Source organism: Lepisma saccharinum, chromosome 1, assembly GCF_977018435.1.
Source record: "Lepisma saccharinum chromosome 1, izLepSacc3.1, whole genome shotgun sequence".
Taxonomy (NCBI): Eukaryota; Metazoa; Arthropoda; class Insecta; order Zygentoma; family Lepismatidae; genus Lepisma; species Lepisma saccharinum.
The window spans coordinates 7,496,426-7,624,138 of NC_139229.1; the positions used below are offsets into that span (position 1 = coordinate 7,496,426).

Sequence of the window (127,713 nt, forward strand, 5' to 3'; positions counted from 1 at the left end):
TTTAATGGCACCCACGGACCATAGATTCGTGTAGAGGACATCAAAACAAACAACTTTTCTCAGTAACATTCTTCACGTTGGTGCGTCAATTCGACGCTACAGCCTTTCAAAAAAGACCGTTTTGCCGCCTGGATGCTGGCAACCCAACACAACATTTGATCGTATCTGTGACGTCATTTCCTGCGGCGAAACAGCGCACGGTAGGGTTGCAAGGAACACACAAATTTTGTGAAAAATGACAAACTACCAACCACATTATTAGCTGTAAAACGAAGCGAGAAACGCATCCAGTAGACCGAACATCATAGCCTACCAGCCAGAAGATCAGCAGTCATCTCAGGGGAAGGGGGAAGTGAACCAACGGTATAAGAAATGGTAAAAACGTATTCAAAATGAAGAGTCAATATCGGATTTTGTCTCGGCCTACATGTCAAATATCAATAACAATAACTTTTATTGGACTTACAGCTTACATATGGCTGTTTACGCCCAGATACATGCCAATGATATTTGCAAATCTCGTTGCAAGGTTGATATCTACAGGTTTGTGTCCAGATGCCTTGTGGTACTTTGTGCTGATAACGGAAGTATCCGAGGTCCACGTTGTTACATTACATCTAAAACACGTACAACCACAGTAACAATGTAATGATGAATCAGTAGCGAATACACTGCCCTGTTCACAGTTCAAACTATTACATGTGTATCCGGTGCGTAGATAAACACAGTCGTCGGAGAGTTTGTTTTACTACTATTTATATCCCTGTATTTTCAACCATTTTTGTCACTTATAATGCTCTGAATATACATTACATTATGTGTTGCTTACCTTTGGAATTTTGAGTCCTGTCATTTCTATTTTGTCATCTGTTCAGTGTGTCACAGACAACTAGTATCAGAAGGACGAAGTGGATAGACTAAATTGTAGATGCCAACTTGGTAACTAGATTTGCAAATACTTGACATGCAAGCTGATACAAAATTCGATACTGTGCTTCCACTTCCACTTGAATTCAATTTTCTTTCTACCATTTCTCGTATCGTTTGTTTACTTCCTGTTAGGTTACAGAACGTGTTTTCTCGTTTTGTTTTACGGTACATAATGTGGCTGATTGTAGCTATGTCATTTTTCACAGAATATGTGTGTTCCTGGCAACCCTGTAACGCATCGCTTCACGACGGGATATGACGTCACAAATGCAATCAAATGTTGTGTTTGTTGTTTGGCAGCATTCAGGCGGCAAAACCAGCTTTTTTGAACGACTGTAGCGCCGAAACGACGCTCCAACGAGAAAAATGTTACTGAAAAAAGTTGTTTGTTTTGATGTGCTCTATACGCTTCCGTGGTCCGTGGGCGCCATTAAAATAACATCCTGTATAACACGTACCATGTACCAATAATTATGTATGGAACAACTTTGACAATGACAGAGAGAGACAAAAAAAAGATGCAGCCAGTGGAGATGAAATGCTTAAGGACTATATTGGGAAAGACTAGAAGGGATAGAATAAGGAATGAGGAGATCTCACAGAGAGTGGGTGTGGTGAAGCTTCAGGATGGGATAGATCAGGCACAGATGAGGTGGTTCGGACATATGAAGAGGATGGATGCAGAAAGACTACCAGTAAGAGCTTACCATGCACAAGGAGTGGGAGTAAGGCCAAGGGGGGAGACCAAGATGTCGGTGGAAAGAGCAGACAGTGTTAGGAGAAAAGGAAAAGATTGGAACACTGTGGAAAGAGAAGAGTGGTGGAAGACCAGGAAAAAATGGAAAGAAAAATATACACTATGTAAAAAAATAGAAAAATCACAAAGTTTCAGTTTTTTAAAAAAAGTTTTTATTCCATTCATTCTAAGCAACATTAAAAAAAATACTACTGCTATAAAATACAAAATATATATATGCAATCTACAGATCTTGTTCCTTCATTCATTACATTAACATTTTATTACACAAATGTGATTAAATAACGGTTGTGCTCCTTTCAAGTAAAAAGTTACTGGAACCAACACATTTATTTTGCTGCATTTGATTTTTGGCCATGGCTTATTATGCTGGATGTGAAGAGAATAAATTTGCAAAGGACGTGTTCAACGTAAAATGCCACTTCACATTTCAACCAAATAATTCGGATGAACAACAAGCAATGGGTCTGATTCATCAGTTCCATCCTTCCCATCCAAATCCATTCTCATCAAGGCTATCAAAACATGATCCTAGAAGCAAAAAAAAATATTTTAGAAAATTGTACATGCTGTAACAAAATGTACTACTCTTGAGTTTGAATATAAGTAATTTAAGAACATGTCGCATGCCAAAGGGTAAAATAGAACTTAAATGATTGACAACTATGTTGAAAAGTACAAAAGAAAACATGAAAGGGTGTTAATGTGGCATAACTAAGAACTGGCAACAATGATGGGAGTACGCGTAACATTTGGGAGGTTAGCAGTAAGAACAGTTTCATCACCTTAGATAACTCTACTTACCCCATTCTAATTTCCTCAGGAACAGAGATGCAATATTTAAATAGTAATGTCAGCTTTTCAAACCAATTTACTGTCACATTGACCTGGTATAGGGTGTGTTCCAAAACCATGACAAAATGCAATATTTGAAGGAAAATAACTGACACAGTGAACTTGAAGAAACCAATCACTTTACGTCTCTAGTAAAGCACTATGCAAGTGTCTGTTGCAGTGTTTTGTTTATGGGAAGTCTTCAAATGGTGGCCAGTAGGAAACAGGTTTTTGCATAAATAAATTCCATAGGAGCTTTAAAACCACAGGCAAATAACAGGCATTGCTAGTCACTTGGAAACGACCTCGACCTTCAGAAATAAAGGCAACTTTTTGTACCAGCATGGGCTTCAGAAAGGGGGGGCTGTGTAGAACTCAACCTCCCCCCTGGAAATGGCATTGTTTATTTCAAGTTACAAAACAAGCAGAAAGATTTTTATTGATAATAGCAGTTCATTTAGTATTTGAACAGAATAACCAAAGTAAAAGCTACATTACATAAAACAATTGAATAAAAAATACAGGAACCAGATTGTATTTCCATTTCTACCATATAATCCAAAAATAAACGGCTCGACAGTTTTCAAAATTAAAAAAAAAGACAAAATTTGAACTTGACAAGAACCCAAGAGAGTATGAAAATTGGGATTGAAGTTAAAGATGTATCTAGATAAAAGTAATTTTACTATTTATGATGCTGACAATATGTGGCATGAAAACCAATCTTCTTTCATAAAATTTGTTACAATTATGTGAAAAATTGTGGCCCTGAATCTTTGGCATACCATGCCATGAGAACTTTCTTTTCCCCCCAAATAATAAAATAATAATAAATAAAATCAACTTTAACCTTTCAATGGTGATGCACGGTCTGTGAGACTGTGTCAGTGCTAATTGGTAGTTTGCTTAAATACCACTAGAGGTCAGAGGCGGTTCTTCTGAGAATGTTACTATCTCCCCTCCCTGTGTACACGCAGAAACAATCGGCCAATGTCCGTTAGTCGGCTTGGAGCTATGAGCAGATTGGTTCCACACAACGGCATCACCGTTCCTGTTAGTGGTCTACGAGTCTGGCATCACTGTTTGCGTAACTTTGCTCCAGCAACTTTAAAGGTAAGATGAGTTTTTTTTCATTTAACTCTTTATTAAATTATAGCTGTTTGTTGTCTTGATTTAAATGCATCTAGTGATATGTTACAACTGTTAGACCCCATCATATTTGTCATACTACCTAGTCTGGTCATAAATATTGTTACAAACTTTCGGCTTGGACTGTACATTTGGTAGTCAGGCTCATGAACTATGCTTGTGCTTAGCATGGAGTGGGGCGAATATGAAAACAGAGTAGCCGTAATTGCTGTGCATATGGTTGGGAAGTCACTCGCTGAGATTTTCCAGCCCCTAAAAATCCCGAAGATCAGCAAAAGGTTTGTTATCAGACAATGCAGAGATTCAGTGAGACTGGTAGCATGAAAGATCGCCCAAGAGTTGGACGACTTTACACCGTATGAACAGCTGCGGCTGTTAAAGCAGTGATCTCTCGCATCCGTCAAAATCCCATCCGGAAGCAAGTGATAATGGCACAGGAGCTGCACATTTCACAACAGGGTACTTAATGAAGACCTTGGAATTGGAGCTTACCGGTGGAGTACTGGAAATTTCCTGACGACACAAGTGAAGAAGCAGAGGGAACTGCAGCAGTACGTTGCCAATGGGCATTGCAGGATTCTCTTCACTGATAAGAAATTGTTCACCACTGAATAAAGTTTTAACCACCAAAATGAATGGGTGTATGCTTCAAACTCTTGAGAAGTTTGTGAGCGAGTTCACAAAAATCAGACGTGCCACCAGCCCTCCTCAGTCATGGTTTGGTGGGGGGTGAGCTATGAGAGTTCCACCACGCCTCATTTTTGCGAAAAGGGCTTAAAAGCCTTGCAAAAGTGCATGTGGAAGGTGTTCTGGATCCTCTCGTGGCACTGTTGAACCAAACAATGTTTCATAATGAATCCTGGATGTTCAAAAAATATTCTGCCCCAGCTCATAAGGCAAGGATGACGCAACTGTAACTGGAGACCAGTGTACTCGATTTCATCTCCACTTTTGATTGGCCATCTGATAGCCGTGATCTCAGTACCTTGGACTACAAATTGTGCCCGGAGCTAGAGGGGACTGTCTAAAAGAAGAGGCATTCTATAACTGAAAGTTAAAAGTGCTCCTTAATACCAGCAGTGGCCGACTTTCCCATCAAGACCATCTGTGCTGCAATAGATGCCTGGCCAGGGAGACTTCGAGCCTGTGTGAAGGCGTAAAGTGTACATTTTGAAAACTGATTGGTGCTATTTGTGTGTAATACAGTAAACTCTCGATTCTACGACACCGGGTATAACGACCCTCTCGAAGTAACGGCCCTTTTCCCAGGAACCGTGAAAAATTTAGGCAAATATGGAAAAAAAGTTGAAAAATTGAAGGAAATTGGCCGAAATATGCGTTGTTTTTTTCCCCAAGCATTCCCTTTACGAGCACTATACTGCTCACAATTGGGTCTGAACTAAAAATAGACACCACCACAACATGCTTGAGTGATATCCAATAGCACTTGACCTCTGCCCTCCCGTTCCTCAAGCGCACCAATGTTACCTCGCACTAGGAATGGCCAAACGGATCCGGATCCGAAAAATCCAGATCCGTTCGGATCCGGATCCAAAAGCTACGGATCTGGATCCGGATCCGAAAATTCCGGATCTGGATCCGGGTCTGAAAGTTTCGGATCTGGATCCGGATAATTCAGATCCGGAAGTTTCGTATCTCAATCCCATTATAATATTACCACACCTCAAAAGGTATTATGATCTTCGATTACAGAGAAATTTTTCATTAGTTAGTCCTATAATAATTCTTTTCAAGTGTTGTTCCTAAAATACTTTGCTACGCATCGGCTAACACACTCGTGCACAAAAATAATCTTACTTATTTAACATAAAATGTCAGAGGTGATTTTGTAAATGCCATTGAAACGAATATGTATTCGAATGTATTCGAATTCGAATGTATTGGAATTGAAAACACACATAAATGTGAGACATTCCATTCCAGGATGAAACCTTTAACACACATAACAAGATGGAAATGTTATACAAAAATTATACAATTGTTCTACAGTTACAGTTTTACAAATTAAAATAAAACATTATAATATATGCAGTGTTATATAATTACAAAGTGTAACACTAACAAGGGAGGTTATCTAAGTGTCCCCCTCCGATTTCCATGAAACTTGGCAGGTGTATAGTGGGGCCCAAAGGAAGAAATACATGTTTTTTTGTTTCAGCTAAAAAACGGTTTTACAGGGCGAAACCAACTCAATTGTCAAGATGAGGACAAATTGAAGTGGGGATCTGACCTCTGTGCCCCCCTCCGATTTCCATGAAACTTGGCAGGTGTGTGTATAAACGGGCCCAAATGAAGAAATACGTGTTTTTTGTTTCGGCTAAAAATCTGTTCTAGGGGGCAACCTCCTCTCAAATGTCAAGATGAGGACAAATTGAAGTGGGGATCTGACCCCTGTGTTCCCCTCCGATTTCCATGAAACGTGGCAGGTGTATAGAGGGACCCAAAGGAAGAAATACGTGTTTTTTTGTTTCAGGTAAAAACTGTTTTAGGAAGCAAAATCCCCTCAAATGTCAAGATGAGGACAAATTGAAATTAGGATCTGACCCCTGTGTCCCCCACCGATTTTCATGAAACTTGGCAGGTGTATAGAGGGGCTCAAAGGAAGAAATACGTGTTTCTTTTTGTTTCGGCTAAAAAACTGTTTTAGGGGGCAAAATCCACCTCAAATGTCAAGAAGAGGACAAATTGACGTGGGGATCATCTGACCCCTGTGTCCCCCTCCGATTCCCATGAAATTTGACACGTGTATAGAGAGGCCCTATGCTCCCTGTTTCTTCCTATGCCATATTTACGTGGTTTCGGGGTCAGATCCCCACTTCAATTTCTCATCTTGACATTTGAGGGGGGGGGCTCTATACAAATGCCAAGTTTCATGGAAATCGGAGGGGGAGACTTAGACCTCCCTAGTAAGTGTATTAATTAATTACAATTCGCGCACACACACACTATATATATATATCTATATGTATATTTTTTGTCTCTCTCTCTCTCTCTCTCTCTCTCTCTCTCTCACTCACACACACACACACACACACACACACACACACACACACACACACACACACACACACGCACACGCACACGCACACACGCACGCGGTGTTAATTTTAACTTGACATATGAAAATAGCGGGAGTGATATGCATGTGAGGAAAATTTGGTCCAAACAAACCATGATCCTTGTCGGGGGGGAAAGTTAATGGCGTACAAATGAGCCCCTGCACAGGGCCCCCTGGGGGGCAGGGGGGGGGGGCACGTAGTGATTTTCAAATAGGAACCCCCGAAATTTGTTTCATTTTGGGATTCACGGAGTCAAAATAAATAATAATTATGCTTGACATGGGTGCAACAACATGCAAAATAAAAAAGATATGGCCATGTGTATGTTTGGAAACACATAAATGTCGTGCATGGAAAAACGGTAACAGACCCCCACGAAAATACGAAGAATGGCATGTGCAGAGGAAAATTTCATTGCTGTCGATGGTGTCATTGAAGAGTGGAAGAAGTACCAAAAGAAGAGTGTGGAGGGGATAGGGGGAGGGGGCAGCATGCAACAAACAAAGTGGGAATACATCTGCTGGATTAATGCAGATGCCAAGGATGTGAGGGAAACAAAATAACGAACTGTGCCTGTGCCAGAAAAGTGAAGGGGTAGGGGATGTAAATCGTGTTTCCAGAACTCACGCGAAGAGTATGTTATCGCCACCGACGTGGTCGGATCAGCTGTGTTATCAGACACCAGCCACACGTAAGGTACAAACTAGGCCATTTGACCTTGCACTGAAGTCAGCTCTCTGTGCCCGTGTTTGCTTGGGGAAATAGGTGGTTATTGGGCGTGAGTGCTTCAGAAGGTTAGTTGACGTGCCCGTGTTCGAAGTGAGTGCAGGGTAAACGTGCAGGTATACCTAGGACGATGGAGCGTATATCTGTGGAAGACAGAATTGAAATGATATTCATGTATGGTGAATGTCGATGGAATGTGGACAATGCTGTCACCGAATATGCCAGACGCTATCCGAACAGAGTGCGTTCGCGGTCGACTTTCGCCAGGGTTGTCAAGCAATTTGCAACAGTAGGAAGCGTGTGTCCGCAACGAAGACGGCGTCGAAGAACTGTCACTGGGGAAAGTAATGAAATTGCTGTATTAGCTGCAGTGACATATGATCCCCATTCCAACACGCGTAACATAGCTCGCCAGAGTGGGATGTCCCATGTCAGTGTTTGGAACATACTCAAGAGGCACAAGTTTCACCCGTACCATGTGTCTCTGCACCAGGAACTTCATGGTGATGATTTCCGTGCACGGATGGTGTTTTGTGAATGGGCACGTGGACAAATACATCGAAATCCGGCATTCTTTCGGGACGTTCTGTTCTCCGACAAAGCAACATTCACAAACCATGGCCAGGTTAACCGGCACAACATGCACTACTGGAGTGCCGACAACCCACACTGGTTGCGTGAAGTTGAACATCAACGCCCGTGGTCAGTGAACGTATGGTGTGGCATCATGGGTGACAAACTCATTGGTCCGTTTTTCATTGACGGTACATTGAATGGGCGAAAGTATCGCAATTTCTTGCAGGACGAACTACCGATATTGCTGGAGGATCTAAGCGACAGGACATGTGGTATCAGCATGATGGTTGTCCGGCGTATTATGCTGCCATAGCTCAGGAAGCAAGTTCCATCATCGCTGGATCGGACGACGTGGTCCTGTCAATTGGCCGGCTAGATCACCAGACCTTACTGCACCAGATTTCTTTTTGTGGGGTTTTCTTAAAGGAATGGTGTATCAAAGTGTACCCACAACGTACAACGACATGATGCAACGAATACGAAATGCTTGCACACAAATTGATGCCGCCACACTTTTGCGTTGTGAACAGTCATTTCATGCAAGAATAAATAAATGCATCGACGTACATGGTCACCATTTCGAGCATTTGCTTGGGTAAGGCATGTATGCCCACGCACCACCCCACCCTTACAGGTGAGAGGCAAGGGGACTCACATGAAGCAAGCACCCCACAGGTGAGAGGCAAGGAGACTCACGTGAAACAAGCACCCCACAGGTGAGAGGCAAGGAGACTCACATGAAACAAGCACCCCACAGGTGAGAGGCAAGGAGACTCACGTGAAACAAGCACCCCCACAGGTGAGAGGCAAGGAGACACGTGAAACAAGCACCCCACAGGTGAGAGGCAAGGGGACTCACTTGAAACAAGCACCCCACATGTGAGAGGCAAGGGGACTCACGTGAAACAAGCACCCCACAGGTGAGAGGCAAGGGGACTCACTTGAAACAAGCACCCTACACGTGAGAGGCAAGGGGACTCACGTGAAACAAGCACCCCACAGGTGAGAGGCAAGGAGACTCACGTGAAACAAGCACCCCACAGGTGAGAGGCAAGGGGATTCACTTGAAACAAGCACCCCACACGTGAGAGGCAAGGGGACTCACTTGAAACAAACACCCACAGGTGAGAGGCAAGGAAACTCCCTTGAAACAAGCACCCCACAGGTTCGAGGGTAATAGTATTTGCATTCCATCCTTCCCATCTCCTACACTTTTCTGGCATCCCTGAATACGTGTTTGTGTTTCCCTCATCTCCATGCCATCTGCATTAATCCAGCAGATGTATTTCTACTTTGTTCGTTGCATGCTGCCCCCTCCCCCTATCCCCTCCGCACTCTTCTTTTGGTACTTCTTCCACTCTTCAATGACACCATCGACAGCAATGAAACTTTCCTCTGCACACGCCATTCTTCGTATTTTCGTGGGGGCCTGTTACCGTTTTTCCATGCACGACATTTACGTGTTTCCAAACATACACATGGCCATATCTTTTTTATTTTGCATGTTGTTGCACCCATGTCAAGCATAATTATTATTTATTTTAACTCCGCGAATCCAAAAATGAAACAAATTTCGGGGGGTTCCTATTTGAAAAACACAAAGTGCCCCCTGCCCCCCAGAGGGGCCCTGTGCGGGGGCTCATTTGTACGCCATTAACTTTCCCCCCCGACAAGGATCATAGTTTGTTTGGACCAAATTTTCTTCACATGCATATCACTCCCGCTATTTTCATATGTCAAGTTAAAATTAACACCCTGTATATATATATATATATGTATATTAGCAGGTAACAATATTTTATAAGCACATTCTTACTTTCCAAAGAAGCGCACGTGGGATGGCAAAACGGATCCGAAAGTTCTGGATCCGGATATGAAAATTCCGGATCCGAAAAATTTTACGATCTGGATCCTTAGGATCCGGAACCAACCGGATCTGGATTTCGGATCCGGATCTGGCCATCCCTACCTCACACCCGACGGCCGCTACCCAACATGCCAGGTTTGCTCTTGGATACGCGAGAAGAGAAGATTGAATGTGCTTGGATGTTATTTTAAATCGACTTGACTTGTTTCCTTGTTCAAAGAGCTGCTGAAAACTCGCGGGGGAGCAGCCCGAAATGACTGCTGGACTTGCAGTCTTGCCAATGTGTATGGCAGGTCAAGCTCTTTCATAAATAAATACACCACCTTGAGAGATAAGATCGCAGGAATGTTCGAAAATACAGATGCGTGGTGCCTGGAAGTCTGGCCCATCTGTCCAGCTCTGACCTAGAGTTCAGCAGGTTCCCGTGAGTGAGCATCTCTCGACCTTGTAGCAGACAACTTCCGGTAACCGCTTTCATTCAAAACGTGTTCTTTGTTCCCTGCAACACTTCATAAAAAAGCGAAACTGTTAGAGATAATCAAAACCACATAGGCGAACTAAGATCATCAACCCACTTAATGCGTTGTCATCCAGGTTTCCACAAAAGTTTACTTCGATCTTAACGTGCATCATAACTCCCATTTCCCACTTCATATGTTTTCCTAATTGTGTCGATGTCGTAATACCTGCCAAAAAAAGTGTTCCGTTGGCTGACTGACTTCTCCCTCTTTTCCTGTGAGCAAATGGGAGAGGGGGGGGGGGCAATGCCGATTGTTTCAGCCACGATTTTCTTGCTCCTGTGTGCACAGGCGCTGATTACAGGCGAGGGTGGAAAAGGACCCACCCCTCTTCCTTTCCTTTGACATCTAAAATGGGGCAACCAGTTCTGGATATATTCTTGAAAACAAACAAAAACCATAGAACTAGTAAAAAAAAGTGGCCCTCCCCCCCCCCCTTTCCCCAGCTCAGTCTCTGCCACTGGTGTGTACAGCAATGTTGATAATTGCAGAATTCAGGTCCCCTTTTTTATATGCTGTTGTCTGCATAGAAATATTGCCCGTATTATTGTCTGTTGCATGGTAAAACGTAAAGCAAGGGTCATTTCTTTCTTCTTTACACTGCTGTTAAAAGTTCAGTCTTGGACAGTTGCGTTATCTTTAAAATGCTGGGATTTTTCTCTTCCAGCCAGTCTCCTTGTTTTTACGATGCAGCTGGCGCCAGTGTTTTGTCTAACGTCTGCAAAGCTCTTGCTTGCTGATAACAGCGATGACTCATCCAGCACAAGGAAAAAGTTATTGTTTGAATCTCGCAAAGTTGTTTTGATTTGACGATAAGGAAATTCGATCTCCAGAAAGGAAAACAAGAGTTAAAATAACGTCATGTTCTGGGCCTTCTGATAAGCAAATCTGTAAATTGAATTTGCTTTTCTTCAGAACCATTCATGTGAAGAAAGAAAAAAAAAAAAGTATTCAATGTAGGAATGGTCGCTGAGACGGATTAAAAAGACATTATTCAAGGGGAAAACAATTGGAGGGGTGGGTGTTTGACTGAGAATACTCCTAAATCCAACATTAAATCGTCGATTAACGTGAGAGTAAATAACGATCTACCATTTTGATATGCGAAAATGAACAGATTCATAAAGCTTGTTTTCAGTTCACACCCACCCCGCTCCCGTTAACATCTTCGTTCGCGTCCTTTTGGGAATCCCTTGCGCCGACATTGCACAACATTGCCGTGTGATTTTTTGACAAGAGCGTACCCAATTTTTTAGTGGACCGCCTAACACCGACAACTTCTCTCCACCCGTTTTGCCATTATTCACTTCGGAAAAACATTTTCAAATGGTTTTCAAACGTCAATAACTCGGCAACAAAGCAGTTTCCGGAATTTCGTTACATGAACTTTCCACCTTATTTTCACTCGTACAATCACCTCCCAAGCATTGTAAACGAACTTACGAAACACCCTGTATATATATATCAGGGTGGCTACAAACAAGCAGAAATGAAATTCCCTGACTTTTCCAGGTTTTCCAGGACAAAATTTACATTTTTCCCTGACAATTACAAACTAAACTAAATCGATGTTTTTGCAAATGGAAATAATAAACTCATACAGATCCACGTATGGTTTTGCTAAGTACCAATATTATCTTCTATGAAATTGACTTCATTTCTCTATTCTCTATGATTTGAATTCAAACTGCAAAATAGTGAATTTGGAAAATTATTACAATTCACAAGCTAAAGAAGGATTATGGAATTTTGTCATACGCAGTAAGTTTAAAATGAAATACTTGATTATTTTTAAAGTTACGACTAAATGAGATAAGGGTGAAGAGTGATTGATTAAGAAATACAATTTGTAATTTATCAGTCTCCTTATACATTCTCGGTATTATATGTTGATATTTCCACTGAGGTTTGGAACCCTCTGCTTGCAAGAACCATGAGTGCGGACTCATTTTTCAATGCATAAAGCTTCTCTGTAAAGCAAACAACTTAACTCTTGCATATAACTGAAACAATTGAATTGTAAAAAAGAAAGTGTCATATTTCCTTACATTATCAATGGGATTTCTGCTTCAGTACAGTATATCCAAGTGAAGTACTGTGAAACTGACAACATGCAGTTATACCATTATTGCTGACGAAAAGGGTATGTAGGTATTAGAAATTTAACGCAAGGAATTCATAGAATTGCATTGTATATGTACCTGATTTAGCTAACCACACATTAAAACAGGAACACATTGTTAATAACAGCTTCTGAAAGTTCATATACGAGGGGCATCCTGAAAAAAGCTCCAATGGCGCCTATGCGCAGCACTAGTGGTCGAAGAGCGACACACACACATGCAGGCAGGAAGAAGTGGCATGTAGCTGTAATCTGGTACAGTTGCAATGCAGCCGTTTTAGGACAGTTCTAGGTTAAAGATTGCAGCTCTCATACAGTCTCCCACCGACTGTGATGTAGCCTACATTACACGCTCAGAATTTGGCACAGAGCCACCAGCAATCGTGTGAGGTGTGCAGACCAGACATCGTGAGTGATAGTATGGTCAGACGATGGTGCAGACAATTCACGGAAGTGACTGGTAGTCGAATGTGCACAACCCCATACAGCTGAGTACACACGGGTCCTTTGCATCACTTCAGCTGAGAGATCTTGGACCAATCCCTGTTAGCCCTGGCCTTGAAAGAAGGCCTACAGACTTTCATCTCTTTGTTTAACTGAAGAGGTTTCTGGCAGGGCAAGGATTTGACAGCTACACTGCGGTAGAGATAGTTCCAGTCTTTGCTGTCAGACACATATACCATGGGCATACAAAATTTAGTGCCATGCTATGACAAATGCCAGAACAACGGTGGTGATTATGCCGAAAATTAGGATAGGACTCACTGTTACTAATGCAATAAATAACAACTGGCTATTCTTGTTTTATTTATGCCTAATCGGTAGGGACCTTGATATTTTGTTATTTTTTTTTAAATTGGTGTATTTTCTTATTTTTTACTATACGGTGTTATTTTTCCCAGAATTCACATTTTCATTTTAGTGCATTTACTGGCAAATATCTGCAATTATACCTTCATGGTGTTTTCAAACTACTGTTTCAAATTGTAAGTCACATGGCTTACGCCTCTTCGTGAGAGTTTGATATATTGAAGGTAATTTTGGGAAAGTTATTTTCCATACCCCTTTTTTAATTTTAAGGTAAGGATTTTAGATAATGGAATTTTCTCCGTATATACTGAAGGGTGCATAATGACCATAAGTGGCGACGCACCCAAAAAATGTAAGTCAATCAATCTCACGTGACAGATACCTATATATTATGGAACCAAAAATTGGCATTATCTTTTTTGACTTGTTAGTGTTACGTTTCCCAAAATTCGCGATTTTGTTTTAGAAAATTTATCTGCCAAATATACCAAAACGTAATACTCCATTCTGCTTTTAAACTATTATTTTAAATTGTAGGTCACATGGTCTACGTATTTTCGTGACAGTTTGATATGTTGGAACAGATTTTTGAGGAAGTAAAGTGTTCCCCTGCACTTTTCCATGAAGGTTTATAGTAGGGGTGTGGAGTTAGGACCCCACACTTTCTTGATCACGGCTAAAGGTAGGGGGTGATGTGATCAGCACCACGCTTCTGGCTCCTTTATACCTCAAAGTTTCCTCAAGGTACCAGGTTCATATGATGCTGGGTGGATGCCGGATCAGTTTGAGTAGGTGAAAAATATCCCGGTTCTCCCCACAGGGGATCGACACTGGGTCTCTCGCATAGTAGTCAGACGCCCTAACGACTGAGCTCCATTATTACTCGCTTGACAAATGTCGAATGTGCGCACTTAGCTTGGTAATTCAAAACATATCTCGTGCGACAAATACGAAGGTGCGGCTCCCGTGTGACGGTAGATAGCCACTCGATCTCCTGTTAGAACCCTGCCACTTTGCTCTGTGATGCAAATGGTTTTGATAGAAGTTGAAAAAATCGTGGGAAATACATGATTTAATGTGGCTGTCAGAATTATATCATGTACGATGTACGTATAACTCTATAGTTTACTCTTGAGTAAAATGTTGGAAGACTTGCATGTTCTATGTACACAAACATGGCCTAGAAAAGTCAAGATGTTGGATTTCATGGAATATTTCGTTGTTTTAGGACATTTTTTTAAAAAAAATCGCTAGAAACACCAACAATTTGCATTATTTCGATATTTAAAATGGGCGAAAAATGTGCCCAGACATCACTGCATATTCCTAAACATAACTTCGCAGCAATTAGCAATTTTCACGGTTTTCGCGATTGCGAAAAATCAATGTCCCTACTAATTGAAATTACTTTCTGGCCACCCCTCGTATAAATCAGTAGATGGGAAGTGAAAATTTAGTAGAGCTGGCAGAGAAAAGTCAATTCTTGAGAAAGCGATTTGCTTTTATGATTGAATGATTCGAGTACATATGATATTAAAATATTGACGTATTTATTATTAGTATTTTATTTCATAATATTGGACATTAACTTCACTCAGTGAGAGATTTAAGACCATCTCTCACGAGATTAAACAGACAGGACAGAGAGTGGCGTTAATTTCATTGCAATACTAGTGTTGCAGTAAATTTGAGATTGGGAGCATGCACTTGCCAATTTTTATAACGTTCACCAATGCAGTTTATGTTTCACTTTTTCGTGATAGTATTCAATATACTGTATATCCCATTTGGTTGGATTCTTCTTGATATCTAAGAATAGTGCAATGTCATTGTAAAGGTATGTTAACTTGTGCGAAACCAGTAATGCGTCAGAATGATGAAACAAAACCTTCGTAAGCACTGCTACATTAAATAAGGTGAAGTGAGCCAGAAGAGTAATGAAATTCCAGCAGCATATTTGCAGTATAAAGCTCTTCTTGTTTATGCATGTGATTTTTGTTGGATGTTGCAGTCCATGCAATTTCTGTCCCATGTTGTAGTGAGATACTTTGTCGGATAACGATATTCGACAAAAAAAATCGTATGTGTCAATGGAACTTATTTGTCTCCATGTTCCTTCAGTTTGCCCAACAATATGCCTTACTACGACGTCAGACAACTATCGGACGTCGCCACCCGCTCTTATCCCCTCCATCTGTTGACAAGTCCCCTTACTACTCCCATACGGACAAGAAAAAATGATAACTCAGTGCATTTTCCACGTAATATTTAGAGGCTTTACCTTTACTCCCCGATGATACCATATGGTATCATGGTGCTGATTACGAAATGAATGTGCTTTTTGGACCTTCATACTTTTATGTTTGGGTGGAAACTCTGACACACGTCTGGAGCAAACCTGGGAAATTCATATTGATGACTAACATCCCCCCCCCCCCCCTCTCTGCAACATATCCATGCCACATTTCCGAACAGAGTTTCACATTTTGGCGCATTTTTCAACTTGTATGGCACCCAGGAATATGAAACATGTTTCGATCTCTTTTGAAACGTCCATTCTTTGAAGAGAATACTAAGAATTGCGCTTTCTCCCCAAAATAGTGGGATAAGAGGGGGCAAACTACAGATTTTTGTTGTTGTTTTTTCATTGAAATTCGGTGGTCGCGCCCCCAACCCCCCCCCCTTCCTCGGTTCGGCGTTCTGAATTGTACACGGTTGCATGCTATGATGTTTTAGCTACAAAAGATAACTTATCCGAAGTAGAGTGCTCCCATAGTACCCGAGTTATAACAATTTTCCTCTAAAAATGCAAATTACCTACTTTTCGTAAAAACAAAAATCACATTCTGGCTTATTATTCAACTTGTATGGCACCCAAGAACATGAAACATGTTACGTTCTCTTGATAAATGTCCATTCTTTGAAAATAATACTAAAATTCGCGCCCTCTCACCAAAATAGTGGGAGAAGAGGGAGCAAACTACAGATGTTCATGTTTTTTCCCATTGAAATTCGGGGGTCGCGCCCCCCAAACCCCCCTTCCTCGGTTCGGCGTTCTGAATTATACACGGTTGCATGCTTTGATGTTCTAGCTGAAAAACAAAACTTATCAGAAATAGATTGCTCCTATAGTGCCCGAGTTATAACAATTTTCCTCCAAAAATGCAAATTACCTATTTCTCGTTAAAAAAAAATCACATATTGGTTAATTATTCAACTTGTATGGCACCCAAGAACATGAAACATGTTTCATTCTCTTCAGAAATATCCATTCTTTGAAAAGAATACTAAAGTTCGCGGCTTCTCCCCAAAATAGTGGGAGAAGAAGGGGCAAACTCCAGAGTTTTGTTTTTTCCCATTGAAATTCGGGGGTCGCGCCCCCAAACCCCCTTTCCTAGGTTCGGCGTTCTGAATTGTACATGGTTGCATGCGCTGATGGTTTAGCTGCAAAACAAAATTTATCCGAAGTAGATTGCTCACATAGTGCCAGAGTTATAACAATTTTCCTCCAAAGAGTGTTCGAATTTGAGGTGTCAAAATAAATAAAAATAAAGAAGTCAATGAAGAGGAAATTCCCTGACATTTCCCTGACTTTCTTTGACACCTCAAATTCCCTGACTTTTCCCGGTTTTCCAGGTTTTCCAGGTCTGTCGCCACCCTGTATATAGATGGTTCTTTTGCCTGGCTTGTCGAAAACTGAGTGGTGGTGGGGGGTTGCTTGGGGAAAGGTGGTGGTGAGGGTGAGGATAGGGGATGAGGGGAGGGGCATTACTGGGTGGCCTTGTTCAGGCCTGGGGGTGTGGTTGCATTCATGGTCGATATGTAGGCCCTCTCCCATCTACGTATTGAGGTGTTGGTGGATTGGGGCAAGGAGTGGACGATCACTACCTGGAAGCAGTCATAAAAAGGAATATTGTGGTGATTGGTGTGAATGGCAACAGCAAAGTCCAGGTTTTGGGTAGAGGAGCGGTGGTTGTTGATGCGGAGGTTCAGGGCTGTGGATGTTTCCCCCAGGTAGAAGCTCCCACAGATGTTGCACGTGAGGATATAAATTAGGTTAGAGCTGTTGCAGGTTCCTTTGGGGTAGAGGGCGAATTTGCCGGTGGCAGTGTGGATCTGGAGGGTGCGGGAAGTAACAAATATGGGGCAGGTTTTGCACCTTGGGCGGTTGCATTTGTGGGCAGGTACGAGTTGATTGTGAGTAGGTGGGTTGTGGTGAACCAGGATGTTTTGGAGATTGGGAGGGCGTTTGAAGACGACTCTGGGCTTGTCGGGGAAGATATTTCTGGTGTCAGGATCACTGTGCAGGATGGGAAGGAGGGAACGTAGTGTGTGTCTGATTTTGTTGAGGTGGGGGTGATATTGGGTGACAAGCGCAGGGGGATTGGTGGCAGGTTTCTTGGTGTGAGTGTATGAAGCAGCTCGGGATATTTGTTTAGTGACCAGGGTGGAAGGATATCCACGGTTGGTCAAGGCTTGGTGTAAGCGGAGGTTATAGTTCTGTCGGGAGGTGGGTGAGGTGTTGAGCTCTGAGGGCCAGGGAGAATGGGATGGCTCTCTTGGTGTGGAACGGATGGGAGCTGGAGAAGTGTAGGTATTGCATATGGTTGGTAGGTTTGATGTGGATGGAGGTTTCCAAATGTCCTTCCTTCATGTGCACATCCACATCCAGGAAGGTGATTTGGTTGGTGGAGTGAGTCCAGGTGAAATTGATGGAGCTGAAGTGGTTAAGTTTGTCTAGGAAGGTTCTCCATGCGTCCAAAGCATGAAGATGTCATCGATGAAACGTAGCCAGAGGAGAGGTTTGAGAGATTGGGTCTGCAGGAACTCTTTTTCAACTTTGCCCATGAACAGGTTGGCATAGGATGGGGCCATTCTGGTACCCGTGGCTGTGCCCCGGATTTGGAGATAGTGCTTGTCCTCGAAGGTGAAGTTGTTGCACGTAAGGACAAGGTGAGCTAGATGGGTCAGGAAATTAGTGCTGGGGTTGTGGGGTTTTGGTCTGTTGTTGAGGAAGGATTCTATGGAGCAGAGGCCATGGGAGTGAGGTATGTTGGTATAGAGAGAAGTAACATCGATGGTGGCAAGGATAGTGTTGGCAGGTAATGGTGGGAGAGTGTTAATTTTCTGAAGGAAGTGGCTGGTGTCCCGGAGGTAGGAGGGCAGAGCTTTAACAAGAGGCTGGAGGTGGGAGTCGACAAAGGCTGAGATTCTTTCAGAAGGTGAATTGTAACTGGACACGATGGGTCTGCCAGGGTTGCCAGGTTTATGGATCTTGGGCAGCAGGTAAAAAGTGGGGGTGCGGGGGTTGTCTGGGATGAGCATGGATATGGTGGAGGCTGTCAGGCCCTCCGGTGGACCTTGGGTGTGGATAAAGTCCTGGATTCTGTTGAGGTGTGTGGCTGAAAGGTCGACCGTGGTGGTTTTGTATGTGGAGGAGTCGGCCAGCTGGCGAGTGGCTTCTGCCAGGTAATCTTGAGAGTTCAAGACCACTGTGGTGGATCCCTTGTCATCTGGGAGGATTTTGATGTGGTGGTTCTGGCGGAGATCTTGCAGGGCTTTATCTTGAGAGGGATTCAAGTTGGGTTTGTTGTGGAGGTTGTCAAGAAATGAGCTGTCAGTGATAGTAGAGATTATGGCAGTGATGTATCTTTCCAGGGGGTGATTGGTGGGCAGGGGGGTGGGTCTTGGGAGGATGGTGGGCAAAATTGGAGGAGGCTTGAGTGGGTTTCATTGGTTGTGGTCTGGGGGAAAGGGTTTTTTGCCCAGAAGTGTTGCCATCTGAGGTGTCTGGCAAAGGTGTGGATATCGAAGAGGAGACTGAATTGGTTGTGGGGAGTTGTGGGGGAGAAGGTGAGGCCTTTGGATAGAATATCAATTTCGGTAGGGGTGAGATTGTGGTTGGACAAATTTAGTACACTTTGGTTGTGTTGGGGTAGGTTAGGGTCGTAGGTGACCATGGGTCTGGTGGTAGTGGGTTTGTGTCACTATTCGAAGGTTAATTCTGTATGCTAACCAGTTATATTTTTTGTTATTACAACACTATACATTTGAAACGAATGACTTGAAAACCTATTGCTTGTAGATGGTTTACTGAGCAAGACAGTACCAACTGCTAATGGTTTGGTTTACTGAGCAAGACAGTACCAACTGCTAATGGTTAAGTAATTGGTACCCATTGGAGCCGAGTCAAAATTACTTCAAATCAATGTCGATACTCTAACAGACACGAATATGGATGCTTGGAAATTGTAATAATTGAAAGTTGTTTGAAATACAGATTAATATTAGTTTGTAAGCATTCCACTTCAATTATATGCAATTTACAAAGTGTTTTGATCAAATACATACAAGAATTACATCAGAACATTTAATTACATGTTATGTAATCACAAAATCCAGTTTTTCACATGAAATGGCTGCAAAATAAAAATAGACTTCCAATTTTGCATAATTTCCAGGATAATTAGACTCCATAAAACTGCTATGTGCCATTCTTGTAGACCCCATGAAAGACCAAAATACTATAACAGTATTGGCTGGCATTGCTAAATAAATTCCAAGTGATACCTTCCAATACTGATACACTGGTGTACACTCAGCCCTAGTAACCATTCTCATGCTTTTTAACCAATCTCAATTGCCTTCCATCTATGTGCATTATAAAATATAATTGATTGATTTAAAATTCTTCGGTGTGTTGGCACATTTTGCACCCTTCAGTGTATGCGAGAATCGCCTTATCTAAAAGCCTTACTTCAAAATTAAAAAAGGGTGTAAAAAGCCCCTTGAGAAAGCTTAAAACTGTGTCTGCAGTAATCAAACTATGCACATTCGAGAAGAATTTGCCGAACACTTAAAAAAACGGCAGAGGGTCCAGTCTTTGCAGCAAAAGACGATGTGTGAGATGGCTGTGTCCAATTCGGAGCTGCGTTAAGATGACTTCTTCTCAGTGGAAGGGATGGGACGAGGAATGCCAAGCACCAGTGGTGGCCTTGGTAGCTCAAAGCCTGTTCCCCATATCTCACATATATCATCCTACTATGCCCGACACGTGTCATGATTAGGGATGGCCAGATCCGGATCCTAAAATTCTTCGGATCTGGCATTAATACACTTACAAGGGAGGTCTAAGTCTCCCCCTCCGATTTCCATGAAACTTGGCAGGTGTATAGAGCCCCCTCAAATGTCAAGATAAGGAGAAATTGAAGTGGGGATCTGACCCCAAAACCACGTAAATATGGCATAGGAAGAAACAGGGGGCATAGGGAGACTCTATACACCTGTCAAATTTCATGGAAATCAGAGGGGGGACACAGGGGTCAGATGATCCCCACGTCAATTTGTCCTCATCTTGACATTTGAGGCAGGTTTTGCCCCCTAAAACAGTCTTTTAGCCGAAACAAAAAAACACGTATTTCTTCCTTTGGGCCCCTCTATACACCTGCGAAGTTTCATGAAAATCGGAGGGGGACACATAGGTCAAATGCCCACTTAAATTTGTCCTCATATTGGCATTTGAGGGGGGTTGTCCCCCAAAACAGTTTTTTAGTCGAAACAAAAAAACACGTATTTCTTCCTTTGGGCCCGTTTATACACAAGACTTGCAAAATAAATCTTGAAGGACTAACTAATGAAAAATTTCTTTGTAATCGAAGATCATAATACCTTTTAAGGTGCGGTAATATTATAATGGGATTGAGATACGAAACTCTCGGACCCGGATCTGGGTCCGTTTGGCCATCCCTAGTCAAGATCGGTAAAGATCGGTAAAGTAAAAAGGTAAAGGTAAAGTGTTCCCCTGTGCTTAGCACCACGCCATGAAGGCGTATAGGGGGTGTGAGGGTAACGCCCCACACAACAAAAAAACATTCTGGAGGTCCCTAGCTGGCAAGGATCACCGTCTGCATCAGCACCGGCTGCTTCGTTCTCCTTGATGCCCACGTGACTAGGAATCCAACAGAAGTGAACTTCAGCTCTGGCAGACAAGGACACAAGCCATCAGAAGACATGCTGAACTGCAAGATGTCTGGAATTCGAGAATATAAGAATACATAAACAGTACTTACCACATATATCAATCTATCGATTACTTTCTCCACCATCGTTTTCCTGTCAATTGCCTCCTGCTCGGTCTCAATTTCATCCTGGATTTCTCGAAGGTACCAATCCACCAATTCACTCCTTCTAATTCCCTCCTGGGTGCTTCCTGAGAAACAAATAAAGAAGTACTTTCTTCATGGATGCGGTAAATGCAGCTTTAATATTGCTACAGGCAAGTATATTTCATTCTTGACGAAAACACAAAATTTGAAATAACAAGTTGTAATGTTAATTTTTCATGTTTCTGAACTGTGTGAGGTGCATTCTCCTACCCTGTTTTGTACGAAATGATGCGAAATGAACTGCAAAATGTGAAATAGACTCAAACACGAAATTTAGAGTTTATTTACAAACGTTACACTTTCTGAAGTTTGATTATCCTGCAAGTTATGCAATTCACAGAAAATTGATTAATTCTGCTGTAAATATTTGAGAAGCAAAAATGGACCCCCTTATACATAAAATGTGCAATTAGAAGCAATATGTTTATTTTGTGCAATAAGAGCAGTTTTTAAATCAAATTTAGGATTATATTCACAATTTTAAAAAAAATAAGTATGCTGACCAAGGCAGTAATTTATTTTATTAAAAACAAAAACAACTTTTGTACTTGATACAGAGTCTGATGAAGACCTTGCTAGAAGGTTGAAACGTTACGTTTAGTTTATGTTCTTAATAAAATAAATTACTACCTTGGTCAGCATACTTAGTTTTTCATAATCATGGAAACAAGGCTTAATGGTGTTACAATTTTAAAATTGAAATGTCATTTTATATTCCACTTCTGATCCAATTTTTTACCGCTACAGCACCAAAATTTTATTTAATTGACTCTGTTCTTGTACCAAAATTTTGCTTTTTATTTACCAAAAATATGTGCCTCTAAATATTGCAAATATAAAGTATCGGGTTTCCACGTTGCAGGTATGTGAACATCCAATCCACAATACGGAAGCATGAAACTTTACGTATGCAAGTACTTTATTAATGACTAAGAATTACTACAGTTGAGGTTACAATATTTTAAACAAATATAGGGTGACCACAAAGTCTCAAACCAGACCTTATACCTTGTGATTTTTTCATACGGGAATTTGTATATTTGTATATTTCTCCCGTACAATGGAGGATACAATTGAAATCCAGAAACATCAAAATGTAATTATGCAGGCCAAAACGTACAAATTAGCTAAGACCTGGATTAAAATAAAGTTCCACGTTTTCTCTAACTATTCACTCAAAAGTTTAAATTGATGAAATATATCAATATCAGTTTTATCAGGAATTAATAAATGGTACATTACTATGCATGGAAGCTCCATTTAAAAATATGTAAAAGTAAAAAATTAATACATACCTTCCTCCTCTACCTTTTGTTCGTCGTCTTTCATATATACGATAAGCATGTTTGCAAGTGCTTTGTATTCATCAAATGACAAAGTCATCTTTTTCTTTGGCACTCTCTGAGTGGAATCTTTGTCAGCTTCACTGTCCTCCCTTTCTTCACCTGAATAACAAAATGGGATTTTAAAATTATAGTAACTTCACTATTAAAAAAAAAAAAATCAGCTTTTCAGAGTGAAGCAACAAGGGAGACCTCACTTGGAAACAACATGGACTGCATGTATTGCTTGTGTGTCCATTGGACCAAGCCTTTCTTTTTTTCAATAGTGTGCATTGCATTGGCTAAATTTGTTTGTCATGCGTACACAGTGTCACTTATCACTTTGGTGTGGAACACCTATGTTGGATGTCACTTGTTGCTTCGGTCTGAAAGCTGCCTAATAGTACAGCTACATATTGTAACTAGAGCTGAGTCGATAGCACTTTGAACCGATGCCGATACTCATATGAATTCCCACAGATACTTGAAGACTGCAATAGTTAAAATTTGTTCAAAACATCGATCAATATTGGTGTGTAAATATTATTTTCCAATTATATGCATTAATTTACCAAGAAATTTGGTTTAGAATATTCAAGAATTACATCAGAATATGAAAATAGGTAGTATGTAATCACAAAATACAGTTTTTCGTGCAAAAATAAAAAGTTTGAATTTTGCTCAATTTCCTAGATAATTAGACGTAGAGGACATTTTTGCAGACCCTGTGAAAGAACAATTTGCCACAAAAGTATCGGCTGGTATTGGTAGATGAATTCAAACCGATACTTCCTGATATCGATACCACTGGTATCGGCCGATACATTGGCATCAGCTCAGCCCTAATGGTAACCAATACATCGCAGTATACATCTGATTCCCTCCATTCCGATGAGCAATTCAGGGCCATTGCATGTGATCTTCGACTAAGGGTTCTGACGAAGCATGTTTTCTAGTCTCATAAAGAGGCCTGGATTTGATTTTTGTTATTTAGCCTCACTTTTCTGTCACTTTTGGCAAATTGCGACTATGAGGATAGTGACGACATGATGAAAATGATGAAGCGAGATTCAGAAACACCCAAGCTTAGAACACGGTGTCCCTGGCACGGTAGCATGCTGTGATAACCACTCTACCATGCAGGTTGGCAAGAGGCTTGGAGTACATAGGTTTATGTAAACATGTTAAGAAATTCTAAAAAAAAAAATCAGTCTCATACTTGTGCATACTTCCAGAAATTGTTGACAACACCTAAAGACTTCCCATTACATGGAAAACAGTTTTGTGAAGAACAAGTCACATGCTGGTAGTCTATGGCTATCTTTTTTCTCTAATGCAATGATTTTTTTAGTTTTCTTTTTCACCTTCTGAGTAAAACAACTGGCATTGTCGAATATTTCCAGCACAAGCTCAATTAACTTAACTTTTGTTTCAAAAGAAACACTGAAGCAAATCAAACACAATGGTTAAACAATCTCGAACAGTAGAACCACAATTTTACATTTTCCCCCAATTGAACACCCAATCTTCAAGGTCCCAAAATAGCAAAATCTCAAATTTTCTCCATTTTAGCATTTTCCCATATTTTAAGTATCTTCAACTTTATCCCATCTAAAACATAAAATCAAATTTCCACTGTGAATATAAATTGAATCCCACAATTATAACAGTACATACCATGCGAATCACCATTGACGAGACCATTAACAGGTCTGTCAGGAACAATATCCTCCTCCACATCCATCATTTCTTCCTCATCTTCCAAATGGATGTCTGGCTGTTCCACTCGGATGATCGACTTGTTCAGTAGCCTGTAAGCTTCTCTCACATGTTGAGGTAGCACCTAGGGCACATAATAATAATGACAAGTACTGGCAAAATACTAATAGAGACATGCATACAGGGTGGTCACTTCTTTACTTATCAGAGTAAATTACCTATCTCTACGTAACTGCCAAACAGATATCTTTAGATACAATGCAAGCCATAGTTATATTTGAATGCCAGACATACCTCGTCAGAGCATTCCAACTTCGCAGTTGCTTCGGATAAACGGATCATGCTCTCCAACTGACGTACGGTGATCCTCCATGTTGCTTTGGTATTTCCACTTGAATCTCTCTGGCGAAGATCAGTGTATTTTCCCATGAGCAACTGAGCTGCTTCCTTGAAGACAAAATGTACAAGAAAATTAGTAATAGCGTTACCATATTCATTATTGATTTAACATAAAGATTTAAAACACAAGTACATTTATTAAGGATTGGTAAAATTTGTGAAGTACGAGGGCAAATCGAAAAGTCTTTGCGCCTAACTATTTATGCCAGATTACAAACCATAAAAGAAAAACAAGATATACACAAATTTCTACGTACTTTTTGCTATTTTTCCACATAATCACCACACCTGTTGAGGCACTTGTCCCACCGTACCACAAGTTTCACATTGCCTGTTGCATAGAAGGTGGACAGCTGATCACGGAACCAATGACGAACAACGTTCTGCACTTCAGATGAATAAGTCGATCAGCTTTCACCATTTCATCAGCACAGGTAATGTTGTCCGGTTTCAGCAAGGAACGAGGTCGGCTCGATCGCTGATTGTCCTCCACATTTTCCCATCCATTTTAAACACTTGTCCCCATTTCCCTGTGGATATCTGTGACTGTTTGTCCTTTGCACTATAAAAAACAAATAACACTTCGATGCTCACATGGCGTGGACTTCCTGAGCACTCCGGCCATCTTTGCCAACTGATAACAGCACCGTGCCATGGAAGAAATCTGAAGTTACAATAGGGCCGTTCCAAGAAAAGCCTACTACATCGCTCGTATATCTCGCTTTTGTAATAACACTTTTAACAAGCTACAAAAAAATTAGGTGCAAAGACTTTTTGATTTGCCCTCGTAATATGTAGTGACCTTGACAAATCCACTAATGCTATAGAGTATTAATTGTGGACATGAGGCATTACCAATGTATCAGTATCGATCGATACCAGCTGTATTGGTATAGGAAAGAATCAATTGCAATGTAATTGCCAATATTGGCCATGTGACACTTTTGGAACGTTTCAATGTTTAGAAAGCTATGTAAAATGCATAATTTTTTAAAAACATTGTAGGCAGAAGTGGATTTTTGTAATTAATTATCCCCTTGCAAGCAAAACTACAGTAGGTTGATATGATATAGTTCCAATGCAAATCTTTTACAGTAATAACAACCCGGGATTGTTGACCAGGCATAAAATGGCAAATAAGTTAATCACTCAATAACTTTTCTCTTGATATGGATATATTCAATGAGATATTATACATACTGAACCTTAGATATTTATCAATACATACCTCACTGAGGACAGGTTTAAACTGCCTTGCGAAAGTGATGTATCGTAAGACATCTTCTAGTGAATACACCCTTTCAACTGCTTCTTCAATGTTGCTATGCAGATCGACAATCTTTCTTGCAATGGCATAATCTACGACCTGCAGGGAGGTAAAAAAAATAATATTATAGATTTGCTCCGATTACACAGCAAATTTAAAGCACTACAATCTTCCACGTTGCACATATGTTCTATTTTGAGCCACAAAGCACCAATAAGATGCTAAAGCCTTAACATGCAGAGACCAATGGACTATTCAACACACGTGGCAGCTTTTGCAACGGCCAGTTTCCCAACGTGGCTGCTCTTTGCAGACACAGTACTGTTGTCACCTCAGTAGGCCAGAAAACTTTTGCCCTGTACATAAAATTTATAAAAATACACTCATGAACACCACACATGCCCAGGTTCGAATTCACAATGTGATGGCGATATTGAAAGATCGTGTGACTGATTATAATAATTAATATTTATTTTACCTAAAGTTTCAGGTACAGTACTGAATGACCATTTCATACTGAAACAGTAACAGCAGGGAAACAGATGGCAAAGAAAAAATTAAAAATTACCCACACATTGTTATTAATTGTCGGAAACTGTGCTCTAGCAAGAATATATCAACATTTGGAGGCAGATTATTATATGAGCAAGGAAGCCTGTAGAAAAGAGACTGCTGTAGAAAGGAGAGCCTTGTAGTAGGAATGTGGAAGAGCTTTACGTTGTGGGTTTGCCGTGTGGGGGACTCATAGATGAAGTTGGTTGATTAGGAATTCACTTTTAATTTTACCATTGATGCTTTTTGACAAAAAAAAGTATCATAAATCACATACTCACGTTTTCCGCGAAGCTATTTTTAATAATTTTCTATTAATTTCGGTAGCCACTGCCACCATCCTCGTTGGAATTCAACCTGCACTGTCAACACAGCCTCCTCCATCAACGCAACCAGATCCCAGTAGCAAAATTAAGTGATTTGCCTTCCCCTATCATCCTACCACATCCAACTGCCTTACCAAAGCCCTCCACCCCTACAACATTCAAATAGCACACAAACCAACCTCCAAAATAGCTGACCAACTAAACAAACATAAACGATCCTTCTTCTCCCCCCTCAACATCCCAGGTGTCTATGATGCTGAATGCGAGTGCAAGGCTCATTACATTGGCAGGCCCATCAGTGAGAGAATTCAGCAGCACCTATCAAATGCAAAAACTGGCCCAATCCACCAGCAGACTTGCAAAGCATATCAAATTCCACAACCATAAAATCGAAAAAGTACATGTCAAATACAAAGCACACACTCTCACAGACACAAAAATGAAAGAAACACACGTCATCATGCACTACAACCATGAACTCAACATAGATAGTGGTCAGGCATACCACGCCTGGCTTCCTTTACTACAGCAATTAACACCGGTGAACAGAAGACAACACATACGCAGACATACAGGCGACAACAGCACACCTAGCGGTGATTTACGAAGAAACAGCAGAAATGCGCCAAGCAACGATACAACGAATTCCAACGAGGATGGTGGCAGCAGCTACCGAAATGAATAGAAAATGACTTAAAATAGCTTCGCGGAAAACGTGAATTATCTATTACCGGGTGTCTCATTCCCATAGCATGAAAAAATTCATGTCTGCTAGTTCATGATGAGTGTGTGGTGGTTGGATATTCAAGACATTGATTGATTGATTGATCTGGTGTTTTAAGTTCACTTTATGCACAGTATGGCTAATCAGGACTGGACCTAAAGCTTAAAGTGGCATCTGAACCACTATGTGCCTCCACCGGGGATCGAACCCAGGACCCCTTGAACACAAGGCAACGAGGCTACCACTGCAACACCGGGGAGACCCGGATATTCAAGACAGACATAATATCTGTTCTATGGAGGTGCCTCAGAGAAGGTATTCTATGGCAAGCAATGGGGAGGAAAAAGTTGAGGATACAATCAATCTGGGAGAGAATAGTTCTTGAAGACATGGTCCTGATAGGGGAGCACTATTCCAACATATGAGTGATAAGGGATCTGAAAAATATGCTAATGAATATGATTTTCGATTTTAGTGAATCTGTACAGAAGACCAGTAGTGTTTGTAAAGTTTACTTTTTCATCGATGATAACATCACGATCCTTTTGAGAGTAAACTTTTTTTATATATTTTGTTAATAGATATCAATAGATACTTACCTCATTACACTCGTCTACTAATATGAAAAACAAGTCAAATCTTGACATGATGGGAGCGGTGAGCGAAACATTCTGCTGCAAGGATTTCGTTCGATCGTATCTGCCACCAATGGGATTGGCTGCTGCAAGAATTGAGGTACGTGCATTCAAAGTGGCCCGGATACCTGCCTAAAAAGTTAAAGAGATATCAATTACTTTACAGCACACACAGGACAAAAAAAAAAAAAAGGTTGTTCATTCATATAACATACAAGTGTGTTCAATCATTTATAATTTTTAGGGCAGTAAAATCTTTCAGAAAGACAAGGTATTTGATAAACTGAGAAGGAAGTGCAAGGATTAGTGAATGAAGAAAAAGTTATAACGAACTAAAAATATCAGCTGATAGTTGACATTAATTTGAGTGGTTGTTATGTTGCTATAATCAGAGATGATAGGATCATAAAGTCTTGAGATTGCAGTGAAAAACCTACCTACTTTCCAGAGAACAGTGAATAAATGAACATGATTATAATTAGGGATGTGACGAAGCTGAAAATTTACTGATGACGATGTACTCACCGATAATTTTTGGAACCGATGCCGATATTTACCCGATTCAGATACATAACATTATTAAACAGAAATGGGATGTTATTTTCTGCATGACAAAAATAAATTTGCTATGTACATTTCTATTGCATATCATATGTATATACATATATATTCTCAAGAGATGCGAATGTACATTTGCATCTACAAAAGGTTATGTGAACCTAGAGATTTAACATTAGTACACAAGCAGTTCTTTGAAACACTGAACACTCAATCACTGAATACTGATGCAGCAGGTATGCCCAAGTATTTTCTCAGCGCTTGCTTCAGGTTTGAATACTCATTTTTGAATTTCCAATACAACAGCAGATCCTGGTTCAGCAATGTACTGTTTTATTTCCGATTTATAGTTAGGTTGATCCTCTGAATGAGAGTTTGCAATAATTTTATTACAAAAACTTTACAATAATGACGAATCATAACCAAATTTTCAATAAATTTTATAAAACTAGAATATAAAACTTGTTAGAAGGTAAAACTCTAGTATAATCTGTACCGGTTTAAATATCAGATTTTTGCCGATACCGATATGTCAATTTCTGCCGATTTTCATACATCTGTAATTGGCTTCGGCACATTACTAATTATAATATATAATTTATGCCAATGTCTATTAGGTATCAATATAAAATTTATTGATATCAAATTGCATGTTCCTAGGGAGCATGAATGGTTTGTTAACTTACTTAATTAAACACAGCATATTTAGACAAAACCAGGGCAAATGAATTCTAGTTTAGAAAAGAGCAGAGCCAGTACTCTTCTGGCATTTTGATTGTTCATGAAGTCCATAAAAATGTCACACCACACTTTTGCAGAGTCTTAATACCCTGGACGTTATGTAAAATTAGAAGTTACCATCGATTTTTTTACAAGTATTGAGTGAAAAAACGGTATTTTGTGATTAAATTGTATTATGATATAATTTTTGAATATTTTAAAGCAAGCCACTAGTAAATTGATGTCTATAATTACAGACTAACAATCAACGTCTTAAACAACTTTTAATTGTTGCAATTTTCAAGCATTGGTATCAGTATTGGTAAGAAAGGGTATTGGTATCAGTATGGGTTATCGGCTCAGCCCCAATTTATAATCTTAAAAATACTAAAAACAGCAGTTTAGCACTGAATTACAAGGTATTTATATATATATATTCAACTAGTTGGCAATTTTACTGATAAACTGATATGTGTATATTGGCTGTTAGAAATAACGACAACAATTAATTTAAGACCTAAGTGCATCAGTAAAACTGACATTAATTTTATTATACAATACAGTAGAACCTCAAGTTTAGATAATCTCACATATACGTTCAATCTTTTTGGTCCAAATAAAACAAGATGATGTAAGTTCTTCACCTATTTCCATTGAATGAGGGATTTTTTGTTGTTTGTTCTAAGTCCTCTTTATGCACAGTAAAGCTAATCGAGACTGGACCTACAGTTTAAAAGTGAAATCCAAACCACCAAATGCCTCCGCAAGGTATCAAACCTGGAACCCATTGATTACAAGGTGACGAAGTTACCACTATGCCACTGAAGAACGTAAAAGTGAGGTTTTCCTGTATTTCAATAAAAAGGCTGAAACGTATTGCAAAATTCTGCTATTTTGTTATTTTTACGAATATTAAGACATAATTCACATATTCTTGTTTCACGAACTAAATATCTACAAAGTTTCTATTTGTATGTAAAAACATAAAGTAAAAAGTAAAGTGCTCCCCTGTGCATAGCACCATGCCACGCCATGAAGGCGTATAGGGGGTGTGGGGGTAACGCCCCACACTTTCTTGATCCGGTCGTGAGTGGGGGTGATGTTATCAGCATCACGCCCCTGACTGCCTTTACCCCCCAGGGTTTCCCCCAGGTACCCATGTTATTCAACGCTGGGTGGGCACCGGGGCCGCTTCCATCGTTAGAAAAGTTCCCGGATTTGAACCAGCCGGGGATCGAACCCGGGACCTTGAGCATGGTAGACAGACGCGTTACCGACTGAGCCACCGCGGCCACATGTATGTAAAAACATAAAACGTTTATTCTGTTTGTTCCTCACCTACCTTTGCAATAGATATTGTCTGCTGTTCCATTGCTTCGTGGATCGCAACCTGATCCCTTGGATCCATTTTATCAAATTCGTCAATGCAGCACACGCCGTTGTCTGCCAACATCAGAGCTCCAGCTTCAATAACAAAGTCTGCCGACTCTTCATCCTTCACCACAGCTGCTGTCAGACCAGCTGCACTAGACGCCTTTCCAGAAGTGTACACTGCTCGAGGACTGAAGTCAGCCACCTGCAATTGCAGAGTAAACTCATTTATATTAAGGAGAAATGCCTTTTTTGTTTGGTTGCAAGATTGACAGACAAGGAAAACGTTTGTACCCAAGAGTGGTTAAGTAAGGTACATACAAATTATCTTGACTGCCCTGTATTTATTATTTCAATATAATCTCCTTTCAACTAAAAACTTTGCACAAACGATGTTCTAATGCCACTACAGTATACTTTTCCTATAAAGAATAAAAGATCAAGATTTCGATACAAAAACAGGACCCATTTCAGGATCAAAATTGATATATAAAATTGCATTCAGTTTTAAAATGGTGAATATAACCTTAATTTGATTTAAATACTACATTCATTAACCAAATTAACATTTTCTTTCTAATAGTTAGAGGCATGGTAAATAAAAAAGCTAAAACAAAAACACTCAATTTCAGATTCAAAAGCAGTAAAAAAAAAAAAAAATCCTGTTATAGCGGTGCATAAAATGACATCTTGGTTTTAAAATTGTCAAAATAATCCTAAATATGATTTAAAAACTGCACTTACTACACAAAATAAACATATCCCTTCTAATAACACATTTATGTCGTTACCAGAATATTAAATTTATTCCTGTGTAAAGGAGTCCATTCTTGCTCCTCAAATATTTACAGCAGAATTAAAATCAAAATTTCGTGATTTGCATAACTTACAGGATAATTCAAGACTTCGAAAAGTGTTGCGGCAGTAAATCTCAAAATTGTGTGTTTAAGAGTTTATTTTGCATCATTTTGCTACAGAACATGGTAGAAAAATGCACCTAGCACCTTTCAGAAACATGAAAAATGAACATAAAGAATCTAATTATTTCACATTTCATGTTTCTGTGAGAAATTAAATATGCATGCCTCTAAAAATGATCTTTCGAGATATGCAAAATCACTGTCCACAGCATAAATCGCTTTACTTTTCCCAGAAAATTTTTGTCTTTCAAGATATTCTTGGCATTCGGATATAGATGGAAGTCAGACTTAACTAAAATCTAACCTTCGTGGCACAACAGCCCTTTAAGGCCCACAGACTACCAAGGGATTTTTCTTCATTGGGTGACACATGGTCAGCACATGGAGATCGATGATGTTTCCTGGTTTTCGAGACCAAAACCAAGCACATCTTTTAGGTAGCTTTGGACCGACATGAAAACTTTGGGGACTCCTACCAGGAATTGAACCCAACACTGTTAGCATCAAAGGTGAGAGCACTAACCATTTGGCTACGTGGAACCACAGATGAAAAGTCAGATGTGAGATAAATTTAGCAGGTTACATTTGAAATGTCCTCAATGTATCAAGAAGATACATCCATTCGAACATGATTCTGGTCCGTGAGTCAACGCAGCTCTCATTGAGTGCTAAGTTTCCTCATGTTCAGATATTAAAGATGTTGTATACATGTTCAGTTGTGATCTCACTCGATAAAAACTTCAGCCCACTAATGATAAACTGACGACCAACATGTAGCACTCCAGGAGCAACTAAGAGAGATAAAAACATTTTAAAACAAGGTTTTATTAATGAAATGCAAAAATCAACTTTAATGCTTCATAGTTCTCATGTTACTAAGGATCAAAGTTATGGGCAACTATAACATGTACACACTAGTAAGCAGGAAGTTTCATTGATTGATTTGGTTTATTTTACATCTCTCGTGCTACTATAGGCTAATTGCAAAGATGAGAACGAGTGACGATATGATGAAGAAACACTCACAAAGAACACCCATGCCCAGGCTAGGATTCAAACCTGGAACCCATGAGTAAGCTGAAAGTAAGTACAATGTTTACCTGTTTAAGAAACTGAGATTTAGCAGTACTCGGATCACCCACAATGCAACAGTTGAGATCGCCTCTGAGAGTTGTACATTCTTCAGTTACCTTTGCCACACCACCAAACAACATCAGGAGAATACCTGAAAAACAATCAAGTTGCCTTATGCAAAATCATGGGGTACAATTCTTCACAATACAGACTCTTTAACCTCTTAAGTATGTATACACCATTCACAATATGCTGTTGCATTATGGAAGGTAGACACGTAGACGTACGTACCCCCCCCCCCCCCCACACACACAAATGATGAAGGAGATAGTAAACACACGAAGAGAAATTATTCTATATTTCGTGATCTGAGTCGCATATGTTAAATATGGTGGAAATTCATTAATATGTCAAATTCATAAATTAATTTGTTTAATATGGAATAAAGAAGAAATCCCTCAACAGTGGAAAGAATCCATAATTGTTCCTGTGTTTAAAAAAGGTGATAAAATGAACTGCAGTAATTACCGTGGAATTTCTCTACTCTCAACAACATACAAAATATTGTCTAACATTCTTTTAACAAGACTAACCCCATATGATAATGAAATTATAGGTGATTATCAATGTGGATTTAAACGTAACAGATCAACTACAGATCAAATTTTTCACATCAGACAGACACTTGAAAAAAAGTGGGAATATAATCAAAATGTCCATCAGCTATTCATTGATTTCAAAAAAGCATATGATTCGGTCAAAAGAGATAAATTATATAATATATTAATAGAGTTTGGAATACCTAAGAAGCTTGTTAGTATGATAAAAATATGCAACAGTGAAACAGAAAGTAAAATTCGTGTGGGTAATAATATGTCTGACAAATTTACAATTCATGATGGGTTAAAACAAGGAGATGCATTATCTCCATTGCTCTTTAATTTTGCCTTAGAATATGCTGTAAGGAAGGTAAAAGAAACTAAAGGAGGACTAAAATTAAATGGTGTGACTCAGTTGTTAGCATATGCAGATGATGTAGACTTGCTGGGGGATGATGTGAATACAATTAAGAATAATGCTAAAATATTTTTCAAAACTGCTAAAGAGACAGGTTTGGAAGTTAGCAAAGATAAAAATTAATATTTTTAAACTAAATATATGCTTACAGGCCGAAACCAAGTGTTAGGTAATAATCAAAATCTAATTATTGATAACAACTCGTTTGAACCAGTTTCCAAATTCAAATACTTAGGAGTAATATTAACAAATGAAAATTATATTAAAGAGGAAATAAAAAGTAGGCTTAATTCAGGAAATGCATGTTACTTCTCTCTTCATAAACTTTTGTCTTCTCGTTTAATATCTAAGAAACTAAAAGTTAAAATATACAAAACAGTAATTTTGCCCGTAGTATTATATGGGTGTGAAACTTGGTCCCTTACATTGAAAGAGGAACATAAATTGAGAGTATTTGAAAATAAGATCCTTAGGAAAATATTTGGACCTAAAAGGGATGAGGAGACAGGTGAGTGGAGAAGGTTACATAATTTAGAACTACATAATTTGTACTCCTGTCCAGATATTATTAGAATAATTAAATCAAGAAGACTTAGGTGGGCAGGCCATGTGGCACGATTGGGATTGAAATAAAGGAAATCGGTAGGGATGGAAAAGAGTATATAGATCTTGCTCAAGATAGGGAAAGATGGAAGGCCTGTGTTGCTGCAGCCATGAACCTTCGGGTTTAAGAAGGCTAGAGAGTTAGTTAGTTAGTTAGAGTCGCATTTTCAAGTTAGAAGGAAAAAGATCGGCGTTACTTGGAAAAGAGGCACAGTGTTGCCAAAAACATTTGATAGATGACAAAAAGTACTTTAACCAGTGTTTACTGTAAGGTGGGTGGGTAGTTTCGGGGAGGAGAGGAAAGGGTAACTGGTTGGCTAGGTTGAGTCCGGGGGGTATAGTGGAATGCATGCCTGCTATATAGGCCCTTTCCCATCGCCTGCGGAAAGATGTCAGAGCAGGGGGGTAAAAGATGGATGATGGTAACACTGAAGCAGTTATTGAAGGTGGGGTTATGGCTGTTGGTGTGGATGGCAACTGTTAAATCGGAGTTTTGGGTGGAGGAACGGTGATTATTGATCCTTAGATTCAAGGGGGTGGAGGTTTCGCCTAGGTAGAAGTTGCCGCAGATTTGGCAGATGAGGGTGTAAATTAGGTTGGATGAGTGGCAGGTGCCCTTAGGGTGAAGGGTGAACTCGGCTGCTGCTGTGGGGATCAGGAGGGTGGGGGAGGTGATGAGTATGGGGCAGGTCTTGCATCTGGGTTTGTTGCACCTGTGAACTGGGGTAGTGGTGTGGAAGCGGTGGGAGTGTTTCGGACCAAGATGTTTTGGAGGTTGGGGGGGCGATGGAAGACGACCCTAGGTTTATCCCGAAAGATGTCCCTGGTATCAGGATCACTGTGCAGGATGGGGAGGAGGGAGTGGAGGGTATGTCTGATTTACATAATGTGGGGGTGGGCAAGGGAAAATGGGATGGCTTTTTTGGTGTGGTAGGGGTGTGAGCTGGAGTAGTGGAGATACTGGAGGTGGTTGGTCGGTTTGATGTGTATGGAAGTTTCCAAGTGGTCTCCCGCAATGCGGATGTCCACATCAGTAGCGAACGCAGGATTTCATCAAGGGGGGTGTTATTTCTAAAACATTTTTTCCAAATTCACATTACCATTGTTTTATTATACTTTAATTAAATAATAATAATCACAATTAATTAATAATACTTATAATTAATTAATTAGCTGAATTAATACTAATAATACTACTAATACCACTACTACTACTATTAAGTAGTAGAGATCTACATAAATATAGTATTTATGAAAACATTAGAACGAAATTACTTTCTAGTCATTCGATTTTTATCAAATTCTGGGAGCATTTTTTTGCCTCTTTGTTACGAAATAATTGTATGGTCAACGAGGTGAGACATTTCAAGGGTGAAGAAGATCCATAAATACAAGAAAATATATTAAAATAAATTGAAATAATCAAAGTATGGAACTCATCCAAGGAGCTGCTGTGGTCTGGTCGGTGGAGTGTCTGACAATCACGCGGAAGATCCGGCTTCGATTCCCGGAATTGGTTTGAATTTTTCCGGCTTCTTCCCCGCATAAATGTCCCTGATAATTCACATCTGGATTGTCTCGCTGTTTTTACCAACAAAACATTTTACAATAGTTAAGCTTATTGTCGTTTGAATAATTGTCTAGTCAACAAGGTGATACATTTTAAAGAGAGACATTCAAACGTCCTGCGGTAAACAATACAATGGGAAGGCGAACTGGTGACTGCATTCTTGTCCGCCTAGCCTTTGTCTATAAATTAGCCTCTTACAACGAACCAAGAACTTTATTTTGTTAATTCTCATTGTTCACACACACAAAAAAAAATACATATTCGTTGAACACTGGCATACGTAGAGGGGTGGCCGATGGTGTTCTAGTCCCTACCGAAATTTTGAGAAAATCAGCATTTTCAAATAAAAATCCGTTAAGAACTTTAAAAAATCAAAATGTGTAAATGCGAATCCTCTTTTAAAGTGAATCCCGATTACCATTTTTGTCTTTGAATACAATTTTAATAGACTGAAAAGCTCCAAAAATACGAAATATTTTATTATGCATCCTGCCCTCCAATACGAAGCCATGTGCTATCCACATTTACTATTCCAGCCCCTCCCGAAAAATAAATCCTGCATACGGAAGTGTATTCAACATTGTTGCAACTGAGATACAAAACAACTTTTTTCCCTTTTAAATCATAGTTAACCTAACCTCATAAACTCGTGTTTATTTTCAAGGCATCACTCTGAAAGACGGGTGTGTTTGGAATGCTGTGCTTTTCTCCATGCTGCATGGAAATAATAATTCAAATTATTATTATTATTATTATTATGTGGTAGTAGTAGTAGTAATAGTAATATTATTGTCCCAGATCATTGACTGTGAAAAATTGGCCATTTAATTTTTTTACACAGCATTTTTCATAATATTTTACAAGCTCAAGGGGGGGGGGGTTAAACCCCGTAACCCCCCCCTTGCGTACGCCACTGGTCCACATCAAGGAAGGTCACTTGGTCTTTGGAGTGGAACCAGGTGTTTTTGAGGGTTTGCGTCGTCTCCTTCCTGTTGTCAGGTGGTGTTGCGGGTTGGGGGGCTGGGCTGTGCTGCTCGGCAATGTGCTGTTCCTGTTTCCCGCGCAGCTGGAAGGGGGGGGGGGTCGAGTATGTGTACCACATATTTTCTTTTTCAGGTCGGGGATCTTTCTGAGGACAGGGTGCCAAGTTAGGTGTGCCTGTCCACTGTCCAGGTTCAGTGCTGGTTTCTGTTGGATGATGGCATGGGTTTCCTTGACAGTGTTTTCTATTACAGAGCCGGTTGGGTGAAGTATGGATGTGGAGGAGATGGTGTGGTTAGTAGAGTGGAGGTGTTGCAAGAGGCCTGATTTTGGTGTGTCATTTTTGGCATCTTTTATGTGTTCGTTGATCTGTTCTTGGACAGTGCGGATGGTTCTGCCAATGTAGGTGTTGTGGCATTGGCATGTGGTCTTGTAGACACCAGGGGATGCAAGTTTGGGTAGGTAGTATCTCTTGAAGTTGGGTAGTGCTCTTCCGAATTAGGATATGGGTTTGTGTACCACTCGGATGTTGAAAGGTGGCACACACACCCATTATTTGGAGCATTTCTGCAAAATCGTGAAGTTGAAAGGTGCCACTCTTCCTGAGATATATCCAATATGGCAGACTCTTTTCAAGATGGAGGCCATCAGCACGCAGATGGAGATTGGCTACTCGACTGAACATGTCTTAAGTGGTATAACAATTAATTCTACCAAGTCTCATGCTTTTATCGAAAAGTTAATGATTCCGGACTTAACCACACTTTTTTGGTGCTGTCCTTCATTTGGAGACACATTTTATGGCGCATCTTGCATTAAAATATATTAAAACTGATATTGTTTTAAAGCTTATAAATTAGGCTACAACTTTTATTCGAAACAATTTTTTGAATTATGGCAAAACCACCAACATTATCGAAAAATTAAACAATCTTTTTTGTAGCCCATCTAATGAGGATTAAGACTAAAAATAGATTACCTTACGACCATTGGTTATGGAGATATAGGTCAATAACTGAGTCTGCAAAATTGATGTTCGGGGAAGGGGGGTGCTGGGGGAAAGTGCCATGAGGAGGGGTGGGGACTTTTGGGGATTTTGCACTACTAGTAGTGTTTTAACAATTGACCAAAATTCAGCTTTTACAGAATTATTTCCGACATGAAACCATTATTGACTGGGGTAATAAGAAACTATAGAATCACGAAAATAATTGCAACAAAGATATAAAAATGCTACCTCTTTTAACTTCATCATTGCCATGTATTGTAGGGAAGAGACTTGAAATCAGATTCTGGTAAATGTTCCGGTCCTTGCTCATTTCGTACACCTTGTTCCACTCTGCTTCCGTCATTTGTTTCTTCATCGCCTCAGCAGACAGCTCACCCATCTGCAGTTCAGTGCCGCCAAACTGGAAAGAGGGAAATGATGCTGTTAAATATTACTGCAAGTATATTTATACAAGGCCAATAGGTACTGAGCCAACTTTCAAACTGTACGTGGGAAAAACTAAAAGTTTGAATTAGGGCCGAGCCGATACTTACTCCAATGCAATACTGTTACCAATTAACACCACTACCGAAACCAATACTTGAAAATTGTAATAAATTCAAACCAGTACAGAACATTTATAGATTTTAATATATACCGAAAAGGGTTAACCGGTACTCTATCAATATCGGGGTATGTAGACATATTGGTGTATCGGTTTGGCAGTAAAATTACCAATAATTTTACCGATCCAATATATTTGTAAGTATCTTATAATAGTCCAATATTCTGAAATTTTGTTATAATTTTTATGCATAACACATCATCTCCATTTCCCACTTCTTTTTAACCCTTTCCGGATGAGTCTGAAAATACGGACTTCCCCCAGGAGGGTATCTTTTTCTGTTTTTTAAAAAAAAAATCATAGAAAATATGTTGTTAAATGTGTTTCCTAGGATGTATCTGTTACATTTTGTGTAAATTTTCTCACTTTTATATTTTTTTTTTCTGTAACAATGTTTTGAAAGTAAAAAATTAAAACAGTGAATAAAAGTTACTGAAGACATAATAAGGAGTTATGGAATTAATTGATGAAAATAACAAAAACTATGCATTTGGATCAAAATCGTCACAAACTGCAAAATAAGAAGCAGAATCCTTGTAAAATATTTCCGCAATGTGCATATAAATTATTGAATGCTATTCTCAAGAGTATAAACAAATGCACAATTTAATATAAAACACGAGTACAAGTATAATTCAGCAATAATGGAAGTGCAACATCTAACAGTTGGAATTTTAAAGAGGTGGTTTCAACACACATGCAGAAGAGATGGGGTGCAATTATAGTCCGTCGTTCATTCACATTAGAATTTTATAGTGAACAAAATTCTATGATGGGGTATGCCTGTAGCTTGTCCCGAAAGAGTTATTAAATGTAAATGTTTAAAAATGTATTTTGCATTGCACTCTTCTTCTAACATATGTTTATTAAGATCAACAAACCATTCACCTTCCTCAACTATCATTTCGAAATTTGAATCAGATTGGTAGCGTTAAATTTCAAATTGGTATTTCATCAGTATCAGCCAAAATTTCATGCTGGTCCATCCCTTCTTAATATACTAGCAATATTTATTTTGTGGATAAGAAATGGTGGAACAAAAACGGAAGCTCTACCTACCCGAGGACTCGTTGGCGTACAGCTACAGGCCAAGAATGCAAGGCGATACTGAAGATCTCGCACACCCAGTGCTTTCAATCCCCTCACGCCTTCGTTATCACTCTGGCCCTTGTGACGCACACTGAGCTCTGCCTTGTTACCAGGCATCGAGAGGCTTCCGACATCAGGGATGACGATTAGGGTACCTGTGAAATCATAGCGGTCACCTGCCTGCAGGGACTCCACGGCTTCAGCCCTCAGAATTATCTCCACGCTGGAATTAAAGAAACAAAAGGATGCTTAAAATTCTCTGCAATTGGCCATTTTCTAGGGGTGGAAACTACTATTCTACTACAAGGTCAAAATTACTATTTTAACTTACCAAGATACAAAAACCAAGACCGGAAACTGACCAATTTAATAACACCTTAGCAATAAATTGACATTTTAAAAGAAAAAAAACTGGGATTTAACTTAAAACTACATCATCTGGACTGCAAATCTACAGGGTCAGACTTGATACATTATTTTCTTGCAACATAACTAATGTTTATGAAAATTAATTTTTTTTATTAATTGTACATCCCTGTTTGACATGTATAATTATATATTAATCTGCAATGGCAAATTACACTCCCAGATGACTCAGGGAAGAAGTCTAAACCTTAGGACCAATTTTAGTGCCCCTTTTTATCATGCTTTCTTATATTTTGAAATGTTCTGTAACCAAATAATGTTATTTTCATCTGTACACTTCACCATATGTTTTGTTTTCACTCAGGATCATATATCAACAAAAAACCAGTAATTAAAGCAAAATATACTGATTTTACTGATCATTTTTCAAAAATTTCTGCCAAATCAAAATGACCCAAGTTGAAAAATCAAGTCATTTTATGAATAACTCATATTTTTATTTATTTAAGTATTTAATTTTATTGCTGAAAAAAAGCTACATGCCTAATACAGAAGTTTATAATGATATATGACATACACAATATTACAATTAAAAAAAATAAAAAGTGTACTACATGATAAAATATAGTAAGAAGACCACTTTCGTTAAAAATATTAAAAAAATCAAATTTAAAAAGTACAATGTAATCATTTATACTAAAAAACACGTTAAGAGTAAAATTACACATGTTATTTTGATAATAAAAGGTTACTGGGTTCCAGTGGATTATGGTATTGGGATATACAAATATTAAAATACCTATTATATCTAAATTAAGATATACCAGAAATTGCAGAGTAGTTATTTCGGAATACATAATGTCAAGTATTTAGTGTAATTTTAGATAATAAATATGGTACATCAAGTTTTCCATAAATTAATTTGCAAACATAATTGTAATCGTTATTCAACCTTTGCACAGTGCGAATTACTCACATTTAGTAAACAATAACATTTTATATAAAATATAAAAAAACATTTACTTTAGATATGTGAGTATGCTTATTTGGTAAACGCAACATAGGAAGACCAAGGAGAGTGTAGTTTAACAGTTTTAAGTTTTACTTTTATACGTTTTCGGGGATTTTTAAGGAAGGATGAAAAGGGAATGGAATAATGCATCAAGGCAAGCGCAAGTTTTAACAAATTGTTTTTTACCAATTTAATCCTGTTACGCTATTCCTTGTTTGACGTAATTTGACGTGGCATGGTGGTTTGATACGTGCCTAGGAAGAAGCCGTAATCGTTAATATTTCATCTTTCCAAGATGTAATAAATGGGGTGCATATTGATTTAACCAACATAAAAACATTCGCTTTGGAAATGGATGGAACTAGAAACTATGATTAACCAATAACCTGAATTTACAAAGGTTGATATCGAACTGTCACACAGTGAAACATTTCTGGTGGCAATCATTCATATTGAGATTGTTTTTGAATAGGGCATTCTTTGCGAGTGTTCCTCTATGAATTGCATTATATCATCACTCATCCTCATCTTTACAATTAGCAAAAAGTGGCAGAAAAGCAAAGTAAAATCAGAATATTTTCAAAGTGGAAATATGGAAGTATTAGTTAGTGGTTTGAAAGTTTTAACAAAAATCACAAAGCAATGAAAATTATCTCCAATGATCATTATCTTTCTCAGAAAAGTAAACGATTTAACGCATAAATTTCAGTGGATGGATTTAATTATAAAGAACTATTCCAGTATCATGTAGCCTATGCGTAGAGAGGAACTTTGATTTTACATTTTTCAAACAACCAAGCTGAAAAAACTTAGAATGCTAGAAAATCGAGGAAAATTTTATGACATTTTGCGATGTTGGGAACAGGGTTCCACTTTATTTACAATGCTTCTTCTTACATCCGTGTCATTGGAGATAACTTCCACTGAACCAAATTCAAGCCCAGCTGAACATGTTCATCAGCCAAGAGATTGAAATACCAACCTTCGAGGTATGCACCCCCTGGGCAACTCTGACTGCACTTCCTGTATCCGGACTTTTTGAAAATCCACAAATCTGGATTTATCCATGTCCAACATATACCTGGATCTGTTGCTACACACTGGATTCCTACATATTGACGGATAAGTGAACTGAAAAGAAACAATAGAAAACTAAGAACAAATGCTCGGGGAAAAAAACAAACAATTCAAAAACTGTGAAATAAAATACAACGTCAGGTCTTCTGTTTTTTTTTCAGTACAATGTTGATTGTCACAAAACAATATTCAAAATCATTGTAGATGCTTCCTGCTGGTGGTTTCTGAAGGTTAGACACATCAGCTCTATATATTACATGCTGAATTCTATAGAACCACCCTATTTTTTTCTTCAGTTTTGGTTTTAAGTCCACTTTAGGCACAGGAAGGCTGATCGGGACTGGACCTACGGTTTAAAGTCTGATCTGAACCACTTGTGCCTCAACCAGGTATCAGACTCAGGACCCCTTGATTACAAGGCGACCGCATTGCCACTACATCATCGGGGAGGCAACTATATGCTTTATATTCTGACCATAACATTTTTCTTTCAATAATTTTGGCTTTGATTCGGGGTGTATTGATGCATACTTTTTCCTTATTATTACATTTTTAACATTATATTCTACACCTTCACATTTTTCCAGTTTATTATTTTGCAACCCCCTTATTCAAACATTCAATTTTTCTTTATTTACACTCTCTTCTAACTTGTATTTGCTTAACATTCACATAACACAAGACACAGATTTTTACGTAATAAAAATATGCAGAAAAATCACTGAAATGCATAAAGAAATAAAGTATATTATTATTTTTTTGCAAAATGTTTAACGATATGTAACATGAAATCCAAGTGTACCATTCCAAACATCATAATACACTTACACATGTCATTTTTGTTTTGCTACATACAAAGTGAAAAAATACATAACAATCCAGGACCTACATATAAATAAAACCTTCCTCTTCAATTGTTGCACTAGATATGATCCAATTTTAAGCCTTTTTCATTCGTTCAGGAATGTTTTAACATTTTGATCACTTTTCCTATTATCCTCCATTCTTTGTCAACAATGTTACCTTTTTCTGCATTTGTAACACCAACAGTGTTCTGAAACTTGAGGGGGGGGGACACCTGCTTTACAAATAATCATAAACTGAGTGATAGCTCGGTTGGTATAGTGGAATCACAAGCAAAGAAACCTGCGCAGACCCAGGACTCCTGTGCACCGTACTCCCGCAAGGAGGGGAAGGGGAGAGTGGACCATGCTTCCTTATGGAAAGAGCTGAATGGAAGAAGGGAAAACTGCGTGGGCACTTTTCGTCCAAGGTTTTCTTCCATGTGGTCGATCTATAGAGCAATGGCACGGTATGCCAGAGACCTGGGTTCAAGTCTTGGGCAAGCCTGCATTGTTGTTGGAATCTCTACATGATACATCTGTGTGTGTAGTTATTATTCTGGCTATTGACTGCAACCGCTGTCAACAAAAGTACACCATTCAAGTCTCAGTCCAACCATAACTGAGGGTAAGAAACAAATGAAGCTCCTGCAACAGGTCTTACCTTGAACTGCTGCTCCACCCCACTGATGATGGTTTGACAATCCAAACAGAGGAAAGTTCCCAGCACCAACTCGGGATGAACTGGATGAGTCCTCACAACCTGCCCGGATATGCGGACAAGAGTGCCTATTCTCACGGTGTTCAGTTCTCGAACTTTCAGTCTTGGCGAAACGTCCACAAAGCTTACATAATACAGCTTGTCTGAGGAAGCATTAGCTCGATCCTTGGCGAAATTCCGAACAGCTTGACACAGGAATGGCTGAACCCTTGAACATTAAATATATGGAGAAATTGTAACAAGACTTCATGGGCAAACAACATGCAATAGATTTTATATATTTATGCAGTAACCTTCTTAGATCGAATACAAGGATTGGAATTATTCCAAGGGTTGTATATTTTCCTGAATTTTAGGTTCCTTCTGCCACAAGCCCTTCAAGAACATAAAATCAGAATTTCACTGTATACATAACCCCCTGCATCTCCTTCAGTTTTGAAATATTCACGACATGATTATTTTCTCTTCTACACTCCATTACTTAAAAATGAAACATAGTTATGTAATATTATCTTTGAACATTTTAAACTATATTAAATCAATAAATATTTAATATTTGAAAACCAGATATTATTGAAATAATTAAATCAAGAAGACTTAGGCAGGCAGTCCATGTGGCACATATGTGAAACGAAAGAAGAGTTTACAGGATTCTTGTTGGGAAACTTGATGGTAAGAGACCTGTAGGAAGGCCAAGACAAAGATGGAGGGATAACGTTGAGATGGACTGGACCTAAAGGAAATCGGTAAGGATGGAAAAGATTGGATTGAAATTGCCCAGTATTGGGACAGATGGAAAGCATACGTTGCTGCAGCCATAAACCTTCCGGTTTAAAAAGGCTAGAGAGCGAGTGAGTTAGTATTTAAATACCAGGGTATGAAATTAATAAATTGTACATCTCTGCACAATTCAGGTGGTACTCACACACTCAAACCATTACTGATGTAAAAAAGAAATACTAAAAAATGTTACTTTTGCTTCAAATGTGACAGGATGGGCAGAATAGCACGTATTAAAATGTTATTAGCCTGCAGCAGATGTAACTTTTTACATCTGTAATTGAGATGAGAGATGGCAGTAACAAAAAAAAAAAAGGATTAGCAACACTGTTGTAATTTTTCTTATCTTTGTGCAGGGAATTAGACTCCTTTGAACAATGAAATTTTAAAATCATCTTTCCATCCAGCACAGCACAGTAAGAAGAAAATGTAAAATTTTCATGAAAGAAAATATCTTCAGGTTCAGCCCTGTGGCTCACACAATGGACTGAATGTTACGAAGGTACTAGGTCTTTTTTGAAAATCGTTCATTGTAAAAAATGTTACACTATTCAAGGAGTATGCTACGCAAATACAGTGTAGCCTAGACTTTATATTATGATCTACTGGAATCATGTACATTGAATGTCTAATTTGGGTTCCACGGTATTGCTGGATTGAAGGGTGAGACAAAAATATTTCTTTTGAGCAAATTTTAGTTTTTCTATTTTTTTGCAATTTGTCAAAAAATCTGAGAAAGGGAATATCATCATCAGGGGTAGACAAAACCAAAAATAATTCAGGCACCAGCAACATTTTCTCAGGAACCACCAGTGGCGGCCAATATTTATACTTCTGTTATCTTACTGCATCCCATTGCGCTGTGTGGAGCTTTCAAATTCACTTGGCACGCGACAAGTGGCAAACTGGTATATGAAGCTGCTTCCTCCTCGGGGACTGCCAGTACATCTCCATGTTAACTCTGCTTCCACTTCCCTCCCTGCTAGGCCCTTGTCAATGCTAAAAAGTGGACTGCATTCAAATGTGCAGTGGTGTTGCCAAGTGGTAGAAATCGAAAACTGTCACACTATGATACGGTGACACCACGCATAAACATGCAATTACCGAGGGAAGCAGCAATGTAAAGCAACCGTTTCACTTGTCAGTAAGTGTGTGATAGTTTAAGTTTTCGAATCGATTCAAAGAGTTATTTGTTTTCTGGCAGTAAGTTACATAATCTGGTGTTCTGAATGGTAAATCGTACAAGTAAAAATGAAAGATTGACAAGATCGCTAAAATAAAAGACCGCGGCATGGAGTTCATTTTCAAATAGTTAAGGTAAGTTGTTTTTTTTTTGGGTTTTTTAATATTATTTTTTAATGAATGCAGCCCTCCTAACAACACGTAGCATGAGCCGCACCTGGAAACCATATTTTTTTTTAAATAAAAAAGCCATGAATCCAACCAAGAAAAAGCTACACATTTTGAAATGCGACCTTCCTAAAAAAGGTTCTGCCAGTAACACCATAATTTTTTAGGTGCCTTGTACTTTTCTACCCCTTGGCTGTATAATGACTGTTGTGTGACAGGTTTTAGTACAGAAGATGGAATGGTATTGCATCATGATTTTCTTCTCCAAAACAATGAGTAACGAACAGTAGTAAAAACTTTATTTGTTATTACTAATACCTCATATAAACCAGGAGATAAGAAATGTTACAAGTTACACTTGTTTCTCGATGAGAACACACATCTCTTACTATGAACAAGAGACTATTACAAAATAAAAATGACAAGACTTGAAAACATACCTGTAATACTCTTCAATTATTAATTGAGCCAACGTATGATTGTACTTCTCCACATCATCAATGCTCACTTCAAGCGTGTTTCTCTCAGGTCTTTTCAGGGCCTGAACTCCCTCCAGGTATTTCACTTCCCCATCTTCTTTGTACCTGTCAATGTTAAACATACATGATCAGTCTATAAAATGTAAGTGATGAGCAAGAGTTGCAGTTTAACAAAAGTTAGATTAATACCATATTGGCCGGCATACACATTCTTGAGGAAAATGCTTTATCACTGAATATTATAATTAATTTGGAGTATTTAAGTAATATGTACGGTCTACTTTCAACATATAACTAGGAAAGAATACATTTTAAAACTTCTTTGTCAAAACCAAGACATACCACTTTAGAACTAAACGAAGTCATGTGAAACCACCTCTAAATCGGAATCCGAAACGAACTGTCCTCTGTATCATCCAATGCATTACTAATGACACACTTCTTAAATGATATAACCACGGTCTTAGATTCACCAGATGGTGAAGCTAGCTTTTGGGCTATTTTCACCTGGTTTTGAACTGCACTTGCACATGATCTACCACTTAGCCTGCGTGCATGCCTTAGTTGGCATGTATCAAGCTTACGCCAGTGTGTATTTACTGCCACTCGGATGAAAAGTACTTTTCCTCCGCACCATGAAGTTAGATTAAATTCCCCATGTCGTGTGATATAGGTATGAAGGGATAATACATTCATTCCTACATGTTTTCGTTGTTAAGTTAGGCAGGTCAGCATTATAATTAATTCTGTAAATACCTCCAATATGTGGTATTTTGATTTCTGGTCTTCGGCACTTTCTGGTATTCTCACAATCTGGTGACAGTAGTTTCGGGGAAAACTAACCTATTCAAATGGATTTAAAAATTCAAATTATGCCACATTTTAATATTTTAAAATAAAACCTAGATGTAACAAATTACATGGAAAAATGATGATTATTATTGTGAGGGTTATATAATTAATGTGCATCAAGCCAATCAAATTTTTAGTTTATCTTATTATTCGTCCCTTTTTCTGCCATTTATAGCTAATCTCGGAGACAAGATTGAACGCCGTCTAGACTGAGGGCTCGAACCCTGAACCTTCCGATAACGAGAACAAGAGTTCATCACGCATTGATCAAATTGTTCTTACAGAAATGTAAAATTTTACTATGCTTAGGATACTGAAACCTAAACATCTCCTATTATTTGACAATTTATTGCCGTGCTTGGGAAGGCTGAAATTAGGATAGAGCGTCTTTACCTTATGTCTTGTCACTGCACATAAAACTACAAGCATTAATAGCTTCCGCATTACATATATCTTACTGATAAAAAAAAAGTAAAGTAAAGTGTTCCCCTGTGCATAGCACCACGCCATGAAGGCGTATAGGGGGTGTGGGGGTAACGCCCCAACAAGTATGTATTCATAAAAATGGGTACCAGTTTCATAGATCGGAGACACATTAAAATCGGGGTAACAGTTACATATAGTGAAAACACATTTCTTCAAATTTACAGGAGAAATGACGGGAAAGTACTTACGGAATTGAGTTCCTGTGAACTTTTGGAAGCTGGGAATAGTGTTTTTTTCCATTCGTGCAACTTATTCAGCCGGTAAATAATGTCATTTTCGACATTAATGTATCTCCGTTGCACGATAGCTCGTGCCACTATTACCATCGACTATGTGCGTTCAAATATGTAACCCCTGTCAGTATAGCAATGACGCGGTAGTTTTACCAGATGACGTGTGAGCAGTTTTCTTTTTTTCCAATTTAATTTTCTGTTTGCCTAACCTTCTGTGAATGATTTGTGAACATGTCAGCCTAAAAACCATCATTTTTCGGTCAATAAGTGTTAGTGTAGCAACCACGCGTAGTTTTACAAGATGACGTGTGAGTGTTTTGTTTTTTCAATTTAATTTTCTATATTTGCCTAAAATAACCTTCTGTGAATGGTTTGTGGATCAATTTTCGCTAAAAACCTTTTGTGAATAGTTTGTGCGGCATTTTTCGATTCATAAGTTTAGAAACACTGCATATCAGCTGACGACACTGCAGAGACAACGTGAGTCAAGATTTGCCCGCCATACAGCAACGACCAATAAATACTTGTAATGTGAAAAATTACGCTTTTTTCAGTGAAAAAACATAATCCCAAGTTGAAAAATGTTCCGCTATGCATATACGGTAAGTACAAATATAAATAATTCGGAAATAAAAGAGTTAATTGTGTTTTCACTATATCTAACTGGTACTAAAATCGGATATTTTGTGTTGCCAATTGCGTATTGCAGAACATAGTTCTAGGAGCCATTATGCTTTTAACACGAAAACAAACACTTTTTCTACTAAAATAACGCATTTTTCGGCTAGACTCTACTTTAAGTCCTTATCTGCATGGTGATTGCTTCTTTGAGTTTGCGGTGCACGTTCGTGGTGCGGCAGCCGGCATCTCTTCGGGTAAGTACCTTTTTACTTTTACACTTTCTGTTCACGCTAGCCCCACTAATTATTCACGGGGACGAAGTGTGCCTACGAAGTTAGGTTAGGTTCCATTAGCACTCATTTCACCCCTAAATATGTGCTTCATCATCGAAAAAATTCCTCAGTACGTTCAATTACGCATATCCGAACAACATCAGATTTTTCTCGATTTACTCCTCCAGGAAATTTTTCCTCGCTTTGGGATTTATGTTGTTGAATTCCTTATAAAATAAGCTTTCCAACGATATATGACAGATATTCCTTAGGAAAAGGATGTAAACTAGAGTCTTAACCATTTTTCTAAGTGCTGCCAAACGCACATAACAGTGAGATTTCGCTTATTTTGCGAATGATACCGCTTCTTTTGTTTTCGAATATCAGTGTTTCCAACCTTCACCGAAAAATACCTACTATTGTGTTCGTCACATGTGCAAATTTTAAAATTATGCACGGGTAGCTGACGGATAGCACCACGAACCATTCCGATAAGCTTAGGTTAGGTTTGGGGAACGAGTTTACAATACCGGACCACTCTCCAATTTCTATGAAATGTCGCCTACTCACTAATTGTGAACTCCTAAACATGAATCTGCATGTAATAATTGGCGGTCAAGTATGGAAATCGAGAAAAAAACGAAATAAACTATGTTTTCTTAACGTAACGTAACCCTACCATAAGAACAATAGCTCCACGGAAGACGCCATTTTCCCAACATGAAGAAATCAACAGGCAAGACAAGGTATAGTTAAATATTAGCTAAAATATTAATTTTTCTTTGTATTTATGCTAATGGAACCTAACCTAACAGGCCTAACCTAACCTCGTAGGCATTCCTCGTCTTACGTCAGCAAGATTGTTGTGCATAAAGGAAGACCATTAACGAATTGCGAAAGAAAGATGGTTCCGAATTGCTGTGTAGGGACAATGAGCGTGGTAAATCGCAAGGTTATTTTACAATTTCTAGACGTAAATGTACAATTTTAACAAGCGACCGCCAAATATGAACTACAGTTGCGTCATCAGGACACCGAAATTAGTAAGTAGGCGAAATTTTATAGAAATTGGAGAGTGGTCCGGTATTGTAAACTCATGCCAGGTTTGGTAAGCATAGTTTAAAAAAAGGGGGTTGGAAACGCTGACAGGGACTTACGTCATCCAACGTATCTAGCATCCAGTTCACGTAGGAGTTGAGTTGTTGTTTTAAGTCCACTTTATGCACAGTAAGGCTAATCGGGACTGGACCTACAGTTTAAAGTGGGATCCAAACCACTTGTGCCTCCACCGGGTATAGAACCCGGGACCCCTTGATCACAAGGCAGCGACGCTACCACTGCGCCATCGGGGAGGCCGGTTCAAGTAGGAAAGCAATGGCAATTGTGCGTCGGCGAGATATTTCTACTGAAAAATACATGATTTCCCGGTCAAATAGATTCCATGATGAAAGAAAATACCTCGACTAACGTTGGAAACCTTAGACAAACTCATTTCCGTAAGTAGTTTCTTCTGTAAAAATGAAGAAATGTGTCTCCGATGTATGAAACTGTCAGGTAAAAAGGTTATACCTTTTACTTATGACGAGCTCACACAAATACTGATTTCACGAACAATAAATTGCAAGTGCAACAAGTAAAAGCCATAGGAAACTAAAAACAAACTGTCTTACTCCTCTAAGAAGTCTTGAAATAATTTCTGGCATCTAACTCCAGCATCGTCTTGAACATGTATTTGTCCTGCCTGAACATCTGCAACATCCATTTCGTTTATCAGAAACTAATAATTCAAAACAAAAATATTAACTACACACGCTTAATTCCAGATTAACTGTAGACACAAGGATTTGGCGGGAAATGAACAGTGCTGCCAGTTCATCTGGCATCCGTCGTTTATGACGTCAGTTTTGTTTGGAACCGCAGGCGCAATGGAACTTTTCAGAACGCACAAGAGATAAAAACGTAACTCCACACGTATCCCCAATAACAATTTTTAAATACATGTACAAACATTATATTTTATGCTTCCACGATCACGAAATAACACCTGTATAGACATTCGCGGGAAAAACACTGTTTTGAGAACCAAAAATGAAAAAGTGGCAAGTCTTCATGACTTCCATGACGGATTATGATATTCTAATGACTTTGATTTACATTGCATTTGCTCAAGGTCTGGATTATAAAAGAGCGTATAAACGATCCTTCGTGATTATAGCACACGTAAAGAAGAAAAGAAAGACTACGGGGAATTACCGCTGTGTATGGTGTTGGAACACTTCTTCAGAAGAAAATAGTTTTTAACGGCAAAGCTAGGGGAACAAGATAATTTAACAAATAGTTATTTTAAAAAAAGGGTAAGTACTCTGTCTTTTTGCAACGAAAGGATAAAAGTTACGGTGCTTTTAATGAATTGGAAGAACATCGAAAATGGTGAGGCCCATAAAATTTTGCTCTTCAAATTTCATAAAATGCTATGTTATGGTTTATTTTTATACTTTGCGTTGCTTTTCTGCTACTTGTGGCTAATCACAATGAGGATGAGTAATGATTTGATGACATTGAAGTGACACTCAAAAAGACACACATTTCCAGGCAGGAATTCGAATCGGGGACCCTGGCGTTCCTAATGCACTGTGATAACTTCTCCCGCCATTGAGGTCGGCGTAAAATATTACGCGTAATCATGGCAGGGCCGAATGTAGTGAAGCTTTTCATCACAAGCTCCACTCTACAACCACCTTGCAACTCCTCGGGGATATAGACAATGACATAGCTCCAGGATAAACTCCAAACAGTTTACGAATCACTCATGAAACTTTACACACATTATGGTCCACCTCGATTCAAATGGAAGAACTTGACAATCAAAAACAACTCCTGCACATCTAATTTCCTTGCAGTCCTCTACAACCTCAATGCATAAATTACAAGGGTAAGTCAGTAAGTAAGTCACAAACGTTTATTTAAAAAAAATAAACACTAGGCGAGATACTGACTTGAAACTTTTTTTTTCTTTCCATAATCTCCACCAACATTGATCCCATCAGTTTATCAGTGCCCCAAAACCTGCTGCATGAAAGTCTTTAGGCTGCTGTCCAAGCCACAGCTGTGCCTCAGGTTAAATGTCGTCTTCATCATCCCTGATACGTTTGCCGCGAAGGTGAATTTTTAGCGGGCCAGTTGTGCACCGCCTTACCGACAAACACTTCTCACTGTAAACAGGAAACATTTCCTTATGAATATCCTTTGCATTAAGTCCTTTTGCCCACAAAATATGCACAACAGCACACTGCTTGCTATTCTAACGTACACTCAAGCACAGGCACCATTTTGAAACTTAGCTGCCCATATGTGCATCTGCTATCTATAGGTATTTTCTACTCTTAGGGTGGGTGGCCCTCATGATGGCAAGGGAAGTGGGGATTATGCAGCAGACCAACTAATGAGACAACAGTGGTGGCACCGAGAGTTACGACATCAAGGGGAGGAGGTGATGCCCCCATCACGTTCTACAGGCTGCTGAGTTTCTTATTCATGTTGGATTAGTCGCTTACCCACTCTCCATTTCCCTTGCCAGAATGTAGAGAGTAAAGAGTAGAAAAGACCTTTAGCGCCTGCTAACTGAATATCATGAAGCTGGATTGTGCTGGCACCTAATGACACCTTTAGAAACTACTATTTTCAGCTGTCCCACATCACTTTGTGTCCTATTTACTGACTTCCCATCATAAACCATTTTATACCACATTTCTTATCCAAGAGAATGCTAACAATGTTTCTTCCCAGTGGGGGCGATTGGGTTCCAAAACTGGGAGGGGGGGGGCAAGGATAGTTTATTTCCGATTTTAAATAACAATCAGGTTCTTACTATGGCAAACAGAAGGAAAATGCACATTCTCTGTTTCGTCTGCGGCATATTAGCAGAAGGTAAACTGCAGTATCTGTTCGAAAAAATGCATTCTCATAGGGATATCCATGAATATGCTACCTGCAAGCGGAACAATTTCGATTTACCCCATCAATCTACCATTGCCTACAAATCATCTTTCTACTTTTCGGTTCCCAAAGCATGGAATGCATTGCCTGCCGTAAATTTCAGAGGAAAAGTAAAAGATATACTGTTAATGGAACAATGGCAGAGTCGCGGCACATATTGAAGGTATCAAGTCACTACATGAAATTGTATTTTTATTATGTGTTACTTTTGTCTTTTATTATTACTTATTATTTTGTCTTTTGTATTTGTAGTTAATCACTTTGTGTATTCATTTAAATTTGCATATCTCTTACAAGTATATATGTATTATTTTTCTTGTAGCTCACTGCTCCACATGCAGTTTATTATTATATATGTAACATTACATTGACAAGAGTTAGGTAGCAGACCAGCCTATAGGCTGAACCTAGCCCGCTTAATAAAGAAATTTATTATTATTATTATTTTCTCTTGGTAGATAAGGTTTAGCATAATGCAGGAGCAAAAGTGGCAAGAAGTGGGGGTGGAGGGCAAATACCCCACCTAATTGATGTCAGTGTTTCTTCCCATAAACTTGATATGCTACAAATAATTTTTGCCCACCACCCACCCCTGCTATGTTTTCGGGAAATGAAAGGAAAACAATATGAGACATATCTTTCTCATTATCATCGTATTTGTTCTCCGTTTATGACGCACGAATGTGGAGTTGGAATCTATATCCATAAATCTGTACAATACCAAGAATTGCAAATCCCAACACACACTAGTTTATACCTTAATCATCACATAGGAGATAAGGCAGTCAGAATTTACATTACAATTATCAGCATGTGTATACCATCTCAGTATTCCTCTCAATGAATACAAATGCATGAACTTCAACAAATGATAAATGACCAGCATATACTCAGTAAAATGCTGTAACTGCCGAGAGGCTCATACAGCTTTGTTACCTATAACTGCCGCACATGATTTATTTGTTTATTTATTTAAGTGTGTTTTTTAAACTGCCGAGAACAGCTTTTCAGCCTTAATACAGCAGTATTACATGTTACAAGGTATCAAAAACCAGAGAATTGGACAAGAGAACATTCCAAAATATTTAGCAAACATAACCTAAAACTACAAAAAATTTAAAAATGCATTAAAAATATACAACTGTTACTTTTCAACTATAGAACTATAAAAGAGTTCTTAAATAATTATCCTTATATATGAAGTTGAAAATTGTTTTAACAACATTAATCAATATCTATCTCACGGTATTCGAATTATAACTGTTTATGAGATACAGAAAATACTTGTTTATTTATTTATTTATTGAGAAAATTTCAGATACAGCACGGGTGGCCATTTTACACTGAAATTGTCAACAATGAGAAAGCAATAATTATAATAAGAATAAAAATAAAAAAATAATAAAATAAAATAAAAAATAATTAAGAGTAACAAAACAATATAAAAGTGAATAGCAAATGAACAAAAAAATAAGTAAAAGATGGCACTATGTGATATTAATTACAAGCATTTCTTCCGATGGAAGACCGAAAGGCAAACTCGGAGGAAAATATATCAATATTTGAGGGGAGATCATTGTATTGTGTTGCAAGTCTGTAAAAGAGAGATCTTTTTTGAATTTCTAGTCTAGGTTTTTTTGTATAAAATAATCTTGTGTTGCGTGTTGTGCGCATAGGTACTCGAAAGTGGAATTCCTCAAGGAGTGTGTTGCAGCGGAATTTGCCATTCACAATTTTGTATAAATAACTGAAATCATTCTGCAAATGTCGCTGATAAGCAGTTTGTAAGTTTAGAAAAGACAGGAGATGCAGAGATGAAAAATTGCGTAATGAGGGAACCCTGTGACGGACTATAGCTAGGAAGAAGTGAAAGACTGAATGGATTCTAGAGAGGTGAGTGGGACATGCCATGGACCAGACGGGAGAGCAGTATTCTATTATTGGGGAAATGAATGATTTGAAGTACAAGGTGAGGGCTGAGATGTCACTAATTTCAGAGAAACGGTAGAGTAAACCTAAGAGACGCATGGCCTTTTTTGTGGTGAATAAAATATGTTCCTCAAATGTGAGCTTTTGGTTGAAAACAATGCCTCGGTCTTTATGAGAGGATACTGCTTTGATGTTATTGCCAGAGATGGAGTAAGATGACTTTAACAGATTCTTCTTGAGGGAGATAGTGAGAGTAGTACACTTGTCAGGATGTAATGTAAGGTCCCATGTCAGGCACCAGGAAGTAAATGTTGCTATGTCATTCTAAAGAAGATGAGTATCGTCGGAAGTGGAGATTTCTCTGAAAATTTTACAGGCGTCTGCGAAAAGAAGGTAATTGCTAGAGGGAGCTGTGAGATGGTCGGCAAGGTCATCGACGAATAATATGAACAAGAGAGGTCCTAGAACACTACCCTGTGGAACTCCAGAGAGGACAGGAAGAAAGTTAGAAAAAGTTCCTGGAAGAACGACACGTTGTTGGCGATCGCTAAGGTAATCTGTGAGAAGGGTTAGAAATTTGCTATGAATGTTGAATCTATTGCGTAGTTTATGAATCAGAAGACGATGACTAACAGTATCAAAGGCTTTGGCCAGATCAAAGTATATTACATCTAATTGTGAATTATTTGAAATGCATTTCATAGCATGTGAGGGTAAAACAGACGGGTTTGTAAGACAGGAGCTACCAGGAAGAAAAACCATGTTGCTTAGAGCTTAAGTACGGAGAAACAAATTTGTACAGTCTGTCTTTGATTACTTTTTCACAGATGATGGACAGAGGAGAGAGCAAGGAGATTGGTCTGTAAGATGAAACAAAATTTTTGTTACCACTTTTGTGAATAGGTGTGATGTTAGCTTGTTTCCAAGCGTGAGGAAAGATGCCTTCCGAAAAACATCTGTTCAAGAGAATGGAAAGGGGATACCACAGGGATTGCACAGTTTTCCTGAGGAACATGGTGTTGATATCGTCCGGTCCTAGGGCACGGTGAGCTGAAAGAGACGACAATAGATTCTTCACCTCATCGGGTGTAGTGACAAGCGTTGTTAGGGAGGAGGAGCAGACTGGTCTTACGTTTGGCAATGCTGCAAGGGAAGATGGGGGGCAGAAGTTACCATGAAAATAAGCGTTGAAGAGTTCTGCCCTTTGGTCGCCTATTGCACTTTCACTATCATGTGTAATTTCAGCTGGAATCCTACTGTTATTTTCCCTCGAGTTTATTAGATTAAAAAAGTTTTTTTTGGGTTTTCCGGGATTGTTGCAGTGATATTGTCTATATGTTCCTTATATTTTTTTCGAAGGAGATACTTTGAGTGTCGTCGCATAGCAGCAAAGGTATTGTGCGTGTGTTCATCGGGAAGCCCTACCAAAGTTGCCATGCTTGTGTCTTGTTGGCCAGTACATCCAGCACTTAGGAGTCGAACCAACACGGAAATCTACGAGAAGATATTTTCCCTGTAGGCACGTGGCCCGTCACTGCTGCTTGAATGACACCTGTAAATAGGTCAGCTGCCTCGTCGACGGTCCCGTCTTCCAAAAAGCCCCAGGGGAAGGAGTCGAGGGAAAGTCTTATCTCCTCCCACGGCGCTCGGTTCCACAGGTAGCGTTTGTTCTGGATGGAGGGGCAATGACCTCTTCTAGGGGGTGGGGGGATGAGAATAGAAACATCCAAACTGACGTGGTCGGAGGTTCTTACCTGGCGTGATACCAATATCGTGTAGGGTGGACAGAACATGATCCAGGTTGCTGTCCTTCCTGGTGTTGAACAAATTATGTTGTTTCAGGTTGAAACCACAAATGAAAGTATCGATAAACCATGCGTGGTTCGTACATTTTGCTGTTCCATTCACAGGGTCTTGCCAGTCAATAGAGAGGTTGAAGTCGCCGAAAAGCGCAACGTCTCCCAGGACAACTGCCACAAGTAAAGAATCTCGACATTCTTCGAGGAGAAACAAAGGACTGTTTTTATGTGGCCTATAGTAAGAGCCAAGGAGAAGATTCTTGGCACCGGTCACTGAAACTTCCACCCACAGTATTTCACAGTTCCTTTTTAAGTCATGGTGTACTTTGCTTGGCCATTTCGAGTTAACACAGAGCATAACGCTCCCACCACGAGTCGCACGATCGTTCCGATATATGGTGAAATAGCTTGCGAATGGCAGCTCACTGTCACAAACGTTTTTTGTCAACCACGTTTCAGTAAAAATTAGGCAGTCATATGCCATGAGTTCGCATGCAAAAGTTGCACAGTCGCCAAGCTTATTCTTAATGCTCTGTGTATTTTGGTAATACACAGAGAAATTTGCCACCGTTTTCACATGTATGTTCCCGCAGATCAAGGCCATGCACAGGAGGTGAAAGTACCGCACCAGGGTCCCCTTACCTGCCGAGCGTTGTTCCCTGCTGCTGGGCGAAGCCATGGCGGAGACACGCACACGTGTCGCCGCGAGTGCCGAAAAAGAAAATCTCCTCTGAGCACATCTCCACCGCAATAGTTCATCAGAATCCTTTGACGCAGTGGAAGGAATGCTACACTGAAGCCATGAGTACACCATGATTAAACACAGGCCGAGAAAAACCACTGAAAAATCTCGAAACACAGGACGACGATCAGCACCACCATCTTGCCGGTTATTCATTATGAAAATTGTGCGAATTACTCACAAATTTAATATAAATATATTAATAACTTACGTTTTGCAAGTATCTATGTTGCTCCTGCGACGTTTCGGGATGCAACTGCTCCCTTCTTCAGGCTGTTCACGTTTAGGTTATATATAATTCATAACTACGTCGACCTCTCCATAGGTACAGGATACGGGCCGTGGCTATTCACAGTTTTAAAGTTTTTTACATTCCAAGGAGCAGTTTCTAATCGGGGAAACAGTATGGTACTATGACGTGCACCTGTAATGGGTTTTAGATTTTTCTTTATTTTAACCACACACCTTTTGCCAATCCCATATCCTGTACCTATGGAGAGGTCGATGTGGTTCTGAATTATATATAACCTAAACGTGAACAGCCTGAAGAAGGGAGCAGTTGCGTCCCGAAACGTCGCAGGAGCAACATAGATACTCGCAAAATGTAAGTTATTAATATATTTATATAAAATACTTGTTATTTTTGTAGTTCTTATCAAGACATAATAATTCGCTATTTCCTCTCAAATTGTATGATTTCACCTTAAGCCATATCATACGAAGGAGTTTTGGTACCATATATATTTCCCTCCAAGATTCCTTCCATATAAGATATAACTCGCTTTTCAGCTCTGATTCAGCAGGCTATCATACTCATAATAGTATTTGAATAGCTTGAATTTGTAATATATAAATGTGATAAATCTGTTTAGTATTTTTTTTTCTATTGATTGTTTCATCTTAGCACTACATGCGTAATACCAAATTGGAATATTGTATTCCACTATAGGTCTGACAAAATTTGTAAACATTAAAATTAGAAATTGTAAGTTATTTGAACAACTCCATTTTTTTTATATATTAAAGGTACAGGGTCAACGAAGTTAGTAATAAGTTGTGTTTTACTTTTATGCAGCGTATATTGATACACCTATAGATTGAATTGTATCTTCTGCAAATATGCCGGAGTACTAACTCAGGCGAGTGTACATTGCTTTCTTGCTTTATTTATGATGTGATGATGACGAAGTTAGTTTATTACCTGATCTCTTTGTGTTGCACTCCAACTGCAACATTACTTGGGGTTGAACTTGAATGGCCATCACTCACTTTCACCCTTTGTGATTGACTAGGAGGAAATCTTTCTCCTCCTGTTAACCCTATGGTAAGCACATTATTTTCTGTAATGTGCATAGTATAACTGCCCCCAACCCTTTAGCTATCTTTAAGGTATGAAATACATTGTGAATTATACTTTGCATGTATGCTGAATATTCCTCCTTTTAAGATCAGCTGCAATTTTCTGCTGCACTTTCAAAATGATATAATATTATAAAGTTAACGTCAGTCACATGATTGGGAGAGTGTCATCCCCCATGCACCTAAAATCTAAATTCGTAACAACTGAAGCAGTGTTCCTTCCTTTCCACATGGTATCACTTTTCTCTCAATAGAATGTTGAAGAAGACCTCGGTGAAACTGATCATGCTCTTAATCTATCAAGGAACTTTTATGCCACAAATAAATGTTAGAGAGCATTTGTTGGCATATCGCACATATTCAATTGGAACACTATAGCCTTATAATTTCCTACTTTACCCTAAACCACTATCTGACAGTTAATACTCCCATTACTTAACATCTCTCTCTCTTCTAACTTCGTCACCTTGTGATCAAAGGGTCCCTGATTGGATGTCCGGTGGAGGGAAATAGTGACTTGGATCCCACTTTAAACTGTAGGTCCTGTCTCGATTAGCCTTACTGTGCATAAAGTGGACTGAAAACAACAACTATCTCTCTCTCAATTTGATTTGGTTTTATTTTACTTTGCTTTTCTGCCACTTTTGGCTAATTGCGAAGGTGGGTATGAGTGATGATATGATGAAGGGACACTCAGAATGAATACCCATGCCTTTAGAATCTGGGACCCCATGCTATGCTAACTACTCTGCCATAGAGGTCAGCCCTATCTCTCCTCACTCCCTCTCTATTTGGTAACCTCGTCACTTACAATACCCAAACACTTGATATACTCAAATGTAGAAAAGTAAATCAGTCAACTCAAATTCCCACACCTTGATCAGTGGACCCAGGAATGTGAAATTGTCAAATGTACACAAAAACTAAAGATTTGCCACCCACCCAAATGAAGTAACATGGAATGAATGGTGATGTCGAAGGGCATTAGCCAAATACACTTTTTAGTCAATCGAAAAGACATGCCCGGAAATTGTACTGCAATTCACTATATGCGAAGATCACCACAGGATGATTCAGAATTCCTATTACACACTTCTAGGGTTTGTAGAAGGGACTTAGTAGATCAAGTTTTGATAAGGAACTCATGTCTGGAAATGTACCGTTTTGGTACTACACTTACCTGCGTCACCACAAGAGCTGCTCAATGTGGCATCCCTGAAGTTTGTTGCAAACAGTGTAACTCTGAAGGATGTTTGCACACACACGCTCAAAAATACCTGGTGTGTGCTGAATCGTGTCTGCTGCAGCCAGAACTAGTGCAACCAGGTCTTCCTCTGACACTACAGGAGTCTCATAAACAAGACTCTTCATGTCACATGAAAAAGTCAAGAGGAGTTAGATCCGGCGATCGTGGTGGCCAAGGAGTTGGTCCACCGCAACCTATCCACCTGTAACAGCTCTTGTAGTGATGCAGGTAAAGTGGGAGATGTGAAATTATGTGATCTTGTCATCTGTGTAGTACCAAAATGGTACGTTTCCGGACATGGGTTCCTTGTCAAACCTTGATCTACCAAGTCCCCCTCTAAAAGCCCAAGAAGTGTGTAATAGGAATTCTGAGTCACCCTGTATAAGAGAGAAGTAAGACATAATGGGCAAGGAAAGTATTGTATAAGAGAGAAGTAAGACATAATGGGCAAGGAAAGTATGATTTTAAGTCAGTGGTGGATCCAGAAGTTAGTTTGGAGGGGCGAATTTCAGTAGTGCACCTTGCCCCGCCAAGAAACAACTCTAACCAAGTTGTATTTTGATGTACATAAACGCTATAACATTAACATACCATAAACAGGAACCGAGCTGACATGATATGAATGTTTTGCTAATATAGGGACCCAGATGGTTATATTGCTTATGTTAGTTATGTTGCTTATTGTTGTATGTATATTGACGATTACACACTGATCGGATCTTGCTTGAACCATCCAGCAGCTTCCAATGACCCAGGCATATGAGGATGGTTGGAATGCAGAGGATGAGGAACTGTATGGCCTAGTTGATGAGGCGGAAAAGTGCAGCATAATTAGTAATATCTCAATCTCAAATACACACACTACCAATATGAATTCTGAATTAAATTTTGGTCTACCTTGGCCCCAGAAAGGGATCAAAGGGAAAGACATTTTCCAGCAGTTAAGTGTGTCTCTCGAAGAGGCCTACAATGGAACTATGAAAAAGATATCAGTGCACAGGAACATCATATGTGAAAAATGCCAAGGTAAGTTGCACATATTTTAATAACTTATTCTGACTCTGAAGAACTATGGGCTGATGATGACTGTCCACACTCGAAAATTTCCCCTTTTTTTCCATTTAATAAACTGATTTCAGGGTTAATGTAGTATAAAATAATGATCCCTGTCACCGAGGGTTGGCTTCCGATGACTATTTCTTGTCTTGCCGCACTTTATGTATGCGCCATAACCTTTGACACGATCCCGCCGACTACACAAATAAAGTGGCAGTCTTCATTACTGATACACCAGCTAAATATGCTCCAACAATCTACCCTCTTTGCAAATCCGATAGGGTTCCCATTTTATAGCTTTACCTTGGAACCGTTGCACACGGAAGTTCGTACTGCACTGATTCAGGCACTACATGCAATGGGCAAACATGGGGGTAACCAGGGAACGGATTTATATGTAGTAAAAATGTGCTAAATACGTAAATACATATTTAGTTATTTTCACCAAAATATGGACTTAAAATTCTACATAAAATACATTACGCTTACATTGACATTAATTGTAAAACACAAAATGTGTTTTCATTTTCCGTTTCCAAAACAATGAATAACAAAATTTTGTTGTTAGTGTTCGAACATGAATTTCCTTCCGTTGTCTCTTAAGATCGATTTATATGGACTAAAACTGTATTCAATATCGAAGTGATAATGGGAGTATATTTCAAATTTGTCAGTTATTCGCAAGAAATTCACCCAACTCTTTTGCACACACGGGGACATGTAGTTATTGCATGCATATGGAGTATATATTTTGAGAAATATTCAGAAATACAGAAATAATATGTAAAAATAACTTATGTGCCAAAACCTAATATATGGACAAATATGGAAAATAAAAATGGAAATTTTCGAGTCCACATGCCATGATGCGCAAAGATAATACAAAACATAAAATAAATGATTTCAGCTTCAGATATAAATATGTATTTACATGTAAATCCGTTCCCTGCTGAAAACAAATGCCTATCGCAATGCATTTGACGGTTCAGTGCTGCCAACTCAGAACGAATTACCCTTTCCTTAGCAGTGTGTTTCCTTTAATCTTTCCACCCCCCTCCCCCCAAAGGGATTGTATATGTGAGTGGTCATGAAGGGCAAAGAGTAAAAGGGGAGGGTTTTGTTTACCAAGATATATATAAAATTGTAAGCTATGTCCATTTACTGGTTCCAGGTGTTGGTGGAACATTTCATCTGTGTCCAATGTGTGATGGAACGGGGATACAAATTCAAGTTCACGAAAGTGAGCCTGAGAATGGTGAGGAACTGCAGTGTGTGTGTCCTCAGTGTTGTGGCAGGAGAGAATGCATTACTTCCAGTGATTACTGTGAAACATGCTGGGGTAAAAAGGTATTTTGGAGAATAAAAAGACAAATAAATTTAGCTAGTTCATTGCTTGCAGCATTCAAAAACTGTAAACTTTAATAAAATAAATATTTACAAGACTATTTTTCATTTCCTTGTAATCAACGGGTCCTATACAGGTTTGATACAATGGTTCGGATCCCACTTTAAACTGTATGTCCATTCCCAATTAGCCTTTCAGTGCATAAAGTGGACTTGAAACAGCAATTTGTTTCCTTTGATAGTGTTAAAACATCAATTCATTTCCTTTGATAGAGGGCCTACCCGATGGCGCAGTGGTAGCGTCGTCGCCTTGCAATCAAGGGATTCCGGGTTCGATACCCGGTGGAGGCACAAGTGGTTCGGATCCCACTTTAAACTGTAGGTCCAGTCCCGATTAGCCTTACTGTGCATAAAGTGGACTTAAAACACCAAATCAAATCAAATCAAATTTCCTTTGATAGAGTTTTAAACACTTATTTCAAGTGTAAGATTGTTTTATGGGGAGTATGAGGGTAAACTTAGCATCAAAATTACCACATATTGGGCTTTTGTGATGTTTGGAAAAATGGGGTTGGGGGATAAATCACTGAATGTATGTTTTTAAATTTGATTTTTGTTATTTAGTGTCACTTTTGTTCCTCTTTTGGCTAATTGCGACGATGAAGATGAGTGATGATATGATGGGAATTCGTGAATTCACACCCATAACACCCAAGCCCCAGCTGGGATTCAAACCCGGAACCTCTGGTATCATAGTGTGCTGTGGTAACCACTCTGGCATTGAGGTTTGGCATATGTTAAAAAAAAAAAGGAAAAAAGAAGTATATTGCATTATCATTGTAAAAGAGAAATTAGTTTTATTATTTTCGAGATACAGTGGAGATGATTCTCATTGCAACTGCCAGCTTCCAATTTCTGCATATGGCTACTGCAAGCCCAATGGCAGCCACATGGGCTCCTAGTATGTCAACAGAATCTCACTAGAAACAGGGGTATGGACAATATCAACAACTAACACATCCAGTGTTGGCAATTGAACATTATCCATTGTCTACTGTTTTAAATTACAGTGCAGGGTTCTAATTTCATACACTAACTGAGCTTTGATTTTCAGTAACTTTTCAATGAGTTATCATTATTTAAGTTAATGCAACAATTTACTTAAGTTTAATTTAAGTTTTACCTGTTCCTTTGTTGTGGGAAATACTGTGATTGACTTTAATCAGGACCTATCCTCAACAAAGGTTTTCAATTTGATTCCAGGTGATTATAGATAGACAAGTCCTTGAAGTTCACGTGGAACAAGGAATGGCCAATGGACAGAAAATAGTTTTCAAAGGAGAAGGTGACCAAATGCCGGGTGCGGAAGCAGGAGATGTTGTTGTTTTATTGGATGAGAGGGAGCACGAAGTGTACAAGCAAGTATCAGGTTTCATTTCGTTACTGTAGTGTTATACGAACTACCTCATTTCAGACCATCTGTTTTCTGGAAAAGCAAATACTAAAGTATTTGTTCAATATATGCTTGTGTGGTTAGGTTAGACAAGTCAGGTTTGGTTCTCTTAGCATTAAAATAAAGGGTACTTTCTTTTGCTTTCCCAGAAAACAGACTGTCTGAAATGAGGTAGTCCGTATAATACTAAAGTACCTTTATTTCAACTTACACAATTTTTTAAGAAAGGTCTATTAAGTCATTAGCCCTTCATTAGGCACGTGGGGTACACGTGTTCCCTGTCGATATTCATTGCGAGATTGCAACACTGTGAACTACACTGCACGTGGGTGTTTTTGTTCTTTGTTTTAAGCTCTGCTGTGTTGTTCTGTTGTACTTCTAATCTACGTAATATAAAATTAACGTCAATCGCATTCTTGGGGGATTAAATACAGGGTGGGCACAAAGTTACTTTCCCCAATAAGTGAAGAAATCAAATATTTGGGGAAAGCGACTTTGTGCCCACTCTGTATTTTAAGAAAAATATCAAAGTGAGAAAGACAGAGCACACAGCAGATTCAGATGTTAAGTGTGTTAGTGAGGATGGGGAAGACACGTAGATATGTATTAGTGACGAAAGTAAATATGAAAGTGACTGCGTGACCAAAAGTAAACATGGCACTGCTTCGGTTGTTATGTATTTAGGCATGTGGACGACGACCGTCTCCAAAGCACGCAGCTGATGTTAACTTTATAATATTATGTCATTTAGAAAGTGCAGCAGAAAATTGCAGCTGACTTAGAAGAAAGGCAAAGAAAGAATGTTCAGCATGCATGCACAGTATAATTCACGATGCATTTCATACCTTAAAGATAGTTCAATGGTCGGGGGACAGGTACACCCCATGTGCATGTTACAGAAAATGACACATCTGTCATAGGATTAATAAGTACTATTTCTTTTATCTTCTAGTGTGGGTTTTTAAAATTAATTCATAATTAAGTGTAGGGTATTTTTGCACACAGTTAAAAAATTCAACCTCTAGTACGAGGGTTGTTCCGAAAGTTCATGGTCTGAGATCACTATTCAGGGTCCGAGTCAGTACAAGGGTTGGTGTGAGTTTCCTTTTCGAAATAGCGCACTTCACACTATACACCGATTCCAGCAATGCACTAGCTTCTCAAACACATGTTGCAGACTATTTTCTGAGAGTTGGTGTAAGGTAGGGGATGTGACCGAGAGCTTTCACTTCCTGGTCCATGCTAAACTTCCTTCCGCGTAACTCTTTCTTAAGTGTTGGAAACTACCAGAAATCGCAGGGTGCAAGGTCTGGGCTGTATGGAGGATGGTCTAGAGACTGCCCACCAATTTTCTCCAAAGCTGGCCTAGCTTGCCACCATGCCACATGTGGCTTAGCATTATCCAAGCAGTTCAGATATTATTATTATTATTATTATTATTATTATTATTATTATTATTTTTTTTTTTTAATTGCTTCCTTTGTGACATCTTGCTACACCAACATTCAGTTTAGCCGCCAATTCACGAATCGATAAATGTCTTATCTTCTTTCAAAAATATCCTGCTTTCACAATGTTCTCATCGTTCACGGATGTTGATGGATGCCCATTTCTTATCTTATCCTGCACATTGCATTTACCTTCCTTAAAATGCTTCCACCACTTGAAAATGGCCTATCTGCCCATTGCTTCATCACCGTAAGCTTCTTTGATCATCTCAAACGTTTCCTGGCCACTTTGCGTAACTTCACATAAAATTCAATAGCGATCCTTTGTCTGGTAATTATCGTTATATCATTCTCATCCACCATTGTAATACACTCTACAGTTCGACTTTTATAGCGAGCAAACAAACAACAGCTGCACGTTGGTTCACTCGTACATTAACAAAGCACACCACAGGCTATCGTCATGTGCAACAATCACAGCCTCGGCTTACACATAATCGGTTGTGTTGCCAATCCACAAACTTTCAGAATTTCCCTCTTACTTGTAACCTTCGGAATATTTTGCCTACATCAAGAAATTGTCAAAGTAACACACAAATATTTTTTTTGTTACAGCCAGTAGTTGGAAGTAACAGTTACTCTTGTTGAGGAATTCTAACTGTAACCAGCTACTTTCAAAACTAAGTAGCTGTAACTGTAAGACTTACTTTTCGCAATAAGTTTGTGACTTATCATAAAATATTAAACATACAGTCTTCTATTTTATTTTTGCAACAAGTATATCTGTTGCATCCATTGCAATAATATCTTAATTTATATTTTCCAGGCGTTCAGGAAATGACCTAATTATGAAATTGAATATTCAACTATCTGAAGCTTTGCATGGTTTCCGAAGGATGATTAAGGCATTAGATAATCGGGAGCTGGATATAACAATTGCCCCAGGTAGACATCAGTACATATTATGTGTAGAAATAGGACAGATTAATCAAATTCTATCTGAGTTTAAGTACAGCTTATATTTCATGCAAGTAATTTGCAATGTGTGGGGTTACAGAAAAGAATGAGCATTTAAAATATACTTACCAACAACCATATATAAATCCAGTCCCACACCATGAATGAGTTTTGCTAATTTGTTTTCCACCATGTGGTGATGAAGATGAGTGATGTGAAATTGATGAAGGAACACTCACAAAGAATATCCATGCCCAGACTGGGATTTAAACCTGGGATCCCTGTTAACCACCCTGCTTTGGAGATCAGCTATAATATTATTTGTAAGATGTCTGTGGCTACATGGATCATTAATCAAGATTTAAGTTGACGGGAATAAGTTTATCCTTAGAAAAAGAAACTGTACTTAAGCATTTACCTCACAAAAGCAAAGTATATGAATTGCACTTTTATTCCATAAAAGCAATAACAAATTGGCAGAATTTTACAGTACATTTATTTATAGAAATATTGGCTCAGTAAAGCCATCAGCAATTTTACCATTAAACTTATTTACTTGTATCGGCTCATACAAGTCGAGGGTCTAGTCTAAGTTCTCTCATCCCTAAGGTTAATGCCGCAAACATTTGAATTTACATCAAAAGATTATTTAGTTTCTCATGGTATTCAGAATTTGTATTTAAAATGTTACAAAAAGCAACTTAGCATCAACATTCTTTGCAGGGGAGATCACAAAATATGAGGATGTGAAATGTATCCCAAATGAAGGAATGCCAGTTTATAACAACCCTTCTGAAAGAGGTGTTCTTCTAATCCAGCTGCTGGTCAACTTTCCATCCAACCCCCTTCCACAAGATGCATACTACTTGTCTGCACGGTAAGTAAATCATGGTTGAACAGAAAGTAAGGTGTAATGAGCAAGGTATATTGTTGAGCACAGTACTTTACTGTAATTCTTTGATAAATGGCTCAAATGACAAAGTTCCCACTGACCTGGTAAATGTGGTAAAGTCAGGAAAATCAATTTATGAGTGAAAAAGTCAGGAATTTTGAAAATACAGCTAAAATTTAGAAAAGGCTGGGGGAAAATAGTTTTTTTTTTTATATTTGCCACAATTTGGGAATCAAAAAAAAATTGTGCTATTTCCTTCAACCACCTTCTTGTATTTTTATGTAAAAATATTTCTATAGTTTTTTGTGCATTTATTTATAACAATGTTGAATGAAGTGTTCTTGGGTTACCAGCCAACAGCAGATGTCGCGTGCACACTGTTGCAGATACTCTCGTGTCCTCTGCTCCTCAGCCGAACAAACAGGCCGAGGTAGCAAGAGGCAGAGGTCACTCACCCTTCCAGAAGGGTGCAGCGAGCTAGCTGTGGCAACTGGGATCGCTCATTCGCAGACTTCAATGGTTCTCGCACACACACCCCCATATTGTCGTTTGTTGCAAGCCCGCGAAGCAATCTTTGTAAGGCCTCGTGGAGTATAGCTTCCAATATTTCGAGCGCAAACATTGCTCTCATCATCAGGGAATATCACATGATGAGAGCAATGTATGCACTCGAAACGTTGGAAGCTAACGCCAATTTAACCTGGTGGTAACCCAAGAACACTTGTTCGAATCACGTCGCCAGGAAAGCTGCAATTCCTGTTTTAAACTTTATTCTCTTAAAGTGCAGTGTAACACTCAAAATTTAATTATTAAGACTACAGAATGGTCTGGAAGTTTATTGTCAAGAAAGCTTGAAACTCAAGGAATTTGTGTTGCCAGAATGAGTTCAAGCCCTGTATGTAGACGTGGACTGGAAATTTATTAGTGATCACACCAGTGCCTAAAGGGGAATGGCGATAGATACAATCCAGACCATATTGGCACATACAAGGCTGACCTTTCCTCTTCCCACGGTGTCTTGGACTTTACCATGTGATGTACAGGATGCCCACAATTAAATTTGCCCTCTGGAGCATGTTTGAAGCAACAGATTGCCTCTGAATATTGGTATAAAGGCTATGGAGACCATGGGGAAGTGAATGCTGACTAAATAAATAGTTCCAATTTTCACCACCAGGAGCAAATGTGGTGCTTAGAATTAAAGTTCCCATACTCGGAGCTCTCTGGAGCTTGGTCAAAGCAATGGATCATTGCTAGGGAGACCATGGGAAAGCGAATTCTGACCAAAAAAATAAAATAATTCAAATTTTTGCCACCAGGTTGAAATGTGGTGCTAAAGTAACCACCAGTAATTTGAGTTTATGTCTACAGCAGTGTTCAGTATGCACCCTGTCAACATAAATGATCCGTTGGAAGCATAAAGCAGTGTAATCAATGGTCAGACAAAGCATTTTGTAACGGCCAGCTGGGGTTTGAAGTCTCCCAAGCCAACCCTTAGGGTAACATAGCGCAGATGGTTGGAGGTTTTTGCTGTAAGAGAACATATTACGTACTTTGGTAGAGCCTTAATTCTAAAGTGGTGATAGCTGTAGGGCTTAGACACAATGAAACATCTAAGAAATAATAACAATAGTTTATAAATATAAAAGAGCGTAATTGATATGATGGGAGGAATTCTATACCTAAGTGTTAAAGGTAGGAATCACTTGTTACCAGGCAACCAAGAAAGTTCATGCGGTTTTAGTACAAAGAAGAAAAGGTCCAAAACAAATGTGTTTACCTTATATTTATTCTGCAAAATATCCACCATCTGCTTCTACAACCTTCTCCCATCTTTGTACAAGCCTGTAGATGCCATGTTTGAAAAAGTCTTTGTGTAGGGCCGCAAAAAACTGCACCACCACGTTTTCAACCCCCTCGCGAGTTTGGAAATGTCGATTGCGCATATGGTTGTCCATAGACAAAAAAGATGGTAGTCTGATGGAGCGATGTCGGGTGAATACACTGGATGTGGCAGAAGTTTCCAGCCGAGAGAAGAAATCACCTCCAGGGTCATCTTTGCTGTATGCGGTTTAGCGTTGTCTTGGTGGAAAAGAACACGCTTCCTATTCAATAATGCAGGTTGTTTTTTTGCAAGCTGTTCGGCCACTCTTTGCAATTGCGCGGAGTACACCTCTTTGTTGATGGTTTTACCACTTTCCAAGAACTCATAATGCACAATCCCAGCTGTAGTCCACCAGACACACAGCAGCACCTTCCGCTGATGAAGAGCAGGTTTTGCAGTTAAAGGTATGGTGTCATTTGACGATAGCCAATGGTATGAGCGTTTCTTGTTATCGTACATTACCCACTTTTCATCACACGTCAAAATGCGGTCCAAAATTGGACAGTTGTTGTTCCTAGTGAGCAAGGAAGCGCAAATGTTCAGTCGTTGGAATTGGTTCGCAGCAGTCATCTCGTTCGGTACCCACTTACTCAGTTTCCATGATTTGCCAAGCTCATGCAAGTGCACACAAATTGTTTCTGCACTTACCGCAAATCGTTGAGCAAGTTCTTGACACGTTTGACTTGAATCCTCTTCAATTGCTGCCTTCAGTTGGTCCACATCGAGAGATTTCGGTCTGCCCGATCGAGGTTTGTCTGCCAGTGTCTCATCGCCACTCGAGAAGGTCTGAAACCACTTTTGCGCTGTCCGTTCACTAATTGTACCTTCTCCAAACGCTGCACATATTTTTCTTGCTGCTTCCGCTCCTTTTGTGCCCAATTTGAACTCATACAGTAAACACGCCCTGATTACTGCATTCGACACAGCCATGGTTCACTGCGAATACTTGTTCCCCAACTATCGACTGCGACCTGTTATCTACGTTAGCCGACGTGCCAAGGAATGAGCTTTCCGCCAATCACACATACATGTACCCCTGGCGGCTGAACTGCGTACTACCCCACGAAAACTATGGGCAGTTGTAAAAACCGCATGAACTTTCTTGGTTACCTGGTAGAAAGAGATACAAGAATGGCAATAGTTATAAGTTGTAGAGCAGGTCCATCTTCCATCAGCCTGTTGGCAGCCTGGACACAGTTGGGTGGTTAGCCATCTAGGTGTGGAGAATGGCAGCACCTTGGGTACACCTCAGATCTATTACACGACTTCCACACACCTAGTCTTGCGACTAGGGTATTTATGCGTCGGGTGTGGCCTTAATAACCTTGTTCAGGACTACTGTACTAATCTTGCATCAGCATAGGTATTTTTAGTCGTCGAGGCTGAGGTCAGTCTCAGGAAGTCTGGTTTCAATGTTGGGCAATCGTATCAGGTGGCCTTGACATTGAGCGATCAGGGCTGCAGAGAGTGACATCACTCTCAGTAACAGCTGAGCTCACGGCCACAGGGGGTCACATCGCTCATGAGAACAGCTGGAGCAACCTTCGGTAGAGACCACAGCTTCCTGTCGTTACCGACTTTACTGTGGGAAGGCTATAGAATGCATGTGAACAGTGGCGACTTTCGATGATGCAATCCACAGTGCTTCCTGTTGTGAACTTCACCTAGCTAAGGTGACTAAGTTCACTGGATCTGTGTACATGCAAAATGTGCATGTTACAATTTTCCATGATGAAGTTCACTGTGCACCAAATTCCAGCACCACACTTCGACCTGGTGGTGAAAATTATAACTATTTTTTTACTCATCAGTTTTAGTTTCCCCACAGTTTACATAACCCTCTATACCACGTTTCAGCCCAATCTGTTGCTTCAGATGGGCTCTTGAGTAGTGCAACTTTATTTGTGACCACCCAGTACATGCACAACAACATTGTGCAGTCAGTGCAGAGCAGACAGTTGGTGGTGTAAATTGGAGCAGTGTTGAAAATTGAAACTGAGGGGCCATACCAAAAAGGAGTGCTACTAGGGACTAGTAGAGGCCTGTACCATACAGTACAGTAAAAAAATGCATGGATGCCTTCAAGCAGGAACATAAAAATGTGCACAACAATCCTACGCATGGGCGACCCGCCATTACATATGAACAAGTGGAACGGTTTCCTTGCAGGCGGTTGATCGGCACTGAACATTTAGGCCAAGTTTTGTCAGGTTTACTACATTTCAGATCTCATTTTTCTTCATTGTGCGCGCTTTTTCAAAGCAATTGTTCCCCAATGCAGACCCCTTTGCACATAGAGGTCCGAGCTGTAGCCACCTCTTTAAACAAAAGAATGATTTTATGATTAAATGACAGCTACTTGAAATTTGATTATTTCATGTAAAAAATCGTGAATATTTAAATAAATCACTGATGGATTCATATGGTACATTTCCAATGCAATACTTATATCTTACTATTCTGTAAAACTTTATCTTGTTGATTGATTGAACTTGTGTTTTAAGTCCTTTATGTACAGTAAGGCTAATCAGGATTGGATTTACAGTTTAAAGTGAGATCTGAACCACTATGTGCCTCCGCCAGGTATCAAACCTAGGACCCCTTGATTACAAGGTGATGAACCACTGAGCCATCAGGAAGGCTCCTTTAACTTGTTACAAGGTTCAAATATTGGTATCATTACTGGTGAGAATCGGTAAGGATATAAAAAAATACACTTTCAAATTATTATGTACTACAACCTAACTAAACAATTTGGATTTTTTCTAAAGCAAGCAATAAACACTTTTCCTTTTTCTTTTTTCTTCAGGAAAGAATCATCGGAGGTGCCTCACATTAACCAGAGAAAGATAAAACAAGGTATTTAAAAACTTCTGGACCTTTAATATAACTTCTTAAAAGTTAAATTATAAGTTGAGATACAAGCCCTTTTGTTTTTAAATATACCCCCAAAATTAAGTTATTGTTTTTGTTATTTCTGTTACTTTTGGTAGTCTGATGTGAATACTTGTATTACTTACTGTGAAACTTGCAATTTTTTGTTATGGATATTTGCTAATCCCATAATGATAACTGTGAAGGATTTTTTTTTTTATGAAATGCTTAACATTTGTATCAGATCAGTATAATTTCTCATCAATCGAACTATTTTCTACAAAACTCAAGTAGATTGATATGGTAAAATTCCAGCGGAGACCAATTCGCTTGCTATGCAAAGGCAACCATTAGGCTTTGTGGTGCTTGGCCTTGTTGAGGGTGCCACCAGTTCCACAAAATGAAACGAAAAATTTGGCAATGCAGAATACCACAAAAATTTCCCCTCATCACGGCAACTGGACCTAGCCGATTGGCCCAGCAGATCATGTGACCCTCCCTGACTTTCGATGGAAAAGATAAAAATAGAATTTTGAAGATTGTTCTTTCAGCGAACAGGCTTTAGTAGTGCCTATTCTACAATACTGAAATAAAGGCACACCTGATGCGAAATTGTTACTCTTCGCCTCAAGCACGTCTTGAGAAATGAAAGTGATAAGCACGAGTTAGGTCAAATCTAAAATCAACATCAATTCCCTATTAATCAACATGGCACTTTGCCAGAAAGATGAATGACTGCATAGTGTGGGGAAACAAATTACAGGAAGGTTTATTTAGAAATGTTTAAGAAGTTAATTTTTTATTTGGAGAATTGCAATTGAATGTGTATCTGCAGATTGATGATAATCACAACTTTTCTCTGTAGAAACACCTCCAGAAGTGGAAGAAACAAAGGGCCCAGTTGAAGCTGCAAATTTTCTTTTACGCCTGCTAGATACAGCTGTAAGCATTGGAAATACGATGGGTATGTTAATTTTGCTTAGCAGTAACATGTATATTCATGTATATTGAGCCGAATTCAGTGTGCGACTGTACCGTGCTGCGCAACGCATCGCCGTGAAATTGCCACAAGGCAAGCAACAGTATCTCGTTAGTCTCGGGAAGTTCATGACGTCGTGCATCGTAGAAATGTGTAAAGTGCGTAATTTTCGTGTAGGTTGTTCCACTGTGATTCGTATTATACGGAAATATGAGGCACAGATTCCTGGACCCATCCACACCTACGAGAGTAGCTAGAAACCAGCTGCCCGTGAAGAGGACCCCACCGCTACTGCGTGTTGACCTCCGAAAATCCCCCCACACAGCGTGCGATGGCCAGCAAATGCCGCACATCGCAGGCGACAATCAACCGTGCCATTCACAGGGATGTACGCCTCAAGGTCGTTTGCAAGAGCAGTGTGCATGCCCTGAAACCATGTCATGTGGCTGAGCGAAAAGGAACTGCAGGAGGCTGTATGAACGTCATCTAGCGGGTGATCGGTGGAAGTTTGTTGTGACCCTTGATGAGGCGTGGATTTACCTTAAAAACTATGGTAAAGTTCGTGCCATTACATACAGACCTGTTGAAGCCAAGGGCTGCAGTGCGCAGAGAGCTTCCCAAAAGTAGGGTTACCAGACGTCCGGATTTTTCCGGACATGTCCTACATTTTAGCCTTATGCCCGGCATCCTGGAGGAATTTGAAAAATATCATAAATGTCCTACATTTTGAGCCTCACATAATATTAATTAGGAAAATAAGTAACAGAAAAAAGTCATACAAATTACAGGTCTATGGACTGTGCTTCTAAACTCAATAGCGAAATTTTTTTTGATTCAGTCATCGCACAAAAAGAATAAAGTTTGTACTGCTATTAAACAAACGGGAAAATGGAATCAATTAATAAACAAAGTCTTGGGACCACTTTCTGATAATGTCACCGTTCAATGCCCGAGAATTTTTTGCCTTAGGGTTTATACTGATGGAACAAGGTGTTGCCCATTCTTATTCAATATTCAATATAATTTGATTGTAAAGCAGGGGCATAGAGAACAAAGTTATTCAGGGTATCTGCCAGTCAAGTCATGGAAGTCAAGAAAAAGTAAAAAATCAACAAGTAGGTCAAGAAGTCACTAAAAAGGCAATAAATTATTCTTGTGGTCACGAATTTTTGCTATTGATTTGTTGATTTAGTTTATTTTACTTCACTTTTTTCTGTTCCATTCGCTACACGAAGATGAGGATGAATAATGGTAAGATAAGATGGATGAATGGATAGTCATAAACATATAGGGACAACTGACACAAACCCCACATAAGATTATACTGGCTGCGAGTCCAGATGCCAAAGCCTCGCTTGTCTGCCAAACACAGTTCAGGATGCATTAATACGAAATAGCAGATCTAATTCTCTTCTAAAATTCAGCTTCAGTTTCCATCTCAACTGGCCCTTTGGTAGGGATTTTCATGAAATAAATATTTATTTTCGTTAATTACTAATTTCCAACTTTACCTAAGTAGGATCGAAAAGTCCAGAAAAAGTCAAGATTTCTGCATGTATTATTTTGGTAGACACCCTGTTATTGAACTAAAAACTACCCAAGATGAAACCATTTTTAAATTACAGTAATTGCTGATTATTTGTTTGCCATTATAGGTCATAATTCAAATGTTGAGAGAGTACTTTCATTACCATCAGCACAACAGACTCAAGAGAGAATTATTTTTCATAAACTCTGTAAAATGTTTGATATTGGTCCCAATAATTTCAATGAGTTTGACTGTCCACTCTAACATCAATATATAGTTTGACTAAAACTGAAATTTTGATAAAAATTGTCTGCTCTGAGAACTACCACTTAAATCAAGTAGTAAGAGGTGCATTGATTAGTATGATTGCAAGTTTTGAAATTTTGCATTTAAACATTCATTGGGAAATATTTTTTTTAAAAACTGCAGTGTCATTTTTCAACTACTCCCTAACGTGTTCTATAGGAATATGTATTATTTATTGAGAATGTGTTCGTGTCCTACATTTTGACTTAATGTCCTACATTTTGGGGCAGCATGTCCTACATTTCCCTTACAGCAATCTGGTAACCCTACGTAAAAGGGTTCATGATTGTGGCCAGTTTCTCATACAGGGGCAAACTGCGTCTCCGAAAGTTGGACCAAAACGTCAAAATCAGACTCATGTCCTGACTGAATTGTACCAGTATGAAATCCCAGCATTGTACAGACAAGATGTGAACCAGGCCCGACCCTGTGGCCGAATGGTTAGCACATCGCGCTGCGACGCCAAGGGTCCCGGATTCGAATCCCGGTCGGGCTTGGTTGTTTGTGAATGTCCTTTCATCAATTTCATCATTTCATCACTCATCCCCATCTTCGCAAATTAGCCAAGAGGCACAAAACGCGAAGTAAAATAAACTAAATCAAATCAAAATCAAAAAGATGTGAACCAGGTTGAACTGCACCAAGACAAGGCATCCAGCCACCCGGCGAAAACATCGCTGGAATTCTATCGCCGTATGGAACAGGAAACTGGAATTTCTGCAATTCCCTTCTCTGACATCCCTGTCAAGAGTCCAGATGCCAGCCCAATGGACTATTGTGCTTTTGGACTCCTCAAGTGACGCCTGTCCCATCAAGTCCGCACCGTCTCCGGCCTGTGGAAAGCATGTAACAAGGAGTGGGATGAAATACCCACGGTACGGCTGCAACGCAGTCTTCTGCAATGAAAACTCCGATGCTGTGCAATAGTCAATACTGGTGGCCTGCAGATTGAACACAACCGGTGGTGGAAACATGGCCTTTCCTAGGTACATGGCACATTCGAATTCGGCTCAGTATAAATTAATAGACCTCTGTATTTACATGTATTCATAATATTCTGAGAATGTGTAAATGGGACTGTCCGTATTTGGCTGGTACGAAACTAAATTATTTTTAATAAGACACTGAAAAAGTATGCAATATGTAAGTATTTTCTTTTTAATATACATATATTATTGCAAAAATCTTATCTCCTTTATTTATTTCTTCTTTTAATCATTACCCATGGTACAGCTGCAGTCTTCTGCAATGAAAACTCCAATACTGTGCAATAGTCAGTAGTGGTGGCCTGCATATTGAACACAACCAAGTGGCCGCGGTGGCTCAGTCGGTAACGCGTCTGACTACCATGCTAAAGGTCCCGGGTTCGATCCCCAGCCGGTTCAAATCCGGGAACTTTTCTAATGATGGAAGCGGCCCCGGCGCCCACCCAGCATCGAATAACATGGGTACCTGGGGGGTAAAGGCGGTCAGGGGTGTGATGCTGATCACATCACCCCCACTCACGACTGGATCAAGAAAGTGTGGGGCGTTACCCCCACACCCCCTATATGCCTTCATGGCATGGTGCTATGCACAGGGGAGCACTTTATTTTTTTTTTATTTTTTTTTACTTGACGTAGAAATTTCAGCAAAAAATGCAGGCTCGACTAGGACTCGAACTTGGAACTCTCATGCTATTTCTCTACCAACTAAGCCAGCTCTGGTTTTAGCCTGATTTTTTGTTTCCACTTCAGAATATCCATCGTATCATTATATAAGTGCCAGGTTTATGCAAAATATATAGAAGCCTACGAGAAATTTTCATGTGATTTTGTTTTTTGTTGCAGCACAAAAACGCAAGAAGGATTCAAATTCTTTGAGCAATGAGTCTTCCGGTGAATCAGATGGAAAAAGAACAAAGAAGGCTAAATTAAGGTAATGCATTAACGACAGTCCAAAGTATGCATGCTCTACAGAGGCAAGTATTGAAATTTTAGTACAGGGGCATCCACAAAATAAGTTCTGTTTGATTTGATTTATTTTACTTCGCTTCTTGTGCTACTTTTGGCTAATTTGCGAAGATGGGGATGAGTGATGATATGATGAAATTGATGAATAGACATCACAAACGTCCATGCCCAAGCCAGGATTCGAACGCGGGACCCCTGGCGTCGCAGCGCGATGTGCTAACCACTCCGCCACGGGGGCCGACAAGTTCTGTTTGACAATTACAAAATGAAATGAAACAAAAAACTTTATTGCACACTGAAGTACATACCTCGGACATTTTGTAATTGGCAAACAGAACATTTTCTGAATGACCTCCGTTATTATTACAACATTGAAGTATCAACACCCCTATAGCCCAGTCGTCGCCCATCCTAGTACGTGTCTGAACTGATAAAAAGATTATCAGAATCAGTGTGATTATTGGTGGTTATCAGCTCAGCTCTAATTTTAATCCCTGCAGTTAAAGTTACAATTAAATCCAGTCTAAAGTTTAAATATCAACTTTTGTTTCTTCTTGTGCTGAAATTTCAGTATACTGAGGGTGACACGTAACATAATTTTACTCCAGCAAGAAGAGTGGCGAATCAGACATGAGCGAGGGTGAAATACAGGATGATGGGAGTCTCACATCTTCCAGTCAAAGGATTAAAATCAATCCTGAAGAGATTCCGAAGGACCCTGAAAATAAGCTGTATCGCCCAGTAGGGAGGTGGGAGTCTAAACCTGCAGACGAGAGCCGCAAGAACTGGAAGAGTGTCAGCAAAGTAGGCGAAGATGGAAGGCATTTGCGAGGGAGAGGAGTATTTGTAAGTCTGTACTGGTTTACTTCATTTCTTTTGTTCTTAATATGCAGTTCAACATGTTAATCATGCATGAATTTCTAGTACTTGTTTCTTTGGAAGTAACATTAAGGAGAAAAGTCCCAGACTGTGGTGTGTGGTCTAAGGCATCATTCTTTGGGCTCTGGCTGTGTGCAGGTTCGAGTCTCCCAGGGGAAGCGTAACAACTATTCTCCCGAGATTTTGGCCTGCGTATGGGATCAGTGGCCATCCACCATCATGAGGAAATTGGGGAGATACGAATGAGTAACTTAACCCAGTCATGAAAATCTACAAGGACTGGAGGTTCATCGTTCTGACCACAAGTCAGTCCATAACTGGTTGCATGATCACTCATGTGGGAGTGAGGCTGGCAGTTGGTAGGTAGGCTTGGAGGTAGGTTATTAATATGTAAAGGGTTTTGTCACATTACCTTGATACTAGGGGAGAATTTGATTTGACGGTAGAGAACAGGAAAACGTGTTTATCCTGCCAGGATTGTGCAAATGTGTAAGTTGAGGGAAGAGGTGGAGGTAGGTTTGGTTCAGAAAGTTATTGTGTGGCCTTATTCAGGCCAGGCAGTGTAGTTGCACTCATGGCTGATATGTAGACCCAACTTTTCCAGCATTTTCATACTGAGGTTGAGATATATTATGGTATGGACAGCAAGAAAGTTCAGATTTTGGGTGGAGGAGTACTCTCATTCTCCGCCTCAGTGGCTGTACATTTTAAGGTGCCGTGCTTTGGACTCAGACTGCGGGATGGCATGGGTTCGAGTCCTCCTGGGTTTTCAGCCTGTGTATAAGATCGGTGGCAACCCATCATCGTGAGGAAATTGGGGTGCTACAAGTGAGTACCGTAACCGGGTCTGCAAAATCTATAACGGCTGAGGGTTCGACATACTGATCCCATGTCACCCCATTACCGGTTGAAGATCCACACCTCTAGGTAGGATTTTGGGAAGGAGATAGGCCAAGACCCTTCCAGGGCTGTCGAGCCACAGATTATTATTATTGGTACTCTCATTACACGTTTGTGCAAAATTAATTTTATTCTCCATAAAAAGGGTTCATACACACCAATGAGATTTCGACTGGTATTAAAAAAGTAAGAGGTCGACCCAACCCGTGGCAAATGGCCTTGAAAGGGAAGCGACATTATATTTGTTCCTCGATGAGGATATCCAAAATGTGCAAAAAAAAAAAAATAGCCAAAACAAAAAAAGACCAACGATATCCAAAATACAAGGCAATTGCAATAATGCAACATCAAGATATACTGTAAAATAATTAGAATCAATAAACAAAAGTTCTTATGTATTAATCTGTACAAAAAAAAATTTGCACGGGAATGTCTAAAAAAAAGGGGGGTAAATCTATCGTCCGTAAAAAAAAGGGGAGGGGGGGCTCCAAAATTAACACAAAAAAAATTGTTAAGCACCAACAATGTATGGCCACAAGGGAATTTATTGAACAAGAAAAGTTATGAATCGGAATGTTGGTATCACCAATACTACCAAAAATAGTAGTGTGAGGAAGGGAAAAAAATTTTGTGATATTTCTTGTATATAAATTAATAAAACCTGCTCTGATACCAGGAACTTTGTAACGTGTTGGTCGCGTACTAGAAAAAGGGGCAATAAAGCCTTATGGGAAGCGTGAAGGAACAGGTCCGGGATCAATTAATGTACGCGCTTTAAATTAAGCAACAACCAACAGTTACAAGTCGCAAGTTGTTGAGGTTATTGGCCAGCGTTTATCACCGCCACCTCAGTCTCAAAGGAGAACCAATGATAAGACTATGTCCAAAGAACAAAGAAAAATATAATCTTCCGTTCTGGTCTCGCCTTTAAATCAATCAAAATAAATTTATAGGTAATGGCGTTCACAAAATATCGTGGAAAATTTCACTCAGGTTTGACAGTTCTTTAAAGTATCCTGCAATACAAAAAATACACACTAACTATTTACAAAAATCCACGGGATCAATACTACTCAATGAAGTTCATAACTTCCTTTCTTACCAATAGCAACTTCGCAGCTTCACTTTCTTATGTGGAAGGTTCGTGAACAAAATGTATAGAACGGTATACAGATTTTAAAGATTTGAGTCAAAAATTTATTAGATTCAATCTCAAACAAGAAACGATTAATATCTCAATTATCAACAATATGAGAAACATTTCATCATGAACAAACCCAGTTTAATTGCATTAGAAAATCACTCCAATTATAACTTTTACAAATCTTGCTTTCGATCTACCACCCGTCATTTGACGTATCAGGAATATGTATTACAAATTTAAACGTTAACAGCAACATGGATTACAATCACAATTAAATCCTTTCGCTTGTACACATTGTAAAATCCACTTGGGCATCAAACCGAATATTTACAATTAATTAACAAATGACTCACTTTGGTCTGTTATCCTTTTGTCACAATAAATTATACAATTCTCCCTTTTTTACATTTGATGCTCCCACTATTTTAATTTGATATTGTGCCACCCTAATATTAATTACTTCAAGAATTAAGAATTCGCGACGATGGATGGGAATTGTCACGCGTACGCCTCGCTAAATTTCAATGTTACGTGAACGTCGCAAGTTCCATCATTTTCATTATCATATCACAATATATTTAACAAGTCGTGTCTCGTTAATTAGCCAACGTGCGTTAGTTGCAATTTAGAATAGTTTAAACTTTCGTCGCCCGTTCTTCCTTCGTTTGCTCATTTAAGTTTTTGACTCAATCGTGATAAAGACACGGGATTCTAACCCAGTTCACGACTTGGACTTCGCAGAACTAAGAGAACGTATCGGCACTGTACATACCTCCATTAAATTCCTCCAAAATGTTCCAACCTCCAATTCGACACTGCAAAGGGCGGTCAGTCAAACGGAACTCTGTCTTCCTTCTCGTTCTGGCATCAGAATATAGGGGTAACGTCTGGAAACATCCATCAATTTCGTCCCTCGGCTATAGCTCTGGATACAGGTCCGCGTTACTGGAAACTGACGAAATCTAACGGGGCGTCGTTAAACTTCTCACTCCAATCAAATGCAACTTCCTTGCAAGCGTATAAGGTCCGTCCAAAAAGATAGTTCTGTCCCGCGTTGACGTGTCGAATTTCAGAGAGAGTAGCAGTAACATAGCATGCAAACACAATCAAAAAAAGTTTAAGTCTCGGCCGCGAGACGACTTGCACACTTAAACCAGCACCATACTCTCGGCCTGCCTTCCTCTCGTGACCCAAGTCACGCTGACAGCTTCGCGAAGGTCTGCCAAGTCGGAACTGATTCTACCGTTCTTGTGTCTGCTCGAGAAGCGAGCGCGGAGCGAGAGGTCAGTGGAGGCCTCTAGCGGGGACTAGTATAAACAACCAAAGACAAACGAGACGCAAGGCGTACGAAGAATGAGGAAGTGTGACGCTTTTCCACGCGGAATTATTACATAATACTTTTTTGTACGCAAAGCGTAGGAAAAACGTCACAACTGGTATTAAAAAAAGTAAAAGTGCTCCCCTGTGCTTTGCACAATGCCATGCAACTCCAGGGTGTGTGGAGTTAGGGCCCCATACTTTCTTGATCAGATGGGGGGGTGATGTGACCAGCACCATGCTCCTGGCTGCTTCCCCCCATCCCCAGTTTCCTTTTTATATGATGCTGGGTGGGTGCCAAAGCCTCTTGGAACAGGTGGAAAAGATCCCAGTTCTCTCCCACCTGGAATCGATCCCGGATCTCCTGCATGTTAGTTAAACACCCTAACGACTGAGCTATTATTAGTATTATCCTTTACCACTAGTAAAAAATTTACTTGGTTGTTTCATTCTCATGCTTTCTCAGCTTGTGTTCTGTTATGATACCTTGTTCTCTTTTAACAGCAATATAGAGCAAGATCAGAAAGCTACTCCCCTCCACACTGGAGGCAGGAACAGGACAGATTGATCAAATACAGTGAGTATGAGGTAAGAGGTCCTTATGTAAATACAGTAAAACCTCGTTTATCCAGACCCCAATAAGTCGGACTTTACTTAATCCAGACAGCCCCCCCCCCCCACAAAAAAAGAAAAGCAGAATGCAAGGTTTTAATGTGGCTAGAGGTCAACAATCGCATTTGTCATATTGCTCCATAACGGATAAGAATACGTACATCCAACATCCATGTGAGAACTTCCCAAAGAAAAGGCAGTCAACCACTGATGAAATTCTGTTTCCTGCAGACTTGTATTTAGGCCTATACCCTTTATATACACACCATAATAAACATGTTTTAAACGGAGTTTTAATGTACTTTCTACTGTTCTTTTAGGTTATTTCAGTTAATTCGGACTTTCGTTTAACCGGTCAACTTATCCCTCCCATTAGTCCAGATTAACGAGGTTTTACTGTAATATGTACAATATTTTTAACTGTGTAGTGAATATGAACTGACACTTTTTTGTGATTACCGAACTCTGATGTCATGATTTTAAGGTCTGGAATATTTTCATCAAAATTGTTAGAAAAATTTGTTTCATAGCCATGCTGTTTCTAAAAGTACAGGGTGTCCATACTAAAGGTATCATAAATAAATTATAATACAAGAACTACTCCCTGTATATTCTCAATATATAGTTCGCTCAATAGAAAATGAATGCAAGATTTGTTTTGTCACACTTTTGAAATCAATGATGCAGGCACAGTACAACACATGCACACAAAAAAAAAAAAATGGAAATTGGCAGTCATGGTGTAGATGTTTCCATGCTTTACCTACCAGAATTTAAATACAGGGGGCAGCAGAAATATTGACATGATTTAAATTTGCAAAATTTATATTAAACTTCAGATTAACAATGAAAACAATTACAGGACCGGAAAGTACATAGAAAAGCATTTCATGTGCTGCCTATGTTTTGAAAATATTGTCACTCAGGTGGGCACCACTCTGCCCACCTGAGTGACATTATTTTCAAGAAATAGGCACCACATGAAATGCTATTGTATGTACAGGGGATGGACAAAAATATGGAAACACCTGCAGAAATGCACATATTACCTTTATTAATATCGAGTAGGACCACCTTTGGCATGCAGAATGGCCTGCAGTCGACGTGGAATGGACAAATACAGGTCGCGTATGGTTGTCAAAGGGATGTTGTACCATTCTTCCTCCAAAGCAGCTGCAGCAACCTGTTGTAGAGACGATGGTGGTGGGTAGCAGACTCACACCTTGGTCTCCAAAACCGACCACAGGGGCTGAATAATATTGAGGTCTGGCGATTGTGGAGGCCATGGCAGATGTGACACTTCATCTTCGTGCTCATCAAACCAGTCCTGGACGATGTGAGCTGTATGAACAGGGGCTCTGTCCTCTTGAAACACGGCATCACCATCTGGGAACAAAGTTTGCACCATGGGATGCAGCTGGTCACTCAAAATGGTTACGTAGTCCCTGGCAGTGATATGTCCATGCAGGGTGTTAATGGGTCCGGCAGAATACCAGGAGATGCCTGCCCAAATCATCACTGAACCACTGCCATGCTTCACTCTCAGTAACAGATTGTCTCTATCATACGCTTGTGCTGGCGTTCTCCACACGTACACTCGGCCAGCAGTTGGAAACAATGTAAAGGATGACTCATCCGACCAGATTACAGTCTTCCACTGCTCCATTGTCCAGTTTTTATGGGTGTTGCACCACTGTCTCTGTCTAGGAGCATGGTCAACAGTCACGAGTGGTTTGGGAATTGCAGATCTGCCATGAATACCCTGCTTGGGAAGTTCTCTTCTGACTATTTTGACGCTAACAGGGTTTGTAAGCACTGTATTCAGCTCAGCAGTGACTTTTGGAGCCGTGGTGATTTTCTGCTTGGTCACAATCCTACCCAATGTGCATCTGTCTCTGTCACGCAACACACACTTGCATCCACGCTGGTGCTTCGCTGATGCGGTTTTTCGGGAAGTCTCGTAGGCAGTCATGATCTTCGAGACTGTGCCTCTTGATACACCAAACATTTCCGCTACTTTTGTCACGGAAGCTCCCACCATACGCGCACCCACAATTTGCCCTCTTTGAAACTCTTGTCAGCTCGACATGATTCACGATAACCTGCAGACCGGTCTCTGAACTGTAACTAGCCCATCTGTCAGGTTGGCCAGGGTGTATACCTCGCAGGAAGTGCCAGTGACCACAGCGCCACCTACCATTCAGACACAAATCATGTTTGAAATGGCTACCTGTTTTATACCAGGTGTTTCCAAAATTTTGGCCATCCCCTGTACTTTCCGGTCATGTAAGTGTTTTCATTGCTATTCTGAAGTTTAAAATAGATTTTGTAAATTTAAATAGTCTCAATATTTCTGCCACACTATGTACGTTACTCATGTTCAGCAGACTGCATAAAAGGAGTGGAATGATTACTGTCACGATATCAAAAAGTGTAGTGTTGTAGCAGTCGCTTTAAATATTGCCACTGCTATAATGAAATAATGGCTTGGATTCTGAAAAGCACATGGCATGAGTTCAAATATCATTTTGATATCTAAAAGCTACAAAAGGTATCCACACTTACTTAAATCTGGAGTTAACTTATACAAAAATCAAACAAATATTCTATGTGATCAGAAGCATCCAGACACCCACCTGGAAATGAAGTACAACTTTGGGCTGCCCTCCATCGGGAACACTGACAGTCAATACGGTGTTGGCCCACCTTAGCCTTGATGACAGCCTTCACTCTCTCAGGCATACTATCAATCAGGTGGCGGAACATTTCCTGGGGAATGGCAGCCCATTCCTTGTGGAGCGCCGAAATGAGAAGAGGTATCGATGTGGGTCAGTGTGGTGTGGTCTAGCATGGAGTCAGCATTCCAAAACATCCCAGAGATGTTCTTTGGGATTCAAAGCAGGACTCTGTGCAGGCCAGTCCATTAGTGGGACGTTGTTGTTTGCATTCCAAAACATCCCAGAGATGTTCTTTGGGATTCAAAGCAGGACTCTGTGCAGGCCAGTCCATTAGTGGGACGTTGTTGTTGTCAAACCACTCCCCCACAAGCCCTGCAGTATGAACATTTGCTCGGTCGTGTTGAAGACACAATGGTCATCTCCGAACTGGTCTTTGACTGTACGCAGCATGAAAGAGATTAAAATGTCAACGTAAGCTTGTGCCGTGACATTGCCACATAAAGCAACAAGAGGACCAAGCCCCTCCAGGAAAAAACAACATAACCACACTAACCCCACCAACCCAAATTTCACTGCACTATACAGGCTGGTAGATGTCGTTCACCAGGCATTAGCCACACAACACCCTACCATTGGATTGCCACATTGTGTACTGTAATTCATCACTCCACACAACGTTTTTCCACTGTTCCATGGTCCAGTTTCAACTCTCTTTGCACCACGCGAGGCAGTGTTTGGCATTTGCCTATGCAATTGTGGAGTTGGATGATTGACGATTAAGCTGTACGACCCTCTTCAACACTCGACAGTATCTGGAGGTCAACATGGGAGGTCGGCCTGCATGCTTTTGGGTTGTACACGTCCCTAAACATTTCCACTTCACTATAAGATCGGAAACAGTGGACCCTAGGGATGTTTAGGAGGGTGAAAATCTCGCGCACAGACTTCTTACACAAGTGACACCCAACCACCAACCAACCACATGAAAGTCCGTGTGTTGCTCAGACCGTCCCATACTGCTGTCTCGCGCTGTCTGCAGACTACCATGATCACTGACCATGTGTTCCATGCAGTAGATGGCAGCACTGTGTCACCCTCTATGATAAACACACATTTCGCAGTGTCTCCGCATACTTTTGATCACACAAGAGTATTTTAATAAACCTTATAGCTGCTATGACCTGTGGGTGTTCATTTTTTTTTGGATACTTTTAGCCCAGACACCCTGTATAAATAGATATGGGGTTGTATAAATTTTTTTAACATTTGGTTATTCCTGATAATATAGCATCTTCAGGGACAAAATACACAAGACTATAACACGATTTCCACTCATTTACCAAAACAAATAAATAGCTTTCCACACCACTATAATGATTTGACATACTAATTATAAGTGTTATGTTTTGAACTTTGTATATTAAATGAACACGTTTATTCAATAAAGATGACAATAAAAGCTTGTGGCTAATCATCCCTCTTGTGTGACAAATGCAATAGGGCAACATGACCACTACAGCAATCTGATGTGCACCACATCAGCCAAGAGTCAACTCATTCGAGAAAATTTTTTTTTCTTCATTTTGCCATGAAAGTATTTGACATGTTGCTTATGAAAGTTGAAATTTGCAAAAACATTCTACCACAAAAAGTAGATGTATTTTATGCCAATTTTTTAGGGTTTCCTAGTCATATATGCAACAGTTATTTAAGACTAATTAAGAATGCATCTGTTTCAGAAAAAATGCATGAAGGAGCAAAGAAGAAGAGATCGTTATGAAAGACACTCACCTGATCATCACAGACACTCATCGCATCATCACGGTAGTAGTCGTGACAGAAGTCATAAGAGAAGCAGTGGTAGCAGCAGAAGGTACAGTATCTGATATTGCAACTGACTTTCTTCAGTATTGTTAGTCAGTCAATTAAAGAAAAGTACGAATCAGACATTTGCCTGAAGGAAGTGAGTATACAATAACAGAAAAAAATTAGTCAGAAAGGCTAGCTGCAGGGTTTGAACCTATGAGTTCACATTATGCTCAGGGAACTTGATCTGGACTAGACCTACTGTTAGTGGTATCCGAATCACAGTCTATTGCGCTTCAAGATCTAGGAGCCTTTGATTGGAAGACAGCAGCTGTCGCTATACCCCACGAGGTCTTAAAAAGATCGCTTCGCAGGCTTGCAGCAGACGACAATATGGGAGGGGTGTCTGCGATTGAGCGAGCCACTAGCTCGCTGCACCCTTCTGGAAGGGTGAGTGACCTCTGCCTGTTGAGAGTTGTAACTGCAACCGCACTTGTGCTCAAATGGAAATGTTGCTAGCTGTTGTTTGTTGTGGTGTTAGTGTTTGTATTGGTTGTAGGAGATTTACGTAGTGGAAGAAGTATACGGTCAGATGCGAGGGAATTGGTGGTGAATGTGTATACGTTTTGTCAGTCAGAATTTTTCAGTAAGTTTGGTGATAGCCAGAGCAAGTAAAGCCACAGATCTTTCGAAATCTTGAATTCGGCTATGATCCCACCATATATGTGTAAATTAAATCCAATAGAACTTATCTGGGGGCAAGTAAAAGGTACGTGTGTATTAAATTAATTTTCCTTTTTTGCTAAATTATGGCGTTACATGATTTTGGCTTAATGCATTAGAATTTTCATTTCTTTCACTTACTTGTTCATAGTCTTTTAAAACAATATATTTCTTAGACTTCAGTGTACTGGAATTTCATAGCGATGTGGCTATTCTTTCATTCACTGAAGCAAGCACTGAAATCACGTGCGAAAAATTATTCCTCTTTGCTACCTCGGCCTGTTTTTCAGCTGAGAAGCAGACGACACGAGAGTAGCGGCAACAGTGTGCGAGCGACGTCTGTTGTTAGCCCGCGAAGCGCTCTTTCTAAGGCCTGCAGTATAAGAATGATGTATAAAGCAATGATCATGTGGCATATTTTTTATGCACCCTGTAGTTGAATATTATTATTTTCAAAGTTTTCAGATTAATTTATCTGCAATAGTAATTAAGGCTTGACGGACCTTTAGCTGGCACGAGGGCAGCTTTTTAAGAATTTTTCCTCTTCAGAAACTGCTATGATATTTCAAAATCCAAAAAATTACATCTGTTTAGAATTCCTGCTAGAGAATTTTTGTGTGGTTCGCTTTTGCTGTTGTGTAGATATTATAAATTGTTTCATAAGACTTAACTATTGAAAATATCTAGATAACAGCAAAAGCTAACAACACAAATTCACGTGAATGCTCAAGAAGGAATTCTAAACAGATGTAATTTTTCGGATTTTCAAATATCATAGCATTTTTTCGGAAAGACGAATATTCTAAAAAAAGCTGCCCTCGCAGTGGCCAAAGGTCCAGCTGAGCTTAAAGTCTCGTACCATGGCCGTGCAGTCTATGGCATAAGGCTTTGGAGCTCGGGCTATGGGACACATGCAGTCTTCTGGGTGGAAGCTAACATTTCTCAGGGTTGCTACGTGACTGGAAAACCTGGAAAACAGGGAAAAGTCAGGGAATTTTGCATATATTCTGGAATTTACGCGCATTTTGGAGTTGCAGGAGAACCAGTTACAAAATGAACGAACGGTTCATTTCCACTTCCGAATTCAGTTTTTGAGATTCCAGTTCCCCCCAAAATATTCAGTTCAGAAACTTGTTCCTCTCGTCATTATGACTTTGAGTCTGGTACGTACAAAATTATGGTTCCTTTGCATTTCGATTCTATATTTATTCACTCGGATCTAGGTTCTTGGATCCGTTCATTTTGCAAATCGTTCTTGTGAACCTGTTCAAGACCGGAATTTGGAGAGGCCTGAGATTTTTCCTTAGAGAACAAGCTATTCAAGATGAAACCTAGGCACCAGCCATCCTCAGAATTTCTTGCGGAGAAAATGTTGCTTTAGTTTTGTGTGGTGATTACATTTCCTTTCTGCAAGAACACACCCGTTCGGAACCCGTTCTCTTTTGATACGTGAAGCGGAGCAGGTTGGTGTTCGGACAGTTCATTGGTTTTGGATCTACAATAACTTTATACTCCTTGAACCAAAGACAATGTAATACTTTCTGCCTTGAAGAGCAGAATTTCACGTAAACTGGTTGTGGTTGACGTCACACTGGACGGGTGCGGATGCCTAGTAAAAACACTACTTCGTTCTCCCCATGAACCCGTTCTGTGAATTTGAGTTCTTCATTTGCGACTCGTTCAGAAGCAACCTGATCAACTAGTTCATTTGCTCGTTGTCGTAGTTTTTACATTGCAGAGATGTGTTACACCCCAGAAATTAGTGATTTTATGCAGTATCATGACGTCATTATTCGAATATGCACGTGTTTTGTACATGTAGAATGAATTTATTTTTTAAAAACTGGTGCGAAATAGAGGCATTAAACGTACACTGGTCACACATCGTTGTTAGGTTAGGAATGTTGGTTTGATGCCGATAGTAATTTTAGGTATTTTTTGCGTGTAGAATGAAATTATGCTGAAAAGTGGTGAAAATGGGCCCAAGTTCCTTTTGTTTTATTACGATTTCATCATACTACAAATGCAAATTTTACATGGTTCGATTTCGATTTAGTATGTCTGTTAACACATACTGCAGAGTTTTAGCGATTACTTAAGATTTTGTCAGTATATGCTTTTGTGGTTAGGTTAGGAAGGTCAGGTTTGGTTGTCTTAGAATTAAAATAAAGACCCTGAATGTACTCTACTAAGGTTCAGATTTATTTCTACATTCATTCCCGCTAGTTTATGATACTTACTGTCGCTTGTCAACCGGAGAATACCTTGTCCGTGGGAAGTGTGTATGATTGCGTAGGGCGTTTTGAAGTTTTCTTTTCAACATAAATAACTTTTTTCGAATCCAAACAGTGCTCATTATTTTAAGGAAGGTTCAAATTTTGTGTCACAATGATTGCCAAAATTCTATGATAATTAGTCTTCCTGCTAGGAAAATTTGAAAAAATCATAAAATATTCGGAACTGTTACCTTTTAATAGACAGATTTCTATGTTTTCCCGTAATATAAAATTGGTTCCAGCATGTGGAAAACTCAAGTAATGGAGATATTTGATTCCAAAGTATGGCCCACGTATATATTTTTGTTTTTGATGTATGGTGGGTCACCAGCCTCATTCACATTCTGAATTTCCAAAATATGTACTATTTTCAATAAATTAAAAAATATAATCATTAAACTTATTGCATATTTTCTAGAGGTACATTACCTAATTTTCTGTTGTTTCTCATTTGTATTGATATAATTGAGGTTGTGTTGTATACAGGTTACATTGTACAGCTTTGATATATGCCACATTTTTTATTGATTTTTTTACACCACTTTAATTGTAATGACTTAGTGAAAATGCGGAAGTACAATAGTTTTTATTTTTTCATTGAATAGCATTGTATTAATCACTTGGTAAATTTTCAGCTAATAATTGTGTATATTCATATTCATAATAATTAACGTGCCTGCATATTTTATTGAAAAACATGAGGTTCAGAAGCAAAAATCATGACGACAAACATGTCTGGAAAAATTTCATTTCTGGTCTGGAAAACCTGGAAAAGTCAGGGAATTTCATAATCAAAAAATCGTAGCTACCCTGTTTCTCATGAAATGTCAGCCTTTGTATGAGACCACCCACCATTGTGAGGAGCTACAAATGAGTAGCGTTAGTCAGTCATGGTCCACCTCTGCTGAGGCATGTGGGAGGGAGGCTGGCAGTTGATAGGTATGCCCTGGCCCTCAAAGGCTGTTGTGCCAGGGATTATTTTTATAGTAATTTAAAAAAAAACTGTGAATACAGTTTATAGTAGTCCAAAATGTGAAGATATAGCTAAGGATGTTTCTTCAGGATTTCACTATTCCATGAAGGGACGAGACAGAGCTACGATCTAAGCCATTCCGAGTGAATGATTAGCATCTTGTACTTCTTGATATAAGAGCATGAGCTGCCCAAGATCATCTGCTTGCTTAAGTGTCTTATACCATACCTACTAAACTGTTGCAGTTCTACTTACAAATTTCATAAATTATCTTCTATTACAGATATGACGAGAGAGATTACAAAGAAAGCTCGCATCATCACTCTAGTAAAGCACATGGAAAGGATAGGTACTATCCAAAAAGAAAATCACCTGAAACCTCCAAGGAACATTCCAAGGATTGTCCCAGGCCAAAAGCCAATGGCGACATCCAGAATGAGCTAGTCTCTATTAAGAAAGAGCTTGTGGAGCTGCATTTTGATCCTGTGAGCGATGCTGGCACTTCTAGGCATGGTGATTGCGAGGCTCGCAAAGAGGAAGAAAAGAAGTGCACCTTGTGTTTAAAGAAATGTTGGTGCATGTAAAAAACAGCACAGATATTAGTGTGAAAGAAAAGTCGATAAAATTTAACATTTGAAACGTCTGCAGTATTACATTATTGCTCAATTTCTTGATATTTTATTTCGTTCCCAATTAAACACTTATGATGGAGAAGAAATTAGATAATATGAGTTGAGATTAATCATTTGAGGACAAATTCATCAAAACTGCTGCACCTGAAAACAAATTGAAATTATTTCCTGTGATTTATTGCAATGATCTCATTTATAAGATTTTCTATTTTGTATATCTTTTTAAAATATAATAAATTCCTTATTTTGGAAAACATTTAATTTACAAACTTGCTATTCCCAATTGTTGTTATCACCAAAATTGTCTGCTTACAATTGGTTTGCAATGTTTTTTAAGTTGCTGCTTCATCTGAATTTCTGTGGTATGTTTAAATACTATATTCACTAAACTTCTGGGAAGGTGGCAGGTGTATTCATGAATTATGAGAAATGGTGGATTGTAATTCATACCAGAATGAAAAAAGTCAAATAATTCTAATGTGGGTCCTGCATCTGCAGTCCTACTTTCTAAAGCCAGCCGCACACCGGATCCGACGCAACAAGTCATTTTTGTTGCAAACCGTTGCAGGGAAGGTTTAACATTAGTCTCTTATGGGCAGCTGCACATCGGATGAAACATTTGAATCGAGTCACCTTGTGACAGTGTCCTACTCCGTGGCCATGCAGTCTAAGGTGCTTTGGACTCCGACTGCGGGACTGCATGGGTTAAAGTCCACCTGGGTTCAGTCTGGGTTTTCAGCCTGTGTATAGGACCAGTGGCAACCCACCATCATGAGGAAATTGGAGAGCTACGAGTGAGTAGCGTAACTCAGTCTGGGAAATCTTCTGCAATGGCTGAGGGTTCAACGTGCTGACCCCACGTCACCCCATTACCGGCTGAAGATCTCCACACCTCTAAGTAGGATTGTGGGAGGGAGGCTGGTAGTCGGGAGATATGCCAAGGGCTGTTGAGCCACGGGTTATTATTATTACCATGCGATAGTTTCCAACAAAACCAGAAGGTCCATGGAATATGTTATCACGTGGAGGAGCTTGTGACAAAATGATCTCTGCTTTCACCAATCCATTCACTTCAGCCACAGACCTCTAATCAGAGACTGGAAACTAGTTAAAAAAAAATACAATCCATTTGCAGCGCAAGGGCAGTAGCAGTATTATATAGATTCAATACAAAACATATAAATTGATATATTAATTCTACATACACATTGACTTTGATGCATCCTTACCTGCTTCCCAAATTATAAAAGATAGACCTACACCTTTTCTAACGATGGAAGCGGCCCCGGCGCCCACCCAGCGTCGAATAACATGGGTACCTGGGGGAAACCCTTGGGGGTAAAGGCGGTCAGGGGCATGATGCTGATCACATCACCCCCACTCACGACCGGATCAAGAAAGTGTGGGGCGTTACCCCCACATCCCCTATACGCCTTCATGGCGTGGTGCTAAGCACAGGGGAGCACTTTACCTTTTTTTTTTTTTTTTTTTTTTTTTTTTTTTTTTTTTTTTTTAGACCTACACCTATTGCGTACATGCAGATTTTAGCCAAGAAACAAAATGACTCGCCAAGTCGTGTTGCTTTGACTCATCATGTTGTGTTGTGTCGTGACACATCCGGTGTGGCCTAAGTAGGTCAAAGTGAAATTAAGACTCTGCAACAGTGAGTACAATAATTTCTTGTTCCGTAAGAGTTAATTATATTACATTATAGTAGATGACCTAGATTGAACATGAATACCAGTATATAACTGTATCCAGACTTAAATTTGCAATGCACTCGAAATAATTAGAACTAGGGCTGCGCTGATACCACTTTGAACCAATTCTTTTACAGATTCCAACCGATACAGACACTTGAAAATTGTAACAATTAGGCGTTCAAAATATTGATTAACATTAGTGGATGAATATTCCATTTGAATTATAAGTATCACTTTATTAAGTTTAAAAATATCCTAGAAATAAATCAGGATATTAAAATACCTGTTATATAATCACAAAAAACAGTTTTTTCACACAATATTTGTGCAAAATAAATGGAAATTTCAATTTTGCATACTTTCCAGAAAAATTAGACTCTGTGAAGGCGTCATGTTGCATTTTTGCACTCATAGAAAGACCGAAATGCCAGAAGATCGATTGAATTGGTGTCTTTAAGTCCACTTTGTGCAGAGAATGGGACTGGACCTACAGTTTAAAGTGGGATCCGAAGCACTTAATGTGCCTCCAGCAGGTATCGAACACGGGACCCTCGATTACAAGGCTACGACGCTACCACTGCACCATCGGGGAGGCCTGAAATGCCAGAAGAGTATTGGTAAATAAATTCCAAATATTTTCCAATACTGATACACTGACATTTATATTGACAGCTCTAATTAGAACTGACCTTTATTGCAATAATGAATTCATGGTGGAAGTGGAAAAAGAAATATATCAAAATAAGCATTGGAAATGGACAGGTACCCTAACTAATGGATATCTTCCTTCACATTTATGAAGAAAATTCACGGGATTCCTTCAATCGATGCTTATAATTGAAGTGAAAACTCTCCCACTAATATTAATCAATAATTCGACAAACTTGTAATTGTTACAATTTTCAGGAATCTGTATCGGTGGAAACTGGAAATATGTCGGTATCGGTTCAAACTGATATCAGCTGAGCCCCAATAACAACAGATTTTTGAGTATCCATTGCTCCATGAAATTATTTGATCTACCTACTGTTCTTCCAATCCTGATTGTTTGGCAAGGACATACGTGTGTGTGTTTATGTCGAAACACCAAAACAAACTACATTTTTACATTCGTGTATAACATAAAATGGCTATGGTTACATAAACAATCTGCAAATATTGACACACTTGTGCTTTTTACCTAAAAAAGGTGAATTGAACACTGATTGAGCAACCTTGTCAGAGCAGAATGCCTGATACACTTTATTTTTGAACTTCTTTACACATTGCACATTTCATAAGAAACAAATGGAAAGAGGATGTGACATTCTACAAATACTCCACTTCCTGTATCTTATAAATTACAAAAATATTAACAACAACACTTCCTGGAAACAACTACATCATTGAATGTATGTGACATCATATTCAAAAATTCTATAAATCTGCAAAACATCACATTAAGTGATAAAAATCGCTACTACTATTAAGAGTATAGCTGGAAAGTTGAGAAAAATACTGCATCAAAAACTTCCATCGTAAACTTATGGAAAATAGTGTTAAATGCAACATTTTATTGCAAATGTGTTTAACAAGGATCCTCATAATATTCCTCTTTTTCACATAAAACCATTTCATAAAAATTTTAGCATCATTTGCAAGCAAAAAAAAAATGCAACTTGGTTTACGAATTTTAGGAAACAAAATCATAACAATACAAACTTACCTCCAAGCAATAATTTCTTCATTTCTTGACATTAGCCCTAAAAGTGAATAAAAATATTTGATGTGCTATTTCGTAAACATTAAGCTCTATAAATACAGACAAAAAAAAATGGCATAGAAAAACAAGTGCAGTAAAAATGGCATGTGCAAGTATACAATAACAAAGAAACAAAATACACTAAACTATTCCTTCTCAAAGAATAATCACAACAATGTACTCATCCAATTCTCCTAGTCCCTCACATTGTTATAATCTAAAGCTCATTTTGATCACATTCCTTATCTTAAAGTTCTCTCTCTCAAATCTTTATTGTATCACAGGTCAAACAGCGTTAGAACTTAAGTACCATCTTCAGTGAAGTAGAGAATGTGGGAATAAGTTCATGGAAACATAATCTTCTAAAATCTGAAAAGAAACGAGGAAAAAAAATTATTGCCATTTCTGAAGTGTATTTATTTGCATGTTGTGTCTTTCACCCAGCATGTGCTATGTAATAAATACGGAAAGACATAACAATATGTTTATTGTTACTATTTTTAACAAATGCACTTTGAAATGTAATTTTTTCTTTTACAGCTCAGGTTTAATGTTAAAATCACTTTCATGTTAGGGGACTTTTGATGCCATAAGCTATTAAAACACACACAGAAAGTGCTAACGTATTCATGTAGGTGTTTATTTTAACTCAATTAATATTGGTGACCAGTAATGCTACAAGTTCCAATGCAGATAGTTTCAATGGTCACAGTAATTATTGAAATTAAATAAACAGACATGTGTTTACTAGAGTACTGCATGGGAACACTTTCACTCTCGCTCAAACTAGTTTGTCTCTCGCACACTTGAGCGTACTGCACTCATAGTGGAATGATTGGCAACGTCCCACACTTCAGACCCTAATAAGCAGCACCGTCAACCAAAAACCCATATATGGAAGGAAACCACTCTATGCAATTACAATTCTAAATCATAATTCCGTATATGTAAGACACAAATACAATATTTGTGAAACTACAGGGCCTTTGTAAATGATTTTCCCAATTTCAAATTTTAATAACTCACGTTTATTTATTCACAATGACATGTAACTTATGTTAAATGAAAGAAAAACTCAAAAAGTTTTAGTGTCTGGCAAAGCTGATGTTTAGTTACGCATTCCGCCACTAGGGCAACAGCAAATCAAGATGGCTGGAAACTAAGACAGGAGAGCATTTTGTGTCCTGGAATTTCATGTACAACAGTCAGTTATTTGTGCCCAACGAAGTTTTAGGATGAAGTTCGGGTTAGATCCACCAAGCGGCCACTCAATTTGGAAGTGGTGCAGACAATTTAAAGAAAGTGTGTGTATCTGCAAGAGGAAATCAACAGGCTGGCCAGGAGTTAGTGATGAAACAGTTGAGCGTGTGCGTGCGACTTTCGTCAGAAGCCCCCAAAAATCAACGGTTCGTGCAAGCAGAGAATTGAACTTGAAGCAGACAACAGTGTGGAAGATTCTGCGAAAACGTTTGGAATTTTAACCTTACCGGTTAAACTGTTGCAGGTGCTTAAACCTACAGACAAGGATAAGAGACTTGAGTTCTGTGTTGCTATGCAAAACCTTATGGAAAGAGATGGTTTCATTGAGTCGGTTGTCTTCAGTGATGAAGCTAGCTTCCACCTTTCGGGGACAGTAAACAAACAAACTGTGAGGATCTGGGCTTTGGAAAATCCCATGTTTACGAAGAACACGTCCCTGATTCCCCCAAGGTGAACGTGTTTTGTGCGGTTACCTGTAACAAGGTGTATGGCCCTATTGTTCTTCGAGGAGAACACTGTAAATGGACTTTCCTACCTTCACGTTGCAGACATGGCTTTTCCCGCAGAGGACATTGTCCGAAGAAAACATGGACAATTTTATTTTGCAGCAGGACGGGGCACCCCCACATTGGTACCAGGATATCAGGAGGGAACTCAACAGGTTACCAATCAGTGGATAGGATGAGCTAGTCGTGAGGATCAGATTCTGCTTTCTTGGCTCCCCCATTCGCCAGATATCACCTCATGTGACTTTTTTTGTGGAGTTATGTTAAAAACCAAGTGTATGAGCCACCCCTACCTAAAAACTTACCTGACCTTCGAGTACGCATCCAAGAAGCAGTTGCGTCCATTGACTCTGAGATGTTGGGAAGAGTGTGGCAAGAATTTGACTATCGGATTGATGTGTGCCGAATTACAAAAGGCACTCATATTGAGCATCTTTGACGTGGAACATAACATGTATGTATGTAAAAAAAAAATTTAAAAAAATTGAGTTTGTCTTTCATTTAACATAAGTTGCATGTCATTGTGAATAAATAAACGTGAGTTATTAAACTTTGAAATCGGAAAGATCATTTACAATAGCGCTGTATGCAATATCTACAGACTGAAATGTAAAATGGATACACATGCTGAAAGATCTGCCTAAGCAATTACGAATATTGTGTCACAGTGCAACAAGTACATGCACATCATTGTTCACTTACCGAAAAGGATAATCATATTCTGGAAAATAATAAAATGCAGTTAATAACATTCAATCGAACATCATTTCAATGTCGCAATCGTAGAAACATAACATGTCAGCGTAGGTAGTTTCAGCTCATACTCATCTATTATTTATACTAATTTAGTATTGCTTATATTTCATTTTCACACATCTCGGTAAGTATACAAAACTGCATTTTAAAATGGAGATGAAAACTGTGTTAACTTATTTTTCAATTTCACTTCATCCGATCCATATTTGAGGGCCCACTGCCATAGACAAATGACGGAATTAAGTGTACTAATAGGGTTCGAGAATTTGAGTGTATTCTGCTCGAGTGGAAGATCTATCAATTCTGTATGCCATCAAGCATTGCCCGTGCGAACTATTTGCTACTCGATCGAAAAATGCTCATGGCAGCACTTTTTGTGTGTATATTAATCAAAATCACTTGACTTAAATTCTCAATATTTTTTGTACCATTGGGAAAACATTACATAGATAAGTCAGTAAGTAGGTCACAAACATTTACTAAAAAAATACTAAGTGGTATACTAACTTCAAAACAATTTTTTTTCCAAACATTATCTCCATGAACATTGATACGCTTATCCCATCACTTTATCAGTTCCCAAAAACCTGCTGCATAAAAGTCTTTGGGCTCAAGTTCAACATCATCATCATCCTCAAAATGACTTCTATTTTCAGCTATCCCACATCAGTTTGTGACCCATTTACTGATTTCCCCTCGTACATATGAAATGACCATTACTTATGGAACTGCCCCTTACCAGCTTACATACCTCAACTAACTTATCCTTGGTGATTTGAGGCACTGAGTAAGAGAATCCAGTCTTTTCCAACTTGCTTCCGTCTAAGTACAAGTGCTTGTTGTAGAGCAGTTCCTGGTCCAGGTAAGGGGTGAGGGGAGTATTTTCCACCCCATCAAGGGAACAGGCCTCTGCCCATGGTCCCAGGTGTTTGTCGTTCACCTCGTCCACTAAACTCGTCATGTCTGTCTGCAAGATTGAGATGCAACTAAAATATTAAGGAAATTGTATGATTTACATAAAAAAAAGCACTGAATTTTTTTGCTACTTTTAAGTTGTTTCAAGATCAAACATGATAACCACAGCATGTGCCAAAAAATTGAAGAAATTGTAACCTGTAGCTGAGAACAAGAGCATATGTTTACATTGACATCTGTCATACTGCATCATCGCAAATGAGAGCAGTGAGGTAATGCCATCACAATTGCTAATAAATAGAATTGAGTCGATACCGACGTATCGGTATCAGAAAGTATCGGTTGGAATTCATCTATCGATACTAGCCGATAATTTTCCGGCATTTTGGTCTTTCACAGGGTCCATAAAAATGCCATTTTCGCGGAGTCTAATTATCCTGGAAATTATGAAAAATTGAAACTTTCATTTCATTTTGCACAAATTATGAAATAATTTTTTTTTTTATTGCAGAACATATATTTTAATATTCTTATGTAATTCTTGAATATTTTAAAGCAAATTTATTGGCATGCATATTATATTTGGCAAATATTCCTTACACACCAATATAGATGAATATTTTGAAAAAAATATATTGCAATTTTCAAGTATCTGTATCAGTGGGAATCTGTAAGAGTATCGGCATTGGTTCAAAGTGGTATCGGCTCAGGTTCAGCCCTAATAATAAAGAAACGAAACGCGAACAAAATACTGATATCTTCCTACCTATATCCTCTATCGAGTCCTGTACTGTGTCCTTTTAGTCTAAGGCGTCATCATTTGGGCTCCGGTTATGGGATACTCAGGTTCGAGTCTCCTGAGGAAAGTGTAACAACTTCTCCTGAGATTTTGACCTGTGTATTTTGACCTATCATCGTTGGGAAATTGAGGAGCTACAAATTATTAGCGTAACCCGATCATGGAAACCTACGACGACTGGGGGTTCATCCTGCTGATGTCACCCCGTAACTGGGCGGATGTCAGTCAGTCGGTAAGGCCTGGCCCTCACAAGCTGTTGCACCACTGGTTATTATTTCCCCTTTCACGTGTAGTTTGGACCTTTTGAACTAGTTCCGTCTTCCGTGGTCAGACAGGACACATATTGACTGGCAGACATGATAATTTTGATGCTGGATTAATACTTTTTAAGGCCCAGTTGAATTTTTTTGTTGATTCATTCTTGTTTTCAACCACCATGAAGGGCATAAGTAACTATACCAACACTTGACATGGTAACTAATCTATTACCACTTAAATAGGAATTGTAGCTTTACTGGCGACATGATTAGAACAAGTGTTCTCGAGTTACCAGCCAAGTGAAGTCTATGTTGGTTTCCAACATTTCGAGTGCTCTCATCCTCAGGGAATATAGAAAGGGAGACCAGTCTAAGATTAAATATATGACAATTATGGTGCGGAATTTGGATTCTGTTGCGCTGATGTTTGTTGGGTCATTGTTCAATGGTGCATCCTGTTTGGCCTATGTTGAACATTGAACGACACAACATCAGATTATTCCAACCTGAAAAGTTAGGACTTGCAGAACACAGCTTGCTGACATCAAAATAACAGCCAAATGTGCCGGTTACTGAGACCGACGAGTACAAGAAGCCATATCCATATCACAAGAAAGAAGAAGCCATATCCATATCACGGGAAAGTACCAATCTCAACAGCTCAGTCACGCCTGGAATTCGCTCCTCCGTAAAAACAAAGCTGCAGCCAATAAGAACAACAGGAGCCAGAGCTAGCCAATAAGACAGAATCCAAATTCCGCACCATAATTGTCATATATTTAACCCTACACTGCTCCATTCCTATATTCCCAGATGTTGAGAGCAATGTATGCGCTCAAAACATTGGAAGCCAACACTTGTTCTATTACCACTATTTATAACTCATAACAACAAACAACAAATTTGCTTTAATAATGGTTCACTATTATGGGTAAAATATCTTGGCTTGTTGTAGTATATGTTCATGAAAAGTTCACCCTCTAAAATTAATAGCAACAACAATGAGTTAATATTTCTCCATTGTAACCCTAAATAATAGCTTTAAACTCAATAAACTGGAACTGTACAAGAAGTACAAATAATACTAAAAGTCCTCCATTAAAAATACAAATTGTACTTACTTTGCAAATCGTTGATAATACAGATCCCCAATAATCGTGATTGATGTTGAAGATTTCCGACACTAAACTGCTGATTTTACCCTGAGTTGTATCACCTTTGTCCACTATGTTGTACGTCTCCCCAGACTTCCCGTGCAGACACAAATGCCAAATGGCTCTACACAAATCAACCACATGAACAGTGTTCATTTTCATGTCCTTCGTCCACAACAACTTCATCATTTCACCCAGGTGCTTATACACAGCACCAATGACTAGCCTCGGGACTGAAACAAAGAGATGAGGTTATCGTATCAGACAATTTTTTAAGGTGGATAAAAGGTACCACTCAACTCATGTTATCAATGTTCAATATGGTTACCTTGCTGCAAATTAAAATTACTAGCTAAATTAAAATACAAAACTCAAAACTCTACCATTTGATTTTTCCTTTTTTTTCTTTCTTTTAATATTCTTTGGTTACTATATTCCTGACAATGCATGGTGATTCCATTATTTTAATTATTCATACGACAGATTACCTAGTGCTCTACAAGTATCAACCAATACGTATATGCATATTGGTGTATCAGCTTAATAGTAGACCTCGAATTTTAGGTTTTTAACCAATTTTTTGCTTTACAGGCATGTAAGAAATAATAAGTTATGTCAGCGTTTCGTTAAAAAAACCCAACAACTGATGAAGTTTTATAGTGCCTAAAAAAAACTATTTTGCTTGTTGGAACCTATTTTAGGTTTATGACCTAAATCAAGCCTTTTTAAACGTTTTTATATATTTTTAAAGGTTTTACAGGATTTTCATGTCACACAGAGGCATTTGCTTTGTTTCGTCACAAAAAAATTCAATGACGAACGTGTTTGAAATTTTACTCTCTGTCGATTTCCCTTCCTCAAACTCCATCGTGATTTTTCAAAGCTCTAAAGAAAGCAAGAGAAAATATGCACAATAAAAGAGTATAAAACAACAATGCAAGACACAAATATATGTATGAAATCAAAATGTCTGATGCCACTGTTACCTTTACAGTCCAAAGTACAAACTTTGGATCTGTGTGGTCTTGCTCACTTTCGCATCACTTCTGCTTTGTGGCTTTCACGCCTTGTAAATTAACATTTCAGCATACAAGATGATCCTCACAGACAAAATTGTGGAGTTTGATTGGATAACATGAAAAAACAGATTGTTGTCTAACTATAAGCCGAAGTTCCAATGGTAAGTTCTGCCATCGCCGTAGGGTTAGGCAACACACACAACGTTATACAAGATGGTGAGTATTTCAGGATATAGGTGTCCCATTTTTATTGCCGATGACTATACCTAATCAGTATTTTTCAGAAATTTTCAACTATATTGGCTTTTAACCTACTTCAGGATTTTTCGAACCTATCTTAGGTATTTTTTTAGTGTCTATTTTAGGAACCTAAAAATTCGAGGTCTACTTATCAGTAAAATTGAATGTTACTGTGCAAAATTTGGCCAATTTGATATTACCTTTATGAATATAAATATACAATTCATATGGTGTAATTTTGTAAATTCATGATGGTTGCAGTAAACACGGTTTAAAATCACTTACGTGAAATTTTCTAAATTTCACGTAAGTAATTTTGTGAAGTAAATAGGTGTATCACCATGGCCGTGCAGTCAGGCTAGAAGGCACGTTCAGGTTTGTCTCTCCTTGTTATGCTTCATAACAAATTTCTCCTGAGATTCCTGCCAGTGTTGGACCGGTAGCCATCCACCATCGTGAGGAAATTGCTGAGCAACGAATACAACTTACAAAAACAACTGGGGGTTCCTCGTGCTGACCACGTATCACCCCGTAACTGGTTGGATGATCTGTCACTTCGGCATGTGGGGGTGTGAGGCAGGAAATTGATAGGTAGGCACTGGCCCTCATGAAGTCCACTTTATGCACAGCAAGGCTAATCCGGACTGGTCCTACAGTTTAAAGTGGGATCCAAACCAATATGTGCCTCCAACGGGTATTGAACCTGGAACCACTGCGCCATTGGGGAGTCCCCACGAACTGTTGCACAAGTTATTATTATTATTATTATTAAATACTATATAAGCAGTTTCTTTTACAAAGCTAATCACTTAGAAGTCTTTTGAATGTATATATTGATATAGGAGGTTAAGGAACCATTCATTTCCTTCAAGGAATATTTGCGATTTTATAGTGAATTGGTACGATGTAGTTCTCGGTATCAGTAAATTTGATATCAGTACATTATCAGCCCATCTCTAAAGGAAACACAATATAAAGACTCGTGCCTCAGCAAAGACTCAGATCCAGAAACAACTGATACAGTCTTCATAACTTGGTTATTAATTTGTCACTGTAAGGTTACCAAACAATTTTCAATTATTCTCTTTTGCCCCTCAATAGATTAACTACTTATACAACGGTATGTAAGGAAAAAGTGGAGACTATTTTGTGCCATTTTATTTGCAGTAATTTGATAACTTTACATGAACATTTGGCATATTTCCTAAAGTAAGTCCATCTTGATTATTTTGTGATTTTCATTTACTTTTCTGCCACTTTTGGTTGTGAAGATGAGAATGAATCATGAGATAACTGAACGGTCAGACCCACATGGACAGAACACAACACAGGCCCCACGCAAGAGCTTTGTTAGCCTGCAAAATGCCATTCATCAAGGGTGTACTACTTGGAAGAGTGGCTGATGGGAGCTTTTTGAAAGGGTCACCCCTTTACACCCCAGTAAGTTATTTTTAAAACAAGTATTGTTCAAAGGCTCTTTAAATTACAATATTTTTTTTTAACAAGTCAAGTATGCAGTATCCTTTTACTAAGAATACAAAATACATCCAATTGTGCATTATATCATTCAATTCTGCATTTCTTCAAAATGTTTATTACAGAACATTGACCATCACAAGAAGTAAGCACCTGCATGGAAGATGATTTTCGAGGGATTGTGGAAAAAGCACATAATCGAGAAACATAAAATCAGGATTCCAGTCTAAGTAGTTTTATTGTACTTGAAAAGCAGATTCACAAATTTTAACCTTAAATTCACGACAAACGTTTTTCCTTAATAGTGCACATCACTTGTACATACTATATGTACATATGTTACATAAATTAGCTTTTTCTTGAATTGGCAATCAATACACAGTCATGGTATTTTTATCAAACCATATATCTCATATTTGTGCAAGTACAATAAAAGGAGGGGGACCCCCACAATATGCCCTCCTCCACCTGCATACTTTCAGAGGTATGCGTTTATGTCCTGGTAACTGAAAAATAACCCAGGGTGTCAGTTCTGAGATTTTTTTTATGGATTCCTACGCTCTTCTCTTTTTTGTTTACAGTAATTCACTGTGACATAGGCATGAATTGCCCAGTGTGAAGAATCAAATTTCTTCGGCTTTCCTGAATATGATAAGTTATATTGTGTGTGGGGTGCATTCATTTAACATGATTCTATGAATGTTAAGCAGGATCTACGTTAGAGTATGTAATGTTTTAGATAGTGAGGTATTATTATTGGCTTTGAGATGTAAGTATCAATACTAGGAAGGGATATGAAAGAATGAGTGGTGCTTGATGCAAGGATACTTGCGGGAGACCAGCAAGAGTTGATCGGACTGGGATGGACATCTGTACCCGGGACATCATCACGAAGGAAAGAAGGAGGGAGAGATTTCCTGTGAAGTATCAGGTACTTAGTATGTTCGGTAGTAGAAATATGGAGAATTCAGGGTGGCTACTCTAGGACAAGTATAATTCCCGGTTTTCAAGGCGAACTTTCCAAAAATTCAAGGGTACAAGTAGATGTTTTCTCTATTTCAACCTAACGTATTACCTCTTCTCACCGCCCACATACAAATATACTAACAACATAAAGAGTTTACGTGATTCAAATTTATAGAAAAATTAATTCAATGCAATTAAACAGCAAGTATATTTAAAATATTAAATTTAAGGTGTGGAGTTTACTTTTGTCATTTCACATATTCAGACACAATTATTACGGGCTATATTACTCTACTACAAATTGTTAATTGGATAAGAATTTCAATTTTATTTTATTTTCCTTTCTCGATTAAAAAAAATAACTGAAAAACTTACCTCGGGTCATTAATAAATATGAATAAATTCAAAGGGATTTGGATTAATAAAAGTTGCAATTTTCCAAGTATACTGAGAAAATTTCACGCATAATTCCCAGAATTCAAGGAATTCCCGGGGAGAAGCCACCATGGAACTGTCAAGAATTAGCGAGAGGAGTTTGCAGAGTCATTAGTGACAAAAATAAAGATTAAAGAGAGAGTAAGATTACAGTTTTAAAAATCTGGGTTCGAATTTGGTTTCTGAGTCTTATCCTTGCAGTGTTATCGTTTGCCTTTCTCCGGGGAAGCATTAAGGGAAAACGTAGAAATAAAATGAAACTTGCCCTAAAGCTTATATGGTTTACAAATCTTACCTATGCCGTTTTTGTCTCCTAAGCCATATGTTATTGCAGGCCGAACACTGACATAGCTTAAACCTGGTATTTTATCCAGTTCTTGTTCCACTAAACTTTTGAATCTTGCGATGAAGGTCCATGGGTCTGGTTTCTCGTCTTCTTTATGGGGTACCTAAGACAAATACACCAAATTGTAAAATTCAAACACCATAAACAATACCAATATAAAATTCTACAATGTGGAGAAGGGCATGTTATAGCAACAAAGCAATTGCATATCAAGTTGGTAATGCTCCCAAATATTGCTCTGGCCAGATTTATAAATCTAGTCGCAGGGTTTTGTGCTCTCTTATCTTGCATTAACTATGTTTACGCGGTTTTCACAGTGAAAATATTAAAACATGGCAAGAAACACTGTATTTTTAACTATTTCCTTTTACATATGACCACCTGTCGTAGTAAATTACTGTACAGAGTTTGTGACCGCCTACCAATTCTCGTAGCACTTCTGGTAACTGGAGAATCGCAGGGGACCAACTTCCTTACTGGGATTTTTAACTTTCAGGCTTAAACCACTCATGCAAAATGTCAAAAAGAAGTCTGGGGTTCGTAATTTCAGGTCTTTATTAATTTTCACATGCAAACATGTTTGAAATTTATTAGAAAACAATCCGATTGACATGCATCCCAAAAACTTACAACCACAGCTTCCATTCAGCTAAGCCACAGAATATCTCCACACTCCTATTCCTCTATTTTATACAATGTGATTGCCAATATGACTTTTCTTTACATCACTTTCGAAGTTATAATTCATACAGCATGATTGCCATTGTGGCTTTTTACACATTGCTGGCAAAGTTGTAATTTTTACAGCGTTATTATTTTTATATATACAACATTTTCGACTTGAGAACTTACGATCTGTCATAAGTTGTTCTTTTTAAAATCCATTTTATGCACTCTAAGGTTAAATGGTCGAGGCACATTTTTTTGGTAAATAAGGATATAAAATTTTTGTGTTTTAGCAGTGGGAAAAAATTTATGAATAGCAGAATATAAAATTACATTTTAGTTTTAAAATTGTAAACATAATCCAAAATTTGATTTAAAAATTGCATTTATTACAAAATACATATAACCCTCCTAATAGCACATTTATGTAGTTACCAGAGTATTAAGTTTATTCCTGTATAAAAGGGTTCATTCTTGCTTCTCAAATATTTACAACAGAATTAATCAATTTTCCATGAACTGCATAACTCACAGGATAATTCAGAAAGTGTCATGTCGGTAAATAAACTCTAAATTTCAGGTTTATGACTCTTATTCGCATCGTTTCATGACACAACAGGGTAGGAAAATGTACCTCACCCCTTTCAGAAACATTAAAAGTTAACATCAGAATGTGTTAAAAGGAGAATTGCCAGAACTTGATGCCATCTAGTGTGTGGTATTTGAAGTTTTCCAAAGAAATAACTTTTTGGTTCTGAACAAATGAAAAACGTGTACCAGTGTGTGTGTACATAAAGAACAGTGGTAACAAGGATCATTTATACAGTCAGCGGTGTCCCCAAGATTTTTGAAAGGAGGTGGACATACATATAGCTATCTCTTCCTTCTTTTGACATTCTCCTTTTTTAGGAATACTGAACCAAAAGGAAGGGTTACAACTCCTACCAACCCCCAACTGCCCTTGGGCATGCTACTGTATCCACTCCAATAACAATGAAAATCTAACATCAAGGGGGACTCCCAACTATGACTCTTTGTTCAAAGAATAGTGGTAGAATTCGAATTCATATCAGAACTTTAGATTACTTTTTCCTTTTACAAAATTATGAAATTTTCCCAAAATACTACGCAGCAAAAGCTATGCCACAGCAAAAAAGGATCTCACTTTAAACTGTAAGTCTAGTCCCAATTTGATTTAAAGTGGGATATGAACCACTATGTAATTAGTGCCTAGAAATGATAGAAATGTGTAAACAAAACCCATATTCATAACATATAGTACAATAATCATACTCAATATTAACTCACTTTTACACATTAGCAGGAACATACTCACATACTTATGATACTCTGAAGACACAATTACTCTGCAGAGTACGAGGGTCACTATTTATATTTTGAGCCTTGGCAACACTGATTGAAGTTAGGTGCGATTTGACGTTTGCACGGAATCGTCTGGCATTATTGACCATAACGTACTTCAAATGTTTTGTCAATAGCTTCATTTGTGTTGTTTATGTTGCCTTGGAGATTGCGCGACAACAATAAAATGCAATTAACTCGTGAACATTTTCGTGCGATGATTTTTTACGATTTTCGACGTGGATTATCAAGACAAGAGTGCATCGATCAACTTACTTCCACATTTGGCGATGAAGCCCCATCCTTTGCCACTGTGAAACGCTGGTATAACGAATTTAATCGTGGCCGCCATTCGCTCACCGAAGAGATTCGCGTAGGTCGTCCAAAATCAGTTGTTGTTCAAGAAAACATTGATGCTGTGCAAAACCTAATACTGCAAGATCGTCATGTGACATACTGTGAGATTGAGGCAACCATAGGCATTAGTTCCACCAGCATATATAAAATATTACATGATCATTTAGCTGTGAGAAAGCTATGTTCTCGTTGGATCCCACACAATTTGACAAAAACTCAAAAAGACGTATATAAGATTGTAACAGGTGACGAATCATGGATATATGCATATGAGCCGGAACGTAAACAGCAGTCGACTGTATGGGTGTTTCAAGATGAACCCAATCCAACAAAAGTTGTTCGCGCTCGAAGCACATCGAAACAAATGGTCGCCTGTTTTTTCGGGAAAACTGGTCATGTGGCAACTGTGCCTTTAGAGGAACGTAGAACGGTCAACTCTGAATGGTACACAACAATTTGTTTGCCAGAGGTCTTTGGTCAGATATGGAAAACAAACAAACGCCGTCGGATCATTCTTCATCAAGACATCTCGTGTAACAACTGACTTTATGAACAGTCAAAAAATCGAATTGATGGGTCATCTGCTGTACAGTCTTGATTTGGCACCCAATGACTTCTTCTTGTTCCCGAATGTCAAGAATAAATTGCGTGGACAACGATTTTCGTCAGCGGAAGATGCCGTTGATGCGTTCAAAAACCATATTATGGAGGTGTCTCAATAAGATTGGAAAAACTGCTTTGACAAATGGTTTGAACGAATGCAAAAGTGTATTGACCATAAAGGAGAATACTTCGAAAAACAATAAAGCAGTTTTCAATGCCAAATTCCTGTTTTTTCATTGTTAGGCTCAAAATATAAATAGTGACCCTCGTACAACAGAACAAATTCTTACATATCAAGTATATATAATTTAACAGTTTCTTCTCTAAAATAAACTGGCCTCCCCTATGGTGCAGTGGTAGCATCGTTGTCTTGTAATCAAGGGGTCCCAGGTTCGATAACCGGTGGAGGCACATAGTGGTTTGGATCCCACTTTAAACTGTAGGTCCAGTCCCAATTAGCATTACTGTGCATAAAGTGGACTTAAAACAGCAACTCAATCAATCCAATAAATCTAAAATAAACTAAGATAATATATTACAAGAGTCAAATGAAAACCTTCGAAGTCCAATAAAAATTACAGGACAAAATGTATACAGCTCAAATTTACATGAGGTATTGTCTGTTATTTACAAAACGACGTCAAGGCTGCAACACTGATCAAGTCAGCTTCAAAACACAGTTTTTGTTATTTTAAAGATGGCGCCTCCTATACACACTTGCACGAGAGAAGAGGAACGAATAAAAATGTAACATGCAAAGAAGCAAAAATCATAAAATTATCTGGCTTTATACACAGCAATCCCTGACATTCGCTACGAGACTCGGTGGCAAGCGGCCCGGCATCAGCGCTTGTCTTTCCCGGTGAACGGGGTCCGCGACAGTCGCTAGAGTCGGCTATTAAAATTACAGTTTTCATATTGTGTACTAACCATGACTACAGAAGGTGTTGAAAATGATGTCCCTCTGCTGCAACACATTCCCTGGCACCTCCGAAGGAAATTGGCATTTACACGTGCAAGTTCATCTACTGTAATTCTCCCGATTTCTCGTACAATACTCTCTTTTCACTCACGGATGGTGTGCGGATTGTCTTTGTATACTTTATTTTTTTAGATTTCCCCATTTTTCTTTCCACTTTTATTCACAACTGACCTTGTTACTCTAAACTTTTTTACGAGGTTTAATATAGTGGTCCTATGCGGAACGGGAACACCAGGAAATTTCGTTGCAAAACGTCGTTGCACTTCTCCTCAATTCCGATTTCCGAAGTAACACTTAACAAGATAAATCCTTTGTTGTTATGTAAACTTTTGTGGTGCCATATTAAGCCACAATCTTCAACATACGGACACAACACAACTTCCGAGGGAGGATTATACTGGTGTCAGTCTGCAACGTCAACAGAAAGGGAAAGAGTGTGAAGGCAGGGAGAGCTAATAAAACAGACTGTAGCATGCGACTGTCGCAGACCCCGTTCACCAGGAAAGACAAGCGCTGACGACGGGCAGCTTGCCGCAGTGTCTCGTAGCGAATGTCAGGGAATGCTCTGTAGTACTATAAGCAGAAGATTTGTAAGTAAAATCCATGTTGGATGGAGGTAAACACATTCTCAATCTCTGCCATACTGGAGATGATGTGGTCAGCACCATGCTCCAGCCATCTTAATCTCCCAGATTCACTCTACTGATTGCACCACTGTGGCTCCGCAATAAGACAAAAACACATTCTTATCATGTTTTATTCCAAAATGAATAAACTCGTACCTGGAGTTAAATAATAACCAAGAAAAGAGCATACCTTGTCATTGGAAGACATGTGGCCACTTGACACTTCCACATAACGTTTCACTTTCTGTTTTGCAGCTTCCGAGGCACAATTCAAACTGAGCTTCATAATTCCCTCCCTGTACACAGGGTCTGTTTGTCCTGACTTAGTCTCACATGCGCAATTCACTACGTAATCAAACGGTCCACCACTATCTGTAAATGCATTTTGGCAGGATGCTGGAAAGAAAATAAAAATCATAACAATAATGAATGTTGAATTCATAAAAGAGCAGGGCAACGGTTCAGATTGTTTTGATTTTTTCCAAATTCTCCTAGGAGGAAGACTAAATATCGTAGAATTTTGGCACAGATTGTCACGTGAAATTTGAACCTTCCTTAAAGTAATGAGCATTGTTTGGATTTTGAAAAAAGTTATTTATGCTGGGAGAAAACAACTTAAAAATTACCTTACACAAGTGTGTACGGTTCCCATGGACAATGTATTTTCCATTGACAAGTGACTGTAAGTATCGTAGACTAGTGGGAATTAAGGTAGAAGTAAATCGCATATAGGGACTTTATTTTAATGCTAAGACAACCAAACCTGGCCTACCTAACCTGTAAGTATGAACAAACACATCCCAGTGCAAACCTCATTATAAGAAAAAAAACATTTCTATTGGATACTTATTAATACTATAAATTATTTATTAATTTCAATTGACCATGAGACTGATTCTGGGGGTCCTTGACCAACTGTACCGTCTCAAGAATTATGGCAATCTTTTCTCATCAATAGATTTAGATATCTGATGTAATATAAAATGTGTTTCAGAGCATCAAAACCACAAATAAAAAAAAAGGTGTAAAGTGCTCCCCTGTGCTTAGCACCACGCCATGAAGGCATATAGGGGGTGTGGGGGTAACGCCCCACACTTTCTTGATCCGGTCCTGAGTGAAGGTGATGTGATCAGCATCATGCCCCTGACAGCCTTTACCCCCCAGTGTTTCCGCCAGGTACCCATGTTATTCGATATTTAATCCCAATGCATGGTCCGCGTAAGTTACAAACCTCCTTTCTTTGAGAATTTTCACCATTTCTTATTCGTAAAAACCGGTTGTATGCACACTCAAATAGTGACAAACATGTGCAAATTATAATGACACCAAACTTAGCACTGCTAAGAATAGTTAAGCTTCTATTTTGGTTTTGTAAATTTTCAGTTCTTTGTCTGATTAATTTTAAAGTACATTACAATATAACATAATTAATATTTATGGTAAATTTATTGACTTTCATCATAAATATTTTGTGTTTACGAAGCAGTAGTTAATGTCCCAACTTGTGGGCTTTTTTATTGGCATGTTGGATGCTATATTCACATGCATGAAACCTTCAGGCTGGGCTGGTTTAGGCTAAGGTAACATCATAACATATATCTGTAAGGTAAAAACAACAGAAAACATTCATAAACAACATAATTTTCCAAACCCATGCACATATTTTCACTTCCTTGTCAAGACACTGACATATGAAAGGAATCGAAGAGCCATCCGGTATTGTAAAACCGCTCCTATTTTACAAACAGTTTGCAAACCTTCTTAAATATTTGTACAAAAAATTAAAACTTATGTTAACTTACCTGGATTAATCAAATTGGCACTCTTGAATTCAAGATTTGGACTATTGAATATTTCTTGGTGTTTCTGATTAAGCCATGCAGTCTGTGGAGGAACCTTATCTACTATTTGTATGTATGACACAAGATTATTTTCAATTAGATATTGAGCCAAGTTCCTCCCAACAAAACCACAACCTGAAAATATATTACACATACACACATTAAAAGTAAGTCGGACAGTTGATCTGTTTAGCTAATTCCAGATACATGCATGAATTTGAATATGCCAAGACATCCCCTCCCTTTTACTTCTCATCAAAAAGACCACTACTCCTTTTCTGCTCACTGTATTAAATGACGTTCTATGAAATTATAAAGCAAGTACAATGTGTTCTTAATATAATTGCAGACATATAAACACAGAACCTTTTCTTGTTAGGTATAATTCATACATGTGATTATCGGTGCTAGTTTACTATTGTCCGGACAGATTTCTTCATTTGTACAGAAGAAACTACTTACTGTAATAAGTGCATGTAGTATTGTCTACCATTGGGAAGGTGTTTTGTGTGATGTGGGAATGTATGATACAGGAAATTCATGTTCTTTGTTGAAAATTAATTCTCCAACGAACAACAGCCTTTGGCACGTACACCTTCATACATCACGCGTCGTGATTGTGTTTTGTTCATGTTTATTGGGTATCCAGTGTTTCGAACTGTCTGTGTTTGCAAAGTAAGTTAGAAACATGATGTGTCGTGGATGTGTGGTGAAATTCGTACCGGGTGTGCAAGATCCAGTGGATTTTTTAATTTAATTGAACAGGGGATCGTGAAGAAAGGAATGTCGAAAATGTGGCAGTGAATGCAAGCTACTCGTTAGAAGGAATGGGCTGTGGGTATACGAGGTGCGGCAATTAAATAACGAGACTGCCCACCTTCTGTCGCGTAGGATAGTGGGGTGGAAGTAGCTATTGATGTCTTGTTGATATTGAACCTACATGCGCACCCACTGTTTGTTTCATGATTCTGAAAGCTTTTTCTTTTCTTTTCAGGCTTGCTTGAAGAGGACAGAGTTCTGTAGTAGTGCCGGAATCATGGTGGACAATAAAGTTGAGCAGCGCGTTAACATCAAATTTCTGGTGAAATTAAAAAAACACCGACGGAATGTTGTGCAATGTTAAAAGAGGTGTATGGTGATAATGCTATGTCACGTGCGCGAGTGTTCGAATGGCAAAAACGATTTTCAGAAGGGAGGGAGGAGGTTGAAGATGATGAACGTCCCAACCGCACTGAGAGTTCAAGAAAGGACGACAATGTTAAAAAAATTCATGAACTTGTGTGGAAAGACAGACGTCTGAGCATTCGGATGCTCGCAGACATGATGAACATTAACCCTTCAAGCCGGGAGTTAAATACCCATCAGCCGCTGTGACAGGCGGTAATTTTAAATCACCAAAACAGCAATTTTCGCATAATGTCACAAAATTCGCACACAATTTCATGTAATTGGAAGGAAAACCAACAGATAGCAGCACATTGCAGTCTATTCTTGAGTTACATGCGATTTCGTTCATGTGGGAAAACAACAGATGGCAGAATATGCATCATATCTTCACTATTACATGGGACGTATCGTGTACGTCGAACCGCCTCTAGAAGCACTATGAGAGTCCGTACACGTGTACGTCGAACCGGCTTGAAGGGTTAACAAAGAGACAGTAAGGCAAATTTTGCATGAGAATTTAAACATGACAAAAGTGTGTGCAAAAATTGTTCCGAAAAACCTCTCTCAGGACCAAAAAGACAATCGAAAGACCATTTGCTGTGACATCATGGAACGACTCAAAGCAGACCCAGAATTGCTAACACATGTCATCACATGTGATGAAACATGGATTTTCCAATATGATCCTGAGACCAAGCGTCAATCCATGCACTGGAAGACTCCCACATCACCAAGAATGAAAAAAGCACGAATGAGCAAGTCGAAACTGAAGGCAATGCTCATCGTTTTTTTCGATATCAGGTGTATCATCATGACTGAATGGGTGCCTCAGGGTCAAACGGTGAATCAGACCTACTACAAAGAAGTCCTAAGCAAACTGAGGGAACGAATAAGGAAGAAGAGACCAGATTTGTGGAAGAACGATGCATGGATCCTCCACCAGGACAATGCGCCTGCCCATAATGCCCTTTCTGTGAAGCAGTTTTTAGCCAAGCGCATTCCTGTGCTCGACCATCCTCCGTATTCCCCAGACCTGACCCCCTGTGACTTTTATCTCTTCCCAAAAGTGAAAAGTGCATTGAAGGGAACACATTTTCACTCTGTGGAAGACGTGAAACAAAAAAAGGCAGAGTTGTTGAACAGTGTGACATCTGATGACCTACAGCATTGCTTTGAACAATAGAAGACACGTATGCAGCAGTGTATTGATAGGGGAGGGGAGTATATTGAAGGGGATACCAGTCAATTGTAACTTTCTTGCAATACATCACAGTTATGACACATCTCGTTATTTAATTGCCACACCTCGTATGCCTAATATGACGTGTCGTGGATGCATGGTGAAATTCAGATAAGTTTTCTGTATCCTGGAAACTGATTTCTTCAAATTTAAAAGTTTGGGGCTCATTTGGGGGCAGGTGACTCTGGCCAATTTCTAACATGCCTTTAACCCTCCAGTACTCGCGTGGGTGACCATTGTCACCCAGCCCATTTGTTTTTGTTACCGCCAAGAAGTGTGATGGAAGGGAGTGATAGGGGCTTCAGTACCTTCTCCCTACATTTCCAGCTACCTGACTAGTGTGAGTTTGTATGTTGTAGTGAGGAGTGGCCCATGTTATTGCCCTTGAAAGTCAGTTGGGTGACACTTGTCCCCCGTGCGATTAACGGTGTTATGAATGCACCAAAGCGTCCACGACTCTGTAATAACTCTCTTATTTTGGACGTATTGCTTGGTGAGAGTTCCGATGAGAATGATGATGTGGAGAATGATAGTGACGTTGGTGGAGATGACCATTTAGATGTCCAGGACGATCTCTTTGACACAGAAGAAGCAGATGAGCCACAAACGGACCAAGTGAAAAATGCCGAAAATGACCTGCCGCCAAATGCGGAAGAAGAATCCAGTGATGAAGAGGACATCCCATTTGCAAATTTATACATTTTAAGAGACCAGTTTAAGAATGTAATGAAGTGGAAGAACTATCCTCTCAGCCCAGAAATGTACAAACCATAGCTGACAACATTATTTTGCGGCTCCCAGGACCAACTAGACAGGGTAGGGAAGCACGCAGTGCACTTGATTGCTTTGTACTTTTTAATGTTATTGGAACTATAGTTACATCAACCAACATTTATATTCACCATATAAAGGAGCATTTTAGCCGAGAGCGGGATGCCAAACACACGAATGTTGTTGAAATTCGTGCTTTCATATGCATTTTGGTACTAATTGGCTGTTTTGGCAGTAAAAGGAAAAAAACTAAGCAATGTGGGATAGCTCTGCAGGGACTGGTGTGGAAGTCTGTTATCTTGTTAGTGAGAATAGATTTCATTTCCTCATGCGATGTCTTCGTTTTGATGACATCGGAGATCGTCAGCAGCGAAGAGAAATTGATCGGCTTGCGCCTATCAGAGAAGTCCTAGAACTTGTAGGGCAAAACTTGTGGTCAACCCCTCAATCATTTACAAGTTCAACAAAGCTGCAGCTAAACTACCTGCAAGACGAGAATTCCTGAAAAGATTGGCGTTGGAACTCATAAAACCTCTGATTGAGAGTCTCATCCAGCTTCCTTTCATCCTTGCACATCTGAAGAGAAGAGGAAAGAACCTTCCTGTAATCGAAGAAACTCCTCAGCCTGAGTGCAGACAACAAGGTAACAGTTAAAGGCCTGCACAAGACCTGGAGCAGACCCGTTCGCGAGACATCACTCCTGAAATGCCATGCAACCTGCGCAACACCCTCCCTTGAGCAGCTTGTATGCCCACCTGCACAGATCGTTCCTGGCAGGCATTGTAGACCCGCCGGGTACCCGCAGTCTTACGATACCTAGTAGGTCTCAGTTCGTTCTTTCCATCAACTGCAGACCCCTCCCTCTGCATGACGTAGTTGCTTCGAGTAGAAACTGCACCTGGCCCACACCGTTCTGCAGTGTTGCCAACTGCAATAGATTTTCACTACTTAAAAAAGGGAACTCGAAGCTTCGTAAGCCACATCACCAATGAAATGAGATTTACGAATGTTGCTACCCCCCCCCCCCCCCACACACACACACATTCAAATAGGTTTTCCGTGGCACAGGATCCATAAGTATATGTCGTAAACAACCAATATACGTATATATAGTGATATAGGACAGGACTGAAACATGTCACGTTCGACGCTGAGGTCGCGAGTCGAACAACACACTGTTCTACTGCGAACACCAGGGCCGTAGCCAGCCAGGGCCATTGCCGTTACCCTCGTTTCGGGGGTAGGGCCAAGTACTTGGATAAACGTGCCAACAAGAACAATCACAATAATAGTAATAAAGTAGCATGAAAGGCATTATAATCCTCATAAATCACGCAAAAAGGGGGTAGAAGTCGGTTCTCACGCGCATTTGTGTTGAAACAGAGGATTAGAAATATTTTTTTTCAACACGTCAATTTCACATTAGCTAATAATGGAAAACAAGCACACAAACTGTTTTTGAAAGAAAGAAAGTGCATGATAAATGCATTCAGAATGTACAGACATATGGCATGTAAAATTTCCATCTACAATATTTTCTTTTCACATGGGGCGACGTATTACATAATCAATTCATCCAACTCGTAACAAACCAACATTAATAGCAAATAATATCACGGGCCGCCATAGCATTCTCTGTTTTAAAACTTTTCTCACTTAGATCGTTCGGCGCTCAGGGCCGACTCCCGCTACCCCTTTGCTACGGCATTGAACTTGATGAGACTGGATAATATTTTATAATATATTTCTACTTTCATAAAATTTGAAATCAAGGGGTTGCAATTACCCCTCCATTCCCCCTCTGCAGGTGCCCTTGGCCGTCTGGAAGGAAAATGCAAGAAAAATATGAAAATTAATTCCATCTTGAGTACCCTTTAGCCCTGCTACTCTTAAATTCTGCTAGTCTGTTTTTTCTTGTACTTTAATGTTTGACCCCCACCCTGACCCTTCCGCTAGACTTAATTTCCGTCCAAGCTTGTGAGCAATGCACCCTACCCCCTCTGGTTGCGCCACTGCGTGCCTGGTTAAGGCACCATGCAATGAAAAGCAATTAGTTTTCAGTGAGGAGATTTTTGTTTGCTCGATCATTCATTTAAATAAATGAAGCTGTAATACTGCGTGCATTTCCTGGCAATAAGATAAAAACTGCTTACGCTGAACTGAAATCACTAAGTATATAAATTCTCCTTGGAGGAGAGAGCTCCTCCTAGGACCTCGTAGGATTTACGAGCTACGTAAGTAGGCAACACTGGCTGAAGCTGTCCACGTGGAGATGAAACACCTGGAGCGACACGCTGCCGGAGGGCTGTTTCCTTCCAGCAGGTTTTGCAGGCGCCCGGGTCTTGTTGAATGCCCAGTTACCTTGTAAGTGCAGAGCGCCTGGAAGACGAAGAACCCGGGTAAAGATGCAAGTCGACTCGTTGCCGTGGGCAGGCGAGCAGGTATACCTGTCCTCGCGGCAAGCGGGCAGTGGGTAGGTAAAATGCTGGCCTCTAGTAACAGTAGAGGTCGCTCCTATCTGTGTTGTTGTTGTTGATTTGGTGTTTTAAGTCCACTTTATACACAGTAAAGCTAATCGGGACTGGACCTACAGTTTAAAGTGGGATCCGAACCACTATGTGCTCCTATCTGTGTGGGAGGGCAAGAGACAAATCAACCAGAAAACGTTGTGAAAAATGTGGACGTCATATCTGTAGTGATCATTCATCAATTCTTTGTCATTGAAATTTTCAACCTACAATATGCATAAAAAATTATTACGAGTAACAAACATTGTTGTGACTATACTCTTTCTATATGTAAAATGCAGGGTACGCTTTAGCAATTTATTTTGCTGTGTAATAAAGGCCAAATTATGTTAATATATATGTTTATGGATTCTCAATACAGCAGTCTTTCAGATGAGCAAGGAGTGTTACAATGTTACCCTGCATTAAAAAAAAGTTACGGTAGCCTAAAGTTTAAGATATTTTTTCCATGCAAAATTTTGTTAAAGAACGATTTGGTATTTTTTTTCTTTACAACACCTGTTTCATACAAAAATTATTCAAAAAATATTTTAAGTGTCCCTAGAATAGATTGCAAATATAACAAAAGAAAAAAATCCACCATACTATAATTAGTCTTTTTGAAATAAATAAAATACCTTATGGGTGACAACTGTCACCCACGCGAGTATCCGTGTTACGGGATGCCACGCGAGTACTCGAGGGTTAACAGGGACTCTATAGAGAAAGGTGGGTAGCCAGAGCGGAGCGGAGGAGGGGCTGCGGTAGGTCAATAGCCCCAGGGGCAGAGCCCAGAATCGGTGGGAAATTTGGACTAAAAAATTTCAAACGAAATTAATTTTTTAGTTTAAATTTCCCACCGATTCTGGGATGGATAGCCCCAAATACCATTCACAGATGGCACCATGAAACATTATAATTTTCTTCGTAAAACAATGCGAAAAAGTTTTTTTTTAAAAAAAATTGGATCAGATGAGCTTTGTTCATGGGTATTTCTTGGGTTCCGAATGTTGAAACACTGCATAACGAATGAAAATCGACAAAACACAAGCACAACGTGCGATTATGTAGGAAGGTGTACACGCCATATTGTGTTTCAGGCAAGCGATAAGACTACGAGAAAGAAGTACTCGTAATGTGAAAAATTGAAATAAATTTGATGAAGAAAATTCAATACACCTTAAGGAATGTTCCGCGAAGCAGATAGGTAAGTGCGAATGCCAAAAATTGACGAAACGAAGAAGTTATAGATGTCCGAAGGATAGTAAATTTCTACCATGATTATCAATATCAAAAGTTTTATTTTGTTAAGATTAACATAACACCCATGCATCCTTTTCGGTAAGACTGCAGAATATGGGCTTCTTAGGTTGAACGCGGTTCATAATTTTTTGGTAGTGTTTTGTAGTTAGTAATCGGGAAAAGTAAGTTTGAAGGTGCGGAAAATTTTTCTTTCTTTGAAAAAAACCAAAAACAAACTAGCAATACATATCCAGGTTGGGTGCTCTTGGAAGGAAAAAGTGACATGGTGGTGCACATCCTGCACAAATCTAGTGAAAGCAAAAAATGCCTGCGTTGTTAGGTATCTAGGTTTAGTTCTCTTAGCCTAAATAATAATTTGTCATTGTATTTATGCTAATGAAACCTAACCTTGTAGGCATTCCTCGTCGAAATAATGAAAGTAACTGTGCATAAACAATATGGACGCGAAACAATAGAGGAATGCATTGCTTTTAGTAGTAGGGAAAACATTTTTCATTGTAATTATGCTATTGGAACCCAACCTAACAGGCCTAACCTAACCTTGTAAGCATTCCTCATCTGAAATAATGAAAGAAACTGTGTGTGTGGGGGTGGAATCCGGAGCTACATAACTACTCGAATTCAGCGAAATGAAGGGTCTCACTTATCGCACAACACTTGAGCAACCTTGTGTTCTGACGTCACGGGAAAAAGCATTTTTGGTACAGATTTCTTCAAATTTACAGGAGAAAGTACTTAAGCAAATCATTTTCTGTAGCGTTGTTGATGTTCGGGAATGTAGTTTTCACCCATTTTAATGCGAATGCATGGGGTTTTCAACGAAAATCTCTTTCTGACGTGCTTTTCCTGCTGCCGCCATTTGCTTTCTGCACGAGAGTACAATGTTCCGTGTGTTAGATATGTAAACACTGTACTCAGTGTTTCAACCCATGCCGTGTTTTCGCTATAAGATGACGTGTCGAGGATGCATCGTGAAGTTGTTGATGGGTGTGAAAGATGCCACGGAATTTGTAATTGAACACGGAATCTTGAAGAAAGAAGTGGAATGCAGGACGTGGAAAGTTAAAATTAAAAGAATTAAAAGAAAAACCGATGTTGTCCGTACATGCTAAATTGAACGAAAGGAATGCTAATGGAACCTAACTAACCTAACAGGCCTAACCTAACCTAGTATGCATACCTCGTCTCCATGATGGTTCGAGGAGCCTATCATGAATTTTTGGGCTAACATCAATGGTTTAATAATTACTCTCTATGTCAAAAAGTGAACTTTTTTTGGTGATAAAATTTTGTGAAGTGTTTTTACTTTATGTGTTGCAAGCACACTCCAAATCGACAAAACACTGGCACAGCGCACGATCAACGGTAAGCTATCGCCATATTGTGTGTGCAAATAAGTAAGAACAGTAAGTACTCGTAAATGTAAGAAATAGGCATTATTTTCATTAGAAATTCATTATTTCACCTAAATAAATGTTCCACAATGCAGAATAATACGTTAGCAATGTAAAAAACTGCCGAAATAAATCATTGATGTGTGTCTCATGTATAGTAAAGTAGTACCAAAACTTCCTCAGTACGTTCAATTACGGATATCCGGACAACGTCGCATGGAACATTTGATTCACGTAGTCGACGGTAATGGCGGCACGAGCTATCGTACAACGGAGATGCATGAATGACGAAAAATACCTTACTTACAGGCCAAATAAGTTGCACGATTCGAAAAAACAATTTCCCCGGCTTCAGAAAGTGCACAAGAACGCAATTCCGTAAGTACTTTCTCGTCTTTTCTCCTGTAAATTTGAAGAAATCCGTCTCCGGCTTATCTAATCGTTACCACAGTTATTAATGAAAAGAGCATGTACAACAGATCTGCTGTTATGGAAAAACAGGAATACATGTTAATAATGTTCTGCAAGTTCTACAATAATTGTACTTATTAGTAAGACAATCCTGAAAAGAAATATGCACATCATACACGACCGTTACCTCTCCGATTTTCTGAATACCTAAGAACCAAATTAGGGGCTCAATATCTCTAGGCCTCCTTCGGAACAGATATTGGAGCCCCTAATTATCAAACAATTTAAAGGTAACATTTTGACGATCGAATAAATGAAATAAAATACCAAGACAATCGACCACCTGTTGACCGGTGGTATTAGATCTGTCGCGGTATAATTTTACAATAAAATATATTTCCCAGGTGAGATAACTCGTATCTTCCTACAAAATAAAATGTACTGCAATGCACGTATAAGACATGTTTATTTTTCAAATTAAAATGTGAAGGAACTGCTAATAATAAAACCGGCGTATCTGACAACTTCAAATTATGACACTTTATGAGTAGTAAATCATATATTTTCCACAATGGGCAAAGAAGCGGTATATACACGTGTATAATATAATGAAATAATTATGAATTACACACTAGTAGAGTAATATACTGGAACCATACCTCCCAAAATTAATACCCGTGCTTTTCCTTCCCCGCCTTCGGCCGCCATTCTTCTATTTCCTCTCTTTCATACCACACACTTCCTGTGCTGCCGCCAAAGGAAGCTGTTCTGCAGGTTGCGGCGGAAGTTACACAAAAAGTTGTAACTACGTGCGAGTGAGCTTGAGCTGCGATGACGAAAAAGGATTTTCTATCTTGTAGTTCATTCACATCTATATTCTGATTCATACATGAATGAGACGACATTTAGGATTTTTTATCAACGCTTTACCAGAAGACGGGTTCGATACCTAGTGGAGGCTTTAAAAGTGGACTTACACTATGCTTGCACCAAATCAACCAACAACCAATGCGAGAAAAAAAATCGCTTTAAACGCCATTCTTGGAAAATATATATTTTATGGAGAGCCTGTTCGATTCCCGTGTTGAGTGATGTGATTTCAGGTGGAATATTTTTCAACGTCCCTGCGAGGAGAGACTCCGGGGTTCACGCATTCTTTGATGAATGGGAATATGGGGGAGCATGGTGCTGGCTACATCACCTAGTCTCTGCTCCCCACAATATGTCTTCACGCCATGTTACAACAAAGAGAATAATGTAGGGGTGCACGGGGAAAGCCATGGATGAACGTTCGCAGGATTTTTTCCATGGAGAGGTAGCAATCATAGACACAATACTCGTAATACTTCGGGGCTCTCCTGCATTGCGGAGACGGCCGCAACGCCACTGGTCAAAGAAACTGAATTTTCAAAAAATTACTGCAAGTCTGCTGTCTGAGAAGTAAATTTCCGCCGGAACACAGTTTAATTTTTTGTTTTGTGGCTCGACCTTGGGCAGGTAGAGACAAAGAAAGAAAGAAAGGAGAAGAAGAAAAGAAATCTCTTTCTTTCCGAGAGAGAGGGAGAGAAAGAGACAGGAAGAAGAAGCTCGCTCTCTGAGAGAAAGAGAGAGAGGGAAGAAGGAGAGAATTTCCTCTCTCTCCTCTTTAGAGAGGGAGAGAGCTGCGATTTCGTGTCATGGCACCCTCGGACTATGAAATGCATAAATCTATAAAAACTTACGAAGAAGATTGGCGATTTTTCAGATTTTGCAAGGTTTTCAATTTTTTCCCTTGTGTATATGAGTGTGTTACAATATTTTATCACTTTAGTTTTATCAATGATTATAATCATTGATGCAAGGCAACCGGACATCCCGACTTAGTCTATTTTTTTAAAATCCCTGTCCCAACTTTTTTTCGAACTGCAGTGTGATGCATAAATGTCCCATTTTTTGGTTAACTCACATTCAGACAAGTTCTTCATTGTAAGAATCATTTCAAATAGGTATCATTTAATTTATAAATATATTATTTTCTAGACGTACATTATCACGGCTATTCAGAGGACATTTGAAAACATTATGTTAAATTGCGTAATAAAGTACTATTCTATATGGACGCAGTGGCGTGCCCAAGGAGGGGTTGGTGGGGGTTATAACCCTCCTCTTTTGGCCCAGTATTCCTCAACAAAGAACACGAAAGGTAGGAGAAGATGGCAAAATGAAGGCTGACTACCAGAAAAAGTGTACATAACCTTCCCTTTCGAAAATCCTGGGCACGCCACTGCATGGACGTCCGCAGAATTTTTTCCAGGGAGGGGCAAGGAAGGTATTTTTTTCCAGGGGGCAAACAAGGCACATTTTCCCTAATAACAGTGCTGTTCCCTCAAAAACATTGCTTAAATTTGAATTTATCATGTTCGTGCAATAATTAACACATATTACTGTGGCTGAAATGAAATTATATGCGTAAAATATATAATTTTTGGTTGACTCATTTTCCAGGGGGACCACGGCCCCCTCTTTCCCCCCCTTTCCGGATGTCCATGCTATTCTAATACTTCTGGTAAACAATATCTGTACGCCGTGTGACAGCTTTGTAAGCGATCGTGTTGTTGATTGTCGGGTCAGGAAGAAGAGGGGGTTTATCAGTGATTGATTTTTTTTCCCTTTAGTTTGGACCATAATGTAGCAACTGTATATTTGTACGTCCAGCTGCAATACTACCACAGTGTTGGTCACACATCTAATACTCCAACCCCCCCTTCCCCAGTGCCGGATCTACAAATCTTGGGTCGCCCGCAAAATATTACCAAAGGCCTCCTCTACCTACCTTCACACACACACATTTTTTATATATACTGTATATAATACACATATATAATGTCTGTGTGTGTAATTCTTGATCTCATGTTGACAAACTCACATACGAGAAACTACAGGGTGATTCAAAAGTCCATTAACACCCCCTATAAATTTATAGGAGTTAGGCTGGATACAATTGATAGAAACAGGTTAGGCTTAGGGGTTCCAAGCAGATGTCCACCATATTAGTGGCCGCCATATTGAATTCAACTCATTTTTTTAAAAAAATGGCAAGTGGATGATGTGTATAAGCGCCGATTTGTTAAGAGATTTGGGGGGAGGGGGGTACAGCTAAGTAAAGCATAAATACTGATTTCTTTCTGTTTGCGGGAAGAAGGGCAATTTTTTTTCCCTTAAGGTAGAACCTAATACACTTGAATTAACCTTTGAAAAATAGTAATTGCAATAACTGTATTTGACAACACAACATATATATCAGGGTACATGGAACTTTATTAGCTGGACAAAAAATTCACTGCACTACTGTGATTATGTAATTATACAACATAATACTTTACATTTAACTTTTGACTGATAATTTTTAATCATATTCTGTTTTTAATACTTATTCTTACAATCCTTTATAGGAGTATAATATCTTCACACGTATTTACATAAGAAAGGAAGGCCCAAGATAAAATTTTCATCTGGGCGAGCGATTTTTGACATTTCCCAAGGGAAACAAAGGAGACTAATTTGGAATGGACTGGTTCATTCAAGAGCATGAAGACTGCAGTATCCCCATGCTTCTTCCTCTATTCTCGCACATATTCATTCATAATATGCCATGCGTTTTCCTTAATTCATTGTCAGTTTGAAAAAAGAAATACTGAAATAGTAAAAGCACAAGCACAAGAAACACCCTCAAATTGAGTGATAGTCCCACATTATTGATTCTGCCCATTTCAGAGCAGAATCCTGCATAATTTCCCACCTGTTGTGTGTGAAGTTTCTGTGTGCAAAAATTATGTAATATGTTGGAAGATATGCATTGGGCCCCTTATAAGGGGGTCAAACAAGAACTGGATGGGCCCGGGCCCCTCTTCACCTCCCTCCTGGTTTCAACACCGGTGGTGATGTGATATACATATATGACACTATTTCTCATGAAATTATAGCCTGATTTGATCTAAGGTCGGAATGTTTCCGGCTATGTTCCCGCAAAAAGCTGATCCAGGGTCCACCCAGCATCAAATCAAATGGTAGCTGTTGGGGGAGGGTGCAAATGTGGCCGGAGCATGGTGCTGATCACATCACCTCCAAGATGTCCGGCATCAAAAATATGTGGGGCCCTGCCCCCCCATATCCTAAATGTGCCTTCATGGCATGCACAGGGAACTTTAACTTTACCTATGATATTGTAGTATTCATTTCTGTACCTCTGAGTAACTACGTTTATTTTTTATATGCGCATATACGAACCCTCTACTATGTCAGTGGCTGAGAGCCCCCTAAAGGCTCACTTGTCCCCCCCCTGCACTGCAGGGTTTTGCGGGTTGTAGATCCGGCACTGACCCCCCAACCCCTCTAAATAATCCTTTCTCTCGCTCTCTCCCCTGTAGAAACTACCCATAGGAAGTGGCTCTGGGGTTCACCAGCCACAAATAAATGGTCACTTTGGGTGGTGGGGTAAGGGCAACCAGATTCTGGTGCTGATCACATCATCTCCAAAAATATCCGAAATCGAGAATGGAGCGCCCCACCTTCACATCGCCCTATGTACCTTCATGACACTGTGTGTGCACTTTCCCAGGTTTGTATCCCACCCTGGGCATGGCTGTTCTCTGTAAGTGCCCATCAATTTCATCATATTATCACTTATTCTCATCTTCGTGATCAGCCAAAACTGGCAGAAAATTGATATAAAGCAAATAAATCAAAAGCAATGTGCACTTGGAACTGCTTTTATCTACTTGAGAACTAAATGTCTTTAATGACGTGATTGAAGACTGGCTACACAAAAAAAGCAAGATAAATTCTTACGAAAGGTGAGCTGTATGGTTTTCTCTGCGTTTTATTTCTGTTTGCTAAAGGAATTACTTCTACCATCCACACCATCACATTCTGAAATATTCATGCTTTCACAATACACGTGTTTAAAGATTGAAACGACACACAAACATATTTCTATGCTTATATGAATATATATACATACACACAGGTGGCTCTAGAATTTTTTTCTGGAGGGGTAGAATATGTTCTGTATGCATGTGTATGCATGCTCACATGTGGATAGGCTAGGTAGGGGCATATATACAGGATGTCGCAATACATTATGTATAACCTTTCAGAAGGCGTAGAAAACTGAAGATTTTCTTGATGACATCTTGCTCATTTCGGGTCTCTCCGATGGTGTACTAGTAACGCTGTTGCATTGTAATCAAGGGATCCTGGTTCGATCAACAGTAAAGGCACTTTGCAGTAGTACGAATTCCTCTTTAAACCGTAGGTTCAGTTCATATTAGCTTAACTAAGCATAAAGTGACATTTTGTTTTGCTCATTTGAATGCTATGAATCATCGAAAAACTGCATTTTCTATTCTACATGTATGAAACCGTGTGACAAAGATTCATCGTACCACTGACGTTTATTTTTTATCTTGGAAAGTTACAACATTTGTAGTACGAGAAGGGATCGATTGCACATCCTGCCAAGTGTAAAATCTCTCAAATGTTACAAATTCTTTCCTTGATACAAACACATCAAATACGGTAAGGAATACTATGTCTGCAGTGACAAATGCATTATCTGTAGGAAAAGGGTAAGATCATTAACTTCACTCTGGCAGTGCCTGACATTGTTTCCATGGCATACTATTATAAATAACTTTGTCAAATAGTAAAAATAAATGCCAATGGCAACCATGTTGCTATCTATGCGATTGAATACATTAAGCGTAGAAAATCTCATTTTTTGATGGCTCATAGCATCGAAACGAGGGCTCGAAGAGCAAAACCGTTCCTGAGAAATATTGTTTGCATTGATGTTCTCCATACACTGTGAAAGTTGTTGGTGGTGTATGTCGAAAACCTGTAATTACGTTCGAAATACAAGTAGAAAAAAGTTGCACTAAAATAAATTTCAATTGGCAGAACTTCTTAAATTATTCTGCTTATTTTTTTATGTTCCTTACACTGTGTATTTTGGAAGAAAAAAAATACGTCCGATAAAAGTACTTCAAGCAGAATCTAAATTTTTGACAAATTCTAGTAACTCTTCCTCTATGAAGTGAATTCTCCCATTTATATTGATTATTCCTCAGCAATTCTGTTTCAAACAGAACTGATATCAAGTTGCAGAAAACACTGATGTTTAGGAAAGATGAGGTTTTGTAGGCTTCTGTTTGGTGGCAGTCATAAAGGCCTGGCAGATCCCGCGATGTGGGAGGTAAAGAGAACACCTTGATTGATTGATTTAGTTTTACTTCACGTTTTTGTGCCTCTTGGCTAATTTGCAAAGATGGGGATGAGTGATGAAATTGATGAATGAACATTCACAAACAACCAAGCCCAAGCGGGATTCGAACCTGGGACCCTTGGCATCGCAGCATGATGTGCTAACCACTCGGCCACAGGGTCCGTTCAGGAACCCCCTTGAATAGTTGCTTTCATACTACAGTCATTAAGGCTTTGCTGGTCCTTGTGGCTGTACCAGCCAAGACTGTTTTGAAAATTCCACTTCTTTTGAAAAAAAGACCATGATATTCCAAAATCTGAGAAATTACATCTGGTTATAATTCATTTTAGAGCATTAACATAAATTTTTATGTTGCTTTGCTGTTGTCTAAATGTTCATACAAAATAGGCTTAGCAAAAGGAAACCAAGAACCACACGAGATTTTTTCTTCTTCAGAATTTGGAATATCATAGAGAAATTCTCAAAAACTGCCTTGGCCAAAAGACCAGTTTGTTTGTGCGCTATGGTAAGGAAATTGGAGGTGGTAGAGGAAGGCAATCTACTTCTTTTTCCTATGGTGTCTTGTCTGTGGTGGTTGGTATTTTGGTATGTGGGTAGTTGGTGTTCCATGTATCCACTCTTGATTCCCATTTCTATGATGGTGGCTATTTCTTCTTGGAGATTTTCCTCCATGGAGCAGTACGAGAAGGCTCTTCTAAAGACGTTGAGCCACTTATTGGCCTTTTGTTTTGGAGTTTGGTTAGATAAGCATGGATGTACTGGTTTCCTTTACACTTTAGTGAAAAATCTGTTGCTGCATCTCTTGATGAGGTCTAAGAGGTTTACGGCTACATTCAGTTTCTTTTACATGGCAAACTTTAGTTTAGGGTGAATGCTGCTGAGTTTCCTGATTAGGAAGTCCACTTCGTCCAGTCTCTTGTCGATGATTATGGTGTCATTGGCATATCCACCATATCCGAGTATTGGTGTTCAGATGAACGTAGGATGTCAGTTTCTGCCAAATGCATGACTATATTGGAAATGGGTGCTTAGAGAGGATTCCACATAGCCTTCATTTTGCAGGTAGAAATTGTTGCAAGTGGTTGTACTTGAGGCAGATTTAAGGAGTTTCATTGTTTCCATAACTTCTAAGGTCAGCACTTTTATTCAAGTCACTAATTTGTGTTAGTGCATGCTGGCATACACAGGGGAGAAGTTGATGAGGCTATAGCAGCCTTGCACCGTAACTTCCATTGTAGGAGGCTACGATGAAGTACAGGAAGTGGAATCTTCTGCCATTCCTCCTGACAGGCTTTTCACAGGCCCGATAGACTGGTGACACGATGAGAGGAAAGTGCCCGTTTCAGTAGACCAAACCAACAGAAATCCATGGGACTCGCATCCGGTGACTTCACCAGTATATCGTGAAATGGAATAGCCCGAATGCCAGTGTCTGTCGCCATCTGTCGCAGAAAGTTCTGGGTAGAACGAGATGTATGTGATGAGACCTTACACCGATAGGCCTCACTGAGGTAATGTTCATGGCTTTTAAAAACCTTCTGGAGGTTTAATTTCTCACACAGGGTGAGGTTCACAGTTGACTGGGCCACGTGGAGTCTTGTGGCCATTACACGTTGCGTCGGGGGATATCCTGTAGTGTCATTCGATGCTACTTCCGAGACATAGGTGTCATCACTGCAGTGCACGCTCACTTCCTCGTCCCCCTGGTGGACGACTGAATAGCTGGAAGCTCATGGTTTTTATGCCGCTTGATTATGTTCTTGATGGTCGTCGAACCCAAGGTGCATTCATGTTCTTTGCACTGTTTCTGAATTTTTGACACTGAACATTTGGCGTGGAAAAGTGCAACTATGTAGCCCTCCCAAAAATGGTTCACCTAAGGAGCCATGATGCACACAACACACACTCGTGATATTGT

General features: G+C 39.2%; 3 protein-coding genes across 3 annotated transcripts; 1 reads left to right on the top strand and 2 right to left on the bottom strand.

Annotated features, from left to right (window-relative positions):
- Positions 1-1,829: 1,829 nt before the first annotated feature.
- Mcm6 (minichromosome maintenance 6) lies at positions 1,830-50,923 on the bottom strand. The gene is made up of 15 exons (XM_083128840.1): positions 50,756-50,923; positions 46,583-46,726; positions 43,956-44,220; positions 42,355-42,503; positions 39,965-40,217; positions 38,530-38,701; positions 33,148-33,272; positions 31,099-31,332; positions 28,443-28,610; positions 26,203-26,340; positions 24,870-25,022; positions 24,534-24,699; positions 22,830-22,979; positions 21,439-21,578; positions 1,830-2,218 (listed from the first exon to the last, which is right to left on the bottom strand). Exons 1-15 carry the CDS (start codon positions 50,845-50,847, stop codon positions 2,111-2,113), a joined length of 2,457 nt encoding a protein of 818 aa, XP_082984966.1. The 5' UTR covers positions 50,848-50,923; the 3' UTR covers positions 1,830-2,110.
- A 407-nt stretch (positions 50,924-51,330) lies between these two features.
- Positions 51,331-91,006, top strand: LOC146004338 (uncharacterized). Its single transcript, XM_083143472.1, has 13 exons — positions 51,331-51,439; positions 60,894-61,182; positions 62,384-62,559; positions 63,820-63,974; positions 66,284-66,402; positions 67,138-67,291; positions 72,001-72,050; positions 72,931-73,029; positions 76,708-76,795; positions 77,439-77,676; positions 81,575-81,658; positions 86,100-86,233; positions 90,422-91,006. Exons 2-13 carry the CDS (start codon positions 60,903-60,905, stop codon positions 90,720-90,722), a joined length of 1,878 nt encoding a protein of 625 aa, XP_082999598.1. The 5' UTR covers positions 51,331-51,439; positions 60,894-60,902; the 3' UTR covers positions 90,723-91,006.
- Positions 91,007-93,665: 2,659 nt separating this feature from the next.
- LOC145992462 (uncharacterized) lies at positions 93,666-120,303 on the bottom strand. Its single transcript, XM_083128845.1, has 7 exons — positions 120,193-120,303; positions 110,742-110,915; positions 109,130-109,335; positions 104,293-104,446; positions 99,829-100,094; positions 97,488-97,703; positions 93,666-94,583 (listed from the first exon to the last, which is right to left on the bottom strand). Exons 1-7 carry the CDS (start codon positions 120,239-120,241, stop codon positions 94,530-94,532), a joined length of 1,119 nt encoding a protein of 372 aa, XP_082984971.1. The 5' UTR covers positions 120,242-120,303; the 3' UTR covers positions 93,666-94,529.
- Between the last annotated feature and the right edge of the window lie 7,410 nt (positions 120,304-127,713).

Excerpts from the sequence above, each read along its gene's own strand:
- Mcm6 (XM_083128840.1), bottom strand. The coding sequence starts at position 50,847 with ATGGATGTTGCAGATGTTCAGGCAGGACAAATACATGTTCAAGACGAT. Across the intron at positions 38,702-39,964 it reads GTACGCCAACGAGTCCTCGG|TTTGGCGGCACTGAACTGCA; the intron begins GTAGGTAGAGCT and ends CCCTCTTTCCAG. Across the intron at positions 24,700-24,869 it reads AGTTGGAATGCTCTGACGAG|GTGCTACCTCAACATGTGAG; the intron begins GTATGTCTGGCA and ends TATGTGCCCTAG.
- LOC146004338 (XM_083143472.1), top strand. The coding sequence starts at position 60,903 with ATGACCCAGGCATATGAGGATGGTTGGAATGCAGAGGATGAGGAACTG. Across the intron at positions 62,560-63,819 it reads AAACATGCTGGGGTAAAAAG|GTGATTATAGATAGACAAGT; the intron begins GTATTTTGGAGA and ends ATTTGATTCCAG. Across the intron at positions 76,796-77,438 it reads ACAAAGAAGGCTAAATTAAG|CAAGAAGAGTGGCGAATCAG; the intron begins GTAATGCATTAA and ends ATTTTACTCCAG.
- LOC145992462 (XM_083128845.1), bottom strand. The coding sequence starts at position 120,241 with ATGGCGGCCGAAGGCGGGGAAGGAAAAGCACGGGTATTAATTTTGGGA. Across the intron at positions 110,916-120,192 it reads ACGGGTATTAATTTTGGGAG|GTTGTGGTTTTGTTGGGAGG; the intron begins GTATGGTTCCAG and ends ATATATTTTCAG. Across the intron at positions 94,584-97,487 it reads CCAAGGATAAGTTAGTTGAG|ATTTTAGAAGATTATGTTTC; the intron begins GTATGTAAGCTG and ends GTTTCTTTTCAG.